General features: G+C 47.6%; 1 protein-coding gene and 1 pseudogene across 1 annotated transcript; one reads left to right on the top strand and one right to left on the bottom strand.

Moving 5' to 3' along the window:
- Positions 1-55,577: 55,577 nt before the first annotated feature.
- Positions 55,578-56,056, top strand: LOC100469803 (annotated as a pseudogene).
- Positions 56,057-68,136: 12,080 nt separating this feature from the next.
- Positions 68,137-84,997, bottom strand: LYRM9 (LYR motif containing 9). The gene is made up of 4 exons (XM_034640993.1): positions 84,883-84,997; positions 72,333-72,475; positions 70,560-70,652; positions 68,137-69,627 (listed from the first exon to the last, which is right to left on the bottom strand). Exons 2-4 carry the CDS (start codon positions 72,456-72,458, stop codon positions 69,610-69,612), a joined length of 237 nt encoding a protein of 78 aa, XP_034496884.1. The 5' UTR covers positions 72,459-72,475; positions 84,883-84,997; the 3' UTR covers positions 68,137-69,609.
- Between the last annotated feature and the right edge of the window lie 43,704 nt (positions 84,998-128,701).

Below are 128,701 nucleotides of genomic sequence, written 5' to 3'. Positions count from 1 at the left end.
CCCTTTATCGCCGCGGGACCCCGCAGCCCCCGCCCCGGGGCGGAGCGAGTCGGGGAGCCGCCACCCCGGGCTTCACCCTGCGCCCGGCCCGGGGCCGGACGGTCGCCCCGCCCCTCCGCTTTCCGGGCCGTGTCCCCTGGCCCTCTACACCCCTCGGCGTCCGCAGGAAGGTCGGCCTTTGGGGCGCCCCTGGACTTTCTCCGGACCAAGATCACGGGCTGCGCGGCCGGCCTCGGCCTTGTTTATTCCTCGTAAAATAACAGCAAAGTTTATCATGATGATTCCCACCATACGGCGCTTTGAGTGCAGAAAGCAAACTTTCCTGTCTGTTATGTCCTCCATCCCTTACTAAGTCCAGTCCAAAAGGCGGTTCTGTATTGTTTCCTCTTGATTGAGAAGGCAGCGGCGGGGGGTGGGGGCGGCAGAGAAGTTAAGGCTCTTGCCCGAGACCACAGAGCAGCCCCCCAGGCCGCAGCTCAAGCTCTCTTATCTCACAGGGCTGCCCCAAGATGCGCTAATTCTCTTCTGCGTGTTCTGTGTGATTCCAGGAAGGAAGCCAAAGGAAGCGCAGGGTTGGGGGTGACTTTTAGTGGGAGACATGGTGGGCTCCTGGGTCCTGGTCCTTGCTGCCTGAAAGCATGGTGCCTCCTGACTTAGCTACTTCTGTGAGTTGCTGCCAACATTGGAAGCCGGGTAACTTCAACCTCAGAGTACGGGGCGGGGGGGGGGGGGGGGGGGTGTGTGTGTGTGTGGGCCTCCTGTATGTACTCCAGTCTATTTAATCCCAAACCCAAGGTAAAGTGGAATGAAAGAGAGTACCTGTTTATTTTGAGCCAATTGCAGCCCAGTTAGCAACACTCAGCTCAACTTTGTTCAGAATGCCGTATATCTTCACCTGGATGTTCCTGCAGTTGCCTTTGTCTCTAACACACACACACGCACACACACACACACACACACACACAGAGCCCATGCTCACTTCCTAATCATTTGTTTACATAAAATAGAGAATCATGAGTCACATATAACAGGTTCTTAGTCTTATTACATCTGAACAGATTCTAAAATTCCTTTTTANTCCTCCCCACCCCACCCCACCCCTCCCCTGCCTGTATGATAGCAGTCCAGCTGGGCCTCCCTCCTCCCCAAAGGCTTCTCCCACCCCACTCCTCCCCACACTTCCGCCAGGCCAGGCCCCCTGCCGTCTCTGCAGAAGAGATTCTGGTGCACCCGTGCCGTCCTCTAACTTCATGTCTGTCTCTCTGCCTGCCCCACCTTTGCGCCAATATAGAAAGCTCTTTTAACATCCCATTCTGCCTAGACTCCTGCCAGAAGCAGGGGAAGGCACCGTTTCTCCCGTCCACCTCCTCCCGGACAGCAGGAGCTCTGTCTCTTTTCTTGGTCCCTTTCTCAGCCCATAGTAGGCCCTCAGGGAGATCCCGCTGAGCGTAGAGGTCATGATTTTGGACTTGGTTCAAACCTCAGCTCTACCACTTCCCAGATGCCGACCTTGAGTAAGTCAGTCACTCAACCTTGTAAAGTAAGGGTAATAATAATTCCTGCCTCAACACCGACACCATAATAAGAACTTTATAAGCCTTGTTATTTTTAGCTGCTGTGTATGCAGTTAGTAGATGACTCAACTTATTGTTTGTTTAATTGCTAAACAGAAAGTCCTCACGGCCATCTCCAAAACCCCCAGCCCGTGCCAGGTAAGTAGCCCTCAGCGAATAATCGTTCATGGACTTGGGCATGCCCAGGACCACGAAGTGGCAGCTCGGTGTGGCAGTTATGAGCCAGACTGTTGGGTTGGCTCCTGGCTCTGTCATTTGCCAAATGGGAGATCTTAAAAATCACTTAAATCTTCTAGGCTCCAGTGTCCTCATGGCTATGGTAAGAGGATGACAAAAACTCCTTCCTCATGAACTGTTAGGAGGGATAAATGAATTAACGTGCAATAGTTTCTCTCCATCGCCTCTAATACCTGTGAGAGTCCTCCCACCAGCTCACCCCACCTTAAGAAGATGGGTCGGCTGGTTTGCTCCAAGTCAACCCACAGTCTCAGGTTTCCTGAACGGTTCAAACCACAAGTCAGGAATAACTCAGTATTATCAGAAGTATGGGATTCAGGCCTCAAAGCTATAGGCCACACTGCGGGGGCTAGGAGAGGAGGGGGATTCAGGATGATCTCAAGATGGGGGTGGGGTGGGTCGACTGGGTCTGGATGAGTGGAGGGAGGAATGTGCTGCGTACGGGCACTGGGGAACTGGGAGGGGCAATCATACAGAACACCACAGTCAAGCCTCAGTGTGGTGACAGGCCATGGGGAGCCACTGCAGACTCTAGAGCAGGAACATGGCTTCCCAGAAGTCAAGTTGGAGTAAGAAAGGTCAGAGGCAGTGAGAGGGGCTGCAGGCGGGAGGTGAACAGAAAGGACGCATGATTTGGTGACCTCCTGAGATCCTGGGAGGAGTGAGGAAGCTGCTATCAGTCTGCAGCATTTGAGTCTGAAGCACCAGGAGGACACCTAGAGGCTCTCCAACCCTGTGCTGTCACCTCTCAGTCTCTTGGTCACCACAGCTCAGGCTGCCTGGTTTCCAACACGTCCTCCTTTAGTTCCAGCTACTTGTCTTCACCCCTCAACCCCACATTCTACCCTCTCTTCAAGCCCACCGAGCCCACCTCACTTCTGGGAAGGGGACCCTATTTAACACGGCTCAGCCCTGGGCTAGCTTCCCTCAGCAAGGGCAGTGACAGCTGCCACCAGTGCCCTTTATCGAGCATTTCCTCTCTGCCGGGCATGGAAACTCATTTAATTCTTACCATGACCCCAGGAAATAGCCATTCCTGCCCCCTTCTCGCAAATGAGGAAACCGAGGCTCGGTGGCTAGGGGACTTGCCAAAGGTCACAAGGCTAATAAGTGGCAAAGCCACCTGCTTATCTCCAAGCCCGTGCTCTTAACCTTGCTGCTTTTCTGTGGCCTCCGGCAGGTGCGCTCAGGGTGGCCATGCTGCCCACCAGAGTCCACGGAAAGCTTCTCTGGGGTGAGGTGGGGGCGTGGATGGGAAATCAATAATGAGTCGTGGAACCTGGGGAAGTCACTGCCCTCTTAGAGTTTCTATTTCCACATCTGTAAAATGAGACAATAACTCACACTTCACAGAGCCACTGCGGGGCTCAGGAGAGATGCAATGCAGGTGAAGCACCCTGTATAACCTCGGCACGGAGTTACTCAGTAACCCAGGGCGCCCGGGCAACGACAAGAGACCCTAACAGTAATTGAGTTATGCTATGTATAGGCACTCTGCTAAGTGCTTTCTATGCACACTCTAGTTCCTCCTCAACATGCTATGAGGTGGGTCCCGCAGGTGTCCTCATACCACATCTGAGCATTAGAGAGGTTCACTTGCCCTAGGTCACACAGCTGGCGAGAGACAGCGCAGGGCCAGCTCGTGCAGCCCAGCACAAGCCTTGGATACCGTTTGCCTAACACCATGGTACACTGCACCAGGCTGATGTTCAAAATCTCACACCATTCCCGAGGCACACACACCAGTGAATCAGAATGAATGTCAGCCAGGAGGCCACCCTGGTTCTAACCACTGAGCTCCATTGCCTCCCATTCTCAAGTCAGATATTCCATATCCCTTCCTATCTTCTTCCCTCAGACACTCCAGAATCCTGGAGGGGCAGGACTCCGCCACATCCCTTCTTTCTTCACATGGTATCAGGCGTGACGAGGTGTCCACTAACAGTGGCTGTGCTAAATTCCAACAGGGACGTCCAAGAAGCCACCGGCGAGAACAGATTTCCAGGGAGAAGCCAAAGCCAGAGGAATTCTGAGTTGGCGACGCAGAGCAGGGAATGGGAGCCCAGGGGAGACAAGCGGCAGGTGGCGGCAGGCCAGAGCTTACCTGGAGGGGGCCTGGCTGGCTTTCCCCACATTGTTGTTGATGTCTGTTTCCTTGGTCAAGTTGAACCGGTAGGATTTGGCCTTGAACAGGAACTGCCAGGGACAGGCCATCGCTACGGCTTTGCAAAGCTGGTCACTTATCTGGATTTAAACTCAGAGGTTCTTCACTGTGGGGCTGACGAAGGGGAAGGAGAGGGTGTCAGAAGGTTAGGAAGAGTTTGCGAGCCTCCTCGATATGGTTAGTTTATTACAGAATCAGTACAAAAGCTGACATAAACAGTCTTAAACACCCACTTCATCCCTGCTTGCAACCCCTGTTCCTATTTTGAGGTTGGATTTGGGGATCCGTGGACATAGGTTTTAATTCTACAGAGCCACGTAACAATCTAAAGGAAAGACACTGAACCCCATAGCTCAACGAGGACAAATCCCGTGCGCTTTGAGCCTCCTTAATGGGACCTGCGGGCCCCCGTAACCCAGGGCAAGGTGGGGAGTTGCCCACTTGTGTTGAAATGTGGATGTCTTTGCCTGGTCCTGCAAGGTCATTCCCAGGAGTCTAATTAGCAACTGTCATGTTACACCTGTCATCGGAAAGCACACTCAAGTTGTAGCTGCCCTCCTTTAAGATTTTACAACTGTTGTCAACCTACTGTTTGCTCCCTCTTTATTATGGGAGGTGGGGGGTGGGGTGGGGAGCGCGATCTTTGTGAGATTGTTTGTAGAATTGTTTGTGAAAAATGCAGTCAACCCTCAACATTTGAGACCACCTTCTTTAAAAAAGGGGGGAAAGGGACACCAAAGTAGAGGCCCAGGTCTGGTCTGGGCTTGCCCCCAGCATGCCTTCTCAATGGCAAAACCCCCTCCCCTGAGAGGCAGTGTGTGATGTGGCCCCTGGAAGAATCTTTGAGGCCCCCAGATGGGTTCAAGTCCTGGTTCTACTAGTTCCATGACCTGGATCAACTTATTTATTCTTCATCTGTAAAATGGACTTAATAATATTCATCTTAACAGAATTCGTTTGCCAAGGGAGAGGTGCCCATTATAAGGACTGGAGAGGATAATCTGGGTAGAGATTCTTAGTGGATTCCTCTGCGCTCTCTAATCTGAATTTACCAAAAAGGTTTTCCTTGAAATGTAGCAAATTTTGCAGGAAAAACATCTGAGCAAGATGCCCTTTTCAAATGGCTGAACCTCCTGTGGGCATTTCTTAGACTTTCCACCAGTTTATCTCTGTAGGCCGAAAATTCCCACAGTTTTCAGGGCCTTCCCAAACAGGAAGAAGCAAAACCCTCTCGAAACAGTAGCTTCCCCAGAAATGAAGACAACTCACCTTGCAGCCAGCGACACTGCCTCTGTGGAAGATGGACAAGCACCCAGGGGGGACTTGCACCTGGACACCTTCGGAACCACCTCTGACTACCCGGTCCTCTTACTGAGAGGTCGCAGACCAGCAACGCTGAGTTCTCTGGAGCCAGAGAGTCTCGGGCTCAACTGACTGCAAAATTATGAGCACATTGGCAGCTAAGATGTATTTATACCCACCCCGGGTCATCCAGGGAGCCGTTTTGCATAAAGGTCTCTTTTTGTTCTTTCCAAAGGGAGTGTCCCTGGCTGGGCAGACAGTTAGCCAATTTATGAGTGGGGCTCCTGTCCTGTGGGTGACCTGATGCTGCTATTACATCACTCCGTTCGGGGCATGCTCAGCAAACCCACTGCTTCCCGGTCCCAGGTCCATGGTGGCAGCTTGTCAGCCGGGCGGGGCGAGATCTGATAAAGGAGTCATCGTGGAGCCAGGTTTTATTTAGCGAAGCCACATTCGCCTGGCTTTCAGCATCTGGGTCCTTTTTCCCCTCAGCAGGGAGCTCTCTGGTTAATTCCTGTCCAGCCTCTTAGTTTTCCAGTTTGTGGCAGGAGTCCAGGAAGCTGGGGAGTATTGACAGCATGGAACATACTGGAAAATGCCCAGGTTACAGAAGTCCGGTGATGCTGGATGATCCCAGTGTTCCAAACGGGTCACTGAGATATTCAGCTTGTGGTTTGGAGAGGGGAAGGAGAGCCGCTGGCACAGGGAGACCCCCCAGATGTTTGTGTCGCTGATGTCTCACCCTTCAGCTCTAAGTAAGCTATGGTAGGACGGCAGGTAGGATTATTTTCTACAGAGGAAATATTCCTGCTTTATAATGGAAATTCTTTTGTAACTTGTTCTATGGAAAATTATCGTTTCTTATGAGTCCATTTATTATAGTACTTCAAATACAGTATTCCTGCATGGTACGAATCATTCACCATGATCTCACCATCCTAACATATCACCATCCATCCAACTGTCGCCATCCACCCATCTCCTTCCTGCCCACCCCAAATTAAATGCAGCACTATAATGGATTGAGTTTGTGTAAGATAAACTGACTCACAAAAAAAGACATGAAGAGAAGCTCAAAGGTTTTTGTCGAATGAACGAATGAATGAATGAATGGAAAATAGGAGTAGACTGCAATGAGTTTCAGCATATCAAAGCCACCCTTCTTTCAGGCTTTAGGCATTTCAGTTCAGGGAAACCAATCTGCTTGAGGGAAGACCCTGAGTCCTTGGGCTCAAGGAGTGCAAAGCTAAGAGAAAAGAATGATGGATAATTCTGGTACAGTGTGATGCTTGCAGTGATAGAGGGATGGCATGGTTGAAGTCGCTGAATCTATATCGTTCAGGGAAGGTTCGCAGGGGAAAGGACACCAGGACAGGGTTTTCAGGGATGATTAGGAGTTTGCCTCACTCTAACCCTTATTCCCTCTAACTGCTCCCCCCTATTCTGGCTATTCTTGCAGCAAATATATGTATTAATTCCTTTAACCCCTTCAGCAATCTCATGAGATGGGTACTATTATTTGCCATTCATAGAATCCTCTAGAATCCCATCGAGTTGGCATCAGAGCAGCTGGTTGGTTTTGCTTCAGGAAGTGCAGTTCTTCGGTTATTTGCTCTGTCAAACACGTGACAGCTGGGCTGTGCGTGCGTGGGCTGGGAAGCCCCAGGACGTGCATGCTTTGCCCTTCACTTGAGGGGGGGTGCCCGGCTCCATGTCAGATGCTCTCAGCCCCGATGAAGAGGACCCCTCCCAGATGCAGCTCCTGGGAGTGTCTCCATGTCCTCATCGTCTTGTTGTCAGCTGGCCTGTGCAAAGGCCCCCCTTTACGTGACCCCCTGAAGTGCATGGTGCTTAGAACTGCGCGGCTGCCTGTGTGTCTCCTGCCGCCTGTGATTCCTCCCCTCTGGACAGGCAGGGAAACCGAGGCACCTGGAGTCTCAGGGGCATCTGTGGCAGAGTCAGGATGGAACCCAGATCCCTTGACAGTCTCCCCACTAAATTAGGAGCCCTTGGGGGTAGGACCAGGCCGTCCTTACCAGCCAATATCCCAAACTCCTACTGATCGGCGTAGAGTGGGCCCTCGGGAAGCGTTAGCTGAGCGCTGAGTGGTACTGAGCAAAGGGCCTCCGGAGGGCCTGGTGCAGGCGGAGAGCGGGAGCCCTTTGTTCCCCTGTTCCTTTGCGTTCTGCTCTCATTACCAGCCTGAGCGTCGAGGCAGCCACGTCACCTGCGTGCCTGCCCTCACCCAGCAGGTGCCAACCCCATGATGTTCTTGGCCCGCAGCAGGGCTCGGGTCAGCAGTCACTGTCCAACCCAAGCACCAGGCTTTGAGGAAGTGGCTCTGATGGGTCTGACAGGTCCTGGGTTCTAGTGACAGCCCCACGACTGAGCTGCTGTGTGACCTCAGAAAAGCCACCTCTCCCCTCCAGGCCTGACTTCTCATGCACCCATGATTGGCCAAGATTAAAGTGAGGGGATGAGAACCAAGAAAATGCTCTGAGCTATGAAGCAAAAAGGCAGCCAAGCAAGAATCTGTGGGTCAGAGAGTAACAATTTGCCTTGTGACAAAGAGCAAGCAGGGGACCGGACCCCTCCCCCAGAGTGCCCTTCCTCGGGGCTCAGCCCCCACCCCCATACAAATTCCCGATTCTCCTTCTCTCTCTGCGACATTGCGTTCATTTTTTTTAAATTGGGATAAAATTCACCCTGGGGTAAAAAAAAGTCACCATTTCCACTATTTTCAAGCGTACATGTCCGTGGTTTGAAGTATATTCATAATGCTTCATATATTCACAATCACCACTATCCCAGTACTCTCTGAGGGAGTCAAAATAGCAGTATGGTTGGTGACACACAGAGAGGTTAAGAGATTCCCCAGGGTCACACAGTGGGGAGCCTCCGAGCTGGAACACACGGTGGACTCTGATGCCCACCCCAGAGCTCCCGTGTGCACGCGGGGTCCAGGGCTGGCCCCACCCTGGAGGTGTCATGGATTTCCCTCTCTGCATATCCGGTGGCTTTCTGGGCCTGCCCTTGGCCCCGCTCACCCAGCAGGCCGCATTCCTGGGCCCCTTCTGATGATGGATGATGCAGGTGAATGCTGCCGAGGAGAAATCAAAGAGCACAGAAGGGGAGGCGGGGCCAGGTGGGGCTGAGGAGGGTAGGGGTGGAGGTACTGAGGCCTCTGGAGAAACACCTGCCCCCCCTCCTTTCCTGCACGTCTCCGGCACCAGGCCGCCAGCCGCCAGCACTGGAAGTTCTCAGCCTTGTCAGCCTGGGACTGAGCTTCCATCAGCCGAAGTCAATCTGGTCCCGTGCCAGGTTGTGCAGATGGTTCAGCTCCGGCGGGGCCTCAGGAGGCAGCCTCTTTGAAGCGCTTTCTACAAAAATAATGTGCAGAGAGCACACTTCCTAAGCAAGGCGCTTGCATGCATCAACCATTTAATCCACACACAGCCTGGGAGATGGCTGTTATGACTAGTCCCATTTTAGAGATGGGGAAACTGAGGCCCAGCGAAGCTGAGTGATCACACAGTTAGGCAGTGGTGAGGCTAAAACCCTGGAGTTCCAGCTTGCAGGCTGGGGTCCCCCTCTGCACCTCTTCCAACTGTCAGCCCCTGCAAAGGGCAGAACCAGGACAGACACAGGTCCAGGGGAGCAAGGCTCCAGCACCACACCCTACTGTCTTTCTGGGCGTCTCTCCTCCCCTCACTCCCCGCCCTGTAATAAGAGTTCCCCATGATAAGCATTATGGCGACCATGGACTCTGTAACTACAGCCAGGCCCCGAGTTTCCCACTCATCCTCTCAGTCTACAGTTCTGGCAGCCGTCTGCGAAGAAGGTACTATTACTTCGCCAATTTGACAAGGAAGGAAACGGAAGCACAGAAAGGTTGAGCCACCAGCCCAATGTCACTCAGCTCTAAAAAGGCAGAGCTGAGGCTGGGCCTCAGTCTGAGACCAAGGTCTTGCTGAGTCCAGATGACTTTCCACCTTGGGTGCCCCTCTCTACCTGCCCATGTGGCTGCCTGTGAGCCCCCCCGGGGGCAAGGAGAGCAAGGAGCAGGAAGGGAGTGGGAGACTGAGGCCAAAGTGAGAGCCGAGGATTACCTGGGCTTGAGTGCTCTCCCTGCATTCCGGTGCCTGCTGCCAGCTCTGTGCAATGTAAGGCAGGTACAGGGGCCCCAGGAAGGGGCGGAGGGGTCCCTGCCACAGGCCCCTGCTTCACAAACCCCAGGGAATCCTCTCAACAGAACTTTGAGGGAGCTACCGTTATTTCTAATTTACAGAGGAAGACTCTGCAGCTTAATGAGGGAAAGTGACTTGTCCGAGTTACCCAGGGAGCAGGGCAGAGCTGGGATTTGAACCCGCAACTGTCAGACTCCAAAGGCAGTTCTTCCTATGCCATGTGCTTACGGGGTGCCTGTGAGGTAGGACTCAGCAAGATGATAGGCAAAGCCGTGATCCCAAAGACACGGCTCTGGCCCTTCTTCCCCCCAGAATATGCATAATAATAAGGGAAGGAGGGCCACCCTTCTCTGTGCCCTAAGCTCCACAGGACAGGAGGACTGTGCCATGCTTATGTCTGAATTTCTGTGGTATACAGTAGGTGGCCCAACATTGATTGCATGGAGGATTTGTGTACTATGTGCACAGTGTTTTACCCAACCTCGTGACAACCCGGCAGTGAAAGTGTCCTTGTTCCCATTTTACAGGTGGGGCATTGAGGCACAAAGAGGTGGCCCACTGTCTCAGGGACCATGGAGCAAAACTGGGTAACCAGACTCCACACTGGACGTGGATCTTGCTTAAGATTCTCTCTCTCCCTCTTGCATTGCCCCCCCTCCCTGCCAAACTGGGCAGCCAGAAATACAGTCCTGCGTCCTCCCTGCGCTGAAGCCAGGGAGCCGTCCCCTGGAGGTGGGGGGGGCTGTGCCGACCCCAGTACTGCACAGAGCGTTGGGCTGTGCTGCTCAGTTGCTCAGGGCATGGGGCCTCCAGGGGCAGCGGGGGCTCAGTGGGGCTGCCGTCCGTCCTTCAGGCAGGAGGGCGCTTGAAGGACTGAAGGACTGAGATGGGGGGAAGGGACAGAGGAGGGCGCCCCAGGCCAGAGGAGTTCCACTGCTTCTAAGAGAAAACGATGATGCTGGTTCTCCCAGTGGAGATGCTGTACCTCTCTGGACGGAGGGCATTGCCACCGCTGTCCAGGAAGCTCCAGCTCACCAGGACGCCAGTAGGAATAAAGCAAGTAGCAGGGTGTCAGCACATGGCTGTCATGGTGAGGCGGAGTGCTTTCAGGGAGGTGTGTCACCTGCTGTCCCGGTGCCCCGGACGATTTGGAAGCAGCCCCCTGAGCTTCAGTGGGGCTGGGTGGCTGACGGCCAGGTGATGGCATTTCTGCACAGGGCCCTGTGACAGTCGGGCTTCCCGTCCCCACGCTGTGCACATGTGGCTGTGAGGCCAGACTGGCCTCTGTTCTGCTCCCGGCTCAGCCAGGTGAACTTGGCCAAGCCCCCAGCTTCAGGTTCTTTGGCTGCAGTGAGAGCTTCCTTGGACGGCTATTCCAAGGCTAAAATGAGATCCTGTCTTCAAAGTGCCAGGCACCCAGGAGACCCTTGCCGTTCCATTCCTAGCGGATGGCAAAGCTGAGGCCAAGAGTGTCTCATTCCCGAGTCTCACAGCAATTCGTCCTGGCTCTAGTCCAGAAGGCCCCCGACCTCCCTTGTGCTCCTCTGGGCCCATCTCCTCCTCTCCTCCTCCTCCCCAGGGTCGCTGGTACCACCCCCCTGTCAGATGGTGAGGTGGCTCCCTCGGGTCTTACACCCTCAGCATTCCGTACACAGTAGGCGCTCAGTAGCTGTCCTTACTGATGATGCTGAAGGCAAGGTCCACATCTGGGTAAACTTGGGTCAAATGACAGGTCTCCCAAAGTGTGGCTGATGTACCTCAGGCAATCCAGAGGGTGTTTGGGGTGGTACCTGGAATAATGTTCTTTTTATTTTAACAGTTTTTATTGATGTGATTTCTGTCTGCAACCATTTACTGGTTTTCCACTTGTGCAATATGATAAAAATTTATTTTAGAAATATATTTTTTAAGTTAAAAAAGGAGTCGTTTTAAGGAAAAAATATTTAAGCAAAAAATAGTGTAGGTGGAATGCAGGTGTGACAAGAATGATGAAAGTGGAGCAAAACCACAAGGAAAATATACCAGAAGGCAGGCAAGTTGGACTGCTCAGCACTTGTGTGCGTGTGTGTGTGCGTGTGTGTGTCTGTGGTGCGCGTGCGTGCGTGCATGTGCGACTCATGGCAAGTCACGTGTCCTAGCAAGGCTTCCCTCCCTTCAGCTTGATACCCTAAGGCATCAAGTCTCAAACAGGCCCCCCGCCCCCGAGCCTCACGCCATTTGTCAGCTGACCACTGGAGGGCGTGAGTCACACAAATTCCAGCCACTGTCAGGGGCTCGGCGGCTGGTACCACCTCGGATGACTTGGAGATGACAGACGCGGCGGGATTTTTGTTGGAAATGCCCAGGTGGTCACCTGGCGCGGACAGACCTAAGGTGGCCCAGACGCGATGGACGACTTCGCTTGCTGAGTCCCTGAAATGTGACTCAGGCTGGCTGGCCGGCCGGCACAGTGGGTCAGGATCTGACCAGCTTGTGGGGGTGTTCCAGCCAGGAATTTTATTTAAGGTCAGATTCCTTGCTGACGCTCCCCAGAACATTCTTTCTTCTCTGCCCTTCCATGCTTCCTCCTGGGTTGAGGATTAATACATACAGCAACATCCAGGCAGCCCCGGAGGTATGGTACTTTGAGAGGCAAGGATTTGGTTGCAAGTAGTGTATTTGGAACGAGCAAGGGACATCAGTAGGCAAATGGGGAAGGGCAGGCGACCATCAAGCATGCACTACTAAGCCAGTTACCCCAACGGGCAACTGGAGTTTAACCCCCCAGGGAAACATAGGATGAAATGTAGAGCCCAGGCCCAGAAGGGTCCCACCCAGGGGCAAGGCAGCTGGCTGTTTGCCCAGCAATTCCAGAGCATTGCTGGTTGAGGCTGCTCCCAGGGAGGATTTAGCTCCCCAAGGCCTGCTGTGGGCCGAGTGGCCTTCCTTGGTTCTGGAAAAGCCCTTAGGCCCAGAGGTGCAGATGCTGGCAGCGAGAATTCACAGGGTGCACCGGGAGAGAGGTGAGGGAGGAGCATAGGCAGTGCCTCGCAGGTGGGAGGACGGCTAGGCCAAATGGAGGCGGAAGAGAAGTGTCTGGTCACTTTCTCCCCAGCTTCAGCCTCTGAGGATGTTGGATGCTGATCCGAGAAGTTCTAAATGCCTTCCAAGCAGCTAAATGCAACCTACTTGGATCCTCCCCTGAAAAGCTGTCCGTTTTTGGTTGGGCCATGTGAGCCCTCTGGGCCTCGGTTTTGTCAAGGGTGATTCCCTGGAGCCTTTACAGCGCTGACAGCTGGGCTCTTGGAGTCTCCCCCACTTCATGGGTGTCTTATCTCTGGTTCTCTTGGGAGAGTCCTCTTCCTGACCAGAGTGCCCACCAGAAAGCAGGACAATAACCAGCACCTCCCACTCTGGACTCCGGCACACAAAGATGTTCAGAGCATCGCTGCCTGTAAGACGGGCATCGCTGCAGAAAGGCATGCTGGTCCAGCTTTAAGATGGACCGCATCGTCAAAGACATGAAGCATAGGCAGAATTTTTCATGACGATGAATAATGCTTATGGTATCAATAGAAAAACTTCAGATGATAGTGCACAATGATCCCCACTGCATCAGATAAAGACAGCAGGGAAAAAACTGTGAGAAAAAATGCTAGAATATTAACAGTGGTGGAAATATGAGCAATAGCTATTTTCTTCTTCATTCTTCTCCGTACTTCCCATTTGGGCAGGGGAGTGGCGCAGGGGGAGCGGACAGCGTGTTTGCCGTGCATACACATCGGGACCTGGAGGAGAGCTGTCAGAGGAGATGGATAGCCTCCCACCCCTCGGCCTCCCACCCCCCGGGATGGAATGCTTTGTTTCCTCCTGCCTGGCTGGCTGCTGAGCTTACGTTGGAGACACCTGCCTGACAGTCGGTCGGTCGGTCGGAGGGAAACTGGCCCTTCTTCCGATATCTGTACCTCCGGGCCCTGCTGGCCTCTTCAGGAGCTCCCCAGCAAGCCGCACATGCGCTGTTCTCTCTGCCTGGACTATCCTTCCAGACGGCTCCCCCCGCCCTCCTTTCCCCCAGCTAACTCTAATCCCCTTCAGAATCTGTTTTACTTCTTTGTGCTGTTATCTCTAGAAGGTTCCCCCGGCCCTCCATCCCCAAGCTCCCTAGGATTCCCATCTAGCCCAACACGGATCCCACTATTTTAATGGTGGCTCAATCATCTGTCTCCTTTACTCGACAGAAGCGCCCCAAAGCCAAGGCCATGTCTCACAATCTCTGGGGCAGTAGCCCTGTGCCTGGCATATAGTGCGTACTCAGTAAGATCTTTTATTAAGACATAATTCACATGCCATCAAAATCACCTTTTAAAATTGTACAATTCAGTGGTTTTTAGTATTTTCACAGGGTTGCGCCACCATCACCACTCTCTCATTCCAGAACATTTCCATCACCCCAAAAAGAAACCCCATAAGCCATTAGCAATCACTGCCCATTTTCCCGGGCCCCAGACCTAGACAACCTCTAATCTGCCTTTTGTCTCGATGGAGTCACTTATTTCGGACATCGTATCTCAACGGAACCATGCAACGTGCAGTCTCCTGTGGCCGGCTCCTTCCACTCAGCAGGCCGTTGTCAAGCTTTGTTCATCTTGGAGGGGGTATATTCCACGGTATGGACAGCGCCAATTCTTTCCTCTGTTCATCAGCGGACGGCTGTTTGGGTTGCTTCCCCGGTGTGGGTAGTATGAATACGCGGCTACGAGCATTTGCACACAGGTTTTTGTGGCAACAGATGTTCAGTCCTCTTGGGCGTATACTTAGGAGTGGGATTGCTGGGTCATAGCGTAACTTTATGTTAGCTTTGCGTGCGTGTGTGTGTTTAACTTTTTGAAGACCTGCCAGACTGTTTTGCAGAGCAGCTGCCCCGTTTCACATTCCCACCGGCAGCGTGTAAGGGTTCTGATTTCTCCACAGCCTCACCGACGTGTGTTGTTGCCTGTCTTTTTTATTGTAGCTTCTAAGTGGGTGTGCAGTGGCCAATGGCCTTTGGATGGATGGATGGAGGGATGGATGGATGGATGGAGGGATGGAGGGATGGATGCCTGGTTGGATGGATGCATGGTTGGACGGACGGACATGCAGAAGCGAATGCCAGTCTCTGAGCCATGAGCTCTGCTTCTGGAAGGACAGACTGCTCTCCAGTCGCTGGGCCTGCAGCACGGAGAGACACAGCCACCTGCCTCCCACCCTACACTGCGGTTCCAGACAACCCCTCTGCCTCCATCCCCGGCGGCTCCAAGCATGCAGGGAGCTCCCCGAGGCCCATGGAGAGGCTCTGCTTGGACCAAACTCTGGCCCCCCTCTAGGCCTCAGTCTCCTCTTGGAAATAATGAGCCGGCTGGTGGGAATGCACATACATTGCCCACACAGGGCACAGAGCACAGTCGGAGGGGGGGTGTCTCCTTTTTCCAGTCTGTTTTCTCAGTCTGTCCAATACGTGCATCAATGTTGCCTCATTCATTAACTACTGGAAAAGAGCTGGAGAAGAGGGGGCCGTGGAAGCGGGGGAGGGAGAAGGCCAGCCGAGATGTTCATCTATGGCCGGAAACTGCAGCAGGGGCCAGCTGGCCACTGAGGGGGTGGGAGTCCCAGACATTCCTGGGAGGATTAGCTTGGGCCTCAGGAGGGGATTTCTTCCCAGCCACTGGTTACCTCAAGCACTCCTGTTTTCCAGATCCCTGAGCCTCCTGTGTAGGGCCTTGGAGGGAGTGGGGAGATGGGGGGGTGGGGGTGGGTCACCTGAGAAATCTCACAGAAGTTTTCCAGATTCCAGGCCCAACCTTAATAGACAAGTAATGGCTACTCAGAGCCTTACAACGTTTAGGTAAAGTTTTAAGGCTCAGTAGGAAAAAGCAGCAGCATCCGCCCCGGGCTCAGGAGTGGGGCGTTATGAGAGCAATGATCTGTGCCTACTGTTGTGGCCACTGTGAGGCCCGCTCTCTGTGAATTACCTAAGGAATTTGTTGATTGGGGCAGTTAAAAGGTCAGGAGAGAGCGGCACCTGGGTGGCTCAGTCTAAGCATCTGCCCTCGTCTGTCTTCGGCTCAGGTCATGATCCCAGGGTCCTGGGATCGAGCCCCACGTCGGGCTCCCTGCTCATCAAGGAGCCTGCTTCTCCCTCTCCCACTCCCCCTGCTTGTGTTCCCTCTCTCGCTGTCTCTATCTCTGTCAAACAAATAAATAAAATCTTAAAAAAAAAAAAGAAAAAGGTCAGGAGAGAAAGAGAAAATATAATAAATTGCTGACATGACTGGGAGGTGGCAGCCGTGGCTCTGCCTGCCCCCCACCCCCGGGAAGCTCTAGAATCATGGAGGCCCCGCGGAGGTTACTGTGTAAGCTGCCAGATGACCTCAAGGCCCTTCCTCACGAAGGGAAAGATCTATGTGTTGGCTGGAGAGAGATTATACACTCTGTTTTACCAGAAGGGAAACCGAAGGGTGCAGTGGATTGAGAGAGGTGGAGAAAATGCGGAGAAACACGGGCAACTTTGTGGCTGCAACTTTGTTCCGGGCCCTTGTGTTGTCTACAATTTAGTATTAACTGTTTTGTCATGAGAACTTAACTCCTAGCTGAAGAAACTTCTTCTAGAAGTGTCAGGACATCTGCCCTGGCGTGGCCACTTCTGAGAGGTTTTCTGGGCCTGGTTCTCCCTGCTGGGTATCATGTGACCCATCCCAGTCGACTGGACGTGGGTGGGCTGCTCTCCTTGGGGCAGCCAGTGGCCCTGGAGGCAGCCTGCTGGGCCCTCTGCCTCAGAGGGTTTGAACTGGAGACGAGGAGCCGCGATTGATAGCAGGGTAGATGTCCAGAAGACCCCCCAGAGAGAAGAGAGGGCAGGGGGGCCAAGGGCCAAAGCCACATTGAGTAGCACTCAGAGGTGGGGCAGTGGGGGGCGCATCACCCCAGCCAGGCAGTGTAGAGAGAGCCCAGGCCCCGGGGCAGACAGCGCTTGGGGTGTGGAACTCCTCCCAAGGTTGCGTGACACCCAGCTTCCTTATTGCCCAGAGAATTCTACAATAAACTGCTATTCCCAGAACCTGTGGGAGGGGCTCGCCTTCTTCCGGGAGGAGTTTATGGAGGGAGTCTCCTGTTCATGGTACAAATGAGAGCAAGCCTTTCACCTGCGATGGAGGAAGTCGGGGAGCTAGACTACGATAAGGTGTCACAGCAGAAAGTACCTTGATACTGCATTTTCCCAGGCGCTGATGGAGCAGAATTTGGCTGAAATTCCCGTTGAAGCCAGGGGATTGAGGAGGGCACTTGTCCCGTGAGTACTGGGTGTTGTATGTAAGTGATGAATCACTGAACTGTACTTCTGAAACCAATATTGCTCTGTGTGGGATGCCTGGGTGGCTCCGTCAGTTAAGTGTCTGCCTTTGGCTCAGGTCATGATCCCAGGGTCCTGGGATCGAGCCCCGCATTGGGCTCCTTGCTCAGCGGGGAGTCTGCTTCTCCGTCTGCACCATCCACCCCCCAACTCGTACTCTCTCTCTCTCAAATGAATAAATAAAATCTTTAAAAAAAATATTGCATTGTATGTTAACTACCTAGAATTTAAATAAAAATGTGAAAAGATAAATACATAAATACATAAATAAAACGTATAATATTATTCAGTTTTTCTTGGTTTATAGAAACATCCATGTTAATGTGAAAATAAGTAATTTAAAATTAGGATTAAAGTGAGCATTTGCTTATTAAAAAAAAGAAAGAAAGAAAAAGGAAAGGCAATCTGCCTTTCACAGCCTTGCAGGGACTGGAGCAAACGGCCAGTTTCTGATGCACCCATCTGTCCCATGGGGAATTCAGAGACTCGGGCTTTCTCACCCCACAGTTGGAACGGTCACACAGTGCTTGAAATTACATGGCATGTACCGCCTGACCTGTTGGAAGCATCAGCAAGTTTCTCGGCTTCTGCTCCGTTTTCTGTACAGTAAGCTGTGTGAAAACGCCCTTCCTGTCTGTGGTCCCTCAGAGTGATGAGTCCAGGTGTCAGGAGGGTGGGACAGGATTCCCCAGGCAGGTAATTCCCCACAACGGTTGGATTTTGTTTTACTTTTAAGATTTGCGTTGCCTTTTTTTCTTTGGGGGTACGGGTCTATGAGTTTGTTTTTTGTTTTGTTTTTTTTTTAATTTTTAAATTTCTTTTCTTTTTTTTTTTATGCACTTGAGAGAGAGAGAGTGCGCAGGAGAGAGAGCATGAGGACTGGGGAGGGGCAGAGGGAGAGGCAGCCTCCCCGCTGAGCAGGGAGCCATTGATGCGGGGCTCCATCCCAGGACCCCAAGATCATGACGAGAGCCAAACACGCTTCACTGACTGAGCCCCCAGGCGCCCCACAGGTCTATGAGTTTTAACCCTTGTGTAGGTTCCCATCACCACCACCACCATAAACCCTGGTATGTTCTCTGTCCCTATAGCTTTGCTTTTTCTAAACTGTCATATACATGGAACTGTGCCCTGTGTAATATTTCGGGACTGATTCCTTCTATGCAGCGTAATGCCTGTGAGAACCACCACGTTGTTAAGTATGGATACTCTGTTCTGTTTTGTTGCTGAAGAATCCATGAGGATGAACCACAGTCTGTTCACCCTCCGAAAGTCATTCGAGTGGGTTCCAGTTTCTGACGATTATGAGAAGGGCTGCTTTAAACATTTGTGTGCAGGTTTTTGGGTGAGGGTAAGTTTCATTTCTCTGGGTCGAATACCCAGGAGTAAAATCGCTAGGTCACGCGGTAAGTGTCTGCGCATCCTCTAACCTGTTTTCCAGAACAGGTGTACTGTACCGTGTTCCCGCCAACAACGTGCGAGCGCTGTGGTTACTCCCCATACTGGCCAGCATTTAGCATTGTCAGTTTTTTTGTTTGCTTTGCCATTCTAACAGCTGCGTGGAATCTCATCGTGGTTTTGCATATCCCCTATTGACTCATGATGCTGAGTATCTTTCCATCCATTGATTTGCCATCTGTACATCTTGGGTGAAGTATCTGTTCAAGTCTTTGGCTCATTTTTTCAGTTTGCCATTTGTTTTCTTACTGTTGAGTTTGTGAATTCTTTATACACCCTGGGTATGAATCCTTTGTCCGATAGGTGATTTGCAAGTGTGTTCTCCTAGTCTTTTCAGCCTCTTAAAAGTGCTTCTTGCAATAGGAAGATCGGTCGGAGAAGGAAGGGAAGAATGAAGGGGGGTAAACAGAAGGGGGAATGAACCATGAGAGACTAAGGACTCTGGGAAACAAACTGAGGGCTTCAGAAGGGAGGGGGGGTGGAGGATTGGGATAGGCCGGTGATGGGTATTAAGGAGGGCACGTATTGCATGGTGCACTGGGTGTTATATGCAACTAATGAATCATGGAACATTGCATCAAAAACTGGGGATGTACTGTATGGTGACTAATATAACAAAATAAAAATTATTTTAAAAAAAGCGCTTCTAGCAAAACAAAGTGTTAGATTTGAACGTGAGTGTTAACTAACACTGTAGTGTTAGATTTTAATTTAATCAATTTGATTAGCTTTATCAGTTCTGTTTTTTACAGATCATTGACTGGGTTTTGAAGAACATATGCATTGAGCTGATGGGGGAGGAAGGGAGGTCAGAGCAAGGGGCAGAACATGTGCAAAGCCATAGAGGCCTGAAAAGCCCGGCTGGAGCTGGAACTCTAAGGTGATCGGTATTGCTGAAGAGGAGCTTGGTGGGCAGGGGGTGGCGGAGGAGTAACTGGACCTTACAAGGAACCGGATCCCAAGGCTCTCGGGTGCTCTGCTGCGGAGTGTGGACCCCTCGTCATGTAGTTGTAAGGGAACGACCGAATGATATGGCAATGCTCACTGTGATTTTGGTTAACTTTTTCTTTTCCTGTAAGAGTTACATAGAATTTACTGTAGAAAAATGTAGAGTAAGAAAAAGACAATGAAAATCCTTGGTAATCCTACTGCTTAGAGGGTAGTTACACTATTACTATTTGGTATTAGCATTTGTTTACATTTACATTGTTTACATTTATATTATCATTTGTTTACAAAGATGAGATCACGGCAAACATACTGTTTTGTAACATGCTTTTTGTGTTTGCTTCACAATAATATATGTGAGTGAACACCTTTCGCATATCATTCATTATTCTTTCCCATATCATTTATTCTTTTTTTGGTAAACATAAACTTTTTCCTTTGTCATATTTTTATGTAACATTTGATGCATTCAAATTAAAACATGTAACATTAAAACATAATAATACCATGAGCTACCAGCTGGCTGAAGAACAGGGACACAACCAACATTTTCTGTCGGCTAACATATATTTTGTTTTTACTCTGCCCCAGACATGTCCTTTAGATGTAGTAATTCCCACCCCCTCTAAACAATCCTCTGAGGTATAGTGATGGCATTATTTCCACGTTATTATTGGAAAAGGTGCAGAGAGGTTAACCAGCTTACTCAAGGTCACGCAGGGAGTGGGTGGCAGAGGTGGGACTGAAACCTTTGGAGACGGAACCAACAGGACATGGGAACGGATGGGCATGGAGAATGAGGGAGGTGGCAGGGTCACTCCTAGGTTTCTGGAGGCTGTGACTGAGGGGCACAGATGCCACTTAGTGAGGCAAGGAAGACAGAAGGAAGAGCTGATTTAGGGGTGGGATTAGACCAGAGGCTCCAAGGTAGCCCGTGAAGGTTGAAATGGCTATCGGACATGCAAGTGGAGAGGAATGGATGCACGCTGAGTGAAAACATGCACACATGCGTGACCAGCCCCAGGCAAGGGCACTCCCAGCACAGGAAACAGCTCCAGCCAGGCATGGCAGGGAAGCTGGAAGGCTGAAGTGTGTGGTTGAAAAGGTTCACAGCTGCTTACAGCAGGCCAGAGCGGAGAGACCCAGAGACACACAGGATTTGGGGGCAGGTGGTTTTCAACAAGGTTTCTCAGGGGCCCAGCATCTGGCAACTGCTCCATCCGTGAGTGGCTGCTGCTGTCTCTACTGGGAAGACTCCTCTGAATCTAGGAGTAGGGTTTGGGGTGGAGACCTTGTCCAGAATAGGGTCCTGCCACGCCAGCACCCTGCTGGGAACGGGGCACATTCCTCAGCAGTCAGGGTAGGAGGCAGGTAGAGGGAGATGGAGGGATGGGGAGGGACAGGGAGGAACGGGGAGGTTTCAACCCTCCTTCTTGGGAGACAAAGGGCTCTTCATGATTTAATTAAAATGCCCACAAAGGCCTCAGGAGATAGGGATTCGTTGGGATGAAATAAAAATAGTTGGAGTGAACATATTAAAATTTAATTTCATTCTGGGGCATCTATGCGGTTCTAATATTAGAGAGACTATCCATCACTAAATTCCCATCTGTCCTGTGGTGTTGGGGGCATTTCTGAAGATGTCCAAGTCCTATTTTGAGAGGCCTGGAGGGCTCTCAGCAGCTGAACACATCTGTCCTTTGTTTCTCAGTGAGAGGAGAACTATAGGAGGTGAGAGAGTGTCTGGTGTATGGTGGGAAGGGAAGAAGGAAGGAAGGGAGGAAAGCATAGAGGAAAATAGGTAGGGAGGGAGGAAGCTTTGGATTTAGAATTTGCCTAACTTAGGGGCAAGCCAGAGCCTTGCATGGACAACTTTTCCTCCAGATAACCCCATGACTCCTCTCCTCTCCTCCTTGAAGATTTTGTTCATATGTTCCCTCTTCACTGAGGCCAACCCTATCACCCTTACTTAAAATTACAGCCCTTCCTTCCCCTGACCCTCCTGGTCCCCCTTGTCCCGCCCTAGACCTTAACTTCACATCCTTAATTTATTTATTGTCTGTTCATTGTTTTTGCCCACTGGAAAGAAGGCCCCACGAGAGCAGGACTTGTTGTCTGTTTTGTTCATTGATGTATGCCCAGTACCTAGCATAGTGCCTGCCTCAATAAATTTGTTGGGTGAATGCATGGATTAATACAGCAGAGAATAAATTCTTTGTTAATTGCAATTGTCATCATTTTCCAAGGAGAGTGGACCTCAAGGATGGTCCTGGGTGAGTGGAGCCCACTGCTCTGAAAGTGCTTTATTCCCAGGCAGAGCTGCCCCTGCAGGTTCCCGGTGTTCAGAAATAAACCACAGGTCAGGGAATGAAATACTCTTCTAGCATCTGTTCAAGAGCCAGGCCCTCATCCCCATGTCCACCCCCCAGCGCCGTGCCTACCAGCCAAGTCCAAACCCCACATACTCCAGAGACGGTGAGAAATACAAGCACCCTTCTGCCCCATTCTCAGGGTATCAAAGCAATGTATATAAAAGTGGCTTTTTTGGGGCACCTGGGTGGCTCAGTTGGTTAAGCGCCTGCTTTCAGCTCAGGTCATGATCTGGGGGTCCTGGATCGAGTCCTGCATCCGGCTCCCTGCTCAGTGGAGAGCCTGCTTCTCCCTTTCCCTCTGCCGCTCTCCGACTTGTGCTCTTTCTTGCTCTCTCTATCAAATAAATAAATAAAATCTTTTTAAAAATTAAATAAATAAATAAAAGTGGCTTTCTTGTCCCTTGCTGCTGCCTAGGTTCACGTAGCCAGAGAGCAGGCCCAGGGGAGTGGTCAGGAAAGATCTGGACAGCAGTCATCTGTCTGGAACATATTAGTCCACAGTCTGCAGAACCTGAGCCTGGGACACACTTTCTGTTTCACTTACAGAAATAAATAGCTTTGGGTCTCAAAATATTCAGGAGTTTCCCTGGTTACTGTTGCTGCCAGTACTAACTTACTTAGTCGTTCAGAGTTTGAAGCCTGTTTTCTTCCGGAAGCAATCATTTGGCCTGGGGAATATGAACAGTAGTGAAAACATTTAAACATGCAAAACTGGGTTCTTTTTTTCCAAGGGTAGTTTCTTGGAAATCTCATTTTTCCAGCAACAGCTGGAAAATCTTGGCCTGGTGTGATATCCTTCTAAGCACTATGGAGACAAGGAATTTCATAGACGGAGAGAAGCAACCTCTTTTGCCTTTATGTCTTATTCACCTTAGAGTTGCCCAGAATATCTAAACCCCCTGCCCTTTCACCTCTTCCTCCAGGGCATAGTCTAGAAACCCTCCTGAGCTCTGAACACACGACAGGTGTCCAGAACCCTTTTAAAGACAAAGCCCAACCTTAAAAGCAGGCCCCCTCTCATGGATTGAAAGGATGGTCTTTTCAGTAACTGGTACTGGAAAAATGGATTTCCTTATGGAATATTATGAACTTTGACCCCTACCTGACATCAAACACAAAAATTAATCCACAATGGATCACAGACCTAGCTGGGAAAGTTAAAACAGCAAAGCTTCTGGAAGAAAAGCTAAGAGAATATCTTCATGACCTCGGGGCAGGCAGAGATTGCTTAAACATAACACAAAAAGCACTAACCAGAAAAGAAAAAGTTGATAAATTGGACCTCATTAAAATTAAAAGCTTCTAAAAAAATTAAAACCTTCTGTTCATCAAAAGACATTGTTAAGAAAGTAAAAGGGCAAGCCATAAACTGAAAGAAGATATCTGCCATGCTTCTATTTAACAGATTTGTCTTCAAAATATATAACGAACTTCCACAAACCAACAAGAAAAAGACAAACAATTCAATTTTTAGAAATAATAGACAATTTTTACTTTACAAAAGAAAATATCAAAGAGGCCAAGAAGCATTTGAGAAGGTGTTCAACATTATGAGCCATCAACGAAATGCAAGTTAAAATCCACAATGCACCTGTGCAAATGGCTGTAACTAAAAAAATTGGCAATACCAAGTGTTACCAAGGATGGAAGAAACTTTACTGGTGAGTGCAAATTGGTACAAGCTCATTGGAATCCTGTTGGGCAGTTTCTACTAAAGCTCCACGTATGCCGATCTTATGACCTAACAATTCCACTCCTTCCAAGCCGCAGAATGAGTCCCTATGTTCACCAAAACACGTGGCAGCACGAATCATTGTATCCAAAAGTGGATCACCCAAGTGCCCCTAACAAGAGGATGGATAACTAAGTATATTGTGATATATTCACGTAACGAAGTTTTATACAGCTGGGGTCAACACACGTGGTCCCCCTATTTAGGGCACGTATATCCCCCATGGCTGCATTTGAGCTACAATGGCAGAGCTGAGCAGTTAGAGCAGAGAATATATGGTCTGCATCGCTGAAAATCTTTTATCTGGCCCTTTATAGAACAGCTTCCTGACTCCTTGCACATGGCAATGAAAAAGACTGAATCTCACAGACAAAATGCTGAGCAAAAGAAGCCAAAAACAGAGTGCATCTGTATGATCCAATTTTACGTAAAGTTCAAAAACAGGCAAAATTAGTTTATGGTGATGGAGGTCAAAATAGTGGCTACTTCTGGGCAGGGAGGTAAGAGGAAGGGGGCACGAGGGAGCCCATGCTCTATCTCTTGATGGGGGTGGTGTCCCACAGGTGTGTAATTATGCAAAAACCTATCGAGCTGCTCAACTAGATCTTGTGCACTTTACTGCATATACCTTCTGCCTCAATTTTTATTTATTTATTTATTTTTGAGAGAGAGAGAGAGAGAAAGAGAGAGAGTGCGTGGACGTGTGAGCAGGGGCAGGGGAGGGGTAGAGGGAGCGGGAGAGAGAATTTTTAAGATTTTATTCATTTATTTGAGAGAGAGAGAGAGAGAGCACAAGCAGTGGGGAGGGGCTGGGGGAGAGAGAGAAGCAGACTGCCTGCTGGCTCGATTCTGGGACCCCAGGATCATGACCTGAGCCAAAATCAAGAGTCAGAGGCTCAACCAACTGAGCCACCCAGATGCCCCCCCACTTCAATTTTTGAAAGGGAAAAGACGCCGGCCTGCAAATAGGATCTGCGCCAGGCAAAGCACAGTGGGGGGTATTTCTTCCTTCACCCAGAAATTGGAGTTAGCCGTGGAGCGACCACACCATGGCCCCTTTCTGAATGGGGCATGCCAAGAAGAGGGATTTTTACCCACAGGCCGTCATGCTTAGTACAACTTGCTCCCGTGAACCTGGCTTCAAATACCAGGATCCAGATGGTCCCAAAGGCAGACTCCACACCTGACCTCAAACTTCGGTACACCTGCGAATCACCTGGGAGCTTGCTAGTGATGCCGATTTCTGACCCCTTCTCCCCCAGTTTCCAGCTCTTTGGGGTCCCGGATGGCGTTGTCAACAAGCCCTTCTGGTGAATCTGACACAGAAGAGCTAGGGACCACTCTCTAAGAGACGGATGAGAAGACGCGAAGGGGAAGGCAAGGTGGCTACATGGCTCCGGCCCGAGACAGGGAAGGAGAGCCTGACAGGAGGATGGAGCCAGCAAGGCAGTGCATGAGGATGAGGGAGCGGGCAGACGTGGTGAGCATGGGAAGGGGGGCTTGGGGGTCTTCGTGAAGACTGTGGCGGTGTGTAATGGAAAGCTTCTTCCCCTCCTCTCCACAGTGTATTGTAAAGTGCCCCTTTCTTAGTAATATGCTGCGATGTGTGTTAGTGTTGAGCCCTGCTTTCCAGGATGAGAAAAGAGGCTGTCCCCAGAGACTCGGTCACATCCAGGTTTGATAACCATGGAGGGAAATGTTTATCGCCCTCCTTCCAGCACTCGGGTCAGTCATTCCCGTTAGACTCTCTGGTTTCCTTCCTAAGGTCCAGGAGAAAAGCTGCTTCTCCCCACATTCAGGTAGGTGTCTGCGTAGGTGTGTATGTAGACCCCTGTGTGAACCCCTCCCTGACTGTCACGGGCAAGACCAGACGATACACCCAGAAGAGTCAGCATTAAATAGAGGACATGAAATGAACTGATGGGAAGTCTTTTGCGGCTGTTCCAGAGAACAAAACAGGTCTTCATATACTGACATGTAACAACCTCCAAGGTAGATTTTTAAGTGTAAAAAGCAAGAGGTAATAGTATCACATGACTTGGGAAGAGCCAAAGGGAGAGTGACACGTCTGTGTACGCTTTTATGCGTGAAATAGCTCAGGAAGAACTACAGGAAACTGGCGCGATTGTTGCCCCTGGGAGGGGCACCTGGGAGACAATCAAGGTTGAGAGGGAGACCATTTTTATTCTAGACTCTTTGGTACAGTTTGGTTTTTTTTAACCTGGCTTAAATTTTATTCATTAAAAATTTTTAAATTAAGAAAGGAAAGAAGGAAGAAAGGCAGAGAGAGGGAAGGGAGGAAGGAACAGAGTTTTACTAGGCAGACGTTGGTTCTCAAAAAGCCAGCTCAGAGTTCAGAGCTATCCCGGAGCAAGAAGGAAGCAAGGCTCTAGAGGGTTCCTGTTGGCTACACCATGATGCCTGCAGGCAACAAGCCAAGTCTGTTCACCATCCCTGGGGCTGCCTCCTTCCCTGCTTCCTTCACAGGCTGTGGTAAGAACGTGTTGTCTTGCGGTCGTGCCCACACCCTGTGCGGAAACACCATGCTGTGCCAACATGGAATTTCCAGCAGTTTCTCCAGCGCAGTGTAACAGCTCAGAGGACCAAAGGCAGAAGCAGGGTGGCTGCAGAGCAGAAGGAGCAGAAGCTTGGCAAACACACTAAGGGCTGAAAAAGGGCCTCCTGGTCACTGTAGGAGAGGAAGAGCTCAGAGGCAAGATGGGGCAATGGTTACAGCTATAGGCCCAGGCTATCTGGGATCAAATCCTCGCTTTTCCACTAAGAGACTTTGAGACCCTCCGAAGCATCATTTCTCACATGTACAGCAACAGAATCTACCATCTACCATCTAGGGTATAGCAAGATTAAATGAATTGATGTATATAGTGTTTAAGTGACGCATGGCACAGAACAAACACCTAGCAGATGTTGGCTGTTACAGCTCTTGTATCTTATTTGAATTCTAATAGTACTCTGTAAGGCAGGAAGAGATTATTGGCCTATTTAACACTGATACACCAAAATTTAGATAAATAGATTTCATAAGGGTCAGACAGTGGAGTCACTGGTACCAACCTATGCACGCATCACTCAGATCAAGATATAATACTTCCAGTTCCCCACAAGGCTTCTTCATGCCCCTTTCTTGTCAATCTCCTGCTTCAGAAACCACTGTTCTGATTAGTTTTGCCTGTTCTTGAACTTGACGTAAGTGGAATGATATGGAATGAATTCTTTTATTTCTGGTTTTCTTAGTTCATTGTTATATCTATGAGATTCACTGTATTGTTGAATGTAGCAGTAATCTATTCTTTTCATTGCTATGTGAATTTATTTGATGGAATTTTGGGTTTTGTTGATACTCTTTATTATGATATCAACAAGAAACCTTATTGTTAATATCAAATTTAATTGTAAAATATTGAATACTTTTCTTCTGATTTTGAGAACAAGACAAAAATGTCCACTATCACCACTTACGTTTAACACTTTACCAGAAGTGCTAGCCAATGCAATAAGTCAAGAAAAAGAAACAAAAGAAGATTGGAAAGGAAGCTATAAAGCTGTCATTTTTTTTGCAGATTGCATGATTACATATGTAGACAAGCCAAAAAATCCATTACTGGAATTAAAAAGTGAATTTAGCAAAGTTGCTAACTATAAGGTCAATATAAAACATCAATTTTATTTCTATATATTAGCTGCATTGAAAAATAAGATTTTAAAAATACCACTTACCAACAATGTGTGTGTGTGTGTGTGTGTGTCTATACATATATCTGTGTGTGTATATGTGAGAGGAGGGAGAATAATAAAGCAAATGTAATAAAAATGCTACCATTTAGGGAATCTGGAAGAAGAGTACATAGAATTCTTTATACTAACTTTGCAAAATTTCTTTAGGTCTGAAATGATTTTAAAATAAAAAGTCTTAAAATGCATTTATAATAGTATCAAAAAACATCAGCTACTTAGGAATAAATCTATTAAAAGATGCATAAGAGCTACACTAACACCATAAAACATTGCTGAAAGGAATTAAAGAAAGCATAAGTAACTGGAGAGAGATACCATATTCATGCATTGGAAAACTCAATACTGCAAGATAGCATTGACCTAAAACTGCAATGCAATCTCAATTAAAATCCCAGAAGGATTTTTAAAATACAGATATACAAAGAACCTAGAATAGCTGAGACTGGGGTTTGGGAAACTCTGTAAAGGGCCAGATAGTAAATATTTCAGACTTATAGACCATTCAATCTTTATCACAACTACTTATTTTTCTGTTTGTAACACAAAAGCCACCATAGACAATACATAGACAAATGGGCATGGCTATGTTCCAATAAAGATTTATTTACAAAAATAGGCAGTGTGCCAAATTTGCCCTGTGATTCATAGTTTGCCGACCTCTGGCCAAGACAATCATGACAAAGAAGAAAAGAAAGTTGGAAACTGACTTTACCAGATATCAAAACTTACTAACTATAAAGCTAAATGTGGCATCTGACTACAGTGGAATTTGGCTCCAGTCAGACTCAGTTTGTGTGATATAACCTCTCTGTCTTTATGTCAGTTTCTAAAGTGTCAAGAATATATTAGTAATAAAATGTAACCTCTCCTCCCCCTAAGTGGTTAACATCAACAGAGAGAAAGCTCTCTGCAATGGGAAACTACACAGCTCTGTGTATGACCTTGCCCTCTTCAACAATTTTAGTAAAGACTCCAGTAAAGACATAACACCGGCTTATATTGACCCAAACCTGAGAAGAATGTCTAATATGTTAGGAAAGAAAATTGAAGTTCATAGAGACTTTGATAAGGATGAAAGAATAAGTAAAGCCAACCAAAAACAAGTTGAATGTTGGAAAAAGTACAATCTGGTGGATAAATTGTGAAGTCCAATTTTGATTCAGAGAGATTAAAAAAGAGTTATATACCAAAGTGTCCATAATGCTATTATTTATAACAGATAGTGAAAACAACTGAAATGTCCAACAATAGCAAAATGGTTCAATAAATTATAAAATAGAATATTAAGGTACAATACACTATAAATGAAGGAATTTTATATAGCCATTACGATCTTATATAGTCTCATTATGAAATGAGGTTTCGAAGAATATGTAATGTCATAAAATATATGATCTGGGGGCACCTCAGTGGCTCACTCGGTTTAGTGTCTGACTCTTGATTTCAGGTCAGGTCTTGATCTTAGAGTCATGAGTTTAAGCCCCACATTGGGCTTTATGCTGGGCACGGAGCCTATTTAAAAAAAAAAAATACACACACACACACACCTGAATTTTGTGTTTTTTTATTTTTTATTTTTTTTAAAGATTTTATTTATTTATTTGACAGAGAGAGACAGGAAGAAAGGCAACACAAGCAAGGGGTGTGGGAGAGGGAGAAGCAGGCTTCCCGCGGGGCAGGGAGCCCAACGTGGGGCTCGATCCCAGGACCCTGGGATCATGACCTGAGCCAAAAGCAGACACTTAACAGCTGAGCCACCCAGGCACCCCCCCCTTTTTTTTAAGATTTTCTTTATTTAACAGAGAGAGAGAGCAGGGGAACAGTAGAGGGAGAGGGAGAAGCGGGCTCCCTGACGGGGAGCTCAATCCCAGGATGCTGGGATCATGACCTGAGCCAAAGGCAGCCGCTTAACCGACTGAACCACCCAGGCGCCCCAATCTGAATTTTGTTTTAAAAAAGTTAAAACATACAAATAGACAAGAAGGTAGACTGAACACTAAACATGTTAATGGTTGATTTGTTTTCTTCTTACTTTTCTACATTTCCCAAAATCTCGCTCTCTTTTATAATCAAGTTGGGGAAATGGCAATAAATACTCTTTTAACATATCCTTGGGTGTTTTTGCTGCTCATAGGCCCAGGATGAGTCAACAGTGAGACAGACACATCTGCCAAAAAAACTAACACAACTCTCAGCTATGTGAAGAGAGCAGAGTGTCCTGTAAATAGGAGGTGACAACTTTTGGTCTGCTGATGGCTCATCCTCATATGGAGCCTTGTGTCCAGGTCAGGAAACCACCTTTTTTAAGAACATTGGGACACTGGGGCACGTCCAAAGAAGAATGACCAAGGTCATGAGGAAGATTTATACCATGCATATTTATTCATTTATGAGTTCATCAGTTTAACCTCCTAGGCACTGTGGGTGAAATGGAAGAGTTGTATCAAAAGATGGTTGATGAATCTAAGGATCTTTATGGGGGCCACGATGGCTGTGTGCAACATTTAAAGACCTGCTGTGTAGAAAAGGGACCCAGAGGTACAAAGGTTGAAGACATCCTAGGAAGGCATAAATAGTCAAATGATTTTCTAAGAGAATGCCAAGACCATTCAATGGGGAAAGGACAATCTCTTCAACACACGGTGTTGGTGAAGCTGAATATTCCCATGCAAAAAATTGAAGTTGGGCTCTGACTTTACACCATATTTAAAAATTGACTAAAAATGGACCAAAGAACTAAAACTATAAAATTCTTAGAAGAAAAGATAGGGGGAAAGCTCTGTGACATTTTCTTTGACAATAATTTTTTGGAAATGACAGCAGAAGCACAAGCAACAAAAGAACAAAGAGATAAATTGGAATTCATTGAAATTAAAAAATTTTGTGTATCAAAGGAATCTATCAACCAGAGTGAAAGGCAACCTATGGAATGGGAGAAAATATTTGCAAATTCTTTATCTGATCTTTATGGAGATAGATGAATAGATAGAGAAATAGATAGATGATAGATAATATAGGTACCTGCACCTCCTAATCTTTCCTGGACAATTTAAAAAGATTAATATTCAGAATATATACCATTCCAATAACTCAACAACACACACACAACCCAATTTTATTTTTTGTTTTATTTTATTTTTTTTTAAGATTTTGTTTATTTGAAAGGTGGTGTGTGAGCACAAGTGGGAGGAGAAGCAGAGGGAGAGGGAGAAGCAGACTCCCCGCTGAGCAATGAGCTTGCTGTGGGGCTCGATCCCAGGACCCCAAGATCATGACCTGAACTGAAGGCAGATGTTTAACCGACTGAGCCACCCAGGCACCCCCACACAACCCAATTTTAAAGAGTTTATATATTTATTTTATTTTGAAGAGAGAGAAAGAGAGAGCAGGGGGCAAGGGAGAAAATCCTCAAGCAGACTCCTCGCTGAGAGCAGAGCCCAACAAGAAGCCCAAAGTGGGGCTCGATCTCATGACCCTGAGATCATGACCCTGAGATCATGACCTGAGCTGAAACCAAGAGTCGGAAGCTCAACCAACTGAGCCACCCAGGTTCCCCCACACAGCCCACTTTTTAAAAAGGGCAAAAGACTTGAATTTACACTTCTCCCAAGAAGATATACTAATGGCCAATAAGCACATGAAAAGATGTTTAATATTACCAATCATTAGAAATGCAAATCAAAACCACAAAGAAATGCCATTACACACCCATTAGGATGATGGGTATTACAAACAAACAAAGAGAAAATAGTAAGTGTTGGTGAGGATGTGGAGAAATGAGAACCCTTGCGTATTGCTGGTGGGAATGTGGAACAGTGCAGCCACTGTGGAAAAGAGTGTGGCGGTGTCTCAAAAGTTAAACATAGCATTACCTGCCAGATGATCCAGCAATTCTATTTCTGGGTACATACCCAAAAGCACTGAAAACAGAGTTGAACTTATTCACAAGTACATATGGACAAATGAATAGCTAAAACGTGGCATATACTTATAATGGACTATTATCCAATCTTTAAAAGGAAGGAAATTCTGACTCATGCTTACAACATGGATGAAACTTGAAGACATCAGACTAATTGAAATAAGCCAGTTGCAAAAGGACAAATATTGCATGATTTCACTTATAAGGGGTACGTAGAGTAGTCAAATTCATAAAGACAGACGGTAGAATAGTGGTTGCTGGGGCAAGAGGGAGGAGGAATGGGGGTCACTGTTTAATGGGCACAGAGTTTCAGTTTGGGAAAATGAAAAGTTCTGAAGATGTATGTTGGTGACGATTGCACAGCAATGCGTATATACTTAATGCCACTGAAATGTATACTAGTCATGGTTAAAATGGTAAAATCTGTTATGCATATATTACCATAGTTTCAAAAAAACAAAAATTTAAAAAATTCATAGAGACGGAAAGTAGAATAGTGACCACCAGAAGCAAGGAGAAGAGAGGAATGAGGAGTTATTATTTAGTGGGTACAAAGCTTCAGTTTGGGATGATGAAAAAGTTCTAGAGAGGGTTAGTGGTGATGGTTACACAACAGTAAAATGTACTTCATGCCACTCAATTGTATACTTAAAAATGGTTAAAATGGTAAATTTTGTGTTCTGTATATTTTATCTCAATAAAAAATGTTTATGCAACTGATGAATCACTAAATTCTACCTTTGAAACTAATAATACACTATATGTTCATTAAATTGAATTTAAATAAAACATTTTTTTAAAAATTTTTGGAGGAGGGGCAGTGTGGATGAGTGGATGAGGGGCAAAAGGAGAGGGAGAGAGAGAATCTTAAGCAGGTTCCGCATCCAGCACAGAGCCCCACACCGGGCTTGATCCCATGACCCTGAGACCATGACCTGAGCCAAAACCAAGAGTCAGACACTTAACTGACTGAGCCATCCAGGCACCCCTCACAATGCAAAGTTTTAATGTGATACTATTTTTAATCTATCATATTGGCAGATATTTATTTAAAATATATTACAGAACCCATTGTAAGTGACAGCAGAAAAGGGACATTTTCACGTGCCTCTTGTGGGTGTGTAAAACCATATAACTTTCCTGGAGAGCAATTTGGTAGTATGTAGCAAATGCCTTAAAAATGTCCATACACCGGGCGCCTGGGTGGCTCAGTCAGTTAAGTGTCTGTTGATTTCGGCTCAGGTCATGATCTCAGCGTTGTGGGATTGAGCCCTGCAGCAGGCTCTGTACTCAGGAAGAAGTCTGCTTGGGATTCCTTCTCTCCCTCTCTCTGTTTCTCTCCCTGACCCGGCTCGTGCTCACACACACGCACTCTCTTTCAAAAACAAACAAAAACTGTCCATACACTTAGAGCTAACTTGAAGGTATTCTCATTGGCCAAAGATGGGACAATTTGCACACCAAAAAGAACCATTGCAATGAATTGAAACTCTTTCAATATTTTTAATAAATACTTAAGTGGATAGTGATACTTAAAAAAATTCATTATGTTGGAGGTTGAAGCAACAACAATAATGAGCAACAACTCATTATTCTGCTAATTGATAAAGATTATCAAGCAGTTATCTTGCTTTTCTGGTAGGAAATGTATACAGGACAACCGAATAACTGATAAGGAAGAATACAAATAATCAGAGATAATAAGTGCAAAAGAAATGTTATAATTAGAAAATCATCATTTTGTAATTCCCATGAAATAATGGATCTAAGCAATGATCATCAATCTCCATTAAAATCATCAAGTGGAAGACTGATGAGAAACTTGATAGCAGAGGAAACATGCTGATATCACCTGATCCAATGATCTCTCTTAACATAAATTAAAGTGAGGCCATAGACATTATGTTCTTTCTGATTTGATACAACAGAAAAATTGGAAGAACCGCCTATGAAGTATTCTTGAAACTTTAATATAATCTAGTCTCTAGAGATAATTATTAGTTTAAGGGAAATCCTGGGGATAAAGGAAACATATCAAATGCAACCACAAGGAACAATTAGCTAAATTCAGATTGTGGGAAGGTTTATGGTAGAATTGACCCAGATTCTTCAACAAATAAATGGCATGAAAATAAAGGAGTGTCACACCCTTTAAAACAAAATAGGACTGGGAATACCAAGTGTGAGCAAGGACACGGAATAACAGGTTCTCATATGTTGCTGGTGGGAGTATAAATTGGTACAATTTGGGGAAACTGCCTGTCAGTATCGTTAAGGCTAAAAATATGACCTAGCAATTCCTATATATTTACCCAAAGAAATGAATTTGTGCAAGAAAAAAATACACATACAAAAATGTTTATAGGAGATTTTATTCAAAGTCAAACACTGGAAACAAGCCAAATGCCCATCAATAGGAAAATAAATAAATAAATTTGTACAATGAAATACGACACAGTATAAAAAGAACGAACTGCAGGTTTGCAAAACAACATAAATGAACCTCTCAGGGGCGCCTCGGTGGCTCAGTTGGTTAAGCATCTGCCTTCGGCTCAGGTCATGATCCCAGGGTCCTGGGATCGAGTCCCACATTGGGCTCGCAGGTCAGTGGGGAGCCTGCTTCTCTCTCTCTCTTTCTGCCCCTCCCCCTGCTGTGTTCTCTCTCTCTCTCTCTCAAATAAAAAAAAATCTTAAAAAAATGAATCTAGCAGATATGTTGAATGAAAGAAATCAGACACGAGAGAGTACATACTATATGATTACATTTATATGAGGTTCAAGAGCAGGCAAAACTCACTGGTGATGTTAGAATAGTGGTTACCTTTGCAGGAGGGAACAGACAGGGAAAGGGCACAAAGGAATCTATGCATATGTCTTGTCATTCCTTACAGAAATATTCTGTCTTAATTTGGGTGTTGGCTACATAGCTGTGTCTATATATAAAAGAATCATCATGCTGTACCCTTAAAATTAGTGCACTTTATGCAGTCTACTATTAACAATTTTCTTAAAACAGCTTTTTTTAAAAGGAGGAGGAATTTTAGAAATTTAGGATCCCATGGTGGGTTTGGTTGTGATATCTCTTTGAGACTGTTCCAATCCGAGACAGTTTTTCTGTCTTTTATGACCTTGATACTTTGGAGGAGTACTGGTCAGTTCTTCAATTTTAGTCTGTCTGATGTTTTCTCATGATTAGATTGAAGTCATGCATTTTGGGCGAGAATAACAGAGACATGCTGTTGTGTTCTCAGTGTCTCTTGCTCTCTCCCATTTATAATTGTCTTAAATATTTCTTCTGCATACGTTGAGAACCATATCATACAGTGTAGTGATTTTTTATTCAACCATCAAGCATAATTTGGAAAACCCGAAAGGAGAAGGAAACTATTGTAGTTAGCCATAGTTTACTCCTTCCTTTGCTTTTTCTTCCTTGCTGATGTTCTGAGATTCCTTGTTTTACCATTTCCCTTCTTTTTCTAGAACTTCCTTTAGCCAGTTTTTAGGGTAGACAGATTCTGAAGGCACATTCTTTGGTTTTCCTTCCTCTGCAAATGTCTTGATTTATCCTGAGGGATATTTCCTATGTCACTGGTATAGAATCTGGGTTGACAGTTCTTTTCTTCGGCACCTGAAAAATTTTATGCCATTTTCTTCTGGCCTCTGTGGCTTCTGCTGAGAAATAGACCATCATTCGAACTGCTTTCTTTCTATAGGTAAGGTGTCATTTCTCTCTTGCTATTTTCAAGATTTTTTCCTCTGGCTTAACTTTTTAGAAGTCTGAGTATAATGTATCTTGGCATAGATTTCTTCAGGATTACCTTCTTTGATATTTTTTTCAGCTTCTTGAATCTGTCTTTTGCCAAATTTAGGACATTTTTGTCCATCATTTCTTCAAATTCATTTTAAGCTTCACTCTCTTTCTCCTCTCCTGGGAATCCAATGTCTTTTGTTATAGTTTCCTAGGTCCCTATGATTCTGTTGTTTTTTTTTTTTTTCCTTCAGTCTATTTCTCTCTGTTGTTCAGATTTGTGAATTTCTATCGTTCCAACTTCCAGTTCACTGATTCTTTCTTCCATAACCTCTATTCTTCTGTTAAGGCCATCACCTGAGTTATAAAATTTTGGTTATTGTATTTTTCTGTTCTAAAATGTGTTTGGTTCTTCTTTGATCTTCTGTTTCTTTGCTGAGATTTTATATTTTTTCATTTGTTTCAAGCATGTTTGTCATTGCTTGCTCAAGCACTTTCATGATGACTGCCTCAAAGTCCTTGTCAGATAATTCTAATATCCGTGTCATCTTGTATTGGTGTCTGTTAACTGTTGTTTTGTGGTTTTTGTTTTTTTTAGAGAGAGAGCGAGAGAGCACATGGGCACACACACACACACACACACACACACACTCAAGCTGGGGAAGGGCAGAGAGAAAGGGAGAGAAAGAGAATCTCAAGCAGATTCCCCACTGAGCATGGTGCCCCAATATGGGGTTCAATCTCATGACCCTGAGATCATGACCTGAGCCAAAATCAAGAGTCAGACACCTAATCAACTGAGCCACCCAGGTGCCTCTCTGTTAACCATGTTTTCTCATTCAAGTTGAGATATTCCTGGTTTGTGGTGTGCTAACTGAGTTACAGTTGAATTCCAGACATTTTGGATATTATATTATGAAATTCCAAATTTTATTTAAATCTGTTTTAGCAGGCCTTCTCTGAGACAGCATCAAGCAGGGAAAAGAGGACACTGCCTCATTGCTTCTAGGTGAGGGTAAAAATCCAGCTTCCTCACTTAGCTTCTGCTGGTACTCCGGCAGGAAGAGACAAGAGTGCCTTTTACTGCTCACTCTGTGGTTTCCACTGACATCATGGTGGGGAAATGTTGTTATCACTGGATGATACTGAAAGCCTTGACTCTCCATGAGGTTTCCTCTGACACTACCTCAGTGGGGGATGGGAAGGGATCCTCACCACCGACACCAAGTGTGGGGCTCTAGACTCCCCATTCAGCCTTTGATGATGGAGGTAGATGTGGGGCCACGGTTCTTTCTGTGGTGTTGCCTGGAGTAGAGAGTTATTCTCTGAAAGTTTTCTGTTTTGCTAGGTTGTCCCTTTCCTTGTACTTTGGCTGGAGAGAGCAGACTTTTCTTAGGGCTATCATTGTGCTTTTATGGTATTTCTAGGCTGCTGCACCCAGGACGCAGTCTGGGATATAGGAGGCAAAAAGAAAATCCTAGAATCCCGAGATCCCTAGCTGGTCTGCCTTCCTCTCTCTACCTCTATGAGTCTTGTTATGTTTGTTTATACATCATGTCCAGGATATTTAGGTATACTTAAAGTCGGAGGAATAGGGAGAATTGTGTCTACTTCTTGCCTAGAAGTAGAAACCCAGCTTCATTTTAAAATGGTATAAATCTGTGTATTTCTAAAGCAACAAGAAAATGGATTTTGCTCCATAGATGATATTACCATGGAAGTAAATAAGAAAGGACTTTATGGCTCCCAAGAATATTGTATTTAATAAAATATTTGGCTTTGAGGATATCTACTTTTAAGGACATGTCATTGGTCAGGAAAAATGAGGAGGTACGGAAAACCATATAACATCATTTAAATTTTTAATTGAACTTGTTATTTTGAGATCATTGCAGATTCACGGGCAGTTGTAAGAAATAATCCAGAGAGATCCCATGTACCCTCTACCAGTTTCACCCCATGGTAACATCTTACAAAACTCTAGTACAATACCACAACCAGGATGGTGACATTGACCCAGAAGACGTCATATGGAACATTTAAATCACCACAGCGATCCTCTGTCACCCTTTTATCAGCCATGTTCATGTTCCCTCCCACCCCCATTCCCCTGTCCTTAACCTCTGGCAAATCATTCATCTATTCTCCATTTCTATAATTTTGTCATGTCGAGAGACTGTATGAATGGAATCACACTGTATTTAACCCTTCTGGATTGGCTTTTCTCACGCAGAATTATTCCCTGGAGATATATTCCAGTTGTTGGGTGTATCCATCGTTCATGCCATTTTATTGCTGAGTAGAGTTCCTCGGTGTGGATATACCACAGTTTGTTTGGCCCTTCACTCATTGAAGGACACCTGGGTCGTTTCCAGTTTGGGCTATTACACATAAAGCTGCAGTGAACACTGACGCGTGGGTTGTGGATGAGTGGGAGTCTTCCTTTGCCCAGGACAAATACCCAAATGTTCAATTGCTGGGCTGTTTGGTAGCTGCGTGGTTCATTTTTTAGGAAACTATTTTTCAGGATGGCTGTCCCATTTACATCCCCACATCAATGTGTCGGTGATCTAATTTCTCAGCATCCTTTCCAGCATTTGAAATTGTAAACAATTTTTAATCTAGCCATCCTGAGAGGCGTTTAGTGATATTGCACTGCGGCTTTAATTTGCATTTTCCTAATGGTTAGTGATGTTGGACATTCTTTTTCATCTGCTCATTTGTCCAGTAAACCTTCAGGGACACGTCCCTTCATGTCTTTTGTCCATTTTCTAATTGGATTTTTTTCTTTTTTACAAATGAGTTTGAGAGTTCTTTCTATATTCTAGATAGTCCTTTACCAGACACGTCATTGGCAAATATTCTCTCCCAGTATGTAGCTTGTCTTTTCATCATTGTAAAAGTTTCTATCACAGAGAACAAGTTTTTAATTTGATGAGATTCCATTTTTTCTCTTAGAAATTATGCTCTTGGTGTCTAGTTCTTTGCCTGGTGCTAGATCCCAAAGATTTTCTCCTCCGTTTTTTTTCCTAAAGGGTTTAGAGTTTTACATTTTACATTTAAATCTGTGGTTCATTCTAAGTTTTGTGTAAGATGCAAAGTTTAGAGGGAGGTCTATTTATTTATTTTTCCTAAAGATGTCTAATTGCTCTAGCGCCATTTGGTAAAAGGCTATCTTTCCTCTAGGAACTGCTTTTTTTGCTCTTTTGCCAAAAGCCAGTTGGACTCATTTAAGCTTTTTATTTGCATGCTCATCTATCTGCCTGGTTTTACCAAGGTCTGAGGTGGCAAAGTCTTTTTCTTAAGGGGTTCTTTCTTGACTAAGTAACTTCAAGAGCAGTATTTTACAAGGAGCCTGGGATCCCTTCATGATACAAATGGCCTTCGAAGTTCCCTTATCATAAAGCAGACTAGGGAAGTCTCAGCAGGGAGCTGACCACACTCTAGGTGGAGGGTCCGACTGGAACAAGGGATAGCAGCTCAAGGAAGGGGTCCTGCCAAGGAGCCAGAGTAAAAAAAATTGGGCCCAAGTGCAGAAAGAGGCCGGAGCTGAAGGAAGGGAAGCCCAGAAGCTGCAAGGCAAGAAGACAGTCCAGATCAAAGCAAGTAGGGGACCTGGGAAACTTTGGGAGCCAGAGAGGACCTGGGGGGTGGGAGGTGGTTGTTGTTAAAGGGACTTTGTGCCCAGACAGTGACTGACCTAGCGAGCTCCTGTGTGCCAATCAGGAAGAGGTCACCCCTTCCCTGGGGTGCACGGAGACTGCACCCGGGCTTGGCAGGTGAAACGAAGGTGAGGAAAGGGCCCTGGTGACTAAGACACTGGCTGTGCCGACCCCAGCCAGCACTGTCCCCCTGTGAGAGCCAGCCTCATAGATGATGACACTGTCACAGAGGTTCCTGACCTGGGGCCCGGGCCTGAGCTTAAGTGGACCTGGAATTTTATATGGCTATTGCATGGTGGCCCGAGATGCTAAGAAGGTTTGTTTCTGTTTTCCCAAAACTGAGAACCACGGGGACTAGGATACCACATAGCAAGGGCCATGAGCCACCGGTTTGGAAGGAAGCCACCTTCCCACCAGGCCTGCCGAGAGATAACCTCCGGAAGCACCAGTGCCGCACCCCCTTCTTCCCACCACCCTGGTCTGTATAAAGCTGGAGGGTTGTGGGAGTCTGGAAATGTCTCCTGGGGGCGGAGAGTGTTTGGGAAAAGAAGTTATTCTATCCTTCCTCTCCCTGGGGGAAGAGTGGGACTTCTGACTAGTTTCAACAGGGACAAGGGTCAATAAAGATCTGTGGGTATCTGCACGATGGGGAGACTGACGCCTCATTGTTTATTCGGATGTCTGCAGAGCTACCGGGCAGCCCTGAGGCTCCTGGAGTGGTATGGTCAAGAAAGGGCAAGGACCACTCCCTCCAGTCCCAGGTTCCCTCCTGCTTCTCTCCGCAGGCAGAGCTGGGGCTGTGGAGGTAAGATGAGCTGGGAGGCTGCAGGTCAGCTGGCGGCGCGAGGAGGCAAGCAGCCATAGAGCAACGGGTGCTTCCGGCCGGAAGTCTGCCTGAAGATCCCAGATCTCAAGGGACTGTCAAGGCCTGCCAAAGTCCCTTGACCTCGTGGCCCACCAAGGGCGTGTGGTCTGCTCAGGCAGGAAAAAGCACTTCATCACTGACGTTGTTTAGTGTTATCTGTGCATAATGATGATAACTGCAAGCTGCCTTTTATCAGTCTAACGATTGCTTTTAAATTCTCTGTGGTGTCCTCACCACGCTCCCTGCCCTCCCTGTATGCCACTTGACATTGATGCTGGGGGGCACAATGAGTCCCTACAAGCAGAGCCCTTAGCAGGCGCCTCCTCTGACTTGAACCAATCCAAAGATCAGTGAGGGAGTAACCGAGGGGGACAGAGGGATGGAGAGAGCCGACATCCCTCACGCACTGCAGACACGCTGCAGACATGCTGCAGACATGCTGCAGACACGCACCCCTCAGAAGGAAAGGAGCCTCCTGGTAGCCTAGGAGGGGGAGGGAAGCTTGGAACTGAATACAAGATTGAAGGCTTTAAATGGACAGAACTTACATCATGAATATTAAGATTTAATAACTTACACAAGACTGGCTTCTCCCCCAGCTTTCCTGAGGTGTGATTGACAAATGCAACCATACATATTTGAAGTGTACGAAATGAGACGTTTCAATAAATACAAATGACTCAGATATTATGGGGACAGATTGAGACATCCTTCAGGTTGCTTGTCGACAGAAGTGAACCTGCAGAAAAGAGGATTGGGAGCAAACAGAAAAATGATACCATTCCTTTTTAGATTTTTTAAAAAATTATTTGTCAGAGAGAGAAAGACAGAGCACAAGCAGGGGGAGTGCCAGAGGGAGAGGCAGAGGGAGAAGCAGGCTCCCCACTGAGGAGGGAGCCAATGCGGGGCTCAATCCCGGGACCCTGGGATCATGACCTGAGCCGAAGGTAGACACTTAACCGACTGAGCCACTCAGGCGTTCCATACCATTCTTTTTAAAAGAGTGAGTGGCAATTCTTCAAGTAAAGCAGCCATATTGGAATTTTTTTCTGTGATAAAACATATACACATTTTTCTGGAAGGAGGTTATATGCTTTCAACATATTCTTAAAGGGTTCCTGGACCCAAAGGAGATTCAAGAGCATAAGGACCTCCCCAGGCTGGCTACCGACCACCCGGACCCTTAACTCAAACCACTCTTTCCGATGACACTTTCTTAGTAGCCCGTGTTCAGCAGACATCTTCCCACCGCTATGTGACCTTGGACAAGTTACTAAACTTCTCTGTTCCTAAAGTCCTTGATTTGTAAATGAGGATAACAACCCCACCCACCTCACAGGGCTCTTGTGAACATGAAATAAGTAAATGTACGGGAAGTGCTTAGAACAGAAGCTGGTACATAATCATTGCTATGTAAGAGATGGCTGTTATTACTAATATTTTTATTAATGTTATTTGCTGGACCTCTGGGGGAACCTGGAGAATTTCTGCATGGCTATCTGGCTCCCTTATGAGTGGTTCAACTAAGCGATACCCATTTCTGAGAAGTCATTTTTTTTTTTTAGAGCAAAGCCAATTCTTAGAGCCAAAAACTGAGAAAAAAAATTAGCCAAAGAGGTGAATCACTTGTCTCACCCAGACAGGGGAAACCCCATGCCCGCTGTGCTCAGAACTGATCCAGGTACCTCAGAATGCACTGGTTTACTAAACTGGGGAAGTTGGGGGCTCTCTTCCTGTCCTTTGACTTGCCAGTGGCTCACTGTCCAGCCAGTAAGGGGACAGCCCAGCCCCGGTTCACAATGCCAGCTCATGCCCTCTGCTGGTCATAAAACAGCACGCCGTCCTAGAGAGAAGACTTACACGTTATCCCCGCCATTCACTTGGCACCTGGAAGGAACCTATGCCTCCCAAACGGCACATAGCTGGAATCTGAGCTGACCTCACTAAGCTGTCCCCCACGTGGAAACTTCTCATTAAAAAGGATGGAAGCAGGAGATGGAATGTCTGCACTTAATCTTGTACCTACCTCCTGTGAGCTATGTTGGTTATTAATCCAAAGAAGTTGGGAGCCCCCCGCCCCCCGAATGGCCTACAGGAAAGATAGGGGTCACAGTGGTGCTAAACACTGGCACTTGCAATGCAGACGTCTGCAGTCGGTTGTGAAAGAACTAGATGAGAGAAGACAAGAAAACTAGCTCATTGAATCTCTTGCAAATGTGTTTCCAAAAAGCTGCCTTTGTGTACAAAGTCAAGCATTGGAACTGGACCAGTTTGTCTGCTGGTTCAGGAGGGAGAGCTCCGGGCAAGGATATCTGCCCTTGGGCAGGAACCACTCTTCCTGCAGATGCCAGCTCTGGCTTTCTGCCACCATCCCGGGAAGTCCACACTCTAGGTAGAAATGCCAAAATGGGCACATACTTTGGGAATTTCCAATAGCTGACACTCCTGCTCGGTCCACGAAGTCTGTGCTGTTCTTTGTGTCTCTTTTGGTCAAGACCCTCCTGGTTATTTCACTTTCTCTTTTGACACATCACATGGGGGCAAATACAGTATTGCACAACCAGTGGGGGAAAAAGGCGTGGGAGTTTTCTGGTGGTTTGCTGGAGCTTGCTTGTTTGTATTCCTTGTATGGGCTCTGAAGTCCATCTTTCTGGAAGTCAACTCACTATGAGCAACCACCTTGCATCCCTGAACCAAAGTTAAAAATAAACGTGACATGGGATCGGGCTTTGATGCAGGAGCTTAAATATGAGTTAAGTGCTCTCCTCAGAAGAGCCATCATTGATCCGTGCTTTCATGATTTCGTGGCAAGACCTAGGCCATTTTCGCACCTGCAAAATCACAACGGAAGACGTCTTTGAGCAAGCAATTCTCGAGTCCCTTGCATGAAGCTCTACAAAATCCAATTTTCCAACCACATAATGCCAGGTGAATGTTTGCTCCTCCAAACAAAATCATTTGAAGCTGCAACTGCTTTCCTTCTCCTTCTTCAAATGATGATAAAACTCACATGGCCTACCTAACCATTTTTATTTCTGCCTTGGGTTCTAGGAAGCTCAGAGTTAAAGTTCATGCTCAAACTATTTAATCCACATTCCTGAGAGAATATTTCCTATTTTTCTATAACCATCTTCTAGTCTCTCTGTTGAAATTCCTCATTTTCACTGTATTTAAAATTATAAAAAAACCACCGCATGTCCTTTTTTTTATCAAGAGGCAAATAAAATTAGTTAATTAAACCTGACTTTGGGGGTAAGCTCCCACGCCACTTAAAATAGAATTGAACACCTAATGCTCAGTGAGCCTTGGTGACTGCTATTGTTCAGAAAAAATTAGCTCTGGGTGGGGTTTGCATTACTGATTTGAATCTGTTTTCTTGGAGCTGATTTGAATTGACTGGTGAGGCTGAAGGACAGTCACTTCCTACGCTCTTTTGTTTGAAACGATTGTGTTTTGCATCACAGCCCAGGGTGGCAAGCAGGTGCAGAGGCTCAAAACAATCTTTTCTGCTTTTGGCAAAGCCCTTCTCACAGCTACACACATCCATGTTCTTATCTTTCAGCCAAACCTTGCTACAAGCAGCAGCTCTGCGAAAATCTCAATAGAACAAAAGGTGTCCAAGCCCTGGGGATTAAAAGAGGTCCACTTCTTTACACAATTGTCAACTAACAAAGTAGCAGAACAGCTGAAATATTTGGACTGGGCTCCGGTTTGGCTACAGGGAGGTATGACTGTTTCTGGTTCATGGAATGAGTAAATACGGACACCGTTCACAGTGTTGTCTTAGGCACCCGTTATTTACAAAACCGATCACCTGCACTTCAATCAGTTAGAACCCTCAGTTAATTGGAATCTTAGCCACCCCATTCCTAAATGTAGGTGGTCTGTTTTTAACATAAAAAGCCAATTACAAGAAGTTACATTTATGTCTGAGAGGTAACAAAAGTACCAATATCCAGGGAATGTCCCCGACTTAACCCAAGTGCTTATATCGATGTCTGTACCCATACTGCAAATAGCATTGCTGTACTGAGCCTACGGCATCCTCAGTCTCTGTAGGAAAGAGCATTTTCTTTCACTATAATTTTAACAACGGTTCAAAGGTGTGTCGACCAAAATAGAGTGGGTTTCTGTTCAGTTAAACCAAAAAGGGCAAGATGTCGTCGCAATCTCTTCTATGAGCACTTCGGCCAAGCAAGCTTTGCGAAAATGCTTCCTTTCCAAATGCTTCTCCTTGAAGCATTAAAAAACAACAACTAGGGGCACCTGGGTGGCACAGCGGTTAAGCGTCTGCCTTCGGCTCAGGGCATGATCCCAGCGTTATGGGATCGAGCCCCACATCAGGCTCCTCTGCTGGGAGCCTGCTTCTTCCTCTCCCACTCCCCCTGCTTGTGTTCCCTCTCTCGCTGGCTGTCTCTATCTCTGTCGAATAAATAAAATCTTTAAAAAAAACAACAACAACAACAACAACTAAAACAGAAACAAAACCCAGAAGCCTCCTGTGCGGCCCGAAGGGTTCAATTTCTTAAGGATGTAATTATGTCCTTTTAGTCAACAAAAGTTACCGGGTATCCACTCTGTGTTTGGATGAAAGCAGACAGGTACCCAAGTAGCACTGCTCTTCATCCCCCAAGACACAGGGGCTGATGGTCCTGGGGTCCCTGCGTGGCACCCGACAGCCGCGATCAACCCACGGTGCCCAGAAGACACAAGCAGAGCCAATCTCCTGCACCGATGTGCACTGCGCACCTACTATGTGCCAGGCTGGGAAAACAAACATGAATAAGGCGCCGTCCTGGCAGAGCCCACAGTCTAAAGGGATAGGCAGACATACAAACAGACTCCTATCTTAGCAGGCGAGTGCTCTGACCAAGATGGGTCCCGGTGTGCTGTCCTGCCCAGCCTGCAACTGGGGGTCAGGAAGGCCTCCTGGAGGCAGAGACTGCAGATTGAGGCTTCAATGCACCACAGCAAAGTGCTGAGGTGCAGGGGCTCTGGACGCAGGCGAGGTGGGTTCAAACCCTCCCTCTACCATGTTTTAACCATGCGACCTCGGGCGTGCTACTTAGCCTAAGTTCTCGTCTCCTCATCCTTATAATAATAGTAGTGTCCTCCTCACCATGTTGCTGGAGGACGAAATTATAGAATCCACAAAGGCCGCCAGCATGTGCCCAGCACATAGTAGGAACTCGTAAACGGCAGGTAGTCATGCGTGTGGTAAGGATTTAGTAAGTGCTCACTGTGTGCCGGGCACTGTAATTGGTGCCTGGGAGAGAATGGCAGGCAAAATGCAGAAAAATCCTCACCTTCTTGCTTACATTGGTGTGGAGGACAGGGATGAAAAGGAAACAAATCAGGGCGCACATAGTCTGTTAGGAGGGGTAAGTCTGTGAAGGAACACAACACAGGACAGAGGGTGGGGAATGTGGAAGGCTGCAGTTTTAAATCAGGGGACCATGCAGGTTTTCACTGAGCGGTGACAACTGCACAAGAAACACGGAGGCAAGGGAGCAAACCATGCTGCTACCAGGGGGGGAAGGGGGGCAACCATGACAGCACAAGGGACGGCAAGTGCAAAGGCCCTGTGTGGGATGGGCCTGGCTACATCAGGAAAAAGCAAGGAAGCCAGTGTGGCTGGAGCACAGAGACAGGGAAAGTACTCTCCAGGACATGGTGTGAGAGGTCATGGGGGCCAGATCACGTGGGGTTCATGGGCCATTCTAAGAACACTGGCTTTTCTCTGAGAAACACAAGGAGTCCCTGGAGGGCTTTGATCTGATGATCTGACTTACATTTTAGAAGAATCAACCTGGACACCGAAGTCAAGAATAGGGGGCGCCTGGGTGGCACCGCGGTTAAGCGTCTGCCTTCGGCTCAGGGCGTGATCCCGGCGTTATGGGATCGAGCCCCACGTCAGGCTCCTACGCTAGGAGCCTGCTTCTTCCTCTCCCGCACCCCTGCTTGTGTTCCCTCTCTCGCTGGTTGTCTCTATCTCTGTCGAATAATAAATAAAATCTTTAAAAAAAAAAAAAAGAATAAATTATTAGGGAGGGGGACAAGGACCAAAGTGAGGAGACGAGATAGGAGGCTACTAAAATCATGCAGGTGACAGAGGTGGTGGCTCAGGCCAAGGGGCAGCCGCAGAGGTGATGAGAAGTGGTCAGATTCTAGATATATTCTGAACGTAGAGCTAACCGGATTTGCTAATGGACTGATCAGATGTGGGGTATGAGAGAAAGAGGAGGAAAGAGCCACTCCAAGGATTTGGGCCTGAGCAACCAGAAGGTGAAGGTGCTTGTGGCTGAGGAGAACATGGCAGGCAGGGCAGGAGTGGGGACATGAGGAGGTCAGATTTGAGAACCTCCTTAGCGTGGAGGAGGAAATGCCATCCAAGCGAATACGGTGTGCTGGAAGGCAAGCGAGGGAAGTGTTGAGGGTCGGAAGGAGGGAGGGATTGACCCCGCAAAATGCTGCCATGGGTCAGCTAAGAAAGGGACAGAGAACTGAGAATTGGACTTAGCAACACGAAAATCATTGGTGACCTTGACGAGTACACCACTAACTATTAAAGGTTGCAGGCACTATACGAAGCATGGAAATTCTGGTCCTGGGATGTGGAAGATGCTGGAATGAAAAGCAAGCTCTTCACTCCAGCTTCTGCTGCTGTCGTAAGAGTCACAGCAGTGAGCCTTCCCCAGATCTGCAACACTGTAGGTACCGCGTGTCCCATTGCTGGTACCAACAAGTCCATTTGTGTGAAAGCAGACAGGTAGCTGCTGGGAGTACCAATGCAGGATTCCAAGTTCCCAGCCAATCCACTGGCTCCCAGAACACATACTGAACACCAACCAGCTAACCAAAATAATAGCTCAGAAACCGAGCAAAATAATAGTGGAGAAGCAGCAGCATTGACGTCACAAAAGTGTTAGAGACCTAATCCCTGCCATGTCCAGAAAGGAGCAATAAGAATCATTACTAAGTTCTTTAGGGCAGGGACGCTCTGCTTCACGGCTATACCCTGGGCCTGCCACCGAGCAGATGCACAGTAAATATTTGCTTGTGGACTGGCTGCCACGCATGCTGCACGTTATCTCATCTAATCATCACCACACCCTCCAACAGAACAGGTGCCAATGGGAGACATACCAAAAAGACAGTTAAAACACGTGGGCAGAGTGCGTTCTGGTGAATGCAGCCAACACAGAGGAGGGGAGGAACACACCATTTAATTCATTCCGAAGTTGCGATGGTACAAAAGAGGGGCAAGAGGCTACTGAGTAATGACAACACCTATCAAGTGTCGTGAACCTAACGTCGGCCAGGCGCATCGTCTCGTATCTGTAATTCCATCGCAACACTCCAAGGTGGGTAATACGGTTCCCCATGCTACAGATAAGGAAAGTGAGGCTGAATGAGGCAAAGTTACTTATTCTAAACCAATGCACTGAACTCTGGCTGTACCCCAGAGTACCTGGAGAAAATACAGTAAGACCGTTAAAGTAGAGGACAAACTATCATGCAGGAAGAAGTCGAATAGAATTAACCCCTTAAGCTTATGCAATTACCCTGGCCGAACACAGTGAGTGGGCAGCAGGGTGTCACAAATATAGATTTCGGAGTTGGATAAATTTGTACTTCACCATTTCCTCATTGTAAAGCTCTGGGCATTTCACCTTTCTGGAGTTGCACCATCCTCATCTGTGAAATGAAGTAATAATTACTTGGAGGGTAGTGCATTAAATAAAATGAGATGATTTGCATGATTGTAGAAGCGCAATAAATGCTATTTCCCTTCCCTTCACCTATCAGTCCAGGCAAGAGGGGAGACAGAGAAAGATTGTTTCGATGCTTTGCTTTGGTGGTTTTCAGAGTGTCGTCCCTGCTCAGCGGCATCTCCAGGGAACTTGTTAGGAATGCAGACTCTCAGGCCCTGCTCACACCTCCTGCCTCAGAACCTCTGGGGGTGGGGCCCAGCAATCTGTTTCCAGGGGTCCTCCAGGCCACCCCATGCGCCCTCAAGTCTGAGAACCACCGCTCTATCTCATCCTCTCAGGCTGCAACAGGACCCTGGAGAAAATCTGAGTAGCCGAGATCACAAAGTTATTCACTGGAGACACCATGCAAATGTGAGTCTCGGGCAGAATCATAATTACCGATGAAACAGACCTTTGTCATTTTGCAGGGGGATATAGGGGACTCTCTGCAACTGTGAGTCATACTGATGAGATGTCGAGACTCTCTGATCAGGCAGCTTCTCCGTTCAGGTTTCTCTACCCGAATCCATGCCCGATGGCAGGTGCTTTATACAACTTCTGCTCACCGCTGGGGAGGACACATATTCACGCGTATACACACATGATAGATAACCAGGCTCAAAGTAAGTGGGATACGCGTTAGCAAGGAAATCCCCCTCAGGCACCTGCAGGGTGCCATTCCGGGACCAGGGGACTTGGCATAACGCAGCTATGGAGGAAGAGAGACACCTGGGCCTCTGTCACACGCCCGCAGTAGGCTCAGTATTGTGCTCATGGGATCACAGCTCCTCGTGTCCCCGGGAAAAGGTAGGGCAGGTTTGGGGTTGGGAGGAGCCGCTTTGCAAAAGATGGCAAATCCACGTAAAGTCACAAATACCGTCCTAGGGAGTGGGTTCTGGTCGACCGGCTCTTGGTGGGGGGGCACCCTGATGTGGAGCCTCTGCTGACTTCGGCCATGAAATCCCTCCCACTGTGGAAGGTTTCCCGTGACTAATAACTGAACAGCCTGCTTGCCAAGTTTCTGAGTATTTAACCATAAGCCCCGGAAGCCCGGTGTGAGCCGGCCTCAGTACACCACTGTGACGTCCGCTGTGGGTAGGCTGAATTTTGACGTGGCAGGTGCCACAGTGTTTTATTTGTAGAGCTTGTCGGTACCCTTGGGATATTCGTGATCCATCCTGCGGGGAGGCAACTGCGCAGGAGGTCGTTTTGTGATTCCTGCCCGGTTCGCAGGAGATTAAATGTGCACCTTGAATTCTTTCAGTAAAAACAATTCTTATAGCTAGAATCTCATAGCACTGCACCTTTTTTGACTAGCACTTGTGAAAATAGAATCACCAATATCATATTGAGTTATTACATTGAGGGAATAGAAGGTTAATAATCATATAAAAAAGATTATAAGTAGCAATGAACTCTTTCATTGATAATCTCTTCAGAAAAAATAAGTAATTTTCGGGGCGCCTGGGTGGCTCAGTCAGTGAAGCATCTGCCTTTGGCTCAGTGTCATGATCTCAAGGTCCTGGGATCAAGCCCCGCATTGGGCTCCCTGCTCAGTGGGGAGCCTGATTCTCCCTCTCCCTCTGCTCCTCTCCCCCTCCCTGCCCCCACTCATGCTCTCTCTCACTCACTCTCTCTCTCAAATAAATAAATTAAATCTTTTTTTTAAAAGAAGAGAAAAAGAAAAAAATAAGTAATTTTATGTTTATATTATATTTAACAGTTATATAAATATTAAATAAGTAAAAAATTTACATCATTTAAAATATTCAGGAGGTTTTATTTATTCTAGTGTTGCTATTTATTGCTGAAAAGAATTTTCACTGTATTGCCTTGTTGGACTAAAGAAGCTTAGATGAAATAAATTAAATATTTTGAAATGAGGTCATTGGCTGTAATTACACAAAGAATAGGATGTTTCTAGGAAGAAGATCATGGTTTTATTTTTTGCCTGTGGTGTCAGAATAAAATAATATTTTCACTACTAAATTTGTTTTTTTTTTTTCAATCTTAACTTATCCCTGGATTCTTCCAACCTCAGACAGTAGGATAAATTGAGCACAGTGGTTGGTTTGTTTGCTTGTTTTTAAAGATTGATTATTTAAAAGAGAGAGAGAGCACAAGCAGGGGGAAGGAACAGAGGGAGAAGGAGAAGCAGACTCCCCGCTGAGTAAGGAGCCTAACACGGGCTTAATCCTAGGACCCTGAGATCGTGACCTGAGCCGAAAAGCATTTCCCGCTTAACCAACTGAGGCACCCAAGGACCCGAGCACACTGGTTTAACATGAAAATATCTACCCGTGTAGGAGGTGCCTGGGTGGCGCCATGGGTTGAACCTCTGACCCTTGGTTTCAGCTCAGGTCATATTCTCAGGGTCCTGAGAACGAGCCCTGCATTGGGCTCTGCACATGGCCTAGAGTCTGCTTGAGATTCTCTCTCTCTCCCTCTGACTCTCCTGCTTGTGCTCTCTCTCTCTAAAAAAAAAGAAAGAAAGAAAAGAAATATCTACCTGTGTATTTATAAAATTTATCTTCGATTCATTTCTTGTACAGTACTTTATATTTAAGACAGTTTGCTATTGAAAAAATATAGTACTTAAAAGGGCGAGAATCCCATTTTTAAATTTTTTTTAAAAGATTTTATTTATTTATTTTGGAGAGAGGGTGTGTGTGCAAGAGCAGGGGAGGAACAGAGAGGGAAGGAGAAAAATCCCAAGCATAGTCTGTGCTGAGCAGGGAGCCTGATGCAGGACTCGATCTCATGACCCTGAGGTCATGACCTGAGCCACCCAGGCACCCCTCATTTTTGAATTTTTACAAAGCTTAGAAACACAAAATATTCTTCAATCTGCCTCTGTTTATGTCCTGTTTAATATGTATTGTCTTAATGAGTTGGAAAATGTTCCTAAAAACATGTAGAAAATAAAATCACCTGTTAGCTTTTAAAAATCTCAGTAGCAGGCCTCTACCTACAGATCTCCGTTGAATTGGTCTTGGGGGGACCCAGGCCTCAGAGTTCTGACGCTCCTCCCTCCAGGTGATTCTATTGTGTAGCCAGGAATAAAAAAGTTGCCAGTAATACGGGGTAACAAGCAACTCCCATGCCTAGAGCCCATTGCCCTAGTCCCTGCATGAGAATATATGTTATTATACTGTAATTCTAAAGTCGTTTCCTGTGTGATTGCTCCCAATAAGAGGCATTCCCCAGGGACAGGAGTGGCACCTCCTGTTAGGACATAGCAGGGTTCTGTCTATGGTATATGTTCAGGAGATGCTAAGCGGGTGTCTGGTAACCAAATTTCTGTTCACGAAGACCTCCTTTGGGCTTGTCTTCAAATACTTCGCCACATTAGAAGGATCACAACCATCTGTAGACTTTACACGACAATGATCACAAGGAAAGGTGGGGAGAAGTAGGGAGAAGATCCTACCTGGCTTTGGACACAGAGGGCTCCAGCAAGAGTAACAACTCAAAATTCCCTGCCCCTTGTTCCCTATGCTCTTGTACAACCAGAAGTTCCCTGGAGATTCTTCCTGTGTGCCCATGGTTAAGTCCTCTCCTGCTGAGCCCTGGCTTCGTCACAGAGCTGTCACAGGGCACCACCATGGCCACCAGACACCACCATCACCTGTCATATCCAAAACCCAACAGCCCTTGAAGTACTAAAGTTGCAGGGTTTTCTGGTTCAGAGGACAAGAACCCCTCTTTGCATTATACTCCTTTGAGAGGAGGTCCCTAAACCGTCCAAGGGAAGCTGGGCAGGTGTGCAAGTCTGAGAGATCATCAGAGTCCCTGCCCTCTTCTCAAATGTTTGGCAAGCACTGATCAATTTTCTGTCCCCATAGTTTCACCATTTCCAAAATGTCAAATGGAATCATCCAGCATGCAGACTTGAGTCTGGCGTCTTTCACTTAGCATAAGGCATGTGACATTCATCCATGTTGTTGGGTGTATCAGGAATCCACTTGTTTTCATTGTGAGGTGGTATTTCATTGTATGGCTGTCCCACCGTTTGCCTACATATTGCTCACATAAGGACTGTTTAGGTTGTTTCCAGTTTGGGGCAGTTACAAATAACACAGCTGTAAGCATTCGCATACAGGTTTTGTGTGATCATCATTATCATTTCTGTCGGAGTGAGACTTCTGGGTCACGTGACGGATGTATGGTAACTTTATAAGGAACTGTCAAAGTGATTTCTAAGGTGGCTGTAACATTTCTGCATTGCCACCAGCAAGGTGGAAGAGTTCCAGTTCTCTGCATCCCAGTCAGCAGTTGTGTTGTCAATGCTTTTTATTTTTATTTTATTTTTTGTATTATTGAATCAGGCTCCACACCCAGAGCGGAGCCCAATGTGGGTCCGAAGTCACAACCCTGAGATCAAGACCTGTGCTGAGATCAAGAGTCAGCCGCTTAACTGACTGAGCCACCCAGAACCCCCTGTATAATCAATACTTTTTATTTTAGGCATTCTAAAGGAGGGATAGTCATATAACACTGCAGTTTTCTGCATTTCATTAATTACTAATGAGGCTGAGCACCTTTTCATGTACTCAACCGTATATCCTGCCATCCATCTTTTTTGCCACTCGTATATCTTCTTTGGTGAAGCAGCTGTTTAAGTCTTTTGCCCTTTTAAAACTGTGTTGTTTGCTATTACTGTTGAGTTTTTAAGAGATCTTTATATACAAGTCATTTATCAGTTATGCAATCTGCAATGAGTTTTCCCAAGTTCATGACTTGTCTTCCCATTTCACTAACAGTGTCTTTTTTTTTAAAAGATTTTATTTATTTATTCGACAGAGATAGAGACAGCCAGCGAGAGAGGGAACACAAGCAGGGGGAGTGGGAGAGGAAGAAGCAGGCTCATAGCGGAGGAGCCTGATGTGGGGCTCGATCCCATAATGCCGGGATCACGCCCTGAGCCGAAGGCAGACGCTTAACCGCTGTGCCACCCAGGCGCCCCTCATTTTGTTAACAGTGTCTTTTGAAGAAGTCCAACTCACAATTTTTTTTCCTTTTACAGATCATACTTTTGGTGTTGTATCTAAGAAATCTTTGCCTAACTCAAAATCACAAAGATGTTCTCTTGTGATTTTTTTCTAGAAGCTTTATAGTTCTAAGTTTTGCATTTTGGTTCCTGATCCATTTTAATTTTTGTAGATAATGAGAGGTGTAGATCAAGGTCCAACTATTTGTATGTAGATGTCCATTTGGTACCATTTGTTGAAGACTCTTGTCAATTTTGATTTAACACTACAGTTTTTCCCCTTGTAAATTTCACCTTTCCCACCACATGCCAATGGGTCATTCATTCATCCATCCATCGTCATTCACTTCCTCTTGCTTACTTGATTCCAACTATGCTGGTTCTCTTGCTGTACTTCTAACATGCTATTATGGACCTGCCTCAAAGTCTTTGCCATTCCCTTTGTCTGGAATACCCTTCCTCCAAATAGCTTTCTCTGCTCACATATTAATTTTTTTAAAAGGGCTTCCTGAAGTCTCTATTTTAAATGGCTCTCTCAATCCTACTACTTCTTTACCCTGCTTTATTTCTTTTCATAGCATTTATCACAATCTGACATATTATATATTTATAGTTTATGCATTTATTGACTGTATACTCCTTCCCCCAACCACCATCAGAATGTTAAGCACTGCGAAAGCAGGAATTTTGTCTGTTTTATTCACTAATACATTCCCAGGACCTAGAACAATTCCTGCACATAGTTGATACTTAATAGTCATTGATCTTATTGAATAAATCCAAATAAGAAATATTTACTGAGTGTCTGTTAGGTATCAGGCACAGTGCTAAGCTCTGGAGATACAATGAGCAGCAAAACAGACGTGGTCCTTGCGTTCCCGGAGCTCACAGATCAGCAGGAAAGACTGACATTAACTGAATCATCTCAGAAATGAAATGGTGATAGCTTCTGGGCCTTGAAGGAGAAGTACATGGTGCTGGGGAGCTTATCACCCAGTTGTAGAGAATTAGTCATGGAGATCAGGGAAGGATGCCCAAGAGGGAGTGGTGACTGAGCTGAGTGCTGAGGATTAAAAGTGGTTAACTAGGTGAGGAGAGGGGAGAACAGGCCTTCTAAGTATCTGGCAACCATGTACAAAGATCATGTGAGGGGAAGAAGCTTGGTATGTTTGAGAAACTAAAGAAAGGTGGAAGTGCCTGAGGGTAGTGAGCCAGGAAAGGAGAGAGCAAGGCAATGAGGCTCGGCGTCATGCAAGGTGGCTGGAAGGAGGTTGCTCTTTTCCTAAGAGCAAAGGGAAGCCGTTAGAGTAGAGGTTGCCTCCACCTTTTTAACCACCCGATATACAGCAAACAGAATACACACTCAATTAAACACGCTTGCATATTGAAAACACTCTTACAATTTGCTGATGGGAGTGTAACTTGATCCAACTTTTACACAGGACAATTTCACGATATTGGTTCAAAATTACAAAGGTATTTACCTTTTCACGCAGCAACTCCCTTCTAGGAACTTATCTTACAGATCGATTTTTCCACGTATGAAATGGCATTTACCCAGGGTTATTCATTGCAGTGTTATCTGTAATAGCGAAAGAATGGAAGTAAACCAGGTGTCTCTCAACAGGAGATCACAAAAAAGTCGTGATGCCTCCACACAATGGACTAAAACCAACCATAAAAAAGAATAATGTGGGCTTTCATGCAATTTTTGAAAAAATTCCAAGATTTATTATTAAGTTTTAAAAAATGAAGGTTCAGGACTGAGTTTATAAATGACTAACATTTATGTGAATTAAAAAAAAAAAACAGGCCCGGGAAAAAAAATAGGTACAGCTTTTCTGTGCCCAGTATTTCTCTGGAAGGAGGTATAAGAAACTGGTATTATCGCTTGCCTCCCAGCCTTGATGGAGGAGTGGGTTGGAGGGGGACTTTTACAGTGCACTTCTTAAATTTAGAACCATGCAAATATTTTACCTATTCTAAAACTTAAAAAAAATTACATGACAATTATTTATTGATTAACTGAATTAGGAAATTAATTTATTAAATAAATGGCTTCCAATCAGTACTCCCTATACTATTAGAGGAAAAGGGTTTAGGGAGTCCTGGCCCCCACCCCACTCCCTGATTCCTGGCATGGTTCCCAAGGGGAACCCACCAACAGAGGAGTCCCTTGGGGCCTTTGAAGCAGGCAGTGGGGTGAAAATGTTTATTTCATTCAATTGACATCAGAGCCCCCCTCTTTGCCCCTGAAACCAGGGTCTTGTGGCCCCACAGAGACACATTACTTGGGGGTTTCTCGAGCTTGTTTAATTACGTTCTTTGCTGAAAAGGTACACCATTCGTCTCTGAAGCAGCCACTGACCTCCAGAGATACAGTAACTTCTCCACGGGAATTTTATTGAAAAGCCCGAGATTCATTCCATGCTTTCCTGCAAAAAAATAAGCATCCAAAAGTATTTGCAATATCAGGGAAAGCAACACGAAGTGGGTATGGCCAGAACGTCTTGAGCTCCCCAGGTGCCACCACCCAAAGAGCTGGTCTGTGAGTTCTGATTAAATTCCAGCGGTTGACAGCACAGGCACATGTCTCGGACCGTTCGATTTCATCACCCCGGCTTCATAAGGAAGATGAAAGGGAGACCAACGGGCTCGCCTCCAGAAGGAGTTCCCTGTTTCCCCCGTGCTAATGAAGGAAAGCAGCTGTGAGCTCTGCCCTGGAGTCCCCTCTGGCAAGTTAAGTCTTGGACCAGACAGGTGGATCAGGGAGGGGAAGAATCATGGGAGAGGCAACAGTAAAGAATGAGGACAAGGTGAGTAGGGATCTTGAACTCCCAGTCTCCGTTAGTGCTGTAATGTGGTAATTTCCCTAACAGGCCTACGGGGAAAGGATTACTGTCCTTTGCCCTAGCCCATTCTACAGATGAGAAAGCTGAGGCTCAGAAAAGTGCAGTACCTTGCCTAAGGTCTCACAACTAGCAAGTACCCAGGTCAGGATATGAGCCCAGGCCTCTCTGATGCCATTCTCTTGCTTTGGGGGCAATTTTAATATATCAGAAGTACTCTCTTTTACCCTCATTTAAAATCAGAAATGAACTACCTTTAAAAACCTGTGCCATTTTGGGGGCACCTGGGTGGCTCAGTTGGTTGTGTGTCTGACTCTTGATTTCGGCTCAGGTCATGATCTCAGGGTTGTGAGACCGAGCCCCGTGTTGGGCTCTGCACTCAGCAGGCAGTCTGCTTGAGATTCTCTCTCCTTCTCCCTGTGCACTGCACCCTCCCCCCTTGCCCAGCTCACACTGTCTCTAAAATAAATAAATCAATCTTAAAAAAAAAAAACAAAAACCTGTGTCATTTTTTTTTCAATGTTGCATCTCAAAATGATATTTGGCATCTGTAAATTATTTCTATTCCAAAAACAAAGATGACAAATTCTTCCCCTTTTTCCCCTTTCCTTCTCAACATGAGCTCAATGGGGGAATCTCAAGTCCTTTTATCAGTCAGAAAGACAAAGAGGAGGCCAATGGCCTACAGAGCAACATGGCTCAGTTTTATTGTGACTACTGCGACCCATACCTCACGCTGGACTCTTCACCTGTGAGGAAGACACACTGCAGCGGAAGGAAACACAAAGAGAACGTGCAGGACTGCTATCAGAAATGGATGCAAAAGCAGGCTCCAAGCCTGATCCACAAAACCACCGCCGCATTTCAACAAGGAAAGATCCCTCCTACTCCATTCTCTGTTCTTCCTCCCGCAGGGGCAACGATCCCACCTCCCCCCAGTCTCCCCGGTCCTCCCTGCCCTGGTAAGCTGCCAGCACACCCTACAGGGACCCTCCCATGATGCCAGCGATGGGCCCTCCTGCTCCTGGGATGATGCCAGTGGGACTGGCTCCTGGAATGAGATTGTCTATGGGAGGCCACTGTGCCATTGATACCTGGGCCCCAATGATGAGACCTCCCGCCTGTCCCATGATGGTACCCAGTTGGCCAGGAATGACTTGACCAGACAGATAAGGAGAGAGGGGAGCCTCTTTAAATCCATTTTATATTATTTGTTCAACTTCTCCAGGAGATCATGGTGCTGTGACTCTGGATGTTTTCTAACAGCAGGACAAGGAAGACTTGCTCTCCCTTCCTATCAGTGAAAGAATAGTTTTGGCAGGGGAGTACTGGGACAATAAAAAAAATTTTTTTTCATTAGTATTGTGAAATGTAAAATAAAATTGTCAACTGTTTTAGTTAAAAAAAAAAAAAAAGACAAAGAGGAAATAAGCAGGAGCCCGAGAGTAGGCAGAGCCCCTCCCCAGAGGCAGAGTCCTGCTGCTCGGGTTACTTGGGCCATTCCAAATGGCAAAAGCTTTCCACGGGGACATTTGGAGTCTAGGTGAGGATATTTTCCATGGTGGGACTTTCCATAAAGCATGTCTTTTGCCTCTTCTGAAGACCAAACCCAGAAAAAACACCTCATATTAGTAGTGTGGACTTAGGTTAGACATCAGCAAGAACTTTCTGACAATGAGTGATGCATGTTGGGTCATGAAATGGGTGATGAAGAAAGGACAGGCTAGCAATAAATTGATTGGCAAGGTATCAGACATAAAATCCAAACTCTAGATTGTGGTTGATTTGATTTGTTGATTATCCCTCACCATCTCCTGCAAACACCCTGCCGCCTGGTCTGAGTCTCATCACAGCCCCGCATCTCTTTATGCCTCTGAGCCTTTGCTCTTGTTGAGCCCTCCACCTGAAATGCCTTTCCAACTCTCTGACCGTCCTAATTCTGTTTACCTGTCAATGTCTAGCTCAAGTTCCTGGATCTGAGTAAAGCTTTCTCTGATAACTCCAGCCCATATGACTCTACCCCTCTTGGAATTCTAGATAGTCTAGAACTTAGTCACGATCATCTGCCTACAGGATAGCTGGTCCCCACAAAGTCAGGTGGGAGAGAGGGAAAAGATTATGGGCAGCAGAAGCAGCAACTGTCACAGTTGTCCAGCCTGCCATGCGCCCCATCTGGCAACACATGTAACCCTCAGACCCTCATTTGCATTCTCTGGTCCCCTTTCCTGGGGCAAGAATGCCCTGAAAGTACATACAGTACCTGCCAACTACATCCCCCAAATTACACTCAATTATGAAGTGGATGTTCTGGTTCAGTTTTGTGTTGGTTTGGAGCACAGCCCTGATACAGAGCTGTGTCACATGTCTTGGTCTAGCATTTGCATTCTACTGTCCACAGACCTGATACAGGCGTATCTTGGTCACCTCCATCATCTGCTGCAGTTCACACCAAAGGCAAGAGACAGATCAGCTCGGCATACAGAGTTCTCAGTGTGATGCGCCTCCTGCCATTTCAGCTGAGCTGAGAAATCCCAACGTTGTCTGTGCCAGTCATCTGGCCCTCCTGGATTATCCCCAACCTGCCCTCCTTCAGGTTCTTCTCTGCCAGACCCTGAGAACTTGGCTCCAAAACACTCTACAAGGTATGGCCTCCGTTCTCTGGTCTTCCCAGAACCTGATTCTTGGGTTTCTCTCAGACTTTGGCTTGATCTTGCCTCCTGGTACTGGGAAATAGGGGTGGATTGGAATGGGTCTTTATGTAAATTCATTAAAGTTTGTAAGGTGCTTAGAACACTGACTGGCACAGGAAGTCCAATATAAGGGTTTGCTATTACTATCATCTTCATCCCCATTATCATAATGATCATCTACTTCCTGTTTAGTATAACACATTCCAACCACTTAATCCAGCTTCCCAATCCCTTGGGATAAAGTCCCAAATCCATAGCATAGCTTTGGCTAGGCTCTCCTAGGTCATCTCCTATGACTTCCCACCTTGTGATCCAAGACACCTGGACTTCCTTTAAGTTTACAGATATGCCAAGCTCTCTACACCTTGGCCCTGTTGTATTCTCCACCAAAGTGCTCTCTGTTTCCTAAGCCCATCACTTTCCAACCCCCACCCTCGCAAATTCATCCTTCCCTCCTCAGCTGGAATCTTACTTCTCCTTCTTCCTTCCTTGTGTCCATTCCCTACTCTACCCAACAAGATTAGGTTGAGTCTTCCTACTATATTATCCTATACCATCCTTTGGTAATTATCCTAATGGCATATAATTACATCTCTAATGTCTCTCTTCTTACTAGACCATAAACCTCGTAAGAATAGGAGCCACATTTAAAGATGCACTGCTGTATCCTCAGTGCCCAACACAATGCTTTGAATGAGTAGGAGCTCAAAACCTACTGAATTGCATTGAATTGAATCAAAATGGACTGAAAAATGATGATGACATTGACGCCAGTGACAACAATGACCTTAAAACTAAATATGCTATGATGTAGTTATTATATATGCCATGACCTACTCAAAACCAGAACCTGGAACCCAATCAATAATAAGAGCATGAAGAATAGAAGGAACAGATAATAGAATCAATGCTTCCTTGTGCAACCGCATCTAGAACAATTGCTATCCTAAAAGAGGACAGTATTAAAGCTGAAAGGAAGAGATGAGGGTCTAGGTATAAGGGATCAACGTCAACAAGCAAGTTAACCCAGAGGGTGCTGAACTTTGTCCTGTGTGCAAGGATATTGCTTGGCACTATTGGTGATGTCATTTGAGGACTTCTGAGAATGTCCTTGCCAATCCAAACAAATCTGAAATGGCCACCAAGGGAAGTAATAACAGCTCACCTGCCTTCTCACAGTGACAGTTTCTGTCTACCAGGACCCAAGGTTCAACTCACTTCCAGTCAATAAGGACTTACCCAATCCCTCTCTCTGCCCACAACAGCTCACAAAGTAACTTCAGTTTCCACGATGAGCACTGGAAGGCTTGCCTCACAAGATCCATTAGGGTTTGATCATTCCTCCCAGTTTTCAATACTGAGAGCTTTTTACCCCCTGTGGATTAGGGGTAAGAGGCCCCCCCAACACCTCACTTAATAGAAGTGAGAACCAAATGAGATGATGATCTATGATAGCTCTTTGAAAAAGTTGACAATTTCACATTCAAATGTCATGATTTTATTGCTGTTAATAGAGATTGTTTCTTGCTCTTCCCGATTAACTTTTTCTTTCCTATTTTTAGAAAAAAAAATTGCTGCTCACTTCTCAGGAGCATGGGAATGCTATTTAATGAGAGTTTTTTAAATGGCTGTTTATTACGAATGCCCCCCCAATTTCTTTCACACACCCTTTTTGGATTAGAAATTCCTCAGGGGGCTGCATGGCATCATCTACTCCTGATGGAAGTGTCTTTTTGGTCCGACTCAGTGTGGGTGATGAAATGAGTGACTGATCACCTTGACATGGACCCATGACTTCCTACAACTGCATGTCTGCCCTCTGCCTCCCTGATCTAGCCCTCTCCCCTAACTTTTCCCTGAGTCCATCCACAGTGGTCAGGCAAGGGGTTTCAGCTCCCCATAATCTCCACCATGCTACTCTAAAACTGCCTTATGTAAACATGCAGTCCATAAAAAGCAGTACGATGGTTGCCCAAATGCAGCTTCGACCATCGCTTAGCGGCTCCCTTTCCAGCCAGGCTGCTCCTCCAAGCTTGCCCACCAGGGGACTATTGAGAACACACAGCCATCACCCCCCGTGGCAGCCACCACACGGCTGAGTAATGCAGTGCAGTATGGCTAACCTGACTGAGTGTTGGAATCACACAGACCCAGTGTCCATTCTGGCTCTACCATTAACGTCTGTGAGAGCCTGGATCAGTCCTTCACTTCTCTGAGCCCCAGTGTCCTCATCAGCAAATGGGAACAACAATGCCTCCTCACGGGGTTGCTGCCAGAATTCGAGATAATGCGTACCAAGCACCTAGCTCCATATCCAGTGCCTACTAAATATTTGTGAATATTGAAGAAGTGCAAGGAATGTTCTAGAGATGGTAGTATTCTTAGGGAGAGATCAGCATTACCCATGGATAGAAGTCAAGAAAGGCTTTGTAAAGGAGCCTTGAAGGAGCCTTGAAAGAGAGGTGAGGTGTTTGGCAGATGGGCCGAGGGGAGGGCACAGCAGGCAGGGGAATAGCATGAACAAAGGCTGGAATTGGAGCGCAAAACACTGGGCCCATTTGAGTGGGTAACATGATGCCGCTGGAGCAGAGAGGAGGGAGAGAGCCCTGGGGTAGAAGACAGGGGCCAGGAAAGAGCTGGATCAGAAGGGCCTTGCAGGGTTGCATTGTTGAGTTGTACGGGATGTAGTTTGGCCCACAACATAGCCAGATTCTTGTCAGTAAGAGCCCTGTCAGGATAAATTAATTACAATAGCGACTGGAAAATGTAAAATTGAATATCATGTATTCAAACCCCACAATACAAGGGTCTTTGAGCTACCGGAGATCTTTGCACCATCTGAGAAGAGGTTCCTAATCAGAGAAGACGGCAGAACAATGAGAATGTGGGGAATGTGAGTCCCCCAGATGCCTCTTTCCACAGTGGTGCACTACTGATACTGTGAATTCCAGTACCATCTGGTCCCAGAGGCTTAGTGGCAAGTCAAGTCTGAAGTCAAGTCACAAATCATAAATAACAACCTTGGAGATTCTCTCTATTCAGCCCTTACTGTGTTCTTACCACACACACGGCATTGCTTTTGGCCTCGGGGGCACAAAGATGAACAAGACACAGTCAGTCTCTGCCCCCAGGAATGCAGCCTCAGGGCCCAGCCCAGACTGGTACCCACAGGCAGTGCTCGCATATGGGCACAGGTTGACTGAGGCTGGGCAGGGCCCCGGAAAACCCTAAGGTGGGTAAATATACTTTGGAGGAAGAGAGGAGCATGGGCCCCCAGAGACTCTTCTCCGCTACCCCGAAGCCTGAAGGGTTTTCCTCTGTTATTATGTCAGACCTGTGCTTTGTCTTATCTATTCTGCGGTGGCTGAACTTTAAATAAACATGCAGGTTTTTTCATGTAGGCAAATTTTACAAATTCAGGACCAGAAGGAGGAAAAAATTACCCACAACTTCACTACCGCTATTCACATGTTGGTGACTCTCTCCAGTTTGCTTTTCCCTACACAGACAAGTTTGTCTGACGACCTCTTTGTTAAATGGACGCAGCGTACATGCTACCTGTGTACTTTTTCTTGGGAGCATCAGATCATAGGCATTTTTCTTTTCATTCAAAATTATTTTGGGGCACCTGGCTGGCTCAGTCGGTAGAGCATGCGACTCTTGATCTCGGGGTCGTGAGTTCAAGCCCCACGTTGGGTGTAGCACTTACTTTAAAAATATATGTATTTTTAAGTATCATCCCTTTAAGAGCCTCATGACATTGATCACGTGGCTACGTCGGAGACCACTTGGACACGCTCCTGGTTTCTCTCCTCAGTTTTCTCTTCGCAGTTATGATGGGAGGATTTAGGGAAATGTTAAAATGGGCTTGTTCTGCCTGATCAGTGAAATAATACGCAGAGAAGTCAGTCTGCAAGCTCCAACTCACCCCAGCCACCAGTGCAGGGAGATCACATGCAATGAACAAGCACAGAAGCTACATTTATTGAGCGCTAGCTGTGTACCAGGCTTTAGCTAAGCATGTTGCATGCAGCGTCCCATTGGATCCTAACAACTACACTGGGAGACAGCTGTGACTTTCATTTCTCTTACACAAATGGCAAAATTGAGGCTTAGTGAGGTTAGGTAACTTTCCCCAAAGTCACATAATTATTAGCCCATCCACTACAATATCAAGCCTCTTTATCTGGGTTGTGGTGGCCATACCCAAGGCAGAGAGACACCTCAGTTCAGTGCTTCCAGCCACCGAACGCACAAGAAGACTCCAGGGCTCTGCAGCCCTTCCCAATCCCTGGCAGACGTAAAAGGAGACAACATCAGTAGGCAACCAGAATAATGGGTTGAGATTGTTTCAGGCAGAGGCGACAAGCTGAGGGCACTCCAGTTAAAAACTCAGTTAAACTATTTGTAATGCAAAGTCACGTCATTTCCCCAAGTCCTTCTGTGCCTCTGAGGCTTCTAAGAGGGGATGAGAATAAAATATTTTTTTTAAAGATTTTATTTATTTATGTGACAGAGAGACAGCCAGCGAGAGAGGGAACACAGCAGGGGAGTGGGAGAGGAAGAAACAGGCTCCCAGCGAAGGAGCCTGATGTGGGGCTCGATCCCTTAATGCCGGGATCACGCCCTGAGCCGAAGGCAGACGCTTAACGACTGCGCTACCCAGGCACCCCAGAATAAAATATTTTTCAAGTAGAACTTAATAAAGATTGGTTATCATCTCTTCACACCTTTGGAAGAACAGCCTTCAGCCTCTAGAAAGGACTTAACTTGGGACACGTATGTTCTTGAGATGTGACCTTGGACAAATGTTTTAGCCTCTCTTCGCTTAGTTTTCTGAAGAATGGTGAGAATCATCCCACAGGATTACAAGCTGAGGGCAGGGGGGTGAAGAAGGCGTCAGGAGAAGCCCAGTAGAAAAGTTCAACTTCAGACACCACTGAAGGGAAAAGACAATTGTTCCATTCAACTAAGACTAAAGAAGGTGAGAATTTTCTAGAAATTGGTGACGGTTTAAGTGGTATCCTCCAGATACATTGAGATTTATTTGGTTTTCTCCTGGCATTTGATTTCTTCTTGGCAGTTTTATTGAAATATAATTCACATACCGTACAATTCACACATTTAAACTGTACAATTCAGTGGTTTATTTTGTTTTTGTTTTAAGTAGGCTCCATAGCCAACATGGAGCCCAACACGGGGCTTGAACTCACAACCCCGAGACCAAGACCTGAACTGAAATCAAGAGTCGCACATTTAACCAACTGATCCACCCAGGCGCCCCCAATTCATTTTTAATGTATTCACAGATTATACAACCATCACCCCAATCTAATTTTAAACTGAAATGAAAACTAGTTTTCATCACTCCAAGAAGAAAGAAACCTGTACCAATTAGCAGTCACTCCCATTCCTGCCAACACTTGCCCCTCTCAGCCCTGGGCTAATCTACTTCCTGTCCAGAGATTCTCCTGTTATGGATATTTCATACAAAAGAAATCATACAATATATCCTTGTCTTTTGTGACTGGCTTCTTATACTTAGCACAGTGTTTTCAAGGTTCATCCATTTTGCAGGGTGTATCAATATTTCATGTTTTTTATTACCAAATACTATTCTACTGGATGACAATGCTGAATTTTATTCATTCATCCATTCATCAGGTGATGGACATTGGGTGGCTTGTTTTTTTTTTTTTACATTTCTTTTTTTTAGCTATCATGAATAAAGTCATGAACATTTGTGTACAAGTTTTTTTGTGAACATATGTCATTCTCCTTGGGTGTATACACAGAATTGCTAGGTCATATGGTAACTCTATGTTTAACATTTTGAGAAACTTCCAAACTGTTTTCCAAAGCAGCTGCACCATTTTACAATCCCACCAGCAAGGTCTGAGGGTTGCAATTTCCTCAGGCAGGGGTTTCTGACATAGCCAAGTATGCAAGGGAAAGACATAGCCTCCTGAGCCAGAGAGAGCATGAAATTCACACGAGCAGCCAAGATGAAGAAAAGGATGAGCGTGTTCACTACCTCCATGCCTGGGGGCTGGAAGCTGAGGCTGACCTAGCAAGTTGGCCCCTTGGACAATTCCTCTTATCTCTCCAATTCAAGAATTTTAAAGATTTATGGTAATAGGAAGGTGACAATGTCAGAAAAAAACATGTTTTCAAAGTGATTCACCATTTTCCAGCCAGACTTGTTAGCAACAAATGTTATGCATGTGTGTATAAATGCGGCCTAATGTCTATAAATAGGAAAATTTAAGGGGAAAAAACTTTTTCCCTGAAAAGGGTATGAAAGAGACTTCTAGATTCCTAGGGGTCATCATGGGTGCCTAAAACTAAATCTCTCCATACATTTCCAGAAACCATACAGATCAGTACGGGGAGCAAATTAAACCACCCATAATCTCACCGAGATGGCGACATAGATGGAATTTTTGACGCATAAGAGGCACTCAGTGTCTGTTGAATTAATGAATTAGTGAATACATGAATGAATGTCAACACTACAGAAGAAATGAAACTATGAAGGATGATTAACATGATAGAGGACAGATCCAACCAGTTTGCCAGTCATTATTTCAACAACAAAAAAATGGTGTCCTGGGAATAAAGCAGTTTATTTAGCTCACACCTCAAATAATTGTGTGCTTTTCCTCCAGACAGCTGTCCTACTTATGTGTGTTGTACAAGTGCTTTATGTGTGCTTTTCAGCTCATCACACAGAATATTTTTATACTCAAGGGTTGCGATTGAGCAAAATTCATCAGTTTGCTGTTCCATCGGGGATGCTCATGAGGAAGCTGGTGACAATATCCTGAGTCCTGCTAAGTTACCAGCAGTGCAAATGTTCACAGGGTGGGAAAGACAAAGTCTTCGTATTATTATGAAAGTAGTTTTGATTTTGAGGATCTCATGAGAGGGTTTGGGGGATTCCCAGGCGGCAGGGACCACACTTGAAAATCACTGCTCTAGATATAATCTCGATGAAGCAGAATGCAAGGAGGATTTTCACCTCCTTCTTGATTCCATGTCTTTCTTAATTTGGCCTAAGATTACATTCATTTCTCAAGGAGCCAGTCTCACTTGATTGGTTTGCATTCAGCAGTTAGCACGAAAAGAATCTTGGAAGATGTGATGCTAGGGGGAGCAAGGAACATCTTCACAGAAATAATGCCTAAGCTCAGCCTTGACCGAGAAAAGATGTTTTTTAGGTGAATAGGGTAAGCTAAGAGGGCACTGCACACAGGAGAGAAGCTTGGGCAAATACACAGGCAATGAACAGGCTGGAGTGCTGGGAGAGTGAGGAGTCTACGTGCAAGGTGCAAGGGCGCTGGAGGACATCATGGACAGGGCGGGAGCGAGGTCAGCACTGGGGGTAGGAAACCCCCATCAACTTGGGAATGGGAGTATGTGAGACTGGAGGCGCCTGCTTTGGGTTAGTGGCTGAAACTGGCGCGCTTAGGGGCTGGCGGGCTCAACCAATCTCAAGGTTATGAACCGCAGTCAGCTCCAGAGGTCTAAGGCTCCTCTTGTGCACTCATTGCTCAAAGCTAAGAGAATGAGATACCTCCCGAGACGCTGGTGGGAAGAGGTTCACTGTCTCCAGAGATGCTGTGCCTCCTGGTATCGGCAGCAGCCAATAGCAGTTAGGAGGTGGAGGCAGAGTAGCTCTTAACCTCTTACGGCACGATTCGGGAACTTCTGGTGTTTCCCTTGAACTACAATAATCCATCCCCTTGTTAACAAGTTCATTCCTGGGGCACTGGGGTGGCTCAGTTAAGCATCTGCTTTCAGCTCAGGTCGTGATCCCGAAGTCCCGGGATCAAGCCCTGCATTGGGCTCCCTGTTCAGCAGGGAGTCTCCTTCTCCCTCTCCCTGTACCCCTCACCCCACTTGTGCTCCCGCTCTCTCTCAAATAAATAAATCTTAGGGGGGGGGAAATTAAAAACAAGGACATTCGCTCACACTGAACCTGCCAAGTTTCTCCCTGTCATTCAACAAAGGTGGTTTGGGTTTTTTTGCCCCAGATGTTCATGTTAATCCCCATCCCCCAGGGAAACAAGATGGACAGAGGGACAGGTTCATTTCAGGCAGTTGGGAAGAAGTTTGGGTCTTAATTCTTGACAATCTGTGCTTTGGGGCGGTCTTTCCTCTGCCTCAAGACAAACTTCCTGGAGGATGTCTGTGGGAGGCACCCAGGTCCGCCCATCACGCACTAAGCATAAGTGCTCCCCCCTCCAAATCAGTCCCTGAGCATCAGTGATAAGGAGAGGACCCTCACCCCCCCACACACACAACCAGTACTTGACCAAGAAATAATCACCACCTAGCAGCCTCCCCCAGTATTAGAAAACAATAAAAATCTAAACAAAAGAGAGACATCCGTTTGCCTAGTATTATCATTCTTCCATTCGACAACTATGTAGAACTTTCCACCTGGGCAGCAGGCATACAGCTGGTCCAGAGGATTCTGCCACGACTGGTGCATAGTCCATGCCCTCAAGGGGTTCACTCCCTGGTAGGGAGACAATTCCGTGAAGAGTTGATGACGGAACTATCTCTCTGATCAGTGACGGGAGTTCCTAAGCAAGTGGTGCCCTTTCTTGCCTTTGCTTCAGCTGCCTCGGCCTGGAATGCCCCTCCGCCCCCTCCTCACCCCCAAGCTAGCAAAGACCACCTGCCCGTGTCCCTCTTCTCTGACAGCAGAGTTCCCAAATGTAGTAGATTCCCACTGGAAGAGGGGAGAAGCCACAACCTTAATTCAAGTTCTGAAATTTTATTTTTACCTTTGGCTGGACCTTTCAATTAAGGAGTTGAGACTGTTTTGTGACTTAACAGTAACCATAGCTTTGGGTTTTTTTAACCTAACATTGGCTCCCAAATTTTGAGGCCTGGGCCAGTTTTCATCTAGGAATGGGGGAAGCATGGAAAGCTCCAGAAAAAATAGAAAGCAATAATCAGAGGGGGGGAAAAAAATCTGCATTATGGTAACATTCTAGAAGCCGCATTTATCCAACCGCCCAGCTACCCTTATCTACCCATCCCTTAGACTGTGAGGCCTTCCTGTTTAGCACAGGGCTGTGCAGAAAGCAAGCGCTCAGGTAAGACGTCAGTAGGCACAGGGGAGGGAAATGAAACTGGATGGGGCAGGGCAGGCTCTGTACCAGGGAGCAACGGCTGGTGGCCAAGTGGCCCCAGGAATCAGCTTCCAGATGTGACACTGTCTCTCCGGGAGAGCTGATGTCCTTTAATAGCAGCAGCCTTTCATTGCTCACGGAGACCTAGAAACTCTGAAATGCAAACGCACTCGTTAGGCCAATGAGGCCAATCAGCATCGGCCAAGGCACAGACGACAGATACCAGACGCTGTCCCGCTGGCACTGAGCTCGTACAGCAGACATGGGAGAGGTGGAGACCCACCTAAAGAGAAGGGTCCTGACCAGGGAACCCACAAATGAGAAAAGGAGGTCATGTGACCCACTGCCTCTCTGCACACATTGCCCTAATCTCATCGCCCCCCCACCCACCCCAGGTGGGGTGTACAGCCCGCTACGGGCAAGGAACGTGAGGATGACAGCAAAGGAAGTGGCCCAGTCACAGCACTACCAAGTGACAGAGTGGGGAACTAAACTCAGATCTGTCTGAGCTCACACTATCTGAGCCTCCGGCTCAACAAGCCTTCTCCTGCTTCCTTTGGCTTGGAGGCTACTTTGTAACCCTTCAGCTATATGTATTTAACAGCCTGGGCCCTGCGTAATTTAAAGCCTACCCAAACACAGATCCATGCAGGGATCACAGGGGCGGAGTCTGAGGGCAGAGGACGGGAAGGCTGGTGAGGACAAGGGAGGCTCTCCCAGGCTGCACATGGTACCCCCACTCCCTACTCTGCCCTGCCAGGTTTACCCTGCCACCCCGTTGTGTTTCCTCCATCTGCGCTTCCCGGGTGTGTGCCCTCCGATGACCCTGTTCACCAGGTGGAGAGCAGCCAACACCTTGCTAACCGACCCCTCCCCCACCCAGGCCCACCCCTAGCCAGCAGTGGGCACCCACCATCTGCCACCCGGGTAAGTTGGCACAACAGGATCAAGCAGCAACCAGTGAACTGAAGGTCATGGGACCACCCCTGTGGAGCCGGCTAAGGGCAAGGGACACGAACCCTTTCCCAAACCCTGGCCAGCCTTCATTCACACCGCTTGGGCCGGTGAAATGCCCGGGATACAACCAAACCCACTCCTGTGATCAAGACACCCCGCTGCTGACCAAGGATGGGCCCCCCGGTTTCAGAAGGGCTGAACCACAGGGAGTGGGGCTGGTTCAGCTGTGGCCCTGGCCGGAAACCCCTCAGCTTCCCCCACCCTGGTGGGGCAGATCTGCCCATATCAACTGTTGTCTGGTGATGGGACCAGCGTCTGGTCATCCTCTCTGAACAACAATCCCCTCCCGGGCAGCTTTCTACGGGCCTGTCTCTAAGTCCCCAATACCTAGTACGACAGTGCAGTAGGGAACAGCATGTGTTTGGGGAATGAGTGAGCACAGTATTCAAGACACCAGAGCTTTCAGAAATTGATATATTTACTTCATTCTTTGCTGATCAGTCAAGTGCATACAGACGGCCCTGAGTCACTGTAAGTCCTATAATTCATTGCAGGTCACGAACCTGCTGGAGCATCCCTCTGGCTGAGAGTCCTGGGGGATACTCAAGCCCAGCGTGGCTTCTCTGCTTCTGGCCACTCCCCCTGCTCTGGCCAGTGCCCCACACCCCAGTCCTTCCCGGCTGCTTTCCCTCCCTCTGCTGAGCCCCTTTCCCTCCCAAATCTGTAGTGTGTGGTGATTCAGACAGACCTCGCTTAGTAGCTTGGTGACCTTGACAAGGGGCTCAACCTGTCCGTGCTTCCATCTCCCCATCTGCAAAGCAGGGCTCCCTCACTGCGGTAACTGGCCACGGCCGGAAGCACCTGGCATGCATTAGGTCTCGTGCTCCTCACTGCAGCATTGGCGGGGAGATGGGGAAACCAAGGCTGAAATAGGCCAGGTAAGTTTCCCCAAGAGAGATCTGTATGGAATTGGGATGCGACCCAGTCTGTCTCTCCATGGGTTTCAGGCTCACCAGAGCCCACAGGTGTGCTTGCTCCCCACCTCCCTCCTTGCCTCCCTGCCTCCATTCTTCCTTCCAAGACGGTGCAGAGCAGGGCAGCGCCAGCAGGACAGATGGCAGCTTCACAGAGGCCTGCACGCTTTGGCACCCGCTGTAGCTGCTCCACCCTTCCTCCTTGCTCCATGCGGCGTGCACTGCACCACTTCAGGGACGCTAGACACCCCGTGAAGGCGAGGACCAGGACTCCACGGGAGGACAGTGCCGGTAGGAGCGGCTGCTTGGTGGAGTGCTGGGCGTGGTGGGGCCATGACGGTTCAGGGACAACAAGCAGAGCAGGACAGGCCCACACACCACCCGGGCCCGACGAGGAGTGTGCCAGAGAGCCATGTGGAGCGCTGCGGGCGGGGAGGAAGGAGCGGTGGAGGATGGCCTCCTCGGGGGACGTTTACTCGCACCACCACGTACCATGTCCTGCATGAAGCCCTTCGACTTCTTCATATAATCTTCACAGAGGAGGAGGCTGAGCTCAAGGACAACACCCTTGAAAAGCCGCAGAACTGAGATTCAAATCTAGACCTGATTGGTTCGAAAACCCATGCTCTGTCCTCTCTGGACAGCCTGAGGGGATGCCCAGCTGGGTGTCAAAGGACAACATCCAGAATACATGCGGCACCTTCAGAGCAAAGTGACAAAACATATTCTCCCCAAATCTCTCATGGCAATGGCCAGAAAAGCAAACATGAAGGATGCTGGGGACACACACGGGGCAAGAAGAGCCAGCTGAGCCGATGTCAGCTCTCCTACCCGATTTCCTGCTCTCAGTCAACAAGGACAGCGGATATTCCAAAACGGCTGCTGCTGCTGAGTTCCAGAAGCGAGATCTCTCAACTTCCATGTCTGCAGGACGGCTTTGTTCTCTAGGCCCTAGTGTCTCAGTTCTGTTTCTTATACTGTAAGGCAGAGAGATCATCAGAAATGAGTGAGGGAAGGCCATGGGGGAGGGAGGCCCTAGGAAATCCTGAGAACCATGTTCTTCTGGGCCTCAGCTGCCTCCTGAAGGGGCTCCTCGGAGGTGGCGGGGCAGGCTCCAGACAGTCAAATCTCTAGTTGGCACCGGGATCCCCTTTCTTCATTAATGGAAAAGGAAGCTGACGGGGTAGAAGGGCGCACATAAGAAAGACACGGGAACATCAGAAGGGAACACGGGACATGCCCATCCTGTTCTTTAAGCTGAGTCTTGGTTCAAAGAAAAAAAAAATTTCAGATAGAAAAAGACCCTCAGAAGCCATCAACACCAATCACTGAGTTTTAGAAATGAACCCCGGCCCCCACATCTGGAGATTCTGCTTTAGAAGGATACGGGGGTGGGACCTGCTCCCCCCAGCTCTCTAGGTTGTTCCGTCCATGTCCAGCAAGTTAGTCTATCTTCCTGACTCCCTCCCTTCCTCTATCAAAATAGATCCGTGAATGTTTCCTCAATAACCCTGCCTCAGTATGAACACCCCTGGAGACGGGGAGCTCCCTATGCCCCAGGACAGCTTTCCCGTCTGAGGCATAGCAAGGCTGCTGCTAGTTCTGGTATTATTGCTTCCAAGAAGACCTTTCTCTTCCTTCTTCCTACTACCCCATCTCAGTTTACTCAGCACTGTTGGCCTTTAGGGACTGAGAACTCCCTACCCCTTGCAGAAAACAGATGCAACCAGAAAGGCATCTGCCACCACCTCTGGGCTTCTGGAGGAAGGGAGCAGCTGGCTGGGGGGGTAGGGTGCCTCTGCAGCGCTGATCGGGCTCAACTGTGGGGCAGGGGCGACCCCTGGTGGCCACAGAGATTACCGCTGTCAACGCCCCAGCTGGCAGGGGGAGCTGGGAGCCAAGCACTTACTTTGTTCATGATCCAGTCTGCATCTTCGATGGCTCTTTTAATAATCTGCTGGATTCTCTCGGGATTGTCTTCATCTGAATGAACCCGGAAACTCTGAAAGTTCAAGCATAAAAAAAGATGACAAGGCGAAATGCACAGGACCAGCATCTTCAGAGCACCAGGCAGTCTGCGGCCACTTTCCACTCAGCATGGCTCTTAGTCCTCCAGAGACATTAGGATGATCCCACCTACACATGAGGAAACAGAGGCTCGGATGCCCTAACCAGCCACTGTGCATGGCACCAGCATTCAAATCCCGGTCCATTCTAACTACACAGCCTGTCCTCCTGCCAGCAAAGCAGCTGCAAACGGAAGACTGGCCCCCAAGTTACCCCAGAAGAGGCTGGGCCCGAAGGTTATCAGGCAGCAGGGGCCCAAGGAAACTTCCATCTCTCGGTTTCATTTGCTCCTCCCAGGGAGCCACCTGCACCAGGCTGCACAATAGGGAGGAACAGGGCCTCCCCGGGCCCATGCTGGAAGGCCAAGCAGAGGGGGGTGTGTGGAGGGGGGCCTGGAAACTCCAGCCAGGCCCGGTGCAGAGCAATGCAGGGCTGCCATTTGCTTTCAACCAGATGTTTGCCCTTGAGAAGGAACGTGAGATTCAGGCTCACTGGTGTGGCACTCAGGGCCCTTCACAAGGGTACCTGGTCCCTCCTCTGCCCAGTCACTCTCAACCCCACAGGCCCTCCTGTCTTTAGGAGCACCTCAAATGCTCACTTGGAAGTGCTCCCTGACGCCCTCAGGCAGCTAGCTGCTCCCTCCTCCATGTTTCACAGCCTGTCTGTTGCTACCTCTATTTCCTTTCTTTCTTTCTTTTTCTCTTTCTTTCTTTCTTTCTTTCCTTCCTTCCTTCCTTCTTTTTTTTTTTTTACTTTCCACATTACATTTGTATTCATTTTAGTTATTTATTTTTTATTTGGAAATAATTGCTAACCTACAGAAAAGCTGCAAGAATATAAACAAATTCCCTACCAGAATCACCAATGGTAAACATCTCACCACATTTGCTTTCTCATTTTCTTTTTATATGGGTTTGTACTCAATTTTCTGGGAGCATTGAGAAGTTGCAGACATCATGCCCTTGACCCCTAAATGCTTCAGTGTGTTTTAATGAGGAGGTTACATAACCACCATAGTCAAATTCAGGAAATTCCACATTGATAAAACACTATCATCTCATCTAAGCCCATATTCCAATTTCATGAAAGTCTCCATTAATGTCCTTTTTAATCATTGTTTTTTCTGGTCCAGAATCCAATCCACTTATTACATTTAGCGGTCACATCTCTTTAGTCCTCCTGAAAGCACAGCAGGTCTGCCCTTCTCTGTGCTTCACAACACTGCCATGTTGGGTAAGCCGAGGCTAGCTGTGTGGGAGACAGTCCCTCCGTCTGCATTTACCTGATGTTTTCTCATGAGTAACTTCAGGCTGTGCATTTTTGGCAGGAATGCCTGTCAGAATGATGCGATGTCCCATACTCTATTTTATTTATCCATTTAGCTGCCTTATTTGAGCCCTGGCACAGAGCTGATGTGCTGGATGACACATCTTCTGTTTTCTGAGCAGAAATCCGAGAGAGGAGCTGGGCTGTGGGTTTTGGTGGCTCTTACCAGACTGCCGCCCTCCCCTCCACCACCCCCCGAAAGACCATCCCTGTCCCCTGCCCCCAATCGTGAGACAGGCCCCCTATTACAGGAAGCCCCAATCCCGAGCGCAGTGCCCACTGCTCCCACCTGCCTGACAGCGTGCTTGTAGTGTTCCTGGACGCCCCTGGTTGGCAGCTGCTGGCAGCAACGCAGCAGGTATCGGTAGAGCTGCAGCGGCGTCCGGACCAGCTCCGCCCCTGGTAGCGGGGCCATCGCAAGACCCTCTGTCCCTGCAAAACACACAGCATTACTTCTAAGGCATCGAGCCAATCCTTGGCCCTGAGCCCCACATTCCACGGCTCTGTGAGCAGGTCTGACACAACGTGGAGGCCAGGTCCCCTTCATGCCACACTGCACAGAACCCGGACCCTGAGCTCGGGCGTGGCATTCAGTAATGGCATTCAGTCTCAGGCCAGAGCAGGTCTGCCAGGACCAAAAGCAAGATTGCACAGCCTCTTCCTGGTACCGTCTTTCTGGAAGCCAATGTGCGGTGGTGGGTGAGGAGGTGTCACGGATGGGCAGAGTAGGGGAGATGAGCAGGAAGGCCCTGCACTGTAAGACTGAGAAACCGGCTGACTGCAGGCAACAGAGGCGAGAATGGCCAGAGGTCTGAGCCTCGCCACTCCCAAGTTTCATCTTGGACCAGTAGCACTGACGTCAACGGAGAGCTTGTTAGAAATAGACTCTCACCCCAGACCTGCGAGAGAGAACCTGCATTTTAACCAGATGCCCCACAGGCTCCTGCCTGGAGCTCTACCACAGCGTCTTGCCTCGTGTCTGTCCCTGCCTTTAGCCTGCTAACTCTCCAGTCTCCTCCATGCTGATGCCAAAATGCACTGGAACCAGTGGCCTGGGCTCATCGTTCAAACCAGCAAGTACCTCACCCCTTGGTCCCCTCGCACAAGCAGCACCTTTAGCATCAAGGGAACGATGCTTCTCTTCTCCACCAGGAGAGGAACTTATGTTCATCCTTCTAGGTCCAGCTCCGTGTCACTTCCTCTGGGAAGCCCTTCCTGACTGTCCCACCCTGAGGGGCTGCAGTGCCCTGTTCTGGAGCAGTTACAGTGCTTCCCACACTGCTGAGGATTCATCTGCTGCCAGGCCTGTGGAGCCTGGCCCAGGCCCCGGGGCTTCGTGCCCTGTTTGTTGAACTGGACTGAATGGGATCTGTTATCTACTCTGGACAGATCTCCCCTCTCTGACAGAGAAGCTCACAATGTTCCAAACGAAGGAGCTAAAAGACCAAGATTAAGTGATTGGCCTTAGTTTTAAAGTAACATAAAAAGAAAACAGACAACTCCCTCCCCCTCAAAAAAAAAAAAAAAAAAAAAAGAGAGAGAATCAGAATACTAAATCTATCAGAGGTTCTTAAACTAAGAAAGGAAATTCATTAAGTAGCCGGTTTCAGAGGCTCCTTCATTCCATTACCAGCATATTATCTTCCTGGCAACAATAACTGCCTGTCTCCACAGCTAAGTGTGCCAATGCCTCCTGGTACTCTGGGCTCCCGCCATGATACCGGGGCGGGCAGGTGGCAGTCGGCCCCACAACCCTCCTCCCTTCCACGAACAGCCCCGGACGTGCGACTGGTGATCCACCTCTCCCCAGGTCTCGGCCCACAGATCACGGTGGGTCGCCACTGCAGGTCTGACCAATAGAGCCCCACATCCACGTGGTCACAGGGACTGGGTCACAGATGAGCACGTGATGGAAGCTGGCCCAATCAGAACACGCCACTCCAGGTCTGCCCTAACAGAGCCTTGCATCCATGTGGTCGCAGGGATTGGGTCACAGATGGGCACATGATGGAAGCTGGCCCAATCAGAACACGCCACTCCAGGTCTGCCCTATCAGAGCCTTGCATCCATGTGGTCACAGGGATTGGGTCACAGATGAGCACGTGATGGAAGCTGGCCCAATCAGAACACATCTCACCACCTCTGCAGGGGGGACCGGGAAAGCCTCGGTTCTTTCCCTCCACACTTGCTGCTGAGGGGATTTGCTCCTCTCTCAACGGCGCCATCTTGTCTCCTCTAGAAGCCTGAGATTGAAGCCACACAGCAGTAGGCAGGGCTGTGAGTGTGAGGGAAGGAAGTCTGAAGAATTCGTTTGAACCATACAACCGTCCGCCTGAAGGCAGACCCACCTCTAGACTTTTTAATGACCTGCCCCAATTAATGCCCTTTACCAAAGCAGCTTGGGTTTGTTATTTTGTCACTTGCAACCCAAAGAGCCCTAACTGATGGACAGATCTTGACCACCCAAATTCTGCTTCCACAATGAGGTCTGATGGTTCCAGTTCTAAGGAAGAGCGCAAACAGGGCAAGGCCCTAAGGTTCTCCTGCCACGAATATTACCTGCCAGTCTGACTAGCTGTACTAAAGCCCCCCCCCCAAAAAAGGGAAACCCCATACGATGGGGGCAAAGACCTTCAAGGACCACCACAGAGGACATACCACCGAAGTCCCCACCTGATGGGCAGACTCCACTGGCAGGCTTCCCCAAACTATATAAAGTGCTAATCAAATATTGTAAAATGCTAGTCGTGTAACAGATGGTTACCATCTGCAGTCTTCAAAATTAACATTTGGAAAGAGCACAACTTTGTTTCAGTAGATAAAAACCCAAGCAATACTTAGAAACCAACCCAGCAAGTATGGGCGGGAGATTATTTTCAGCTCAATTATAATACTTAGTCATTCTCAGTAATAAGTAGCAGAGAATGTATGTGTGGGTCCACTCAGAAGAGTTAAACTAAAAAAAAATGTTTTAATTTAATTTGAAGTGTGGGTTTGCAATTAAGGGGCAGTGAACTTCACAGCATTATTGCTAAAACTGAAGTCAAACTGCTGTCCCTAACCACTGCTTGGCATAGCCTGCTCTTTGTACCTGACCTTAGCCTCTCCTGGGCTCCCTGCCCCTGCGAAGGCACCTCTGTCTTCTCAGGCAACCAAACCAAAACCATCACCAAGCCAACCTAGACTCCTCTTTCTGCCTCTATCCCACGCCACTGTCTCTAAATCCTATCCAATTCTACCTCTGAATGCCCCCTCGTATCTGTCCTCTCCTCTCTATTCCCACTGCACATCCTTGCTTCAGGCTCTTATCAGAGCTCCTGTGGACAACAGCCACAATTCCCAGCACGTCTCCCTATCTTCTAATCTATTCACCACTCCACAGAATCTTTCCAAAACCTAAATTTCAGCATGGCATGTTCCTGCCTAAAACACCAGATCTGATATCCACCCCTACCCCTGTCACTCATGACAACTTCCCCCGAATGTAGGAAAACTGTGAAATTATTTTAAGCAGTATATGGGCCAACATCTTTTTATCGTAATGATTTTACATGTATTTTCATGTGTAATGAAAAAAAAATCCCGTAATTTCGTAGGTATTGTGGCTTAAACAGTTTTAAAAAGGAATTGGCATAAAATTGATATTTTTAAATGTATCAAGCAAAGAAGAATGCAGTTGAGATGTGGATATGACAAAAATCATGAAAGTGGTACTGACATTTGGAAAGCACTGGCCTATGGAACAAAATCCACACTCCTTCCTCCAAGGCCCCTGCCCTGCCCACCCCCTCATCCCATCTCCCACCACTCACCGCAGAGTTCAGGCAAACTGAGCTCGGAGTGGTGCACTCCATGACAGTCTATGTCATGTTCACCTGTTACGGTCTCTGCACCATGACAGAATGCCTGGCATATAGTAGATGCATTAGGGTTCCCTAGAGACACAGAACCAATAGAATATACAGAGGGAAAAAAATATATATATATATATGTTATATTCATATATGTACGTTACTTATGAGGAATTGGCTCATGTGATTATTGAGGCTGGCAAGTTTGAAATCTCACAGAGCAGATGTCCCAGTTTGAGTCAATGTCACACCAGGAAGAGCCAATGTCCCAGCCTGAAGGCCATCAGCCAGGAGAATCCTCTCTCACTCGGGGGAGGGTCAGTCTATTGTTCTATTCAGGACTTCAAGTGCTCGGATGAGGCCCACCCACATTAAGGAGGGCAATCTGCTTTACTCAGTCTCCTGATATAAACTTTAATCTCATCCAGGGGTACCTGGGTGGCACAGTCGGTTAAGTATCAGACTCTTGGTTTTGGCTCAGGTCATGATCTCAGGTCGTGAGAACGAGCCCCGGGTCAGACTCTGCGTTCAGAGCGGAGACTGCTTAAAAGACTCCCTCTCCCTCAGCACCCCCACCGCCCCTCAAATAAATAAATCTTTTAAAAAATACATAAATAAATGTTAATCTCATCCAAAAACACCCCCACAAACACAGCCAGAATAATGTTTGGCCAAATCTCCAGGCATCCCATGGCCCAGTCAAGCTGATACAAAAATGGAACCATGACAGTAGATGTTCAATATTTATGTGTCAAATGAATCCTCCCACTCTTGCCTTCAGTCTGCTTCCTGCAGGTCTCCTGATTCTTCAACACTCAGCTGTTAGGTCTGGCACCTCCTCCTGGGAGCCTTCACTGACCCACCATCCCTGCCACCATGTTCAGTGGGAGACCTATGGGTACCCCAAATAGCCCTTGTGACCCCACATCACTCTAATTCAGGTTTCATCACCTGTTACCTGCATTACTGGGAGGGTATTTACCTAAAACCCCATATCTGATCATCGCCCCTGCCCCTGTCACTCATGACAACTTTCCCCAAATGTAGTTAAACTGTGAAATTATTTTAAGACTCCTTCCAGCCACCCTCCACATGGCAGCCACAACGCCTTGTCTAATGCCCCACTTAAAATGACAGGATATTGTGAATTATTATCAATTATTAATTTTCTTAGGTAGAACGACAATGTGTCGCGTGGGAGAATGTCCTCATTCTTGGGAGATGCAAGCGGAAGGAAGTGTTTAGAGGTGATGTGTCATCATGTCTGCAACTGACTTGCACACGGTCCCACAGAAGGCAACACGAAAGAGAAAAGATAGGGTGAGAAAGATAAAGCAAATGTGGTGAAATGTTAAGATGGCAGAAATAAGGGTGGACATCGTGCTGTTATTTCAACTTCTCTATATTTTGAAATTTTTTGTAACAAAAAGTTATTTTAGAAAAACCCTTCCCCAGCTTTCCCACTACTGAGGGGATAAAGTCTTAAACTCGTGAGGCTGGCACCCACTCCTGAAGCCTTCTGACCCACCAGACCCATCCCTCATCGCTCCTCCACCGGCTGGGCCCATTGGCACACCACCTGGAGTTCCTTTAGTAATAATAACAGATAATAAGCACTTACAATGATTACTACAGCGGCCTCACTCAACATGTATCACGTGAGAGGCACTATTCTAAATGATGCACTTGAATTCACTTATTTTAATCTTCACAATAATGCTATAAGAAGGTACCATTATGCTCTCCTTACAGATAAAGAAATGGAGGCAAAAAGAAGGCAAGCAATTTGTCCAGGGTCACAGAGCTCTGAGCGCAGAAGCCAGGATTTCCACCTGGGAAGTCTGGCTCGAGTCCAGGTGGGAGCTCCTCCTCCTAACGGCACCCCCCTCCCCAATTTCTTTTTCAGGGATGACTTCTTCACATTGAGCCTGGCCTGCTGAGACTGTCTGTGGCTCCACCCCGCCTGGCCACAAGGAGAACATCAGACCCCGGCGAGGCCAACTGAGTACTCCCCACCTCTGGAAATGGGCTCTCGAGCAGAGTTACAAAGAGCCTGAAAATGAGTTCATGCACCCCAGCAATGGTGTGTCCTGATCAGCCTCTTCCTGCTCTGAGCTGTCCTTGTAGCTCTTGGCCTTCTAGAAATGTCTAGACTCCTGCCCAGTTCTCCAGCCTTCTCCCTTGACTCTGTGAGTCCCTAACACTCTTCCAGGAAATTTCTTTTTAGTTAAGTCTTCCTGTCTCCTGTTACTCCCCACACAGAACTAGACTCTCTTCCTGATCTGTTTGCCCACAGCCTGTTGTGCCTGCTTAGATCAGCGGGAATCGCCCCGGGCTCCGAGTGTTTGCCTCTCCATCCTCCCCGATCAGACGGACGGAACTCCCACAAGGGCAGGGACTGTATCCGGTTCCCCCATCTGTGTTCTCTCAGTGCCAGCGTGGTACAGCCCGGTGCCAAGCACACTCCTCCATCACTGCTTGCTGGCTGATGAACCGCAGAATCTTCCAGGCCCTGAGCAGTCTCGCCCATCACCTCCGGCAGCAAAACCCTCCCTTTCCCGCCCATCTATGCCAAGCCTTTCCGGCCCCCTCAGCTTCCCTCCAACTCACCTGTAGGAACTCCCTGCAGGCAACCGATGCCTCCTGCCTCACTCAGTCTGGAGAGGCCATCGGGCAAGAATATTTTCAAATCCCCTCCTCCATGAAATTCATCCTTGCCCGAGAGCTGACTGATGTGCTAAGTGTGGTGCTAGACATTTTTACAACAACCCTCTGACAAAAAGCATTATCATCCCATTTTGCAGATGTGGAAACTGAGGCTGATTATGAATACACAGCCAGGGAGTGGTGGTGCTGGGATGTGGACTCTGACCCTAACGCCAGGGCTCCAACCTCCCTGAGTTCTTGAAGGAAAGGGGCCCCTCCTTTTCCTTGTCTCTGTTAGGCTCTCAGAGCCTCTCTCCTGGATTAATCCAACACCCTTCTGTCGTGTCTCATCTTCAGTCCCTCCCTGTGCTCAGCCAGAATGAGCAACAAAAAACACAAATCTCATCTTTGAGCTCCTTGCTTGAGATCCTTTAATGGCACGCAAAGAACAAACCCTAAGCTCATCAGTAGGTGTGCATATGTGTGCGTGTGGAGGGGGGAGGGGGATCCAAGGCTTTCCCCAGTCAACTGCCAATCTATCCCATTTGCAACCGAATTCCCCATTCCCTCCACCCTCTTCCAGGCTTAGCCTCCTCTGGGCTTTGTTAGGTCCCTGAACAGAAGGGTGTCAAATGGAACCATTCCTCTCTCCAACACCTTCCAGTCAACTCTCCCGCACCCAGAAGACTGAGTGGAACAGTGAGAGTACATGGGCCCCAGATCATGGCAAGACTGATGTGAGGACTGGGTAGGACAACACACATGCCTGCCTGGCTCATGGCAGCTCACTCAACAGGAGGCCCTTCCCCGCCCCTGGAAAGCAGCAAAAGGGAAAAGTACACGTTATGATACCTTTCGGTGCTTCTATCCGAGACAAAAATGGGCTGCCAAAGGGAGCTGCTCGTGCAAACGGACACTGGGAGAGGTTGTGGATTTCACTGATTTAGTGACCTCTGCAGACATCAGAGAGAAAAAAAATACATCTTTTTTCCTTTGAAATCAAACTAAAGAGCAGGTGAAATTTATTTAGCTTTTCCCAAATCAGAACTGAGCTCTGGTTATTCATGCCGCAGCCTCTGATGAATTAGAAAGTTATAAAAATAGCCAAGGTGGTATGGCTTGACCCATGGCAGGTGCTCCGTCAGAGGTGTTAACTGAATGAGCAGAAAGTCATCCAAAGGAGGGAGTCTTTCAAAACCAGAGCGTCGAAGGTGACCTTTTCCCACTCAGGGTAAAAGAAATCTCTTCTCCACATCCCTGGCAGGGAGTCATCCAGCTTTTCTCCCTTAACACGCTCCCTCGTGGTGGGGAGCTCACGACCTCCCGGGTGGGGGCGCTCCACTTCATTCAGCCAGAGCTGTCACAGAGACCTTTTGCTTCTGAGCTAAAATCTGCTCTGTAGACTTTACTTATGGATCTGAGCTCTGCCCTCTGGGGCTCAAGTCTCCCTACCTGACCCCAAGGCCAGTCTGTCATCATTGTTCAGTCAGTGACTCCAGGCCTGCAGTCATTCTCTTCCAAGAGCCCCACCCTGAAGGTGCTGTCCTCTCCTAGTGCCTCCCCACCCCACTCACGCTCCTCGGGACACACACACACACCCCCTCATTATTGGTCTCACTCTTAGATGCACTGTCCGATGGGAAAGCCAGTTCTGGATCCTGACCAGCTCCGTGGGTCCTGGAGCTCAGGTAACCATGTCCCCTCCTTTACCTGGCAGTTCAAGGAAGGCCGCCCAGACTGCGTTCTCAGCTTGGCCCCCATGCATTCAGCTCGGAGGAACGTTTTTTCCATGACTCTTCTTTTTTTTTTAAAGATTTTATTTATTTATTTGACAAAGATAGAGACAGCCAGCGACAGAGGGAACACAAGCAGGGGGAGTGGGAGAGGAAGAAGCAGGCTCATAGCAGAGGAGCCTGATGTGGGGCTCGATCCCGTAACGCCGGGATCACGCCCTGAGCTGAAGGCAGACGCTTAACCGCTGTGCCACCCAGGCGCCCCTTCCATGACTCTTCTTAAAGCTGTTTCCCATCTTGTATTTTATTAGTTTAGTCCAGAGTCACCATCTGCCACAATCTCTGGGGTACCTGTCCCTGTCTGTTATCCAACTCCACTCAATTCAGCACAACAAAGCACAGAAACAATCCCATCCCAGGAACAAATGGGGTTCAAAGAGAGAAACATTGACCCCAGTGAGCTGTGTCAGTCACCCACACAATGCCATTCAGAGCACCTAACGTGTGTGGCTCTGGGCTCGGCCCCAGGACCAGAGATGGACGGCCTGACATGTTACCAAGCTGTCCTACCTTGAGCTTTCTGCACGGCTGATGACATGTCTTACGACCTACCGTTCAGGGAGTGATCAGTATGTGCCTGGAAGGTGTTGCGACCTTCACATGGGCTACCTCGTGTACCCTCACAATAATCTTATGGGGTACCTGTCATTAGCCCCATTTGATAGATGACAAAACTGGGGCTCTGAAAGGGTAAGAAACTTGCCAGAGACCATACAGCTATTAGGTGGGAAGGCCAGGAATCAAACTGAGGGCTGCTGCCCCGTGCCCCTACCTGCTTCTACCACCACCTGCTGTCTGTATCTGAGCCATCCACAGAATGCTGCCTGGAGCCGGGCTAAGGACCCCACAGAGAGCTCTCCTGGGGCTCATTCAGGACCAGGTCCGCATTCATGAAAGCACTTGACTGTGCTATTATCCCATACTTATTTTTCAACCTTCTCCATAAAACTTTGCTCCATGCTTTTCTGAAACCCAAGGACATCATCTATAGCTTCCTGCTGCACGGAGATGAAATAAAAAGTCACAAGGCTGATGTCAATTACACAGACAAAGAAAAGGGGGCAGCTAAGGAAATGCTAAAAAAGCTCTTAGGAAACCCAAAGGAGAACGTAACAGAAAAAAGGAAAAGGGTGAGAATAAAGCCACAAAGGGAATTTCCTGGGAGTCCAGTGATATCACTGGTACAGATGCTGAGAAATAGGCCTACGGCCCCATTTAACCCCCCTGGCTACCCTGTGCCCTGACATAGGGCACCTAAAAATAAGTGGGGAAAAGTCATATATTTAAAAAAAGAAAGAAAGAAAAGAATGGAACTACAGAACATGACCAGAAATTATGCCCTATCAAACACTGATACAAGGCTAAATTAAGCCTGTGCGGGCCATTGTTTAAATATGCAATTATTTCTCTGGATGGAGAGAGTCGCAATATAGAAGCAGAGTGGTTCTGCTCCCCCAGCTCCAGGGCTCCAGCTTGCACACGCACATTCTCCCAAGCTAGAGTCCGTGCTCCTCCAGCCCCTTTCCTTCGTGGTCAAGGCTCTCGAGACCCACCCTCCCCATTCCCCTCACCCTCCCTGTCCTCAGTGCCCGACCCGCTTCATGCACCTGGGCAGCCCCTGGGCTCCCAGCTTTGTAACGATGCCTGGCTCAGACCGTCCGAATATCGCTCTCTGCAGTCCGACCGAAGGATGCTTCCAAAAAAACACACCGCGTCACTCCCCTTCTCCAAAACCTCTGTGGAGTGTTCTTTACCCTTCTCAAATCTGCTTCCAACTTCTGTCATCAAACTCACCTCCTGCTGTCTACACTCCCTGCATTCTAGCCACATACTGAACTTAGAGGCTAAGTTCACGGACTTTGGATCAGGCAGTCTACGTTCAAATCCTGACTCCATCACTGGCCCGCTGTGGGACCTGGGCAAGTTTCTCAATTTCCACCTCAGAGTCAGCTGCACATCTGTCAATGGGGCAACTAATAGGATCTCCCGCACAGAGTCCTTGTGAGGGTTAACTAACGCTCCTAAAACACTTAGCATGGTGCCCGGCCCGGACAAGGCGCTTGGTAACTGCCGTTAATCTTGTCTCTGAAACTCGCTGTGCTCTTCAACGCCTCTCTTTCTCCTACGCTGGATTCTTCGCCTGCCTCAAGAATTCCTCTTGATCCTTAAAGATTTAGCTCCCACGTCACCTCCTCAAGGCTCACACACCACGCTGCCCGCAGTCCTCTAATAATTAGGTCTCACACTGTAATCCTTTCTATAAATGTCTGTTGATTGACCTCCGTTCACCAGAGAGGAAACTAAAGCCAGGAGGATAGTGGCTGTCCTGGAATCACAAAGCCAGCAGGTGGCAGAGCCAGGTCTCAAACTCAGGCCCTGAATCCCCTGGCTCTGGATCCTCAGCTCTTGCCCCCACACCTGCTGTCTCAGAAAAGGCCAAGGAGCGCTCTGAACATCCCCACCCTGAGCCAGTTTACCAGTTTCAAGTGAACCTGGCGAGCTAGCCCAGCCAAAGCAAACTGGAAAAATCAGACAAAAGGCAAACATGCTGGTCTCAGAGCAGAGCAACCAGCAACATGAAGTGAGTCATTGTGACATTAGACTGCTTTGTGCCATTGGCTTCCCACACAGAGGCCACAACACACCACTGTGGTCTGAGGGCAAAAGAAGGGAACTATTATACATCTGCCAGGTGTCAGCCACGCGGCTGGGTACTTCACAGGGGCTATTTAACCTACAACCCTACTACTCCCATTTTACAGAGGATGCAAACTGAGGCTCTGGGTCACACAGAACCAGGTGAGAGCGGAGCTGGGCTTTGAAGCCAGGTTTCTAACAAGTTCTCTCTACACACACACAGGGCTCATCTCAAAGGACCCTTGAGCTGAAAGCTCCGGATTTATTCTTCTCTCATGCTCTCCCTCCCTCCGCCTTCCCTGAACCAGGTACTCTTCCCGGCACCCACATTGCTCTGCCCCAAAGGAATCCAGGTCTCACTTAAGAGGACTTCCCTGACCACTCTGCAGTCCCTTCTTTCTTCATGGCACTCTTCACCACCTGCCAGATTTAACTGTCTGTGTTCCCCCACTGGAATGCAAACTCCATAAAGCAGGGAGTTTATTTATTTTGTTCATGACTGTGTCCCTAGTATAGTACGGTGCCTGATACACGGTAGGCATGTGTGCACGTATATTGAAATAGTCACTAAGCACCAACAAGGTGCTAGGTACTGGGGTTACAGAAACAAAGAGAAGCAGCCCCTGACCCCACGTACCTTACACACTAAGGTAAAATTAAAACTATTCAGTTATAACTAATTACTACAAAGTGGAATTCAGGTCCCTGAGAGATTGGCTCATGGGGTCCCTCACCCAGTCAAGGGTCAGAGGTTTCTTGAGAAAAGGACATTAAATCTGAGGTCTGAAGGAGGAAGAGGATTTGGTGAAGGAGTGGCGAAGGCAGAGGGCCGGTTGCATGAAGGCCTAAGGGAGGAAAGGACTGCCAGGCCCACAGAAGGGGAGGGGGGGAGCCAAGGCAGACCAAGAGCAAACAGGATGCTGGCCAGGATGGCTGGGTCAGATCAGATCCAGAAGGGCCTTGGTAGGAGGTGAAGAGTTAAGATCAGTCCTAAGGTCCATCAACTGATGAATGGATAAATAAAACATGGTACACCCATACAATGCAATATTATTTTGTAATAAAAAGAAATGAAGTACTAATACAGGCTACAAAATGGGTAAACCTTGAAAACATTACTCTAAGTGAAAGAAGCCAGTCACAAAAGACCAAATATTGTATGATTCCATTTATAGGAAATGTGCACAATGGGCAAATCCACAGAGACAGCAAGTAGATTAGGGGTTGCCCAGGGCAGGGTGGGGGAATTGGGAGATTGAGAGTGACAGCTAAAGGAGAGGTCTCTTTCGGGGACAATGATTATGTTCTAAAATTGGTGAGTACGGATGCACAACTCTGAATACACGAAAAGACATTCGATGGCGCACTTTAAATGAGGGAATTGTAAGCTATGTGAAAAAATAAAATAGTCCTAAAAACTAAGGGGTTTCGGGCTCAGCGTGACTTGATGTGTTATGCAGAAGCATCAATCAAAACGTGAAGGTTACTCCAGGCCAGCGCGCTCCCGGGGAGCTCGCTCGGGCCAGATGGACCGCGGAGGGGCCCCGTCTGCTTTTATAAATGGCCCCGCCGAGGCTGAGCGCGGAGGTGTGCGCCAGACAGTGAGCATTTCGCAGAGGCGTCTGGAGTCCCCTGGGCTCCGTGTGGCCCCGCGGCCCTCCCCGCGTCCTGGGGCCTGCTGCGCTCCCCCGAGCCGCCCGGCGAGGCCTGCGACGGGCCCGAGCGCGGCCGGGAGCCGCGCGCCAGGACACCCGGGCCTCCGAGGCCACGAGGGTCAACGGGGAGGGGAAAGGGGCGGCGCGGGGCCCCCCGAGGCCTCACACCCCCAGCCCGCCCCGCCGCCCCGGGCGGGCTCCGTCCGCCGTCCGCCCGCGTCTCCTCTCCCGCCCTCCACCGGCGCCGCGCGGCTCACCCGCCTCCACTGGGGAACGTCAACCCCGGACGCGGCGGACGCGGCGGACGCGGCAGCCACGAGTGCGCCTGCGCCCCGGGAGCGGCGCGGCACCGCCCCCGCCTTTCGGCTGTCCGTCGAGCACCCTCTGCCGGCCGCATGCGGGGCTGGGGTCTGTTTTATAGGGAAGCCCTACAGGCAAGACCGGCTGGGTGCCCCTTGCTTGATCCGACCCCACCTAGATGAAAAAAAAGGCTGTCCCACTAACAGCCTTCTCTCCCTTAAACACCCACTCTTCCTTCTGGCTGTTGCTACCTCGGATATAAGCCCTGAAGGCAGGCTCTCCCCTATGTTCCTGAATATGGATCGCTGCTAAAACATGAGGGGTGTTCAAGATTGGTGAAAAGGCTTTCTGGAGGACTTCCCCTAAACCACTCGTGTTGATGACAGGAATTGTATTTGTAAGGGAATTTGCGTTTTGAGTCATTTCATCAAATTACAGTCCCATAACACCTGTCAAAAGAATAAATATGACAGTAATAGGCATGCTTCCTTTCAGACCCATCTATAATTATAATTGAGGAAAAGAATGCAGAATTTAAACTCAGAGCTACTGCCAGAATCATTCTTTGAAAATGAAATAATGCTGTTTTATTAAATAGGCTCTCCCCGCTCTCTAATGTTTAAAGCTAAAGTGCTTCTCTGAATTGATTTAAATACAAGTTTTATATCCTGAAAGAAATAAAGATGAGTCTTTATCTTAAGACAAACCCCCTGTTCAACGATGCTGCTGATCTCTCAGCTGTCTGAGAGAGAGTTGGGTTGTTAGTGGATAATATTGCTTCTGTTCACGTCTCACTTCTCTAGAGCTTTTTATACCCATTTGTAATGAAAAGGCTGATTTCCTTACACAGACTGACTCCATGTGTAGCTGAGTTAACAGAACAACTTTTTTTTTCTTTTTTCCTTTTTTCTTTTTCTTTCTTCTTCTTTTTTGAAAGGAAAATATTGCTCCCTGATAGCACCTGAGAATCTATTTTCCTCCTTTTAGACTAGGAGAAACAGGGGATATTTCTTAACAGAAGTGGGGTTTTTTGTTTTGTTTTTTAGTTTAGGCTTTTCTCTTGTTTTTTTGTTTGTTTGTTTTTTGTTTTTTGTTAACTCCCTTTCGAGTTTTTTCTCTCTTGTTTTTGTTTTTTTCTCTTCACCTAATATATTAGCCTTCACCTAACAAATCATGTGAGCGTTCCTCCCCTGAAATATTCTCGTAATTGCCTCAACACTTCAATTTATTTTCAATACGTAGACTTGGAACAAATATATCTGAAAGATATGATTGTACCCTCATAAATCAGCCCTCTTAGTTACACACACAGAGTCAGGGGCACCTCATTAGTGAAGATCCAATCAATAAATCATTAAGCTTTTAAGTCCCTTATTAGGAACAATCTGCAGTATCACCGTCCATTGCTGTTTTCAGCCTTGGGATCACTTGATATTTTGAAGAAATTTCACAGTCCGTTCTTTGGCCCCATCTCCCTTTTGTTCCTAGATCACTGTGTTCCCGCATCAGAAACATTGTTCTAATACCTAGATCTCATAAAATATTTAAGACGCAAGCTGTTCACTTTACCTCAGAAAGACACCACCTTCAGAATTACTTGTGTCTCTTCTGTCTTGCTAAACACACATGATTATACGGTTCACAAAAATTCCTTATAAACATCCAAACAACAAGAAAAAAAATAATCCAAAGTTGAATAGGCTTGGACAAAAATTTAAGTCATAATGGAAAACCTAGTTTTTCAAAAATAATTGGATTAGAATACTTTGAACTTGACAGCAACCTTAGCTTCTCAACAGCTTCAGTAGTAAAACCAAAGCATTCTTACCAGGCCAAACTCACTAAAATGACAGCGGGCCCCCTAATCTAATGAAATTCTTACTATGTCATTTTCCTTTACGTTTAAATTTTAGCTGATGACCACCCTCATGTCAGACAGTGCGGGATATTTTACAGATAAATGGAATTGAAAGACTTACTTGAGAAATTTGTCACCCAAGAGTTGGCTGTCCAGGGGACACGTTCTCACAGGGGAGTTTTATCGACTTTCGCAAGAAATACATCACCACATTCTCTTGATTTCTGACATTATGTCATTTAACCTGACAACTGCTGGTTTGTAACCAATATTTGTAGGAAAAGATACAAGTCCTGATGCTTCCTCCAGTTTATACCTGTTTTTAGATTTCAAAGAGAAATGATACATTTGCATCCTCCAGTTAAATCAGGTTATTGTCTCAAAGGTTGACCATGTAAATAATTCAAATTAATTCATCATTGTACAATAGATTTAATAAGCATAATAAACACTTTGAAGAAAACACTTAGGACCCTCAATCTGCCCTTGCTTTCACTCCCATTATCTCAGATTTCCCTGTGAACAGAATGAGTGGTACGGTGTTGTTCCCTTCTATTCAAAATATGCAAAGTTGCTATTTACCAGTTTGCAATTTGCATGTCTCAAATCCTGCCAGAGCATAGGGTGAGGGGCATGGGTGACTGGTGAATGTGCCAAAAGGGGACACCAGAGCAAAAATGGGAAACCCAATGAACAGATCTTCTCCATCCCAGGCTGTTGCAAAACATAACCTCACCGACGACTGAAGATTTGTTTTTAAGGCAGCAAAAATATTGGGTATGAAAGGTTATGTGAATTCTCAGACACCTAGTGTCTTTTTTTTTTCTTTAATTGCTGGGTTGAAGAAGAGGATGAGCAGGGATTTCAAGATTTTTGTAAAAAGGGGTACAAGAGAGGTGCCTGGGTGGCTCAGTCGGTTGAGCGTCTGACTCTTGATTTCAGCTCAGGTCATGATCTCAGGGTGGTGAGATTGAGCCCTGCATGGAGCCAACATCAGGCTCCGTGCTCAGCGGGGGTATCTGCTTGGGACTCTCCCTCTCCACCTGCCCCTGCCCTGCTCACACTCTCTCGCTCTCAAATATATCATCTTGAAGGAAGGAGGAAGGAAGGGAGGGAGGAAGGGAGGGAGGGAGGAAGGAAAAAAGGAGTAAAAGAGAGAAAAGAGAGCAGTGGTGACTATTTACAACATATACCAGGAGGGTAATTTACAGCCTGGGTTTTAGCCTTCCTGGACCTTCGTCCTGTGTTACTTTCTGCAGCTCCCTAAATCTAAACTCGCTGACTGGTGTATATCATTCAATATCTCCCGGTGTGTTCTGTAGTAATATACTCACAGTGGCCACATGTGAGAGCGCATTGATAATCAGGTGTTTGTCATCTCTGAATATGAGTCTGAACATGAATAAGAGGGCCACAGATAAGAGTTAAACGCCCAGTTAATAAAAATGGAGACTGTAAGATCTGATCAACTTTATTAAATAGTATTATTTGGGAAGAGCAGAGGGAGAGAGGTGTAGAGGAAAAGGTGGGAGAGAGAAGAAGAGAGGAAAACAGGACGGTAGATAATGAAAAAAGGTAGGAGGGAGTTATCATTTCGGTGCTTTGTCCCAAAGAGAAAGGCCTAATAAAGTTAAGTGGGGCCTCATTAATTAAGGAAAACCATTATTCATTTTGGCCAGGAAATAGGGTGTTCTGGTCAATCAAATATGTAGTTAATAGTTACCTTCCACTTCAGCAAACATTTGTTGAGACTCAATCCGTGCAAAGCCCTGGGTCCGTGCAGAGGCCTCTGGACCCCTCTCTCCAGCTCCCCTCCTCCTTTCCTTCTCTATTTCCCGTCTTGTCACTGGCCTGCCTCAGCCCTCTCAATGGCTTCTCAGCGTTCCCTGCGGAGATGTGCCCAACTCCTTACCTGCAGCCTCTGGCCTCTCGGGCTTCACTCCATGGCCCCGGATCCCCTGCTGCAGCCTTTCTGACCCTCAAATGCACCATGTTCCTTTCTGCTCCTCTTTTTCCAATTCACAGGTCTCTTTCTCGACTTCCTGATGCGCCTACTCCCATTTGACCCTGGGGCTGATCACCCTTCTCCCTGTTCCCCACGAAGAGTACCTGTACCTTCCCCCATGGCATGTGTCACAGTTTATAATGGTAGATACCTTACTTTGGAATCTCCCAGAAGGGGACTTGCAAGCTGTTTGTGAGGGCGGCAGAAATGGCACCCAGCTGATGGGTTTTACTTTCAGTTTATGGTCTAAACTCAAAGGCATACTGGAAGCTGCCTGGGAAGAGAATGACAGTCTCTCCGAACTCCCACCCTCGCTCTCAGTGAAGACCTCACTGAAAAGTTAGACACCAGCAGTTGAGAGCTTCCTCCTCTTCTCACCCCCTCTTCTTTCCTGGGGAGTCGCCTTCTGCCTTTGAAAAACCAATCCCTCTCCTGGTTCTCTGGACTCTATCCTCTCTGCCTTCCTAAAATCTTTGCAGGTATAGTTATCGCCTCTCTCCTGCTCCATTAATTTCCTTTTCTTCACCTGTTCATCCTCAGCAACATACCGATGTGGTCTAAGGGCTTTGCTACTCAAGATGTGATTCATGGACCAGGAGCACTGGCCTCATTTGGGACCTGTTAGAAAGGTAGAACTCAGGGCGCCTGGGTGGCTTAGTTGGTTGAGCGTCTGCCTTCGGCTCAAATCATGATCCTGGGGTCCTAGGATCCAGCCCTGTGTCAGGCTCCTTGCTCAGCGGGAAGTCTGCCTCTCCCTCTGCCCTTCCCCCTGCTCTTCCTCTCTCTCTCTCTCTCTCTCTCTCTCTCTCTCTCTCTCACGTGCGCAGGCTCTCACTCTCTCAAATAAATAATCTTTTTTTTAAAAAGGCAGACTCCTCCATCTTAGAGCATCAGAATCTGGATTTTAACAAGATTCCCAATATATGGTTCCTAGGCATATTAAAATTTGAAAAGCACTGGGCTAGTTCTCCACTCTATTATAGACAAACTTTTATCGTTCCATTCAACAAATGGGTATAGAACATCTTCAAGGTACCAAGCAGACTTTCAGTTTCTGGAGGTACAGGGGAAAAAAACAAAAACAAAACCCCCAAAACCCCACACTAGAATCATATATGTGTGATATCCTAGGGGCAGAGAACAACAAAGAAAGCAAGAAGATATGATCAGGTCATAAGTAAGTACTTTGCAGAAAAATAAAATAGGGCCACGTGATAGTCACCAGATGGCTACTTTAGATCACTCCAAAGAGGCGACACTTAGACTGAGATCGAAATGACAAGAAGCCATCATTAGAGTTGTCTAGACAGGCTCTCTCCCCTCCTCACTCATTCACCCATTCATCCTTCTGGAGGTACCGTTGGCTCCCACCTTGCCACTGAAACTGCTCTTCACAAAGTTTTGGGTGGGTTCCATATCGTCGGAAGCGCCGGCTCCTTCTCTGTCCTTAGCCTCCTCTACTCAGCAGCCTTTGGGTCCCCTGATCACACCCTTCTTCTTGAAGCATTGTAAAATTAAGTTAGTCACCTACATGACCTTTTCTTTACCGTATATTGTTCAACGTAGCTATTGTTGGGGGAAAAATGAAAGACTTTTATGAGGAAGAGAAGAGAGGGTGGAGAAGAGAAGGGGAAGGAGATAAAAGAGATCCCTTTTATTCCAGCATAAGCGTAGAATTCCAAATCAGAAAAAAAAATACATTTTATTTAATGTTTCTAAAACCCCTTTGTTATGTCAGGTGCATCTGCAAAGTGAGATAGATAGCTGCTTTCATCCAGCTCGCAAAGGAAAAAGCTGGTTCAACGTGCCTTCCAGAGCTGCCTCCCTGAGCCCCGCATTGGGTCTCAGGGAATCTGGGTGGGAAGGAGAGCTGACAGGGGCTCTGGGGTTTCCTGCAGGACCACCAGTCTAAACTCCAGGCTGGTCCTGGAGGGCAGGTTGGTGCCGTGAGAGGCGTTGGGGGCGGCCGAAGGTTGGGGAGGAGGAAAATCACTTGCTGGAAACTTCATAACCTCAGGTGGCAGCTGGATGGAAGTTATTATTAGCTGCTCATGTAAGAGAGGCCTAATGAAGCACAGGGACAATAGCAGAGGGATGTCAGTGTCTAGCGTCCCCAAATGTGGGTTCCTAAAAGCAGAGGACGGCCTGTGTACTGCGTTTTCCACACACGTATTGTCAAAACGCTTGACCCAAGTACTTGCTTTTTTATTACCAAATACTGTCAAGCCTGTCGGGAGCGCACAGTCCTCACGGTGCCCTAGTGCTAGATGGTGTAGCTGGTCCTGGCCCACGGCACTGAGGATAACACGCTGCTGACGTCTGCGTGCGCGATCAGAGTCGCGTGCCGCCCTGACTTCCAGCGGATCCAGGCTCATCAGCCCTTGGCTCTCTGCTTATGCGGATATGGCCAAAGGTAAAGAAAAACTCTACAGGTTAGAAGATAATTACAGCTTCGCATCCCTGCCCCAGTCCTACAGCAGGGGACAGTAGTACAATCAAAAGAAGAATATTTTGCGACACATAGAAATTATACGATATTCCTATTTCTGGGTCCACACGTAGAGTTTTATTGGAACCGCCCACTCATTTACTTTCTGCGGCTGCTTTTGCACTAAAATGGCAGAGTTGAGTTGGCTAGGACAGAGACCACACGTCCCCCAAAGCCTAAAATATTTATTTGCTGGCCCTTTAAAAAAAAAAAAAAGTTTGTCAGTCCCTGGTCTACAGAAAACAGTGCGGATTCTAGGGTTCTGCGTGGTGGAGCCCCGTCCTCCCTACATAGCATTATCTGTGGGGTTTTCCTTCATATTCTTCCTGGAATGGCTTAGTAAACATCTTATTCTTCATTTAAATTTCATGCTATCCCACCTCTGTGTTTTCTTCCTGCTGTTCCCCTTGTCTGGAAACCACACCCGATACTCTCAATTTGCTTTTATGCCAATTTTCCCCAACCTTCAAGGGAGCCTTCCTGAATCTCTCAACTATAATTTATTTCTCCACCCTCTTTTGGCCATAATTCTTTCTGTACTGTCTCATGACATACCAGTTTCCTACTTTGCATTATCATTATTTATGCACATGTTTTATTCCCCCTCTAAACTATCAACTCCTTGAAGAATGCATTGGCTCATTACAAAATTAGCATTCTGAGAACCCTTATTTGCATCACACATAAGATCTCTTGTCTTCAGCAAAAAGAAGTATACTTATGACACATATAATTGGCACTTATCACACAAATCAATGATAATGGGGAACGAGGGCAAGACGGTTAATTAAAACCCACAGCAAATTCCTCCAAAATTCATTTTTGCCCTACCATCTTACCAACGTCATAAGCACTGGTTTGGACGAAATGCCCTCGCCACATATTTTGTTGATGTGTAGTTGCGTTGGCCACCAGGCAGTTAGAGGGAGCAAAAAGATCAGAAGTGAATAATAATCCACCAATCGAAATCATCAGGCCTCCAGTAATGGAAAGCTTTCGGGGCATCTTTCCAGGGGAGGTTACAAGCCTCTGAACTTTCCACCCTCAGGGCTCCATAAAGATTTGAATTTGTGTGTGTGCCATTTGGAACTGAGGCAGGGAACAATAATCTTTCAGTGTGGCCTGGGCGCTCAAAAGAATGGATGGATTTAAAGTAAAAAAATAAGTAAATAAAGCAATCCGGTTCCCCGCACATATGCTTGATTAGGCAGGCCAAATATTCTCTTGCAAACATTAATTCAACAAGAAATGATAAGGCAATAAAAGAAATATGAAGAGTAACCCAGCTTGCCAAAGCGACATATGCATTTGGGCTGATTCTCGGCACCCATGACTAGGGTACACAAATATTGTGTTAAACCTCTCCTCCTAATAGCCTCATTTCTCACATGCTCTTCAAAGGGAAAAATGTGATGCTAATTTAAGATGACTTATCCTGCTAAGCACATAAATAAAAAATAGTTCAGAATCCAGAACATGACAGAACTCCCCTTTCACGTCTAATTAAGTACTTTAAATTGGCAATTCAATTGGCAGACTGTATATTTTGCACTGGAAAGCGGAAGGCAGAATAGACCCCTAGTAAGATACAAAAGAGATGTGGGCCGTGGACAATTGCTTTACCGTGTGTGATGCAGAAAAGTTACGTTAGGCGTGGAAGAAAAGGCAGCTATCTGTACATCTGGGAAGGAATTAGCAGCAAACAGGGCAAATGCTAGAGGATCTGATCATGATTATAAAATGCCATTTAGGAAGATATTTACATTGTTAATTAGGCAATGAGGCTGATAACCGCTACTCTGTAAATTGTGCTAATTACCCCCGTGCCTTGGAAGGTTCTCTAATCAGCCAGATCAATAGGTTCCTGGTTTATGCTAATAATGCATCGTCATCCTCCTTCTGAAGTGCTTTGCTTATAGCATTCAGAGCCCAGTACAGCTCCCGCCCACTGTCCTGTGCTAGAGGCAGCCAGCATTCATCTGTCTGCCCACATCACAGCGGTGAGGCTGATGCCCGCTCACCCCCGAGGCCCACAGCGAGAAAACAAGAATCCTACCATGCGCTGCGTCTCCATCCATTGTTCCGGGGAGGGGTCTGAGCCTTTGTGTTTCATGAGATTTGTATGTGGTCACAGCCCCATTTTCTTCCAACAATTAGAAAGATCCCATAGTCCTGAGGGATAAGCGCCATGAAGAAAGACTCAAGTGTCCACTTTGCCATTGACTTGATGGCATGACTTTGAAGGGGAACATGCCAATTATTTTGATGAGATGTGGTGTGGAATGGGAGCGTCAGTTTGGTTCAACTACTGCGTGGACTTCCAGGGGGTTTTGTCTGTTTTGTTTTTTGCTGAATTGAGTGGTTGTTAGTTTGAATACACTGGGCTTTTGAACCAGAAGAACCAAACTTTGTCGTCAGCTTCCCCAGGGCACCAGCATGACACTGAAGGATCTGAAATATTCCCATGCCTAGGACTCCCATGGGTTCGCCTGGCTCTTGGTCTTCCAAAGGAATGGGGAGAGTGTGCATGAAGGAGACCCAGAGAGAACTGATTTACCTCACTGCAATTTACAGTTTCTATCTCTTTCCTCCATCACACCTCAAAAAAAGAGAAAAGAAAATAAAATCACCAGCCAGTAGCCAAGCGTCCTGGGTTGAAGATTAACTTATTTGCTTTCTCTCTCATTCCTTGGTAGGTGTCCAAACAAACAGTCAAAATCCCACCAGGAGGGTAACAGGGTAGAAAAGAGAATTAGCCAAGGGCTTGGGTAACTCATGGATGGAGAGTCAGCCCCCGGGGAGCTGTGAGCTGACTACCCAGGAGCTGTAAGCGGTGGCCAAGAGAGGGCTTGGAGGGGGAAACCCAAGGTGAGAGGGGTGTGGGCTGGAAACAGTTGGGATCCATTTCTTCATTGAGAACTAGAACTCCTTCTGTGCATCTCTGCATGGGGCTCCTGAGCTTTCTTCGCCAGCTCCCCAGGCCCCCAGGCAGAGCCTCCGAGTTCAAGGCCAGCTCCTGTGCTGGGCTTTGGGATGGAGCCAATTTGTGGAGTTGTTTCGGTGCTTTGATGTGTAAACTAATCATCCGTCATTGTGCTCTAATTAAACCTAAGTGGTGCAATGGATTTGCTGTCACAGAGGCCAGGGCCCTTCCTGGATTGGGGGAGGGAAGGGCAGCATCCGCTGAAAGCAACCCTGCCCCAGGAGAGCCAGAGCAAGGAAATGCCAGATATGAATATGAAAGAGCTGGAAACCCTGTCCTGGTCCAGGCGGGTTGGGGAAAATGTGACAAACCAGAAATCAGGGCGGATCTATGCGTTTCTGATTTCCTGGGTGATGTTGCCCTCTGTGTGAGTGTCTAGACATAACAAGCTCAGGTCAAGTGGGTAATCACAAGGTGACCTTACTGTTTGCCATGGTAACAGACCTCGCGGGGGCCAGCTGGCCCTGGCATCATCAAAATGTAACCCAGTTTCATACCGCGAATGAGCAATTTCCACCTCTACACCTCAACCAGATGACCGAAACGTAGAGGGCGGGCAGTTTCAGGACTCTTTAGAAAATGCTGATCTTCGTGACTATTTTCCTTTTCCCTCCAAATATTTGCATTCTAACTCAAAAGACGTGCTTCTAAAATTATGAAGGGGGGAGTGGGTCCTCCTTAGGAGGGAGAGCCAGAGACGAGGGAGAGAAGATGCTGGTGGTACACTTGACCCTGTGACATGTGTCCTGGGAGTAAAGCCACCTGCCCTCAGATCCAACTCCTCCCTGGGGCTCGAGTGCATCACCGGAGAGGGTAGGCAAGACGAGGCTTAGGTCCCTCTCTGCTTCACCATCTTGCGAGTCCTCAGCGTGGACAATGCTGATGTATTCGTGCCCTTGGCTCAATGCAATTGCTAAATCCCACTCCGTAGATAGTAGGTGATGGCATAACGAAAAAGCTCTTCTCTTCTGCACCCATGTATTCATTCAGCACTGTTGATGGAGCAGCTAGGTACAAGGCATGCTTTAAGATCAAGGCTGTGCAAGATACAGATGAAAGAACTCATGCTCTCAGAGGACAGATAAGATGACCACACATGATTGGACAATTGCAAGTAATTCAATAGGCAGTGTACCTTGGAAAGAAAAAAATAGGTCAAGCATATCATATGGAACTGTCCGGACACCTACGACAGGGCAGCGTGGGAAAAGAAAGCGTGGCAGACACTGCCACCTATCCCTGCCCTCCCCACGCCCCATATCTGCTCTCTACTTCTCTGGTCATAGAAACGTAGTCTTCAGTGGTTGCTCAGATACAAGGTACCTTTCGCAGACCACCTTGTAGCTAGCTCTGACCCCACCACTAGGCCCCGAGAATGGGACCTGAATGGATGTGATGTGTTCTCTTTTCAGGTTGCATGCTTAAAAAGAAAGCAGCCTGTCTTCCCTTCCCTCTTCACCCCTTCCTGCTGGCCAGAACGTAGATGTGGTGGTGAGCCACCTTCAACCATGCCCATGAAAGGCACATACTTGGGGCAACAGGGCTACCGGCCAGCGGGATCCTGGACAGCCGGCACCACGAAGGCCCCACAGCACTTTGGACCATTTCCACTCTTACTCCTCCAAGGAAGCAAAACACTATGTTATTGAAATCACTGATGCAGGGATGCCTGGGTGGCTCAGTCAGTTGAGTGTCTGCCTTTGGCTCAGGTCATGGTCCAGGGGTCCTGGGATCGAGTCCTGTGTCCCACTCCTTGCTCAGCAGGGAGCCTGCTTCTCCTGCTGCCTGCCGCTCCCCCTGCTTGTGCTCTCTCTCTCTCTCTGACAAATAAATAAATAAAATCTTTAAAAAATAATCACTGATCTATTAACCTTTGTTGTTTCAGGTGTATCCCAAACAAAACAGAAGGGTACAAACCAAATAACAAAGACGGGCCAAGGGGAGGAAAACCATCATGAAAAGTATTCAGTTAGTTCAAAAATATTTTTTTTATCAAGTTCCCACTATGTGCCAGGCACTGTCTTGTCTCTGGGGATTCAGGCGTGGATGAAGCCGAGTCCCTGACCTCAAGAAGGAAACACAATCATTTATCGTGGTGACAGCAGTGATAGAAATAATCACGGGGTGTCTCGAGTGAGTGGGAAGTGGACACCTATTTTGGCCTAAAGGAGTCACGCATTTCTTTAACCTGGGCCTGGAGAAGCCAGGTTGGATTTTAGTGGTGGAAAGAGTGGGGGAAAACCTGCTAGCAAGAGGCTGTCCCCTTGCCTGGCTTGTGTTGGTGCCCTGCCTGGGAGGCTGTCCTCTCCCTCCAGGTCCTAACCACGCTCGTCTGCGTGCTTTCAAGTCCTCCCTGCTCTGGAAGGCTCTGAACCTCCCTCACCCTGACGCCACACCAAACTCTCCCTGCAAGGCCACATGTCAAGAGTGCTGGAGTGATCAACTTCTCTCGCATTGAGATGAAACTCCTCCAGGGCTGGAATGATGTTTTCTGAAGTTCCCGCATCCCACTCAGCACATGGCCCAGGGCCGGGCACCGGTAGCTCAGAGCAATGGAAAAAGAACTTGGACTTTGGACGAAGGGTGACACAGGTTGAAGTCCCAACTGGCTGTGTGTGACCTTGAGCAAATTACTTACCCTCTGGGCCTCACCTTCCTTATACACCAAAATAGGGATAGCAGAACCTACCTGGAAGGATTGTTGTGGCTACTGATAAGATAATGCTTGTAAAAGTACCTAGCAGAGTGCCCCGCACAAAGATAACTTCTTCTCTTTTGTAAAATAAATATTGGTTGGGGTGCCTGGCTGGCTCAGTCGGTAGAGCATGCGACTCTTGATCTTGGGGTTGTGAGTTCAAGCCCCATGTTGGGCATAGAGATTACTTAAAAATAAACAAACAAATGTTTGTTCAAAAAAAACCCTTAACTCTGCACGTTATATTATTTATTAGAAACTGCAATATGGGGACACCTGGGTGGCTCAGTCCATTAAGCGTTTGCCTTCAACTCAGGTCATGATCTTGGGGTCCTGGGATCGAGCCCCGCATCGGGCTCCCTGCTCAGTGGGGAGTCTGCTTCTCCCTCTGCCTCTCCCCCTGCTTGTGCTCATTCTCTCTCCCTTTCTCTCTCTGACAAATAAGTAAAAGCTTAAAAAAAGAAAAAACTGCCCTATACAAGCACTCCGGTTGTTCACATTGATGACATGCTGAGGAGTTCGGAAGATACCCATGGATAGAGCCTAGATTCAGCTGGTTTAAGTGTTACGGTCATTGCTGGTGCTAATCAGGGCAGGCGTGTGTCGAACGTGTGAGAGGCAGAGAAGGGGAGTTTGCTGGTCAATCCTGGACCTCGTTTACAAAGTTGGTTATTTATTAAGCCTTTAACACTTGCCAGATTGGACCTACAAAGCAAAGATTGTTGTCAGCAACCCAAGCTGGGAAAACAGATCATCCATGTCCTACGTGCCTGCCGCCTGCATTTCTCTCACAGAGAAAGGAGATAAGGCATAGTATTTGCAATTGCCAGGCCTTGAGTTTTTGATTCCTCCCCAACACAGTCTCCAACCACTCCCACCACCACCCCCCAAAAAAGCCTATCCCTGCCCTGGACTTCCCCGTGCCAAGAAATGGCACCAGCTTCCCCCAGTTCGCAAAGCCAGGAGCCCAGAAGTTGCCCTTGATTCTCCTTTCTCTCGTTCCGCATCAGTCCTTCAGGAAGTCCTGTCGATTCTCTCCCCAGCCTATCTCTTTTTTTTTTTTTTTTAAGATTTTATTTATTTATTTGACACAGAGACAGCCAGTGAGAGAGAGACAAGCAGGGGGAGTGGGAGAGGAAGAAGCAGGCTCCCAGCAGAGGAACCCGATGCAGGGCTCCATCCCAGAACGCCGGGATCATGCCCTGAGCCGAAGGCAGCCGCTTAACGACTGAGCCACCCAGGCGCCCCCCCAGCCTATCTCTTGAATCCACCCTCTTCTCTCCATCCCACCGCGAAGTTGGTCCAAACCACCATTGTCTGTTGTTTGGAGCCTGGTACTCAAATAGGGATCTGGGGACCAGCGGCACTTGGCATCATTCCATAGCTTGCTAGAAATGCAGAGTCTCAGGCCCTGACCTTAACCCAGGCACTCCAAATCTGCATTTTAGTTAGATCCCGGGTGATTCGTTTGCACATTAAAGTTCAAGAAGCACCCCAAATCTTGCAGGGGCCTAACTGGTCTCCCCCTCTTCCTGGCTACCTCTAATCCATTGGGCTGGGATCAGATCCGCCAGTTCCCACACCACTCGGCAGAATTATTTTACTCCGCCCCTCCACATGGCACAGGATTGAGATGTCTTACGGATTCTTTTTTTCTGCAAGACAAAGACAAGATTTCTTGCTTCCTCCCTGGGTTGCTGAGGGAAGTCATTTTAGGCTGTTTCATTAGGGGACGGGGGACCCCTCTGAAGGTCCTGTCTTTATGAAGGGTTTCAGTTCTAAGTCCCCTTTGCAAGGAGGTCCAAGCCTTGTCCCTTGTCCCAGCACAAGCACGAAAACTCCAGCTCATATCCATTAGGGTTTGTATTCTGGAACTTTCCTCTAACCCCGCTCCCACCTCCACGCAGCCAGAATCCACTTGGGATGACCCTGCTGCATCTTTAACTCCCCTCGAACTCTCTGACCCGAGATTATTTGGATTTCTTTCTATCAAACTCAGATACACAGTTCCGTTTTGTTTTGTTTAGCTTTGTTTTTTAAATGAAGGCATTTCTATGTGTTTGTAAGGGGAAAGGGGAGGAGAGGGGTCTCTATTGGCCCAATTTACCCTGTTACCAGACACAGCCACCTTTTTAAAACTGAGATCAGATCCTGTTTAAAACAGATCAGTGGTTTCTTTTCACATTTAGGAAAAACCCAAAATCCTGAGTAGGCACTCTGGTCCCTGTCCACTCAGCTCTTCAGTCATTTATGACCAGACACACAGCCATCCTTTCCATATTCCCCATGCCGAGGGCTTTCCAGCCTCAGGGCCTTTGCACTTGCCTCTGGCCTCTGCCTAGAAAGTTCTGCCCCCTCCTCACACTGCCGGTTCCTTCTGTCCTTCAGGTTCCAGCTCAGATGTCCCCTCCTGAGAGAAGGCTGTCCACCCCCTCTGCCCAACATGTCATGTTCAAGTGTTCTCCAAAGTCACTCTGAGGAAGCTGTTCGTCGCAACCTAGAACTACCTTGTCTATTTGCATGTTTACTTGTTTACTGTACATATTCCTCTCTGAGATGTAAATTCTATGAGGTCTCAGCTAATGTGGGCACCTCACAGATGCTCATACTCAAGAAATGTGGTTGTGGAAAGAGTTATGGTCTGTAGCTGGACTATCCAGTACAACGGCCACTAACCACATAGGGCTTCTGAACACTCAAAATGTGGTTACTCCAAATGGAGTTGTGTGCTCAGTGCAAAATACACACTGGAATTCAAGGACTTAATACGAAAAAAAGAATGTAAGTGGCACCTGCGTGGCTCAGTCGGTTTAGTGTCAGCTCAGGGCGTGATCCCGGGGTCCTGGGATCCAGCTAGCCCTGTATCAGCTCCCTGCTCAGCTGGGAGCCTGCTTCTCCCTCTCCCTCTGCCCTCCGCTCCCCCTGCTTGTTCTCTCTCTCTCTCTCTCAAATAAATAAATAAAATCTTAAAAAAAAGAAAAGAAAAAAGAATATAAAATACCTCAGTTATCTCAATAATAAATTTTCATATTTTTACATGTTGAAATGATAATATTAGGGATTATTGTGTCAACATGTATTTTTTAAAGTAACTTCACCTTCTTAAAAATAGAGGATTTTAGGGGCACCTGGGTGGCTCAGTCGTTAAGCGTCTGCCTTCGGCTCAGGGCGTGATCCTGGCGTTCTGGGATCGAGCCCCGCATCGGGCTCCTCGGGCTCCTCGCTGGGAGCCTGCTTCTTCCTCTCCCACTCTCTCTGCTTGTGTTCCCTCTCTCGCTGGCTGTCTCTCTCTCTGTCAGATAAATAAATAAAATCTTTTTTTAAAAAATAGAGGATTTTAAATGATGTATGTAGCTCGTGATATATTTCTACTGGACATTGCTGCCCTAAGAGTGACTGAAGCCCCTGGAACCCAACCAAGGTGATAGCAGGCATTGTTTGAACTCACATCTCATTTCTGTTTGCTAGAGTCGTACTGGATGCCTCTGGGAAGCCCAGTGATTTGGGAAGCCATTCATTCAACACTGAGCGACATCTGAGTTCATTCCTGACTGTGTTGAGGGATGGGCCACCTCGGTGAGGGGAAAAACAAACAGCCCCATCAGGCTTTGTTCTTAATGCTACTCCTAAGTGCTGACGACACCCCTGCTGGGTCCAGCCTCCGGGGAAACAGTGGGGAACTGATTGACAGCCATTAAGAAAATGGAATCGAACATCTCAGATCAGACATCAAGGCAGAATCTTTATCAAGCAAGCATCAGACCTTGTCCGCTCTCCAGTTAAGAGGAAGGCTAGCCTTGAGGAACTCGCTGCCTGTGATGATGGGATAGTCTCCTATCCTATTTAATATTCCAGAATTAGAATTGTAAAAGGACGTTATTGTGTAACAGCTTGCCATTCATTAGGCGTGTAGGCAAGTTAGCTAACCTCTGTGTCCCTGGGTTTTCTCACATGTAAAGTAGAGGTAATACTTGTACCCATCTCACGGAGCCTCACGGAGAGGTGAAGATGGGGTGAACGCCAAGCAGTGCCCTTAGAACAGTGCCCAGTACACACGAAGTGTTTGATAGAGATCAGCTGCTGTCATCATGATTGCTATTTATGTTTAATATGAAAACATACAGGGGACGCCTGGGTGGTTCAGTCAAGTAAGTGTCTGACTCTTGGTTTTTGCTCAGATCATGATCTCAGGGTCCTGAGATCGAGCCCCCGCATTGGGCTCGGTGCTCAGAGCAGCGTCTGCTTGTCCCTCTCCCTCTGCTCCTCCCCCTGCTCTCTCTCTCTAATAAATAAACAAAATCTTAAAAAATAAAAGGAAAGAAAGAAAAGAAAACTTATATACAAAGAACCTTTTCCTAAACCCCCAAATCTTAAGCTGAAGCTGAGAGACGTGCCCCTTATCACCCCTACAAGCCCAAGCCCCATTTCTGGAGGCTGGTGATGCCCCCCTCCTGAAATATTTTGCAGAAAGGGATTCAAGTTAAGACTCTCCTGCTGCTGTCGTGGTCATATATCATTTTGGCTGTCACACATGCATTTCCCTTCTTAATAATACCCCAGGTAAAGCTCCCCTTGTTTTCTGTGGGTTTTAATTCCTAGCACCCTTCCAGGTATAAGCCCATGCCTCTCCCTGCGTCCAGCCACAGACTGGGGCAAGCGTGCGATCTAAGCCGCTGGCTGGACAGATGTCCTCTTGAGCACTTTGCCCGAAGAAGGGGCCAGTTCCGGGAGGGGCGTCTCTGCAGCCGCAGTCACCTCACCAGGCTGTCCATGCGGTGAGACCGTGGCTAGGGCTCCCGTGACCCAGTTCCACAGCCCTTTTTCCTCTGAGCTTCCCCACCTCAATGACATTTCTGGGTAACTTGATGAAAGTCAGTTTCTGTTGCAACCCAAAGCCCCACTGACAGAACCCTTCTTCCTCCCTTTCCTCTCTCCCTGTTCCCCACCCCAGGCTTTCCTCCTGATGCCACCAGAGCGGAGAGCAGAGCAGATGGTCAGAGGAATTGTACTTCTGTCGGTTCTTTCATTAGTAAGTTCGAGGGTGAGGGAGTGTTCTGAACTCCGTCAACAGCCCGAAATCACAGGTCTTTTCGCCTGCACTTCAAGTGTTATGATTGGAGCGACAGCAGCCTACGTGGGAAGTCAGCTTCGTAGTAAGAGAGACCCGGGTTCAGGTCTCGGCTGCCACTTCCTGGTTACATGACTCTGTGCAATTACTTCATTTCTCTGATCGTCTGTTTCCTTACATGCCTATACACACACACTCACATCCACACACACTCACATGATTGTGAGGGCTGGTAAGGCTAGTAAGCCTGGAAACTAGGGCAGGAGTTAATGTTGGGTCCCGAGGCAGAATTTCTTCTCTGGAAAACCTCAGGTGTGGATCTTCAAGCCTTCAACTGATTGGAAGAGGCCCTCCCACATTATTGAGAGTAATCTCCTTCACTTAACTCAACTGACTGTAGCTATTAATGACACCAACAAGGCTTTCACAGCAACACCTGATTAATGTTTGAGTAAATAACTAGGTACTGGAGCCTTACCCAGCTGATACAAAAAAACCATCATAAGGATCATAATACAACTTTGTATCCTTGAGGATGAAATAAAAAATGCATATAAAGTACAGCACAGCGCCTCACATTTAGTAGACATTTAATTAGATGGTAGACACTACCTCAGGCAGGGAAGGATAACGTCATTCATGCAATGTCCTGTACACCGGGCTCTATTCTAAACCGGATAAATATTAACTCTTAATTGAATCTCCAGCAACCCTAGGAGTTAAGTGATACTTTTTTTTTTAAGATTTTATTTATTTATTTGACATAGAATGAGAGAGACAGAGTGAGAGAACACAGCAGGGGAGTGGCAGAGGGAGAGGGAGAAGCAGGCTCCCGGCCAAGCAGGGAGCCCGATGTGGGGCTTGACCCCAGGACCCAGGGATCATGACCTGAGCCGAAGGCAGACACTTAACGGAGGGAGCCACCCAGGTGCCCCTTAAGAGATACTCTTTAAATGAAGAACTGGAGGTCCAGAGAGGCTAGGTAAGTTGCCCGAGGCCATGCAGCTAGGACGCGGTAAGCCGGGATGCCCGTAACTGTCCCTCTGCATCAGGCCTCCCCTGAGCCGTCTCCCCAGGAGGTATAATCCAGCCAAATTCAAAATCCTGACATAAAGTGTGCCTTGCCTTGTCGTTTCAAGTAAGGTTTCACCCAATCCCACAAACATGGCCAGATTTAGCTGCCAATATGTTTTAGAATAATATTTTAAGGTAGAGTACGGTACCCTGCCACCCTCCCCGCCTCACTGTCACCCCCTACCCACAACGATGCAAACCAACACCTTTCCATCTATGAACACGTGGCAGCAGTCCCCACACACAGCGAATGGCTCCCTTCTGCCCACTCCCATCAGGAGACACACGCTACAAATGAACTTTCCAAACAAAGAAATGTCAAGGCAGAAATAAAATCACTGGTTAATTGCGGTTTTTCTGGAACGGATGACTATATAATATCCTAATCAAAAAGTTGGAGGCACATTTGCAATTAGATAAAGGCTTGTTAGAAAAAAGATGCAATAAAAGAAGGTTGAGACTATGGGTACTTCTCCCAAGGCCAGTCTCGACCGACAGGGGCAGGCGGCCAGCAAGGTCAAGGTGCCAAATTTTGGTCAAGACTGGGACTCCAGGACTCCAGGAATGTCCCCTTGTGTCCGTAAGTTCTTTCAGGTGCCCCCAAATTCTACTTTCACTATGGCCATTAAGGGCCTTCAAGCAGCTCCCCTACCAATTTGCTGGAATCTTCTCTCACAGTAGGTATGTCTTTGTGTTTTGAGACTGTGCTGGGAATTTATCAATTAATTTATATTAATATTAATTTATATTACTATTCAATAAGATCGAGTGCCATGATAAAGATGTTTAAAATCAAGGGCCAAGGAATTCTTTTTTTTTTAAGATTTTAAAAAATTCATTTGAGAAAGAGTGAGAGAGAGAGAAAGAGCATGGAGGAAGGAAGCAGACTGCCCGTGAGCAGGGAGCCTGATTTGGGGCTCAATCCCAGGACCCCAAGATCATGACCTGAGCCCAAGGCAGACACCAAACTGACTGAGCCACCAAGGCTCCCCAAGGGCCAAGGAATTCTTTTTTATTTTTATTTTTTTCAAGATTTTATTTATTTGCCAGAGAGAGAGAGCGTGTGCATGAGAGAGAGAGAGAGAGAGAGTGCGCACAAGCAGAGGGAGCAGCAGGCAGAGGGAGAAGCAGGCTCCCTGCTGAGCAAGGAGCCCGATGTGGGACTCCATCCCAGGACCCTGGGATCATGACCTGAGCCGAAGGCAGCCGCTTAACCGACTGAGCCACCCAGGCACCCCCAGACCACAGAATTCTTAACTGTGACTGGTTTTATTTGGGCAGAAGACAATTCCATACGGCAGGTGTGGGATGGTAAATACACAAGCCGACATTCCTAGGTGTTACTCTCCTCTCGGAATAAGAAAGCTCTCACGCAGACCATGGGCCGTGCTTGGGTGCAACTGTGAGACATAGGTATCTCATCTTGGTCCGGCTTCACATTTTCTCTCTCTCCTTGCTCCTCCCTGACGTCAAGCTTTGTTTGACTCAGGAGCCCCAGATCTCAGTACTGGGATTTCTGCTTGGGCAAAGAGCTCCTCTATGTGACAATTCCAGAAGTTACTCTCCCCTTCCAGCCCAGGCAGTGGAAATTCAGATTCCAGGCTGGCATGATCCTGGGATCCTGAGAATTAATTTGGTGGAGCTTGAATGATACCGGTTACGCCCTGGGGTTTGGCTTCTCTCTTGTCTTTATCTGTCAATGTCAGTGTCAAATTAGGGAGAGAAATGAACTAGGACAAGCCAAGGGCAGCCTTTCTGGGAGTCATGCCAGCCTGGCAAGATAAGGCAATGTGCTGGCAGGAGGTCACGACCGGGTCAGATGACAGAGAAAGAGGTGTGTGCAGGGAGAGAGAGATGCGCTTTGAGTCCAGAGGACCGGGCTAAGGTCAGAGGTCGGGGAGGTAAACTGGAGTCAGCATTCAGAAAGCCAAACTGGACAGGAAATGTGTGGTCTAAGCATGTGCTCCAGGCCAGTCACGGAGAGAACAATCGCAATGCAACCACGTTTTCCAGGCCTGGGGATAGAGAAAAAATGGAGCTCGTGAATAGTAAGGGAACACGTTTCCCTCGTTCCCATCCCTGTCGGCTCCTTCAGCAGCATAAGGGCCCCTGCAAAGACACTCCTATCCCACCTCCCAATCATTTCCAGGAGTCCAGGGGGTTTCTCACGTGGTGGCCTCTGAAATAAGTGTTATGGTGACCGTGAGGCCCTCATTTCCCCCTCCGGCCTCCTTTCTGCAAGATTCTCTGGTGGGCCCGCCACTGTCCTCACAGCAGCAAGCACACGCTTCCACACCACCAGCCCTCACAGGTCAGGCAAGCTGTCCCCCAGCATGCGCCATGTGCTCGGCTCTCTGTGGTACCCTCAGGAGAATTACATTCTGGTTTTCCACAGCGGTAACTCAATTAACGCATCTTTCCCTGACTCCTTTCCCTTCCCTGTCCCACTTCCCTGCATCTGTCCTGGCCTTTCTGGGACCCCTCCCAAATAAACTGCTCGCCCTAAGTTGCTTGACTCAGGCTGTGCTTCTGGGTAAACCCAAGGGAAGTCACCTCCCAGCCTATCTCCCTGCCCTGTCACTATTGACTCTTCACGTAGCAACCCGAGTGGCCTCTGATAATGTCCATCAGAGCAGATCACCTGCCTTGCTCAAAACTTCCCAATGGCTTCTCCTCACGTCTAGAAAGAAAAGGTAGAGACCAGCTAGGGAGCTGCAAATATTCTGGGCCTTGATCTGGGTGTTGGTTGCAGGGGTATATACGTATATAACAATGGATCAGGCCACACATTTAAGATATGTATACACATGAGACGTGTGTAAATTATGCCTCGATAAAAAAAAAAGTGAGAAGAAAAAAAAAGAAGAGAAAGAGGACAATAGCCTGAGGAAGACACTGGAATTTTCTAGAACCAGCTCAGTTCCCACTTTAAGCCTAATTAATATCAGAGCTGCTGTGGATGTTTTGGCCAAGAAGAAAAAGCTGAAGCTGAAAAAAGCTCCTCACAATTATTTATTAATTGCAAAGGGAAAATGGCAACGTTACAGTAAAAACAAAGACAAAAACCACCAAAGCTACTATCACCAATACAGAACCAACATCATGGGCCCACTGATATGATGCACTAAGAAGGACGCAATACCATTTCACTGATGTTTCTGGCAAAAAATGTGGGAGCCGAATCTAATCATGAGAAACACCGGACAAGCACACACTTAAGTACATTATGCCGCATAACTGGCTTTTCATCTTCAAAAATGTCAAAGTAAAAAATACAAAGAAAGCCTGAGGAGCTCTTCCAGATTAAAGAGATGTGATAATTTAATGCAGCAAGTGATCCTGAAATGCATCATAGACCTGGGAACATATCTATAAAGGACATCATTGTAATAATTGGGAAAAACTTGAATATGAATTACCAAGCAGGTGACACTCTTGTATCAGTGTAAAATTTCTTGATTTTGTTAACCACTGTGGTTAAGTGGTTGTTCGTAGGAAACATACAGTGAAATATACAGGAATGAAAGGGACACGATGTCTCCAACTTGCTTTTTAATGGTTTAGAAAAAATGCAGAGAGAAAACCAATGGGGCAGAATGCAAGCAAATGGTGAATCCGAGTGAAGGTTATATGGGAATTCCTTGTCCTATCCTTGCAACATTTCTGTAAGTTTTTTTCTTTGTTTGTTTGTTTGCTTGCATTTCTGTAAGTTTGTAATGACATCAAAACTCAACGTTATTCCAAAAATTTAAAGCAAAGCATGACGATTTAATGAACAAAACAACATCTGTCTATATACATTTAAAGACTTTTTTTTAAAGAAGGGGATTGTGAATTATCTCTCCCTTTCCCTGTACCTTTACCGTGGAAAGCAGAGGGCCAAGGCCGGGTCTGTGAAAGACCAAGGAAAGGGAACACCATTTCTGCCCAGGGTAGCATGACTTTCCCGGCTTGAAGCGGCAATGAGAGAGTCACCCTTGGACCAGCGTAGCTGGACAAGCAAACAGAACATGGACCAGGACCCCAGCTTCATGGATTTCCTGGTTAACCTAAGAAGACATTACAAAATTTTCTTCAGTAATAATAGTGTAAAATAAAAACACATCTCCTTAGAAAGGGACTAGCTTGAGACTGAGTTCTGTTCATCCTGAAGTAACAGTATCTCAGAGTAGTTAACGTTACACGCCTTGGAGCAGTTTGTTGGTTCTGGGTTCAAATGCTGACTCCACCACTTAGCACATGGATGGCCTTGGGAAAGCCCACCTGATCCCTGTGGGCCTCAATGTACTCAGCCCTGAACCAAAGCTTTCAATAGTATCTTCCTCTCAGGCTGTAGTGAGAAATAAATGGGAGAACGAATGACAGGCCCTCAGTACTGTGGCAGCCACAGAGAAAGGGTTCAATACATGGAAACAAAAATATTAAAAAATAATAATAGTCCTGGGCGCCCAGGTTGCACAGTTAAGTGCCCGACTCTTGGTTTTCACTCAGGTCGTGATCTCAGGGTTGTGAGATCGAGCCCTGCATCGGGCTCCGCGCTCAGCACAGAGTCTGTTTGAGTATCTCTCTCCCTCTACCCCCTCCCCCAAAATAAATAAATAAATCTTTAAAAATCATCATCATCATCCTCAACGTCCCAGGAGTCAGATGTGTTTAGAAAGCTGGTTAGGGGCTGAAGAGCTTCCTAAGAATAACGTATAGTATTCATTGAATATTTACTCGGTGCCTGGCACATGGAAGACTTGACATTTAATTTTCGCAACCACCCAATGAGATAAGCATTATTCCCATTTTACAGATGAGAAAATAAGACCTAGAGTGGTTAAGCTGCTTGCTGAAAGTCATGCAGCTAACAGAGTTAAATCCACTATAGAAAGTTAAGGCAACCTAGTTTGGTTCAAAGACAAAGGGGCAGAGGGGTGATATGAACACAGCCAAGTATCCGTCTCTGAGGTTGTCCTTCAGCTGGTTACCTGGAAGGTCCTGGCCTTTGGATGGGGATCAAGTGGGCTCCAGGGTCAAGGGGGCTACAATGACTTTTGAAGAAAGCCAGCAAAAGCCATTGCCTATGATACCCCAGCCTGGGCTCTAGAAACTTAGACCATAACCAGCAATGACTCAGAAATGGGTCTGGCTGCAGCAGGAAATGCTCTTCTTGGCACAAATAGAACAGCTCTCAACACTGGGCCCTGGCAACCTCAGCAGAGATGCTGGCGGGCATCAGCTGTCATGTATCTTTGGTTGGTATCAGCAGGAAACACCTGGTGACAAGCTGGAGTCCTAGAGCGGGAACACAGAGCTGGGGTGGGAGGGTAGGACAAGAGGACCAGACCTAGGGACACATATTAACACCACTGCCAGGGACTCTCCTCACAATGGGAGAGGAATCAACCACAGTTGGACCTCCCCAGGGCAAGTGGCAGGAGACCAAGCAGTATTACTGCTGGGTAAGAGGACTGTATTTTTCACCGCTGGACCAAAGAGGCTGGACGATTGAGGCTAGCTGACATATCAGAGAAGAATTCTGATGCTCACATTATGTTAGCCAGACAGTAGACAATAGCCAGACCATTTATTTTCTTGTTTCTTATATTAGCAAAAGGTTCGGGGTTTGTTTGTCTAATAACAGTCTTCGTTTAGATCTTTGTAAACAGCCTCGAACGAGAAATGTCCTTATGGGTCTGGGAATATACCAGACCTGGAACAGACTTTCTTAGGATAAGACTCACCCATTGAACGTCAAATACACTGGCTCCTGCCTCTGGCTGGGTGGGGAAAAATTCCCACAGGCTCTAAATTTTAAAACAGGACTTTGCTGTTTTTAAGACCTGCAATATGGGTAAGAATAAGGTGCAAGGACCTTCATGCCAACTTCTTAACCCACTAATTTACATGCAGGCTTTCTTAGGTACCTGGGTATGCCTAAGACCTTCCCTTATGCACACCCATCCAGGAATTCCTTTGTGGTCCACAGGGGAGCAAAGCCTCCCGCCGGCAAAAAACAAAAACTAAAACAAATTCCAAACCTGCATTTGCAAACAGATCTAATATACATTTGAAAACCGGGGAGTTGGGGGTACTCTGAAGAAGAAAGGGAAGCATGATGTTGAAATCTATAAAGTGGTCATAATGGTGGGTCAGAGGAATAAAATATTCAGAATCATTTCTGTTGGTTTGGTTTCAAGATTTTTTTATTTTTAATTGATTTGACAGAGAGACAGCAAGCAAAAGAGGGAACACAAGCAGGGGGAGTGGGAGAGGGAATAAGCAGGCTCCCAGCAGAGCAGGGAGCCCGATACGGGGCTCAATTCCAGGACCCTGGGATCACGCTCTGAGCCGAAGGCAGAGGCTTAATGACTGAGCCACCCAAGCGCCCCTCTGTTGGTTTGGTTTTAACTGTGATATGACCGATTTTGGAGTAGTTGGTTTCCTCATCCCCTTCTGTGATTCTGCACAACCAAGGATCCGTTTGCAGCCTGGATCCTGGCCGAGAGTAACTCCTGGAGGGGATATGGGTGTGAGATGCATTCCCCCACCATGCCCTAGCCCCATGGCCCCAGTGTGGATGAAGGCAAACAGATCATCCTTCGGCCCTTTGATTAGGAGCAGAGTGCTACGAACCCCACAGCCGGGGGGCGGGGTGGAGGATACAAAGAAGGAAACAGCCTTCCACAGACAGGGACTCATAGCAGCCCAGTTCGTAAAGTCTGAGCATTGAGCAAGTAAAGAACCAAATGCTTGGTGCTTGGCTTTAATAATAAAGGTCTGGGAGGCAGGGGCGGGCTGGGATGCTGGCTGACTAGGAACTGCTCCCACAGCCATTCCAGGCCACCGCGAGGACCACCATTCCTTAGGAGGGGGGATGGGCAGGTGCCTGCTGCAGGTGCCACTGTGAGGCTCGATCATTTACAGCCAATAAATATGTATCACACTCTTCATCTAGGTCTCATTCCAGAGTGTGGGCTCACTTGCCCTTAACAAATCCTTTCGTCACTTTCAAAAGTCTCAGCTTAGAGAAACCTTCTACTGTTACAAATGGGCACCCAGACCCACAGAACCATGCCTGCTAGGGTCAGGATGCTGGTGGTTAAAGAGGGCCAACCCCCCGTCTCTTATCTTACAGAACATTGTTTTAACAAGACTTATCTCTGTCAGGGTGGGCTATATCCAGGTGTACGGGTATACCACATTTTTCTTATTTTTATTTTGCCACTGGGGTGTGTGTGTGTGTGTTGAGTGTGTGTGTGTGTGTGTGTGTGTGTACCAGTTAGGAATCTCAGTTGCCAATGACAGAAAACCCAGTTAGACCTGGCTTAACCAATAAAGGGATTTTATTAGTTTCTGTGTTCAACAAATATTCATTGACAGCCTGCTACTTGTCAGGCAACTGAGAAATTTGGAGGTAAATTAGCTTCAGGCAAAGCCTGATCCAGCAGCTTAAAATGTTTCACCAAGAATTTGGATTGTCTCTTTGTCTCTGGGCTCTACCTTCCGTTTGGTCGTTCTTAAGCCCCAGAGGTTAGTTGTTCCACTCTTACTTCTCACCCAGGAGCTCTCACCAGGAGCCTTGCATTGCACTGTCCTGTAGATGAGAGCGTCTCCCTGGACATCTGCTTCAGAATTCCGAGGACTCACTGTGGCCACGTGCCTGTTCGCGACCCATCTGGGTGGCTGGGGATAAGCTATGCTGATTGGCCTAAACTGATGAAGATCCACCCCCTGGAGCTGGGCATGGGGGCCACACCCACCCCAACCATGAGGAGCTTGCGGGGGGTGGGGGGGGGAAGTAAATTCCCCAAGAGAGAATAGGGATGCCGTTGGCTAAGGAAGGGTAAATGAATGCCAACAAATGGTCATCTCTGCATTCTACCCCCGTCCCAGCTCCATGCTGGGAGCACAAATCGGGGCCAACCACCTGGGTTAGAATCCCGGCCCCAGGCTTATGCATTGTGTGACTTTGGGCAAGTTACTTCACTTCTCTGTGCCTCAGTTTCCACCTCTGTGAAGTGAGGGTAATGCTAATACCTGTCTCGTAAGAGCATGATGAGAATTACAGGAGTTAATATTTGCAAAGCAGTTAGAACACTGGCACTTAGCAAGCCCTTAAAACCGCTCGTCAAATAAATGTGATCAGAACTAGTGCACGGTTGCGCACCCAGCAGGTGGTCCAATAAACGCTTGCAGAATGAATGGAGAGAGCAACGAAGCCGGCAGGAAGTGCCGCTACTTTCCAGATTTTTCTCTCCCAGCCACTTCCTCTTTTAGTGCTGGCCCTCCCGCCCTGGGGTCTGCTGTTTGGAAGCCGTTTTCCCAGGAAGGTGGCAGCTGGGCAGAGATGGGCGCTCCCCCCCTTCCATGATTAAGATGGCACTGCCCTAGAAGGCATCACGAGAGCCGCAGGCTTTCCTATAAACCGACAAGAAATCTGTAGGGTGGATCCCGGGGGCCCATCCAGGCACTTCTGGAATAAATGATCTACATGTGTCACGATCATCTGTATGATGATTTAGGGCTGGTTTCTCCCCAGCCTGTGACTTTTCACGCTTCCCAAGCGGTATAAAAATGAACTGTAATCAGGCTGATCTATAGATAGACAGTTCCTGTTTCTGAGCTTGCTGAATGAGGGTGGGTGTGTTTATGCATTTGCATAAAGCTGATGGATGTAGAGGGCTATGGTGTTTGTGTTGCTTTTTTAAAGAGGGGATGGGGTATTCTCCCAGAAGTGGAGCCAGAGAAGGAGAGGTGGAAACAGGGGAAGCGAAAAGGGGGAGGAATCACAGCTTTTCCAAATGGCAAGGAAAGAGAGTAAACACAAGATACAGTTTATCGGTGCTTTGTCTGTAAGGAAAGAATGAGCTGGTTTAACAAAGAAACTGACCAACAGGTGAATGTGGGGGGCAGAGGAAGGAGGGTATGATCTGGTTTTCCTGCCTGCCTCCTCCCTGCCCTTTTCCTGTATATACATCAGGGGAAGATGGAACCAGCTCTGTTTTCTATGTACCGGGATAGTTAGATATGCAAATGAGCGCAGCTTGTTAATGAGCCAAGGGTGATTACACTGCGGGGAGCCGCCAGCCCCACTGAACAATAGGTGAAGGGACACCAGGTGTCTGCGAGGGGGGAATGGATTATTCTGAACACCCTCCCCGCCCCTGCCTCAATGTCACAGACCTGCCTGCAAAATCAAAGCGGCAGGTCAGTTCTTCCTTCTGTTCTTCTAGCTCCCAGATTCTAAATCTAATAAGTAAGATGAGAAAAAGGGGGAGACCAGGTAAGACCTGGGGTCTCATCAGGGAGCTGCCCCAGAGGCTGCTGAACTTGACTTGCAAGAAGGGTGGATGGGCAGCCGGTGAAACATGAGGCTTCCTCCGCCGGGAAGAACTTCCTGACAGGTGCGGCGGGATGGGGACAGAAGTTGGTGCCTCTTCGGGCAGCATTTGGCTAAAAGATGGTGATTGGGAATCCACATGCTTTTCGGAAGTTAGGGCAAAGTTTTGCAGTGGGAAACAGGAAAAAAAAGAGTCTGCTTTGGATTTCTGGGGTGAGACATTCAGCATTATTGGAAAGGGCCTGGACTTTGTGATTATACAGACCTGGGTGTGTTGAGCCAGGTCCGTTGGATCTTGGATCTGTTTTATCCATGGACCCTGGCTGACTAGGGGCATACTAACCTTCCCCTACTGATAATATGTAGCCTGCTCCATATTACTGTCCTGAAGCCACTTGAGGATTACCTAGCATAGGAGGCCATTCCAGAAGAATCTTGTGCTCAGGCAGATGCCCAGCCTGGACATCCCGGTCGGGAGGAGTGGTACAAACCCAGCCAGCTCAAGCAGGATCTGCAACGCCCTTTCTGAACTGTTGTTCTGTGAGCAACAGAACAGGACACCACCATTTCCTGTCAGCCTCCTGATCTCCATGACACCCAAGTGAAAAACATGGGCTTTTTTTCCAAAGGGGAGATGTCTCTGCTTGGACTTTTTTTTTTTTTTTTAAATAGGCTCCACACCCACTGTGGAGCCCAACACAGGGCTTGAACTCACAGCCCTGAGATCAAGACCTGAGCTGAGATTAAGAGTCGGATCTTAACCAACCGAGCCACCCAGGTGCCCCTCCGTTTGAACTTTCATAGACCCGCATGAAAGGCTTGAAACTATCTCGAAACAGCATTAAGTCTTTGTTAGGTCCCCTCAAATCCCCTCCATCTGCTATGTGCCTGGATTGCTGCAGGCTGAAGACACGTTCCTAACCTTCTATTAAGGACATCTGACTTTGCAACATGTCACTACGGCATCACTCAACCCTGTCTATAAATATGGATGCTATGCTAACAAGACTTATTGCTAATTTAATGGCAGTGGAGTACAGGCTTGCGTGCCGCACACATACACAGAGAATGGTATTGAAAACAGGAAAGATAATTAGAGTTTAATAAATGGTAATTTGCTCCTTGCTGCTGCGTATGTCAGGGGTTGGGGAAGGATGTAATAGAGCAGGGCCTTCCAGAAAGTGAAATTTAGATGGTGGGTCTACCATGACAGCTTCATTTTGACTCTAATATTGCCCAGGATTGAAGTTAATTCTCATTTACCTACGAGAGATCCTCTTCCCTGAAAATACCCCCCAGTGGAACATGAGTAAGAGAAAACAATTAGATCAGAAGTATTTATCACTGGGAGCAAATTTTAACTAGAGTCATAGAATGAAGAGGCCAGGGCTCCAGAGGCAAAGTGAAGCTGGGAATTAAAACAATTATCTGGATTGTTCAGGAGGGAAAAAAAAATCATCATTTTTGCTTGAATAAGTATCTGAATTATCTGAGTAATTGTTCCCACCTCTTTTTGGTCCAGAGGCGAAGGCCTGGCCAATAGACGCAGTAGCAAGGAATGGAAGTTGTGAGTAGCAGAGAGAGAGGACAGGAAGGCTGGTTAAGTCTGAAGCCCCCTGACCTCCTAGAGGGTGGTGGGCAGAGGCTGGGCCAGTTGTGAGCTGGGGGGTTCCTTGGAGCTGGTGGCAAGAAAGTAAGCAAAGCTAAAACCAAGGCCCAACAAACCAGAAATGCAGCCTGAAGGGGACTGGACTTGGTGTGGGAAGTCAGGAAGTTGGAAGATCAAGCAAAACAGAACCAGAAGCTCTGTGTGTGTGTGTGTGTGTGTGTGTTTAGGAAGGGTGAAACAACTGCCTAAACCAGGAGTTCCCAAACCCGAGTGCACATCACATGCACCTGCTGAATACAGATTCTTGGGCTCCTCTGGTAGACCAAAAGAAGTGGAATTTCGGGGGCAGAGGTGGCCTGCTGGTGAGCAAGTGGGAGGTATGACATCATTCAATGGGCCCTGGAAGCCTCTCCTTTTCAAAGACAGCTACTCTACTTAAATGCCCAATGATCCATCACTTGAGATTCGTTCATCGCCTACTTGAGTGTTCACTTGGCAAACACAAATTTCCCTGGCAATGCAACCCAAGTTTCCAAGCCTGCTATGGTAATATTAAGAATAGCTACATGTGGTGGATTTAAAATTCCACAAATCATTTTCTCCTTTCAAGAGATGGAACTTAATTTCCCTCTCCTTGAGTATGGGCTGGACTTAGTGACTCACTTCTAACAGACAGAATATAGCAGAAGTGATGGTGTGTAACTTCCAAGACAGGTCATAAAGGGCCCTGTAGCTTCTCTCTTGTTCCCCCTTCTGGGTTGTTCACTCTGGGGGAAGCCAGCTGCCATGTAAAGAGGACACTCAAGCAGCCTATGAAGATTTTCACGTGGTGAGGAACTACGACTTTCTACCAACAGCCATGTGAAGAAGCCATCTTGGAAGTTAAGCCTCCAGCCCCAGTCAGGCTTTCAGATGATGCAGCCCCAGCTGACATCTGACTACGACCTCATGAGAGACCCCAAACCAAAACACCGCAGCTGAGCCACTCCCAATACACAACCCTCAGGCACCAAGTTATCTAATAAATATTTGTTGTTTTAAGTTGCTAAATTTGGGGGTAATTTGTTAGTCAGCAATAAAGAATACACCAATCATAGCTAAGATTTACTGAACATCCGTATATGTTCACATATGTTAACCTACTTAAACCTCATAGCAAACTATGACATAGTTACTATTATTAGCATTTTAAAGATGAAGAAACTAAAATTTTCAAAGTTAAATGTAGTGGATACTGTTAGTCCCCTTTCCTGGGTAGGTGCCCCTGCTCCCCAAGTGCTGAAGGTGTTGGCTTCTAGGGGCACCTGGGTGGTGCATTTTTTAAATGTCCAACTCTTGGTTTTGGCTCAGGTCGTGATCTCAGGGTTGTGAGATCAAGCCCTGCATCAGGCTCCGCGCTCAGCATGGAGTCTGCTTGAGACTCTCTCTCCCTCTCCTTCTGCCCCTCCCCCCCAAAATAAATAAAATAAATCTTTCTTTTTTTTTAAGTGTTGGCTTCTAATGACTCACAGCCTCCTGACTAACTGCTGTGGGGTGGGACTCTACAAGGTGAGACCAACTCTATGGCACAATTTATTGTCCAGAGCTACCTGTGGGGTCAGGTGCCAGATGCTAGCTGTGACTGCATCCATGCTTAGATCTGTCTGCCACCCCTCACCTGCTTCCTTCACCCCTTTCCTCCCAAGAACACTCCCTCCATAAATCAAATGTGCTGGAATCCTGTCCCAGCCTCTGCTTTGAGGGAACCCAACCTAAGTAATTTGCCCAAAATTATGCAGCCTGGATTTGTACCCAGGTTGGCCGACTCCAGAGCCCATGTTCTTATCAATGCCTCTGGTAGAGCAACTGATACCAGTAGGTACTGAATTCTGGACCTCTCTTCTAGCACCAGCGATTTGAACCTATTGAAGGAGTCTGGTTCAGTTCGGATTTTCAGAGGTGCTAGTCCTGCCTACACACCTCACAGATAACACCACTTAAAAGCCAGCCCCTCACCCCATCTCCACGGTCTTCATCTCTTACCAGCCCCCTCCTCTGTCCTCACCAGTCTGACCCTCACCCTTGCCATTAGTTTTAGCCTCCTGCCTTGGAAAGGATTTAAACTTTCCTCCCTGTAATGGATTGAATTGTGTCTCCCACTAAAAGATCTGCCCCAGTCCTAACCCCTGGCACCTCTAAATGTGACCTTACTGGGAAATAGAGTCTTTGCAAATGTGATTAAGATAAGGATCTCAAGATAAGATCATCCTGGATTTAGGGTGGGCCCTAAATCAAAAAACTGGTGTCCTTATAAGAGAAAGGATAGGATGGACACAAAGAGACACAGGGGGGAGGACAAGCAGATATTGGAATGGAACCAGACCCCCAGGAGTTCAGAGAGAAGCATGGAACAGATTCTCCCACAGAACATCCAGAAGGAATCAGCCTGGTGGACACCTTGATTCCAGTCTTCTGGCCTCCAGAACTATGAGAATAAGTTTTTGCTGTTTTAAGCCCCCCGACCCTCTGGGTTGTGTCCATTTGTCCTGGCAGCCACAGGAAGCAAACGTACCTCCCTTCAGGGCTCCTGAACCTTCGCTGCAGAGTGAGCTCGGGGAATTATTAAAGCCACCCGGTTTACTAAGCACACGTTTATCTCACTTGGGTCTAACCACAACCTTGTGATGTTTCTAAGGATGGTGTTATTATGACTCCCTTTCTTCTTTTTCTTTCTTCCTTTCTTCCTTTCTTCCTTTCTTCCTTTCTTCCTTTCTTCCTCCCTCCCTCCCTCCCTCCCTCCCTTCCTTCCTTCCTTCCTTCCTTCCTTTCTCTCTCTCTCTCCCTCTCTTTCTTCTTCTTCCTCTTCTTCTTCTTTTTTTTAACAGCTCAGGAAAAGGGCCCAAGAAATTTACATGATTTGTCCAAGGTCCCCCAGCTGGATAACATAGAGCCTGGAATTTGGGTGTCTAGATTCTAAATTCCGACCTCTTTAGCCCACAAGAGGAGACTGGCAGGAGTACAATGACACTGCTAAAGTCTGCCCGTTCACTGTCTACAATTCCTCACCTGAAAATGTAGGTACTGACTAGGGGCAGGCAGGGAGGTGGCATCAAGCTTGCCACCCTTCTGCCTCGCACAGAGTTGCAACAGACCTTTGAGAGCATCTCCTATCTTCCATAAACTGCAGCAGCAAAGCCTACCTTACACATTGAAGTGACCCTTCTGATCCTTAATGATGCTATAAATGCAATCCCGGTGTGATGTATACAACTATTAAAATAAATGCCTCCACTGAAATAAACACTGCTACCCTCAGCGTTTGTTTACTTGCATAACACAGGTGCAAATTTCCCTGAATATGCAAAACCCAAGCCACGAAGATAAAGGTAGGGAAAGGGGCTGCACACAAAGGAACAGGGTGTGCGCACATCTTCAGGGTGTCTTCTTCTAAGGAGAGGTGGTCTTTCAGCCTTGAAGCCCTCGCCTTGCTTCTCGGTTTGGAGAAATTGCCTCCATGGCCTCATGCCCAGCTGCCACTCCATCCATGAATTCCAAATCATGCACAGAAAAGCACTTTGAAAAATGCTCTCCCCGACCTTTCTGCACGGCTCAGCTCACAGGGAGAGCCTCACTTGGGTCTTTACCATTTCTCATGTCACAGAGATGTCTGTGGGGCCCGGGGCCGAGGCAGGCTCGGGAGCTGGGGAGGGGCGTGATCAAATTTGCTAATCCCATCTTGAGGCATGAGCTTTGGGGGCTCTATAGAAAGAAGGCATGAACCCAGGACCTGAATTTAAGTCATCGTCAATATTACAGTTCTTTGATCTGCTACGTTTGTTCTTTATGTGAGACAGAACCTTTGAGAAGAAATTAAATGGTTCGAGATGATGCCTGGGGGTCAGAGGACTCAATGAAGGAGCAATGGGAAAGAGCTCGCCCTTCTCCACATCTCATTCACTGTGACATCCTCAGTGTCCACCTGCGTGCCTGGCAGGCTGGAAATAAGTGCAGGAGGAAGGGAGGCAGAGAGAGAAGAAGGGAGGACCGGAGGAGAAGGAATTCCAAATGATCTAGTGACCCAGTTCCACTACTGACTGGCTGTGTGACTTCAGGAAAAATTTCTTTATTTCTCTGAATGGCCATTTCCTCCTTTTGAACTGAGGACAACAGTACCTTTCTAGCATGAGTCTTACACAGTATCTCTCATATCTAAAAATACCTAGAACAGTGCCCAGCACAGATAAGGGGCTCCAGTCTATAAATGTTTGTTGAGTGAAAGAAAGAAAGGAAGATGGAGGGAAGGAAGAAAAGAGAGAGGGGGTGGGAGAGGAAGGGAAAGAGGAAAGGAGGGAGGGAGGAAAGGAAAGAAGGAAAGAAAGGAGGGAGGAAAGGAAAGGAAAGGAAAGGAAAGGAAAGGAAAGGAAAGGAAAGGAAAGGAAAGGAGGGAGGAAGAAAGTCCGATTGTTTCCCTGTAGATAAATGGCCCCAGAGATTTGGGGCATCAGCACAGTGCACAGAGCCAAGTCAATCACTTCCCCGGGTGCGTCAGTGGAGCACTGCTGCCTTGTTATTCATGTGCCAGATTTCCATCATTTCCTATGCACACTTAGGGGATTCACTCCTGGGAAAGTGCAGCCAGGAACATGCCAGCTAGTCAGACAACAACAGATAAGAGCAGCTAAGGCTGTAATTCCTATCGCATTGACAGCCTTTCAATAAAAAGAGGAAGAATGGTTCAACGGAAAGCTTCTATTCAAAGTCAGTAACAATAAGTTACAAGGGTTGCCATGGGTGCAGGGCGAGCGAGAGGTGGGCAGGAGGAAGGTGGGGAGCCACCCCCGCTCTTTGTGCCAGACGTGAAACAGAAGGTCCAGTCAAGCCGTGCGCCATGAGCCTGCTCAGATTTTAGGCAAACGATTTAAATTTTCCAGTTTAGAGAAGAAGAAAAAAAGCATGAGAGCTTACTTCTTTCTTCTTTTTCACTCAGTACCTTTGGAAGCTTTACAGGTGTGGCATTTGGAATACAGAACATTTCAGCCACTGTAGAAAAGAGTCTGGTGCTTCCTCAAAAAGTTGGACACAGAATTACTTGAGGACCTCGCCATTTCGTTCCTAAGCACATACTCAAAAGCCCTGAAAAGAGACACTCAGACAAGCACACGCACACACATTCCTAGCAACACAACTCACAACAACCAGAAGGGGAAACAGCTCAAATGTCCATCATCAGATGAAGGGAGAAACCAACTGTGGTCTATCCACAGAACGGAAAATTATGCAGCCCTGAAAAGGGATGAAATTCTTACTCCTGCTGCAATACGGCTGAACCTGCAAAGCATTATACTAAGTGAAAGAAGCCAGACACAGAAGATACGATTCCTTTGATACGAAATCATATAAAATAAAATGAAGGGGCCCCTGGGTGACTCCGTCGGTTACACGTCTGCCTTCGGCTCAGGTCATGATCCCAGGGTCCTGGGATCGAGTCCTACATTGGGCTCCCTGCTCCGCGGGGAGCCTGCCTCTCCCTCTGCCTGCTGCTTCCCCTGCTTGCGCTCATCCTCTCTCTCTCTCTGGCAAATAAATAAATAAAATCTTTTTTTAAAAAAAAAGGAAACGAAATATCCAGAATAGGCAAAACTAGAGAGACAGTGAAGATTGGTGGCTGCCAGGGGTTAGGGGTGGGGGTAATGGTGAGAAACTGTTTAAAGGGAAACTGGTTTTACTTTGGCATAATGGAAATGTTTTGGAACTAGATGAAGTTGCTGGTGGCACAACACCACAAATATAGTAAATACCACTGAATTATTCACCTTTAACTGGTTGATTTTATATGAATTTTACCTCAATAAATTATTTAAAATTAATGTACTTATTTTAATATGTGCACATGATCAAGAAAATTCCAATCCCACGGATGGGTGCAAATGAAAGATAGGTCTCCCTTCCACACCTGACCTTCAGATCTGACCATTTCTAGAGATTTTTATGTTCCCTTCAGAGATATTTTAAGCCTTTGCAAGTATATATATAAAATGGAAGCACGCTATATGCACTGTTCAGCAGTGGAGAATTTTTTTAAAGATTATTTATTTGAGAGAGAGAAAGAACATGCGTGTGTTGTGGGAGGGGCAGAGGGAGAGGGAGCGAGAAACCTAAGCATGCTCTGTGCTTACGTGGGGCTCGAACCCACGACCCTGAGATCAGGACCTGAACCAAAACCAAGACTCAGACACTTAACCGACTGGACCACCCAGGTACCCCTGCAGTGGAGAATGCTTTTAAACACATTTTGTGGGCCTTAATCCAGATCCAATCAGAATTTTCAAGGGGGGGCCCAGGATCTGCTTTTACAAAGCTCCCCAGGGGCTGTGAGTGTGCAGGTGGGGATGAGGCTGGCCCAGCCTGTGGCTTCCCTGCCATTCCTGAGTGCCCAGGCCTCCTGCTTTTGGCTTGGCTGGCCTCCTGGGGTCTTCTTAGAGCTGGCAATGCGTTTGGTCCTGGCCCTCATTTCTCCTCCTTAAACACTCTTCCAGGCTCACCATCTCCCTCAGACCACCTCCCACTCCTCAGGGATTTAACTCCCAGGGATCCCAACCACTCTGGCCTGCTAGGCTCCCAACTTCTCAAGGCCAAGTCTGACCCTGCCTGTTGGCTTCTCTCGGGCCATTGCCCAGGGTCAGCATCGTGGAGGCTAGATCTCTAGAACCTGATGGAATTCTCACCTCAACTCTGTTGTTACCCAGTGGCTAAGACACCAACTCACAAAAGACTGATTGACAAATCAGAACGTAACGAGTTTCAAAAACGTCTACCATTCATTGAGCCCCTACGACGTGCCAGGTGCTGGGTCAGGCATTTCTTACAATGGCTCCCTCAGGGTAGATCTTATTAAATCCCGTATTACAGGCAGCAAGGAAACAGAAGCTTAAAGAGGCTGAGGAGCTGGCAGGCAGGGGTGCCTGGGGGGCTCAGTCGGTTAAGCACTGCCTTCGGCTCAGGTCATGATCCCAGGGTCCTGGGATCCAGCCCCACATCGGGCTCCCTGCTCAGTGGGGAGTCTGCTTCTCCCTCTCCCACTGCCCCCCCACCCCAGCTTGAGCTCTCACTCACTCTCTCTCAAATAAATAAATAAAATCTTTAAAAAAAAAAAAAAGGAGCTAGGAGCTGGCAGGCTACGAAGTGGGGAAGCCAGTCTAACCTTAAAATCCATATTCCTTCCTCCACGTTGCCCCACGGTCCAAAACCAGGGGGTCACCATGGGAAGTAGGCCTTGTCAGGAACAGGAACAAATATATTTGCATCCAGGACAGCCCTTCCTGCTGACGAGTCCCTAGGAACTAAATTATAATCTGAAGATGAGAGTCAAGGGAACAGAGTACCTAGAAGTATTGTCTGCAAAGCTACGGTCACAGTAATCTTGACCCAAAACAGAACTCTCATCTCTGCTGATGAGAAATCACATGTGGAACCTGCTTTGAGAAAACCGGGAGGCGATCGAGGCTGTTGGCATCCCCCCATCACCGTGAACCCTCCCCTTGCAGACTGCCAGGTAAACCCTCGCAGATTTCTGTTTTGTTCCTCTTCCATCAACATACTGACCAGCCCAATCAGTGAGGAAAACAAGCTTTGGAATCCGTGAACCTAGATTCAAATCCCAGCTCCTCCATTTATTAGCCATGTGACTTCAGACTCGGGATGCCTCACTCCGCCCTCCACGATGCTTCCCACGGAGCGAACGTGTGTAAAGCTCACAGCCCGGGAGGTTAGGGCTGCTCCCCGCCCCTCCTGCAGACGCAGTGTTCCTCCAGGCTCTTTTCTTCTGCCACATTACAGGCCTGAGGGCTGTCTCCGGTCATGTTTTGGGACTTGGATAATTCTTTTTTTTTTTTTTTGTTAAAGATTTTACCCATTTATTCGACAGAGAGAGACAGCCAGCGAGAGAGGGAACACAGCAGGTGGAGTGGGAGAGGAAGAAGCAGGCTCCCAGCGGAGGAGCCCGATGTGGGGCTCGATCCCAGAACGCCGGGATCACGCCCTGAGCCGAAGGCAGACGCCCAACAACTGTGCCACCCAGGCGCCCCATGGGACTTGGGTAATTCTTAATCCTTTCCGTCCTGGCCCTCTCTCCCCTTTGCCCTCAATCCAAACAGGCATATGATCAGGTCCTGGCCCAGACACAGGGCAGATATAAAAAGGACATTGTATCTGAGACCGGGAGCTTGGAGCTCCTTGGGGGTGGATTTCTACCTCCCACGGCTCACTAATAAGGCTCAGGGTGTCACATGGGGACACGTGACACCTCCCCCCCACCCCCACCCACCCGGCCCAGATGGCCTCCCATCTCACTGCAGACTGGACAAGCTCCCTGGGACAAAGCAGCTTCCCACTGCCTGACTCCCTGATAGCTTCATGGCAGGCTTACCTGAAATATGGGGTAACATCTGAATTCATAAATCAAACCCTCTTATACTTCTGATTGTTATCATTATTTCAAGGGATCCTTGGCCTTGGCTTATATTCAGCAGACTGCTTAAGATGTGGGGCAGAACTAATATCTACTGAGTGTTTACAACATGCCAAGTGAATTATACATGAGTTATCTCATTTCATCCTCAAAACGATCTTGGGAGGTGCGTACTGTTCCTCTCCCCAGCCCAAACAGAATAACTAACATTTATATAGCACTATGGAGCAGGGGTCGTTCTCGGTGCTGTAGGCTTATTAACTCATTCTATCATCACTGGAGTCCTATAGCGTAGATAACTCCAGATGACTCCTTTGACTGAGACTCAGAGAGGTTGAGCAAGTGGTCCAGGTCACACAGCCACCAAATGATAGAGCCTACGAGTCAAGTCCGGGCAGTCTGGCTCCAGGGGCTCCGGGCACTCTGCTGCACTGCCTGCTGGTTTCCTCAAGGCAGGTTCCACATGTAATTTCAACAACCGGCAGATACCATGACAAATCAATAGGGTGTGAGCCAGATGAGTCCTGGCTCAGCCATACAGGTTCCCGAGGTGCTGAAGGACAGACCACACTGATTGATTTCTTGGCCGAGTCTTTAAATGTCAGCGTGTGCGTGACCACCTCAGACCTTGGGCAGAGAAATAAAATGTAGAAGGAAAGGGCATTTTAATGCAGGGGATGAGAGGGAGGCTGGGCAACAGAAGAGTGATGGCCTGGGGCACACATGCGTGCGGGCTGGTGGGCATCCTGGGCCGTAGGGAGGGGCCCCTTGCAGGCAGTGGGGTAGGGGAGCGGGGCGGTGCGGGGGGCGGGGAGCAGCATTGGTGAGAGCTGCACCCTTGACCTTGGGCTGCTGGGAAGCCATTTATAGCATGACACCAACCCAGGAGAGCCGGGTCTTAACCTGATTTAGCTCCTCTATCCGTATTGATTGGTCACTGTTAGGAACTGCTCATTTAGACCAGCCTGGCCGCTTGAGCCCAGCTCGTCATCACAGATGCAGTGTGGAAGAGCAAAGACAGCCCGCCTTCCCTCCCACCTCCAGAATTCACCCAAACGCCCCCTGTCACCAGACCCCACTGCCAGGCCGTCTGGGCCTGCCCGGTTCAATCATTCACTGCTCTCGAGCTGAGGGGACAGACACACACACGACAGAGACGGCCCCACCTACTCTCACGCAGCCTGGAAGGGGAGACTGGCGGATAAGGAGGAAACAGATACACACCCAAGATGAATTTCAGATGTGTTGTGTGCAATAGAGAAAATAAAATGAGGTGAGGCGAGGGAGACTGGCAGGGTGCGGGGAGAGGGGGTAGAAGGCAGCCCAGGAAGGCCTCTCCAAGGAAGTGACATTTGAGCTGAATTCTACATGTTGGGGAACATGGACCTGAGATCTGAAGAAAGAGTTGTCAAGGCAGAGGGAACAGCAGAGGCAAGGCTCTGTGGCAGGAGGCGACTCAGCCTTTTGGACCGTGAGATTAGTGCTGTGAACGGCAGAGAGGTAGGTGGTAAGGGGGGAAAAGGAGGGTGGGATCAAAGGGACCCCCAACCCCTGGTGCTTTGTCCCTGTGGGATGGCTGTCCTTCATAAACAGGTTCACCATTATTCCCCCTCTCCCAACCCCAGGACTTGACGTTGATGGACTTCTTTCTCCTCTTCCCATCCGTGTTCCGGGATATGACTTTGGGTTGGCCCCTTGCCGTCGTGGTCTGGGTGGAAGATTACAGAAAGGAGATGACTTGCCCAACCATGCCTTAGAGGGAGATCCAAAATGGAAGGCTCAGAAAGGACCCTGGGGACCTTCCCAACCACTCACACACCCAGATCTGCCCTAGGCTTTGTCTCCGGGCTTCTGCTTCTGCTGGCCCAACATTGGCCATGACCTTGCCCATGTTTCACTCAGGGAAATCCTTCTCTTTGGTCTAACATAAATGATTCTGACTTTGTGTAGCCTTTCTTGACTCAGATCTCATTTAATTGCTGGGCTGGGTTGGGGTTTTTTTGTTGTTGTTTTTTTTAATGTTCGGCTGTCATCTGTTTGAAGATCTGTTTGATCTTTCATTTCCTTTTGTCTTATATTATAGTTTTCTGAATACCTGCCTCCTCTATCAACCGCAGGGTCTGCGGAGAGCAGGACTTCAAATGTCCCGGCTGTGAAGCTCTAGGAGAGACGCTGAGACTTTCCAGACTTCTGCTCCCTTTGATTCCCACAAACCAGGATTTACTCCCAGAAGTTTGCTGGGAGGTGAGCCCAAGAAGTGCCAGAAGGCAAATGGGGCAGTGAGACAGAGAAAGGCAGAACCCCGAATAGGGTGCATTACCAAGCAATTTGCCACACTGGGCAACTGGAATTCAATCCTGCCGGGCAACCTGAGGAGACAAAGGAGAATATAAATGCACAACTTGGCCGGACATGGCCGTCAGCACGGGTGCCTCAGTTCCACCCACAGAGATCCAGAAATCATTGGTCTGGGGGCGCCTGGGTGGCTCAGTCGTTAAGCGTCTGCTTTTGGCTCAGGGCGTGATCCCAGCGTTCTGGGATCGAGCCCCACATCAGGCTCCTTTGCCGGGAGCCTGCTTCTTCCTCTCCCACTCCCCCTGCTTGTGTTCCCTCTCTGGCTGGCTGTCTCTATCTCTGTCGAATAAATAAATAAAATCTTTAAAAAAAAGAAAAAGAAATCATTGATCTGGGGTGTGACCTGGGCATCAAAGGCTTTTTTTTTTTAATTCCCCAGGTTATCAAATATGCAGCAAAGATCGAGATCGCTGGTGTAGCCCCTCAGAACTAAGTTGGGAGGTGAAAATAGTGGGATGTTAGCCGCCAACTCTTCATTCACTGTTGATTAAAGAGATGCTTCCCACCTTACTCCGTGAGTGGTCTCAGCATGCCCCCTTGGCCAGGAAGAAAATAAAAATAAAAACAAAAACACCAAACTCCCAGATGTTGGTGGCCAGCGGTCTTGGGTGCATGAGGGTGAATACTGGCCAGGTGTTGACAGCATTGCTACACGCTTCGTCTCTAATATGGGGGTTTAAAAACAAAAGTGAATTTTTGAGAGGATTAGCAAATGTCTGTTCAGTACCCGGCACTCAATAAATGTTGTTATTATGATCTCTGCTGGGGCTTCTTGCCGTATTCCCTTCAGCAGCCAGCCGGGGGATTTGCACGCAGCGGATGCCCAGTGTCAGTAATTATCTTCCCTTTAAGACAGCAACGCTGGAAACCTGAATCGATGGGGCTGCTGAGACACATTATTCAATCCTGCAGTCCCCAAGCATCTGAAACAGTGTCTTCCCCTAGACCATCTGATATTTTTAACCTTGGCTGCACCGGAATCACCTGAGGACTTGCCGAGAAAATCTGCACGCCTGGGTCCCACCCCCAGAGATTTCTGATTTAATTGGTCTGGGGTGAGGCCTGGGCAATCCGGATTTGTAACAGTTCCCCTGGAGACTTGCACGGTGCAGGCGTGGTGATTCACCAAGGGTGGGGGGCCAGGTGGAGGGGGTGGGGGGGTGAGCAGGGCTAGGATCATGCCATAATTCTCCCCTCTGTTCCCTCCAAAGCCTGCCCTCCGCTGTGTCCCGAGGCTTTCAGCGACTCGCGTGTCTAGGAAAGAGGTGGGATTGGGACCCCGGTGGGCATGAGCCTGGCTGTTCCCCTCTCAAAGGGTGGCCCCTCACCAACACAGGTAGTTTCTTGCTCATGCTGGTGTGTGTCCTCCCCCACATCCGGCAAACGCCGCCTCCCGCCCACACGGGCCCACCCCGCAGGCCCTCCCTGGGTGTCCCACGTGCCAGGCGCTAGGTGAGGTGCAGAGGCAGAGGGATGCCACAGGCGTCACTGACCCCGCTCCCGAGAGGAGAAAAAGCAGCAACCTTGCCCGTGGTTTCAAGGGACCTTGATGGCAGTCCGCCTCCTCGCCGTAGGGAACAAGGGGCAGGAGGAGAGTGCTTAAGACACGTTCTCTGGAAGAGCCTTACAGAAACCCTCTGAGATAGGTAGTGATTAAGATCTCTATTCAGAAACAAGGAGGGTGTCTGGCTGGCTCAGTCGGGAGAGCGTATGGCTCGGTGCGGGTCGTGAGTTCAAGCCCCACGTTGGGTGTGGAGCCTACCTAAACAAAACAAAAGGAATTGAAGTCCTCGGGGAGAGGGACGGGATAACGGGGCTCAGAGCCTTCCTGGTGCTCCTCCCAGGCAGGGTGCTGGGCACTGTGCACGCATCGTTAATAGAAGCAGTCGCACCCAAACTGCAGACCTGCTGGGCGTCAAGACTCTTCCAAGTGCTCATTTAATCCCCACTACTCCCATGACGCAGACGCTGTTGTTAACCCCATTCCACAAACGAGGAAACTGAGACTTGGCAAGGTGGAGTGATTTGCCCAAGGTCACACAGGGGGTGACACTGCCGAGCCTCCTGCCTTAACCATCACATCTCTGGCCTCGCATCACCTCCTTGCCTTCCCACGACCCAGTGCACAAGCTCTCATATTGTTCTTAATCAGAGAGGGGAAAGAGCGAGGAGGCCACAGTCACACCATGGGGACGGTACAGGCTCTCGGTCCAGTCCCGGCCTGCCTGGTTTGGAAACCCTTCCTGATGCTTTGCCCCGCCTGTTCCCCTGGCCCAGCATTTCTTCCGTGGCCCCAGCCTGTTTGGGCAAGTCTGGGCTCTCTTAATCACTTCCTCCCCACTGAAGACCAGGCCTGCCGAGCAGACCCCACCAATTGCCTGCTTAGCCTCGCTGAGTCTCGGCTACAGCCAGGTCTCCTTCCCTACCGGACGAACTCCCACAGTCAGCAAGCCAGGCCCACTCGGCCCAGAATGGACATCGCTAGCCCCACAAGGGTAGCACCTGTTGGTGGGCCCTAGGGTGGCCTGATGTTCCTGCTGGGGTGTCTCGCCACGTCCCATTTTCATCATATTTTTAACCAGGGCTGTGGGGGCACCGGGAAAGATGTGTGTTGCTGGAGCGAGCACAGGGCAGCCGGTCTCTGCACCCACCAGCTTCTCATACCCACCTGGGCAGAAAGAGCAGGACTCATCCTCTCTCCCCTCCCGGGCTCAGATCTTGTCCCTTTGCGAAAGTTCACGAAGGCTGCTCTGCAGCTCCGGTAAAACACTGTTACCAATCCAAGGGCTCGTAATGAACCAAATTATGCTGAATTAATTGGTTGTCATTAGCAGTGTCAGGGAGGGGGCTGGGGAGCACAGCATCCGCCGAGCCTGGGAAAGAGAGAGGTGGAGGCAGGGCAGCCCACAGTACAAAATGCGCCGCACAGCTTGCGCGAGAGAAGAATTCCATACTGTCAGCTCTTGCCAAAAGAGCCAAGGCACCCACTCTCGCCTCTGCCAGCACCTCTCTTCTGAAACTGGACTCCCAGCCCTCGGCTTTGAACTCCAGGCCTCCAGGTGCGTCTGATCCTGTTCCCAAGAGCCATGACACAGCCTTGAGGCTAAGAAGGAGGCTATCCCAGCCCCCACTTCCCCAGCGAGCCTCAGGGTCAAATTACAAAGGAATCAGGAGGCCCCATCTCTTGGCTGTACGTCCTCCTTCCTGACTTGATGGAACAGGCAAGAGAGGAGTCCCCAGGTTGGTAATCACGTCTGGTTAAGCATTCGCAGGAAACAGATGACAGAGGCTCCGTGAAACACGTGTGATCCTGAGCCGGGGCAGAACAGCGTTGGCATAGAGACAAGAGCACCTGCCAGTGGGACGCCAGCCCAGAGGTCTTCTCCGCCTCTGCTCCCGACCGGCTGTGTGGCCCTGGACAAGTCACTCCCATCTCTGAGCCTCGGCGTCTTCAACGGAGGAGCATTGAAATGAATAGTTAATGTTAATCTGTGGATCTCGGACACTGGGAGGGCGCAGGGGTCTTGCAGCCGCCACGAAGCTTTAGGGATCTTCGTGTGCACCCTCTACACACACGTGCGTGGGTGGGGAAAAGGACAGCCTCATACGCACATGTACTACTGTTTTTCAAAGGAGCCTCAAATCAATGGTTATTAATAAGATAAAATTCTATTTTAAGGCAGTCATTGAATTCATGGGAGTTTTTGGTCACCGTTTTCTTTTATTCATGAGACTTTATCTTTTTTATTTTTTTTCCTGGGGTAAAATATACATGACATGATATTTACCATTAAGATTTTATTTATTTATTTGACAGAGACAGCCAGCGAGAGAGGGAACACAAGCAGGGGGAGTGGGAGAGGAACG

Source organism: Ailuropoda melanoleuca, chromosome 13 (assembly GCF_002007445.2).
Source record: "Ailuropoda melanoleuca isolate Jingjing chromosome 13, ASM200744v2, whole genome shotgun sequence".
Taxonomy (NCBI): Eukaryota; Metazoa; Chordata; class Mammalia; order Carnivora; family Ursidae; genus Ailuropoda; species Ailuropoda melanoleuca.
The sequence above is the reverse complement of the archived record's forward strand: the minus strand, read 5'-3'. Positions and strand labels throughout refer to the sequence as shown.

Bases quoted from the DNA above. Each gene is read 5' to 3' on its own strand.
- LYRM9 (XM_034640993.1), bottom strand. From the start codon at position 72,458: ATGGCCCCGCTACCAGGGGCGGAGCTGGTCCGGACGCCGCTGCAGCTC. The intron at 70,653-72,332 runs GTGGGAGCAGTG...TTGAACTTTCAG, and splicing joins ACAAGCACGCTGTCAGGCAG to AGTTTCCGGGTTCATTCAGA.